At 32.6% G+C, this 142,373-nt stretch overlaps 13 protein-coding genes, 5 long non-coding RNA genes and 3 pseudogenes across 28 annotated transcripts; 11 read left to right on the top strand and 10 right to left on the bottom strand.

Moving 5' to 3' along the window:
• Nucleotides 1-3,381: 3,381 nt before the first annotated feature.
• On the top strand, nt 3,382-5,485 carry LOC112726796 (elicitor-responsive protein 3). Its single transcript, XM_025776312.2, has 5 exons — nt 3,382-3,660; nt 4,063-4,128; nt 4,236-4,362; nt 5,052-5,166; nt 5,255-5,485. The coding sequence occupies exons 1-5, from the start codon at nt 3,594-3,596 to the stop codon at nt 5,333-5,335; spliced, it is 456 nt and encodes a 151-aa protein (XP_025632097.1). The 5' UTR covers nt 3,382-3,593; the 3' UTR covers nt 5,336-5,485.
• A 25,154-nt stretch (nt 5,486-30,639) lies between these two features.
• Nucleotides 30,640-35,353, top strand: LOC112729661 (cysteine-rich receptor-like protein kinase 19). Its single transcript, XM_072208150.1, has 7 exons — nt 30,640-31,441; nt 33,486-33,620; nt 33,727-33,848; nt 33,944-34,154; nt 34,242-34,476; nt 34,571-34,718; nt 35,027-35,353. Exons 1-7 carry the CDS (start codon nt 30,640-30,642, stop codon nt 35,351-35,353), a joined length of 1,980 nt encoding a protein of 659 aa, XP_072064251.1.
• Nucleotides 35,354-36,038: 685 nt separating this feature from the next.
• On the bottom strand, nt 36,039-37,514 carry LOC112726795 (uncharacterized). Of its 2 annotated transcripts, none has more exons than XM_072208736.1 (4): nt 37,189-37,514; nt 36,732-36,833; nt 36,463-36,617; nt 36,039-36,367 (listed from the first exon to the last, which is right to left on the bottom strand). In XM_072208736.1, exons 1-3 carry the CDS (start codon nt 37,369-37,371, stop codon nt 36,492-36,494), a joined length of 411 nt encoding a protein of 136 aa, XP_072064837.1. In that variant the 5' UTR covers nt 37,372-37,514; the 3' UTR covers nt 36,039-36,367; nt 36,463-36,491. The 2 variants fall into 2 exon arrangements, with proteins under 2 accessions (XP_072064837.1, XP_072064838.1); XM_072208737.1 differs by having other exon boundaries at nt 36,487-36,617.
• A 626-nt stretch (nt 37,515-38,140) lies between these two features.
• Nucleotides 38,141-40,581, bottom strand: LOC112726794 (transcription initiation factor TFIID subunit 7). The gene is made up of 6 exons (XM_025776310.3): nt 40,426-40,581; nt 39,748-39,766; nt 39,360-39,619; nt 39,121-39,240; nt 38,962-39,031; nt 38,141-38,575 (listed from the first exon to the last, which is right to left on the bottom strand). Exons 3-6 carry the CDS (start codon nt 39,615-39,617, stop codon nt 38,415-38,417), a joined length of 609 nt encoding a protein of 202 aa, XP_025632095.1. The 5' UTR covers nt 39,618-39,619; nt 39,748-39,766; nt 40,426-40,581; the 3' UTR covers nt 38,141-38,414.
• Nucleotides 40,582-45,250: 4,669 nt separating this feature from the next.
• On the top strand, nt 45,251-49,830 carry LOC112726791 (uncharacterized). Of its 2 annotated transcripts, none has more exons than XM_025776306.2 (6): nt 45,251-45,777; nt 46,424-46,583; nt 46,861-47,048; nt 47,131-47,254; nt 47,574-47,704; nt 48,090-49,830. In XM_025776306.2, exons 1-6 carry the CDS (start codon nt 45,526-45,528, stop codon nt 48,219-48,221), a joined length of 987 nt encoding a protein of 328 aa, XP_025632091.1. In that variant the 5' UTR covers nt 45,251-45,525; the 3' UTR covers nt 48,222-49,830. The 2 variants fall into 2 exon arrangements, with proteins under 2 accessions (XP_025632091.1, XP_072064836.1); XM_072208735.1 differs by having other exon boundaries at nt 45,383-45,772; nt 46,458-46,583.
• LOC112726793 (NAD(P)H-quinone oxidoreductase subunit S, chloroplastic) lies at nt 48,982-49,830 on the top strand. Its single transcript, XM_025776309.3, has one exon. It carries the CDS (start codon nt 48,982-48,984, stop codon nt 49,660-49,662), a length of 681 nt encoding a protein of 226 aa, XP_025632094.1. The 3' UTR covers nt 49,663-49,830.
• Nucleotides 49,831-50,304: 474 nt separating this feature from the next.
• LOC112726792 (protein THYLAKOID ASSEMBLY 8-like, chloroplastic) lies at nt 50,305-51,967 on the top strand. Of its 2 annotated transcripts, none has more exons than XM_025776307.3 (3): nt 50,305-50,679; nt 51,020-51,410; nt 51,625-51,967. In XM_025776307.3, the coding sequence occupies exons 1-2, from the start codon at nt 50,305-50,307 to the stop codon at nt 51,407-51,409; spliced, it is 765 nt and encodes a 254-aa protein (XP_025632092.1). In that variant the 3' UTR covers nt 51,410; nt 51,625-51,967. The 2 variants fall into 2 exon arrangements, with proteins under 2 accessions (XP_025632092.1, XP_025632093.1); XM_025776308.3 differs by having other exon boundaries at nt 51,535-51,967.
• A 3,036-nt stretch (nt 51,968-55,003) lies between these two features.
• Nucleotides 55,004-61,027, bottom strand: LOC112726789 (disease resistance protein Roq1). 3 transcript variants are annotated; one of them, XM_072208721.1, is made up of 7 exons: nt 59,766-60,137; nt 59,564-59,670; nt 58,787-59,295; nt 57,557-58,664; nt 57,203-57,475; nt 55,935-57,115; nt 55,004-55,616 (listed from the first exon to the last, which is right to left on the bottom strand). In XM_072208721.1, the coding sequence occupies exons 3-7, from the start codon at nt 59,278-59,280 to the stop codon at nt 55,532-55,534; spliced, it is 3,141 nt and encodes a 1,046-aa protein (XP_072064822.1). In that variant the 5' UTR covers nt 59,281-59,295; nt 59,564-59,670; nt 59,766-60,137; the 3' UTR covers nt 55,004-55,531. The 3 variants fall into 3 exon arrangements, with proteins under 3 accessions (XP_072064822.1, XP_025632087.1, XP_025632088.1); XM_025776302.3 differs by lacking the exons at nt 59,564-59,670; nt 59,766-60,137 and adding an exon at nt 60,424-61,027; XM_025776303.3 differs by lacking the exon at nt 59,564-59,670 and having other exon boundaries at nt 59,766-60,213.
• LOC112726790 (uncharacterized) lies at nt 60,566-61,157 on the top strand. The gene has a single exon (XM_072208722.1). The coding sequence runs from the start codon at nt 60,566-60,568 to the stop codon at nt 60,977-60,979; it is 414 nt and encodes a 137-aa protein (XP_072064823.1). The 3' UTR covers nt 60,980-61,157.
• A 6,771-nt stretch (nt 61,158-67,928) lies between these two features.
• On the top strand, nt 67,929-74,725 carry LOC112726787 (DEAD-box ATP-dependent RNA helicase 13). The gene is made up of 14 exons (XM_025776300.3): nt 67,929-68,523; nt 69,142-69,329; nt 69,420-69,614; nt 69,735-69,911; nt 70,357-70,745; nt 71,134-71,314; nt 71,601-71,723; nt 71,792-71,908; nt 72,218-72,322; nt 72,669-72,809; nt 72,895-72,960; nt 73,667-73,825; nt 74,080-74,161; nt 74,270-74,725. The coding sequence occupies exons 1-14, from the start codon at nt 67,977-67,979 to the stop codon at nt 74,323-74,325; spliced, it is 2,526 nt and encodes an 841-aa protein (XP_025632085.1). The 5' UTR covers nt 67,929-67,976; the 3' UTR covers nt 74,326-74,725.
• A 4,593-nt stretch (nt 74,726-79,318) lies between these two features.
• On the top strand, nt 79,319-85,874 carry LOC112726786 (NAD-dependent malic enzyme 2, mitochondrial). Its single transcript, XM_025776299.3, has 19 exons — nt 79,319-79,802; nt 80,649-80,745; nt 80,907-81,025; nt 81,103-81,270; nt 81,428-81,556; nt 81,912-81,972; nt 82,163-82,266; nt 82,371-82,454; nt 82,568-82,674; nt 82,798-82,900; nt 83,199-83,306; nt 83,487-83,552; nt 83,705-83,777; nt 83,869-83,955; nt 84,049-84,103; nt 84,206-84,277; nt 84,599-84,661; nt 84,774-84,888; nt 85,410-85,874. The coding sequence occupies exons 1-19, from the start codon at nt 79,671-79,673 to the stop codon at nt 85,479-85,481; spliced, it is 1,815 nt and encodes a 604-aa protein (XP_025632084.1). The 5' UTR covers nt 79,319-79,670; the 3' UTR covers nt 85,482-85,874.
• Nucleotides 85,875-88,212: 2,338 nt separating this feature from the next.
• Nucleotides 88,213-91,591, bottom strand: LOC112726779 (uncharacterized; annotated as a pseudogene).
• Nucleotides 89,506-91,705, bottom strand: LOC140176963 (uncharacterized). The gene is made up of 2 exons (XR_011868280.1): nt 91,589-91,705; nt 89,506-89,577 (listed from the first exon to the last, which is right to left on the bottom strand). It is a non-coding gene; the product is annotated as an uncharacterized lncRNA (long non-coding RNA).
• Nucleotides 91,706-101,043: 9,338 nt separating this feature from the next.
• LOC112726781 (uncharacterized) lies at nt 101,044-109,022 on the top strand. Of its 6 annotated transcripts, none has more exons than XR_011868278.1 (8): nt 101,044-101,213; nt 101,695-101,769; nt 101,902-102,081; nt 102,552-102,822; nt 102,939-103,072; nt 103,484-103,526; nt 103,636-103,749; nt 108,744-109,022. It is a non-coding gene; the product is annotated as an uncharacterized lncRNA (long non-coding RNA). The 6 variants fall into 6 exon arrangements; XR_011868276.1 differs by lacking the exon at nt 108,744-109,022 and adding an exon at nt 106,970-107,642; XR_011868277.1 differs by lacking the exon at nt 108,744-109,022 and adding an exon at nt 107,050-107,186.
• Nucleotides 104,050-107,605, bottom strand: LOC112726780 (zinc finger CCCH domain-containing protein 48). The gene is made up of 7 exons (XM_025776297.2): nt 106,952-107,605; nt 106,075-106,260; nt 105,882-105,983; nt 105,616-105,762; nt 105,346-105,525; nt 105,120-105,217; nt 104,050-105,023 (listed from the first exon to the last, which is right to left on the bottom strand). The coding sequence occupies exons 1-7, from the start codon at nt 107,603-107,605 to the stop codon at nt 104,882-104,884; spliced, it is 1,509 nt and encodes a 502-aa protein (XP_025632082.1). The 3' UTR covers nt 104,050-104,881.
• Nucleotides 109,023-109,308: 286 nt separating the features above from the next.
• LOC112726774 (uncharacterized) lies at nt 109,309-111,370 on the bottom strand. The gene is made up of 3 exons (XR_011868273.1): nt 111,226-111,370; nt 109,715-109,824; nt 109,309-109,643 (listed from the first exon to the last, which is right to left on the bottom strand). It is a non-coding gene; the product is annotated as an uncharacterized lncRNA (long non-coding RNA).
• LOC140173017 (uncharacterized) lies at nt 109,309-111,457 on the bottom strand. The gene is made up of 3 exons (XM_072208733.1): nt 111,410-111,457; nt 111,194-111,265; nt 109,309-110,832 (listed from the first exon to the last, which is right to left on the bottom strand). The coding sequence occupies exon 3, from the start codon at nt 110,658-110,660 to the stop codon at nt 110,313-110,315; it is 348 nt and encodes a 115-aa protein (XP_072064834.1). The 5' UTR covers nt 110,661-110,832; nt 111,194-111,265; nt 111,410-111,457; the 3' UTR covers nt 109,309-110,312.
• A 6,889-nt stretch (nt 111,458-118,346) lies between these two features.
• Nucleotides 118,347-120,070, top strand: LOC112726784 (uncharacterized). Its single transcript, XR_003165413.3, has 3 exons — nt 118,347-118,569; nt 118,650-118,754; nt 119,506-120,070. It is a non-coding gene; the product is annotated as an uncharacterized lncRNA (long non-coding RNA).
• A 445-nt stretch (nt 120,071-120,515) lies between these two features.
• Nucleotides 120,516-123,457, bottom strand: LOC112726785 (uncharacterized). Its single transcript, XR_003165414.3, has 3 exons — nt 123,193-123,457; nt 122,670-122,842; nt 120,516-121,727 (listed from the first exon to the last, which is right to left on the bottom strand). It is a non-coding gene; the product is annotated as an uncharacterized lncRNA (long non-coding RNA).
• Nucleotides 123,458-124,429: 972 nt separating this feature from the next.
• On the top strand, nt 124,430-127,123 carry LOC112729660 ((+)-neomenthol dehydrogenase-like; annotated as a pseudogene).
• Nucleotides 127,124-130,326: 3,203 nt separating this feature from the next.
• LOC112726775 (uncharacterized) lies at nt 130,327-136,134 on the bottom strand (annotated as a pseudogene).
• Nucleotides 136,135-142,373: the final 6,239 nt, after the last annotated feature.

Genomic DNA, 142,373 nt, shown 5'->3' with positions numbered 1-142,373 from the left:
ACATAACGCTTCACCTCTACCGTAACGGGTTCAAGGATGGGTATTGGATGTGGACGGAATATGGAGAAGTGGATGAGCAGAAAATTAACTGGTCTGCCTCTAATTTGAATAGGTCCAGTTGTTAATCAATGAGGGTTCGGGTAGTGAGAGACCTAAACATGGATGAAATGACTTGGGAGGCTAACCAAGAGAGATACAATGAGATGTTGTGTGATGCAACAAGTGTTATTGAATTAGAAGAGACTGAAGAAGATCCTAACCCGGAAGCGAAGAGATTTTATCATCTGTTAGAAGCTGCTGTGAAACCTTTGTTCAAGGGGTCCGTCATTCAAAGTTGTCTGTGTGTATTAGAATGATGAGTATTAAGTCAGAGTCAAATTATACCCAAGAGTCTTTTGATAAGTGGGTCATCTTTTGCAATGAATTGGTACCTATAAGGTCATCTGGCATCCTCTGAAACCACTACAAAGCAAAGAAGATAGTTTCAAAATTAGGTCTAAATGCGATGAAAATTGATTGTTGTTTGAATGATTGTATGCTGTACTACAAGACGGATTAATGAATGAAGATTTTTTAGATCACCGAGGTTCCAAGTTGAGAGAGAACAGATCGGTAAACATCGGTTAAAGAGAATTCCAATAAAACGGATGCACTACTTGCCCTTAATCCCTAGGTTGAAACAATTGTATGCATCGATGAGTTTAGCTGCTCACATGACCTGACATAGTAGCAACAAGAGAGATGATGGAATCATAACGCATCCATCACATGGAGAAGTTTGGAAGCATTTTGATTGGGTCCATCCTACATTTGCGAGCGAGCCCAGGAACGATAGACTAGCTTTGTGTTTTGACAGGTTCGCGTAGAACAAGGGTTACAAGGAACGATGAGAGGGGAGAATCCTCGTCAAGTAGAACAACATACCCAATCTTTTTGTCGAAATGAGCTGCAATGGGTGCAAGCAGTGACTACTGGTTAGAGTAGAATGAGATCAACGTCGTACATCTGCATGTGTTGCTTAACTGTGACCAAATTTCACCCTACCTCATGTGAGTTTTTTAAGTCTTCGTAAATATTGTAATTAGTAACACACTAGCTTCTTTATCTAATTAAAACTTCGTTATCATATTCTATCATATAGGTTATTCCGAGAGGCGAATATGGGGAGCTCATTGAACAATTTTTCACGTTAGCTCCGTGAATATGTCAGCGTGCAGCTAACTGACACAACATATTTGGAACTAGTTGCACTTAATTGGAGCCCAATGAATAAGGCTACTAGCTACCCGATTTACAATGTTAAAGGATATCGGTTGCATACCTTACAATGGTCGATTGGAAAGAAAACAGATAACACCGGAGTTTGGATTTGTGGGGATTCAAACGGGGTTTATTCTAATTGGTTTGGTGTGTTGCATAACATAATTGAATTACAGTATTTCTGTCATACTACGAACAAGATGTGCGTGTTTAAATGTGAATGGTACGATCAAAGTTCGCGACAAGAAATACGAAAGCACAAGAACTACGATATCAGTGAAGTTAATGTAACCAGGAAATATAGGCACTATGATCCTTTTATACTACCTCAAAATGCACGACATGTATACTATTTGCCTTATCCGAGTTCATGCAAGTCTAGTTGGGTGGTTGTGGTTAAGACTAAGTCAAGAGACCGCATCAAGTCTAATGATACAATAGAGGGTCAGGAACCTTACCAGATTGACGACCTAACTCTTTCGAAAAGGGTGCTTGATATCGGTGAGCCAATTTTCCTTAAGTCTACTGTTATGGATGATGACATCATTGATCTTGGACTAGAGGCCAATGCACTTATACCAAAGGACGACGATCTGCAAGAAGAAGACGGTGTCGATGACAACGAAGAAGAGGAAGACGAGTTCGATGATAATCAGGACATCGAAAGAGGAGGATGGGGAACCAGAGGAAGAAGATGATGAATCTGATTAGGGTTAATGTAAACATAGTTCTGTAAATTTGTAATATATATTTTAGTGAATGTAAACATAGTTCTGTGAATATAATATAGTTAGTATTATTTTAGATATTTCAATTACCATCATTTAGTATTTGTTATTTATATTTTTTGTAATTCACATTAGGTTTGAAGCACTATTCAATTGTTGATTATTATGGTACACTAGAGATGGATGGGAAAAGATAATTAAAGAAAAATTGAAAATCCAACCATCGGAATTACCGATGGAATATTCCAACAGTAACATTATTTTAAAAATAAAAAATAAAAAAACATTTCCGTTGATATTATCGTCAGATGAATCCGCCGATAGTATGGCAGAAAAACAAACGATGTGGCGCCAATGGTACCGTCGGAAATTTCCGACGGTAACGTCCAATATGATCTGTTTTTGATACTAACTATATTTTGTCGCAGAATCTGACGGTAATTACTGTCGGACGAAAAAAATCCAACAGAAAATATTTACCGACGAGATTTATACTATCTGATTGTTTTCGACGATAATTAACTTACTGTCATATTTTTTTTCGATAATAAATTTGACAGTACTTAACGATTTTTCTTGTAGTTCATAACAAAAAATCAGACCATTGACATGATTAAATAAGAAATAAAATTGGGACGATGCATTCTTGATCACTTACTATAGACGATAATTATATTGGTCTCATCTATCATTTTTATTGTATTTCAATAAATCCACCTTCCTATATTCACTCCTGGAATCACTGCATGTGGGGCTGTTGAGAAAGCACATGCTGCATGATCTAATAAAGCATGGAACCTTTACAAGAGTTTTGTGGGAAGGTGCCTTGTCCTTTTAGCTAAACTTTTTGTTAGGTTTAGCTTATTTTTTTCAGTAGGTCCAATCTTATTTTACTTAGATATTTAGTCTATATAAGTCTTAAAAGTCAAGACAAAAAAGACTCTTAAAAGTAAAAATTTTACTAGTAAAAATTGTACTTTAACATGTACTAAAAAGACAGTGTACATGAAAAAAAGAAGACTCTTAAGTATGATTAACAAACACCAATTTTCCCATCCACTCCGCTCTTGCTTTTTTTTTTTTTTTTAAGAAAAAAAATTATCTACACAATTTAAAAAGACAGTGTACATGAACCAAAGTATTTCTTTTAATAAAACTATCTTTAAATTAAAATACTAATAATGCATGATGGATTAGTGACAAAAACAATGTTTTGATTGTCTAATAAGAGATTTTGAATTCAAGTGGTTAAGTTGTTTTAGAGTGCATTTATTTATAAATTTTGAAAAAATAAAGAAATTTTACCACCTAATATATATTAGTTATTTTCAATATAAAAATTAGTTATTTTCACATCATTATATAATTGGACAGTGGATACACGTGTAAAACCACTTTTACAATAACAATATATAAAAATTAAATTCTATATTAATTCAGGTTTTGTCTGGTGCAGTGACGTCTTGCATTTACTTCAGCTTTAAAAAGTTTGTACATAAATGGCAGTTTTCTAAGTCAAATGATTTTGTTCTTATAAAAATCCGTGTTCTTTGAAGTTCTGTATGTTCATTCCAGAAAACTCTATTTCCAAAGAGACCAAAAAACATGCCTCGTGGTACACTTGAAGTTGTTTTGATCAGTGCCAAAGGCCTTGATGGCAGTGATTTCCTCGGTAATTGCTATGATGTTAATTATTATTATTATTATGAACATATGATGTTTGATGAAATTCAATTTGTTTCTTTCAAATGATTTCCACCATTTTCATGGAAACATGATAGCATTTGTTAAAAGAGTTATTGATTCTCAGGTTTTGATGTTCATCATATCTTTGTTGATTTTGAATATATCAGATCAAAGTAGAGAAAGTTCATGTTATGATGATTGGATCTAGATATTGTTAATTATCAAGTTAAAAGAATCAATTTAATTGATCCTTTCTTTGATCTGATTCATGGGGTTTTTTATTTTTCATTTTTATTTATTTTCTGGTTTTTAATTATGAAAGTGATGATTATTCAGATTGGTTATGATCATGCTCTGTTAGTGTTTGATTTTATGTCTCAATGAGCAGCAAACATTGATCCTTATGTGATTCTCTCATACCGTTCTCAAGAGCACAAAAGCACTGTGGCAGAAGGTGCATTTTTCTTTTCTTTTTTTTTCTTCTCTAGCAAATTTGATGATGTTTGATACTTTAACATTTTCTCTATGGTGAATTTGGTTACTGTTATCATGAATTTGCAGGTGCTGGATCCAACCCACAATGGAATGAAAGCTTTCTTTTCACTGTTTCTGACAGTGCTTGTGAGCTTAATCTGAAGATCATGGATAAAGACAATTTTAGTCAAGATGATTTCCTTGGCGAGGCAACGTGAGTTTGAATTCTTCTTTGACTTGAACAGATTTTGAGTTTCCATTCAAATGTCAATGGTCAATTGGTTTTCCATTCATATATCTTTAAGTCTGACATCTAAACTCAGATGGACCAATAAAACCTAGCAATTTTCTTTTCCGCAATTTATATCTAGAGCTAGCAGGCTGCAGCTGTTATTGATTCCACAAGGGTAAATCTCTGACCACAAATCACACATTTCGAGGGATCAAAACAGATGCCTCTAACGGTCAATTGTTTGATCCCTTGCAATGTGTACTTTGTGGCCAAAGATTTACCCGCCGAAGGGGTTAATTGCTGCCACTGCCTACTAGTAGGAAAAATTCTTATATGTTTTCGGAGCAAATTATAACTCTTGAGCTGGTTTATTAGTTGAATGACAAGTTATTAGTGGGTATTTATAACAAAGTCACCTTAGCGTATATGACATAAATTGATTAGAGAGAGTAAATCTTTTGTTTGCTCCGAGAGCAAGGTATGGATACCTTGCGCAATCAAATTTTTCATTTTTTTTTTCTTGAAATCAATAGATTTTTTCTTTCTTTTGATTTCAAATATATACCATGATTTAAGAGTTTAGACGTTGATGATACAAAAGGTATAGAAAAGGGGGCATTTGCACTTCTCATATTCTAAGTGTTTGTGTGTATATATATATGCATCTGCAGGATTACTCTTGATGCAGTGTTTGATGAGGGTAGCCATCCAGAGACTTCTTACAATGTTGTGAAGGACAAAGAATACTGTGGAGAGATCAAGGTTGCTCTCACTTTTACTGCTGAGGTAATTTTAGAATCTGCATTTTCTAATACTTTTCGTCATGCTTTGATGCAAGATGCTCTATTCAAATAGAAACCATTAACTTCTGCAGAGAGGTGGTGCTGGCCGGGACGAATACGGTGGACAGGAGGAGAGTTATGGTGGATGGAATGAATCAGCCAGGGACTTTTAGAGTGAAGGAGGGATTTATTTATCTTAATTACTCTTGTAACAGAATATAATGTGTTGGATCAATTTGGTAAACTTTTTATCACTCTGGTGTGGTTATTTGATGACATTGTGCTTTTAACTATGTCTCTTACATGTTTGGTTTCTTTCTTCATTTCTTATGTTCTATGTTTCCATTCATAGTTTTCTTTCTCACGATTTTTGAAATAGGAAAAAGTAAAAGTACAAAATAACATTTTGTTGTTTTTTTTTTCTTTTTTACAAAATCATGAACACAGGGAAAACTTAACAAAAAAAAAGCTGATAAGAAGTTCCAACAGTTGGCTAATTTTTTATACAGATAAAAAATGGTGTGTTATCATATTATGTATTCTTGGAATGATTGATGTTTTTTCTTGATATAGTGTTCATTTTTTTTAAATTGTTATTAAGTAAATTAAATTGTTATAGCTCAAATGGCATAGTCTCCCCATACTCAATTAAGAGGTTGCGGATTCGAGTCTCCTATCTTTGGTAAAAAAAAAAAAAAAGAAGTGGAGTATGAAACCGGAAGATTGATTTTAATACATGATTTTTTTTTAATACAAATTTTTAAATTTTTTAACATTTTAAAAATAAAAATCGAAACTCTGATTTTAATATTATAAAGTTGGTAAAATCCAAATCCAGTCAACTTTACATGAAATTTTGTTAAATAATTTGAATGATTTAACTAAATTTTCATCCAACAACTCTTAATTATTAAGTTCACGTTGACTGCATCTGAGTTTCCCCTAGACTGAACGTAAGTGTGCCCGATCATAAGGCGGTGACGTCCTTCGGATCGTCGAAGTTTGGATCATTGGCATCCAGAGCCACCGGCCCAATCTCCATCTCCATGTGCGAGTACCCTTGGCCGCCGATCCACGTGAACTTTCCGCCGTGGCCTCCCTTCTTGGGCGATCCGCTGATTCCGCTGGCCGATTTCCGGCTTTTCTTCGCCTCCGAGGATGGTTTCCTATTTTCCTTGCGGTTCTTTCCGGCGTCCTTCGCCTTGCGGCTCTTTCCGGCGTCTTTCATTCTCACTGTTTTCGTTTTTCACACTTTGAACACTGATCACTGACGAGAAGAAAGTATTACAATGTATTCATAATGGACCAGAAGTAATAAAGTAAATTATAAAATTTTATCCAAACAATATAAATTAGATACAAAATACCTGATGACCTTTAATTATCGATAAAAACTTTTCTTCCTCTAATAGTACCAGGTGCTATGCACTTTCAGCAGAAATTAATCCTTGCTCACAAAAATTGTAGAGTAAAGGACAATTTCATCCCTGACCTTTTTTACCGCGGACATTTTCGTCCTCGAGGATTAGGAAATACTTAAATATCCCTGATCCCATTAAAAAGTGGACATTTTTACCCCTCCGTTTGAGTGTCTCCGTTTGCCTTGACGGAAAACGCTGACGTGGCCCCCGTGGCGCTGAGTTGGCCTTAATGGGCTGCCACGTCGGATGTGCTTTTAAAAAGAGGATAAATTAGTCCCCCGACTCAAAAACGCTGCCGTTTCTCCCCCATCCCAACGTATGAAATCCTGGAGCCCTAATCCTTCGAATGCATTCTGAGGGTGATGTGGGAGAAGGAAGAAAGGGAGCATTGCGACCATGGCATCCGAAGGTGTGTCCTCAAGCTCGAGAAGAGGCCTAGTTCCGACCGCCAATGATGGAAAAGAGTGCGTGTCACCAACGTGCTTCTGTGGAGAAAACGCAATCCTGTTCATGTCGAGGACGACCAGAAATCCGAAGAGATTGTTTCTGGGATGTCCCTTTTATAAGGTATGCAACGAAAATCTGTGTAACTCCGTTTGTGGTAGGGTTTATCCTCAATTTCTGATTTTCTGAGCTTTGAGGATTGATTTTGTGTAGGTTAGACAACCATGTTGCAAGTATTTTTTGTGGCTGGACGAGCACATAGCTGGTCTTGGTGTTGGTGTTACAAGGTACCTGGAGCATGAGCAAATTTTGCATGGTGAAGAGCATCACTGGAACAAAGACATGGAAAAGAGGATAAGGTTGCTGGAGAAGAGGATAGAAGCGTTAGAGGTTAAGAAAAATCCAATTGGGTGGAGCATATGTGTGATGTTTGTATTCCTGATATTTGCATTATTTAGTTATAAGAAATGATGTAAGACCGGCCAAATGTTGAAAATGAAATGTACTAATCATTTGTGTATCTGACATATGTTTGGGTAATTTTTGTGATTATGTATGTTTGAAAAGAAAGTTGGCAAAGTTACAGGAAATCAAACTTTCAACCATTAACATCAACATAAAGTTGGCAAACTTACAGGAAATCAAACTTTGAACCATTAACATCAAAATAAAAGGAAAGTAGTATGTCTTTCTACCATTAACATCTTGTTACTTCACAAATAAAGTTTGAACCAAAATAAAGACCAAAACCAAAAAAAGGAAACAGTGTCTAGAATCTGTGGTTATCAGTTACATTGGGTCACAGCTAAACAAAAAAAAAAGCATAATATCGTCAGCCGTCAGTCATGTTGATTCCTTAGATGTTTGGTCAGTTGGTGTTGTTGTTTTAGAGAGAGCTGGTGCTACTTGCGGTGTGCTAGATTGTCCTTGAATCAGTGGTGACGGTAGCCTGAAGATCTTCTGCTTTGGTCTGAATTTTGATGGTTTAGGGCGAGAAGTGTAGTTAACCATCGATGGAACCTTGCCTGGAACTTTACTTGGAGGGGTTGTTGTTGGGGCTGGTGGCCTGAATGGAGTGACTCTTGCTCCCGGAGTTGGTATCACAAGTGTGGATCTAGTAAACCTGGATGGAGCTAGTGCAACATTTGCAGGGTTTGGTGCAGCTGCACTCGTAACCTGCACGCAGTAGCAGACCAAAACATGGGGTAAAAATAAAGAACATCAACTGGGTTCAAACAAGTCATATATCTAAATGATCACAAAGACAAGAAACTAAATAGTTACATTAGTTGGTTGTTGCAGGGGTGCTGTATTGCTTGGTTGGCTACTTGAAGAATCCTGGAGAGTTAATGAACATGATCAATCAGCATGATAATAAGACAGATTAGTCCCCTAGGTTTTCTATACTAAGACAGACTGATCCTTGAGGAAATCCATACTAATACTCATTAACCCCTAACATGTGAGCCAGTAAGACAGATCAGTCCCTGACAAAGTTATTTCTAAATCAGCAATTCCACAGGAGTGTGTTATTCAAACCAGAAATAGAGAATGCAAACTTACCCCTACAGTTGGAGCTGACTGTGACAAAGGAAGCACAACTAATTGTTGAGAGCTGCCTCCTTGTTTCTTCTTAGGCTTCTTTGTTTTCGGCTTCCAATTGGGGTTTGATGGTGCTCCCTTACAGGTTTTGTAGTTGTGGCCCTTTTCACTACACTTACTGCAAGTCACGGAGAATGACTTCTTCAATTTTCTCCCTTGCATCAATGGCTCAGCAGAATCTTTCTGTCTGTTGTGAACTTTTGGCCGGCCAATAGGTCTCTTGATGATGGGGGGTTCTAATTGTGAGTATTCAGTTCGGGGTCAGAATTCTGCACTGGGGACTGGTTTGATGCAATGTGAATAAGTACTCCTGATTGATTCCATACACAACCAGGGGTGCACGTAATCTTCTGCCCTGTCACGCCTTTTCATTATAGCAGCAAGTGCATGTGTGCATGGCATCCCTACCCAAAAAATGTATTCAGTTTTAACTCAGAGTATAGAATAGGTAAATTACATGTGAAAAAACAATTAACAATTATAGGTGAACAAACAATTACCAGTAAGTTGCCATCGATTGCAGGAGCATGTGTATTTAATCAAGTCCACATCAACCTTGATTCCTTTGCGACTCATCTTAAACCTTTTTCTTTCATTATCTCCAACCCACTCTGCCATCCACTTTATGCTAAGAGTAAGTAATTTTTCCATCCATTTTTGCTGCACTGGTGCTAGTTTACCAGGGTAATTTTCCAATACTCACTTGTGGTTTACCATCCTCCTCATCAAGTAACACCTGATTTCTTCACACATAGTGAGGATTGGCTTGCAACGATAGTTAACGATTTTGGCATTGAACACCTCACACATGTTGTTAGTGAGGTTATCAACTTTGGGCCCATGCGAGAAGTATGCCTTGACCCATGTCTCTGGCTCAAACTTGGAGAGGTATTCCCAAGCCCCCTGATTCACTGTTTCCAGCCTTTCCATACAGTCCTTGAATTCTGGGACTGTTGTGCATCTGGCACACTCCCAGACAACCTCTCTTATGTATAAATCCTTGAACTTATTAATGAAGTTCTTCCACATGTGCATGACGCAGTTCCTATGCCTGGCCTGTGGCATGACCTCCTTTAAGGCAGGTAGTAAACCCTGCATTGAATGGAAGCAGGAAACATTTACAATACAGCAAATATATGAAGGGTACAATAATCAACCATTAATGCATCATACCTTCTGTTGGTCCGAGATAAAGTTCCAGGCGTGGTTAGTTTCGTCTCCTATGTCTGCCTGAAGGTTAGTCAGAAACCACTTTCACGCATCCTTTGTCTCAGTCCTGACAACCCCATAAGCAACAACATAGAATTGGTTGTTTGCGTCTTGGGCAACTGCTGATAGAAGCCACCCCATGTAGTATGTCTTCAAAAAGCAACCATCCAGATGGAGCAAAGGCCTGCACCCTTCCTTGAAGCCTCGCTTACAAGCATCTAAGCATATGTATATCTTGTCGAAAAGAGGGGGGAATCTGGAATTGTATGAAGTTCCAATCTTGCAGTTGATCCTTGATTACTACTCAAAATCTGCTCACAATAGTCCCTTGTCCTCTTGTATTGATCCTTCTCGTTGCCCATTATTTTATCCCTAGCCTCAACCACTGCTCTGTACACCATCTTGGGATGGGAAGCTAACAAAAATTCTTCCCTTAGGAATTCAATTGCCTCCCTAGTGGTCATATGTGGTTGGGTAGCCATCCGCTTCACTATCTTCCTGCTTATCCAATGCTGGTCAGCTGCGTTGCTCCCTAAATCCCTTGCACAACTATGCTATGGCTGGTACATCTTAACTTGGTAACATTGCAGGGTTTTGTTGTAAGACAGGTGAACCAAGAAATTGCATTCTTCATCCTTGCAGCCCACTCTCACTCTCTCCCTATCATTCTTGATCCACTTAACCTCCCTCCCCTCAGCAATAAAAGAGTCCTTCACCACATCTTTAAACCGCTCAACAGTTGCAAACCTCATCCCTAACTCAAATCTACCCTGACCATGAGCATAGTCATCATCAAACTCTGGAAATTTGTGGCCTTCACCTTCATCCTCTGACCCCATAGGGGTGTGCAATTCCTCCGACTCATACTCAAACATGATCTCCTCAGGCTCTATCAGAACTTCACTTACATACCATCTGCCTCCATTATCAGGATCCACTTCAGGCCTATTGCCACCACCTCCTACATTATCAGGAACCACTTCAGGCCTATCAGCTTCTTGATCCATTCCACCATCACCAGCTGCCCCTGTGTTAGTGATGAGCGGATAATTTATACGCTTTTTGGCATTGTTTTTAGTATGTTTTTAGTACATTTTAGTTAGTGTTTATTATGTTTTTATTAGTTTTTAAATAAAAATCACTTTTATGGGATTTACTATGAGTTTGTGTGTTTTTCTGTGATTTCAGGTATTTTCTGGCTGAAATTGAGGGACCTGAGCAAAAATCTGATTCAGAGGCTGAAAAAGGACTGCAGATGCTGTTGGATTCTGACCTCCCTGCACTTGAAGTGGATTTTCTGGAGCTACAGAAGCCCAATTGGTGCGCTTTTAATTGCGTTGGAAAGTAGACATCCTGGGCTTTCCAGAAATATATAATAGTCCATAATTTGCCCGAGATTTGATGGCCTAAACAGGCGTTCCAAGTCAGCTCAAGAATTCTGGCGTTTAACTCCAGAACTGGCACAAAAGCTGGAGTTAAACGCCCAAACTGGCATAAAAGCTGGCGTTTAACTCCAAGAAATGTCTCTACACATGAAAGCTTCAATGCTCAGCCCAAGCACACACCAAGTAGGCCCCAGAAGAGGAATTTTACAATAAACACCCTAGCTTACTCATTTTCTGTAACCCTAGGTCACTAGTTTACTATAAATACTACTTTCAGTGATTCATATTGTACCTCATGACACTTTACACGTTTCATATTGTATTCTCTACGGCATGAGTCTCTAAATCCCATTGTTGGGGGTGAGGAGCTCTGCTGTTCTTCATGAATTAATGCAATTACTACTGTTTTCCATTCTATCACGCTTGCTTCTATTCTAAGATATTCATTCGCACTTCAACCTGATGAATGTGATGATCCGTGACACTCATCATCATTCTCACCTATGAACGCGTACCTGACAACCACCTCCGTTCTACCTTAGATTGAATGCATATCTCTTAGCCTCATGATTCAGATCAGAGTCTTCGTGGTATAAGCTAGAATTATTGGCGGCCATTCCTGAGATCCGGAACGTCTAAACCTTGTCTGTGGTATTCTGAGTAGGATCTGGGAAGGGATGACTGTGACGAGCTTCAAACTCGCGAGTGTTGGGCGTAGTGACAGACGCAAAAGGATCAATGGATCCTATTCCGACATGATCGAGAACCGACAGATGATTAGCCGTGCGGTGACAGTGCATTTGGAACATTTTCACTGAGAGGACGGGAAGTAGCCATTGACAATGGTGATGCCCAACATAAAGCTTGCCATGAAAGGAGCCTTGCGTGCATGAAGAAGAAGATAGTAGGAAAGCAGAGATTCAGAAGACAAAGCATCTCCAAAGCCTCAACCTGTTCTTCATTGCTGCATAACAAGTATTTATTTCATGTTCTTTTACTTTTTACAATTAAATCTGAGAATTGTTGATATTAGGGGTGTCCATGGATCGGATCGTATCCGCAGATCCGCGGTAAATATCCGCATCCGATCCGAAAATTGCGGATACGATTCGATCCGCAAATTGATCGGATCGGATCGGATCCGATCCGCATCCTTTGCGGATCGGATCGCGGATATCTGCTCTACATCCGCGTATCCGATCCGCGGATCCGCAGATCCGCACTATAATAATTAAAAAATAAATAAATATATATGTTTATTATTATATTTACTTGTTTGTATGTTTTAGTTAGTAATTATTATTCATATATTGTATTATTTTATTTTTGTTATTTAGAGAGAGTTTGATTAAAAATATTTTAGGAATAAATAAGTTTAAAAGTATGAAAGAAATATTTTTATCGAATTCTTTTACATAGAAATATGATTAAAAAGAGAAGGTTTAATTATGCGGATATATCCGATCCGATCCGTAAATGTGCGGATCGGATCGGATCGGATCCGGCACTAAAAAGTGCGGATATCATATCCGATCCGATCCGATGGAAATTGTGCGGATCGGATCGAATTTTCGGCCATATCCAATCCGATCCGATCCGCGGACACCCCTCATATCCTGACTAAGAGTTACAAGATATCCATAGCTTGCTTCCAGCCGACAATCTCCGTGGGATCGACCCTTACTTACGTAAGGTATTACTTGGACGACCCAGTGCACTTGCTGGTTAGTTGTGCGGAGTTGCAAACGTGTGATTGTAATTTCGTGCACCAAGTTTTTGGTGCCGTTGCCGGGGATTGTTCGAGTTTGGACAACTGACGGTTTATCTTGTTGCTTAGATTAGGAATATTTTATTTTTGTTGGTTTAGAGTCTTTTATTTAAGTTTAGTTTCATATTTTAAGTTTGGTGTCAATTGCATGCTTTTATTTTCTTTTAATTTTTCGAAATTGCATGTCTTTAGTTCTTTCTTGATTTTTAAAAATTCTAAGTTTGGTGTCTTCTTTGTGTTTTCCTTTAATTTTTTGAAAATCTGTGCTTTATTTTCTAAAAATTTTAAGTTTGGTATTTTTGTGCTTTTATTTACTTAAAAATTTTTCAAAAATTTGTTCTTGGTGTTCATCTTGATCTTCAAAGTGTTCTTGGTGTTCATCTTGACATTCAAAGTTTTCTTGTTTGTTCTCTTTGTTTTGATCTAAAATTTCTAAGTTTAGTGTCATTTTGTTGTTTTTCTCTTTCCTCATTAAAATTCAAAAATAAAAAAATATCCTTTCCTTATTTTACTCATAAATTTTGAAATTTTGCATTAATTTAGTCAAAGATTTTCAAAATCATATTTTTTTAGTCAAGTCAATATTCTAATTTCAAAAATTGATCTTTTCAAATCTTTTTCAAAAATCAAATCTTTTTAATTTTTTCAATCATATCTTTTTTTTTTTGCAATCATATCTTCTCAATCATATCTTTTTCAAAATAATTCTCAATCATATCTTTTTTTTTAATTTGCAATCATATCTTCTAAATCATATCTTTTTCAAAATAATTTTCAATCATATCTTTTTAATTGCTAATTTCAAAATCTTTTTAATTAATTAATTTAGTTTTCAATTTGCTTTGATTTTATTCTTTTAGTTTTCAAAATTTTATTTTATTTTCCTTTTATTTTATTTTATTATTTTCGGTCACTTTTAATTAAATAAAATAAAAAAATAAAAATATAATTTAATTGTAATTCATATCAATTCTCTTTTCTCCATCATGGACATAAGTGGAAACGAACAGTCTAGAAGGACTCTGGGGTCATATGCTAACCCCATTACAGCTGCATATGGGAGTAGCATCTGTATACCTCCCATCAAAGCAAGCAGCTTTGAGTTAAACCCTCAACTTATTGTCATGGTGCAGCAGAATTGCCAGTATTCCGGTCTTCCACAGGAAGAACCTACTGAGTTTCTGGCACAGTTCTTACAAATTGCTGACATAGTACGTGATAAAGAAGTGGATCAGGATGTTTACAGATTATTACTGTTTTCATTTGCTGTAAAAGATCAAGGTAAGAGGTGGTTAAATAACCAACCCACAGCAAGCATAAAAATATGGAGACAGTTAACAGACAAATTCCTGAATCAATTTTACCCTCCAAAAAAGATGACACAGCTAAGGCTGGACATCCAAGGCTTTAAACAAGAGGATCATGAATCCCTTTATAATGCCTGGGAGAGGTACAGAGGGATGCTAAGGAAATGCTCCTCTGAAATGTTTTCAGAGTGGGTACAGTTAGACATCTTCTACTATGGGCTTACAGAAAAAACTCAAATGTCTCTAGATCACTCAGCTGGTGGATCTATACACATGAGGAAGACAATTGAAGAGGCTCAAGAACTCATAGATACAGTTGCTAGAAATCAACATCTGTACTCAAACAGTGAGTCCTCCATAAAAGAAGAGGCTATGGCAGTAACTACTGATCCTAATCCTCAAGAACAGATTATTGAACTTAATCAGCAATTACTCCTTATGACAAAACAATTAGCAGAATTAAAAGAGATGCTCCAAGACACTAAAAATGCTAACAAGAATATAGAAGCACAATTGAATCAGACAAGACAGCAGCTATCTAAACAGATAACAGAAGAATGCCAAGCTGTCCAATTAAGGAGCGGGAAGACATTGAATAAATCAGCTCAAAGTAGCAGAAAGCTAAGAAAGGAACAACTGACAGAGGATGACCAAACCACTACCCAAAATCCCTCTGAGCACAGCAAGAGCCTAGAGAGGAATAATTCTGGCGTTCAAACGCCAGAAAAGGGTGAAAGACTGATGTTAAACGTTCAGTGGATGCCCAATCCTGGCGTTCAAACGCCAATGAGGGATCAGACACCTGCAAGTGCTGATAGTAACCCCTCTAAGAAGGCTTCTCCAACCACTTCTGTAGGGAATAAACCTGCAGCAACTAAGGTTGAAGAATATAAAGCCAAGATGCCTTATCCTCAGAAGCTCCGCCAAGGAGAACAGGATAAACAATTTGCCCGCTTTGCAGACTATCTCAGGACTCTTGAAATAAAGATCCCATTTGTAGAGGCACTTGAGCAAATACCCTCTTATGCTAAGTTCATGAAAGAGATCTTAAGTCATAAGAAGGATTGGAGAGAAACTGAAAAAGTGTTTCTCACTAAAGAATGCAGTGCAGTCATTCTGAAAAGCTTACCAGAGAAGCTTCAAGATCCAGGGAGCTTTATGATACCATGCACAATAGAGGGTGCTTGTACTAAGACAGCTCTATGTGACCTTGGAGCAAGTATCAATCTAATACCTACATCCACCATCAGAAAGCTTGGCTTGACTGAAGAGGTCAAACCAACCCGGATATGTCTTCAACTTGCTGATGGCTCCATTAAATACCCATCAGGCATAATTGAGGACATGATTGTCAAGGTTGGACCATTTGCCTTTCCCACTGACTTTGTAGTGCTGGAAATGGAGGAGCACAAGAGTGCAACTCTAATTCTAGGAAGACCTTTCCTAGCAACTGGACGAACTCTCATTGATGTCCAAAAAGGGGAAGTGACCCTGAGAGTCAATGAGGATGAGTTCAAGTTAAATGTTGTCAAAGCTATGCAGCATTCAGACACGTCAAATGACTGCATTAGTGTTGATATTATTGACTCCCTGGTGGAAGAGGTCAATATGACTGAAAGTATTGAATCAGAGCTAGAGGACATCTTTAAAGATGTTCAGCCTGATCTGGAGGAATCAGAGGAAATAAAAGAACCTCTGAAAATCCCTCAGGAAGAGGAGAAACCTCCTAAACCCGAGCTCAAACCATTACCACCATCCCTGAAATATACATTTCTGGGAAAGGGTGACACTTTTCCAGTGATCATAAGCTCTGCTTTAAATCCACAGGAAGAGAAAGCACTAATTCAAGTGCTAAGGACACACAAGACAGCTCTTAGGTGGTCCATAAGTGACTTTAAGGGCATTAGCCCAGCAAGATGCATGCACAAGATCCTATTGGAGGATGATGCTAAGCCAGTGGTTCAACCACAAAGGCGGCTAAATCCAGCCATGAAGGAAGTGGTGCAGAAAGAGGTCACTAAGTTACTAGAGGCTGGGATTATTTATCCTATTTCTGATAGCCCCTGGGTGAGCCCTGTCCACGTTGTCCCCAAGAAGGGAGGCATGACAGTGGTTCATAATGAAAAGAATGAACTGGTTCCTACAAGAACAGTTACAGGGTGGCATATGTGTATTGACTACAGAAGGCTCAATACAGCCACCCGAAATGATCACTTTCCTTTACCATTCATAGACCAGATGCTAGAGAGACTAGCAGGTCATGAATATTACTGCTTTTTGGATGGCTATTCAGGTTACAACCAAATTGCAGTGGATCCTCATGACCAAGAGAAAATAGCATTCACATGTCCTTCTAGAGTATTTGCCTACAGAAGGATGCCTTTTGGTCTGTGCAATGCACCTGCGACCTTTCACAGATGCATGCTCTCTATTTTCTCTGATATGGTGGAAAATTTTATGGAAATCTTCATGGATGACTTTTCAGTATTTGGAGACTCATTCAGCTCCTGTCTTGACCATTTAGCACTTGTTCTGAAAAGATGTCAAGAGACCAACCTGGTTTTAAACTGGAAAAAATGTCACTTCATGGTGACTGAAGGAATTGTCCTTGGGCATAAAATTTCAAACAAGGGAATAGAGGTGGATCAAGCTAAAGTGGAAGTAATTGAAAAATTACCACCACCTGCCAATGTAAAGGCAATCAGAAGCTTTCTAGGACATGCAGGATTCTATAAGAGGTTCATAAAGGATTTTTTAAAAATTGCAAAACTTCTAAGAAACCTGCTAGCTGCTGACACGCCATTTGTGTTTGACACAGAGTGTCTGCAGGCGTTTGAAACCCTGAAAGCCAAGCTGGTCACAGTACCAGTCATCTCTACACCTGACTGGACATTACCATTTGAATTAATGTGTGATGCCAGTGACCATGCCATTGGTGGAGTGTTGGGACAAAGGCATAACAAGCTTCTGCACGTCATTTACTATGCTAGCCATGTTTTAAATGATGCACAGAAGAATTACACAACCACAGAAAAAGAGTTACTTGCAGTGGTTTATGTCATTGACAAGTTTAGATCCTATTTAGCCATGCTGCTCTTAAATACCTACTCACAAAGCAGGATTCAAAACCCAGGCTCATAAGATGGGTGTTGCTTCTGCAAGAATTTGATATAGAAATAAGAGACAGAAAAGGGACAGAGAACCAGGTAGCTGATCACCTGTCCCGGATAGAACTAGTAGCAGGGGCGTCCCACCCTCCTATTGAGATCTCTGAAACCTTTCCGGATGAGCAACTCTTCGCCATTCAGGAAGTACCATGGTTTGCAGACAGGAAAGGGAAGAAGCATGAAAGGCTTCTCTCAATACAGAGTCAAATAAAACCCCCACATTCAAACTCTAAGTTTGGTGTTGGGAGGCCACCACCAAACTCTAAGTTTGGTGTTAAGAGGCCATCATCATGCTCTGAGTATCTGTGAGGCTCCATGAGAGCCCACTGTCAAGCTACTGACATTAAAGAAGTGCTTGTTGGGAGGCAACTCAATTTTACTTATCTATGTTAATTTCTATTTTCCATTGTTATTTTATGTTTTCTGTAGGTTGATGATCATGTGAAATCATAAAAACAATTGAAAAAGCAAAAAACAAACTGAAAAACAGAATGAAAAATAGCACACCGTGGAGGAGTAGCCTACTGGCGTTTAAACGCCAGTAAAGGCAGCAGAATGGGTGTTAAACGCCCAGTCTGGTACCATTCTAAGCGTTTAATGCCAGAAATGGGCACCAGACTGGCGTTTAACGCCAGAAAAGGGCAAGAAGCTGGCGTTAAACGCCAGAAATGGGCAGCAAAGGGCGTTTTGCAAGCCTAATTGGTGCAGGGATGGGAAATCTTTGACACCTCAGGATCTGTGGACCCCACAGGATCCCCACCAACCTCAACCCACTCTCTCACTTCTTCACACCTTTTCATAATACTCTTCCCCAAATAACCTCCACCAATCACCCCCATTACTCCTCCAAAACCATCATACAAACCACCTACACCCACCCACTCAAATTCAAACCATCACTCCTTCCTTTTCCACATCATAACCACCTAAAACCCCCTTGGCCGAATAATTCACACACCTCCATCTCATCCATCTCATCCATCTCTTCTTCTTCTCCTCCTTTCTTTATTCTTTTGCTCGAGGACGAGCAAACCTTTTAAGTTTGGTATGGAAAAGCTCAGCTTTTTTTTGTTTTTCTATAACCATTTATGGCACCTAAGGCCGGAGAAACCTCTAGAAAGAGGAATGGAAAGGCAATTGCTTCCACCTTCGAGTCATGAGAGATGGAGAGATTCATCTCAAAGGTCCATCAAGACCACTTCTATGAAGTTGTGGCCAAGACTCCTCATTGAAGAGGACAAGCCCATCACTAAGAAAAGGATGGAGCAAACAAGAGAGCCCACTCATGGACCTCAACAAGATCATGAGGAAAATCATCATCATGAAATCCCTGAGATGCCTCAAGGGATGCATTTTTCATCCACAAAACTATTGGGAGCAAATTAACACCTCCCTAAGAGAATTAAGTTCCAACATGGGACAACTAAGGGTGGAGCACCAAGAGCATTCTATCCTCCTCCATGAAATTAGAGAAAACCAAAGAACCATGAGGGAGGAGCAACAAAGGCAAGGAAGAGACATTGAGGAACTCAAGCACTCCATAAGATCTTCAAGAGGAAGAACAGGCCGCCATCACGAAGGTGGACCCGTTCCTTAATTTCCTTGTTCTTTATTTTCTGTTTTTCAAATTTTTATGCTTTATGTTTATGTCTTATTACATGATCATTAGTGTCTAAGTGTCTATGCCTTAAAGCTATGAAAATGAATCCATCACCTTTCTTAAATGAAAAATATTTTTAATTGAAAAAGAAAAAAAAAGTGCATGAATTTCGAATTTTAAAACAGTTTAGTTATTTTGATGTGGTGGCAATACTATTTTTTTCTGAATGAATGCTTGAACAGTGCATATTTTTGAACTTGATTGTTTATGAATGTTAAAATTGTTGGCTCTTGAAAGAATGAAAGAAAAAGGAGAAATGTTATTTGATAATCTGAAAAATCATAAAATTGATTCTTGAAGCAAGAAAAAGCAGTGAATAGAAGGCTTGCAAAAAAAAAAAAAAAAGAGAGAGAAAGAGAAAAGCAAGCAGAAAAAGCCAATACCCCTTTAAACCAAAAGGCAAGGGTGATAAAAAGGATCTAAGGCTTTGAGCATCAGTGGATAGGAGGGCCCACAGGAATAAAATCCTGGCCTAAGCGGCTAAACCAAGTTGTCCCTAACCATGTGCTTGTGGCGTGAAGGTGTCAAGTGAAAACTTGAGACTGAGCGGTTAAAGTCGAGGTCCATAGCAAAAAGAAGAGTGTGCTTAAGAACCCTGGACACCTCTAATTGGGGACTCTAGCAAAGCTGAGTCACAATCTAAAAAGGTTCACCCAGTTATGTGTCTGTGGCATTTATGTATCCGGTGGTAATACTGGAAAACAAAGTGCTTAAGGCCACAGCCAAGACTCATAAAGTAGCTGTGTTCAAGAATCAACATACTTAACTAGGAAAATCAATAACACTATCTGGATTCTGAGTTTCTATAGAAGCCAATCATTCTGAACTTCAAAGGACAAAGTGAGATGCCAAAACTGTTCAGAGGCAAAAAGCTAAAAGCCCCGCTCATCTAATTAATACTGATCTTCATAGATGTTTTGGAATTCATTGTATATTCTCTTCTTTTTATCCTATTTGATTTTTAGTTTCTTGGGGACAAGTAACAATTTAAGTTTGGTGTTGTGATGAGCGGATAATTTATACGCTTTTTTGCATTGTTTTTAGTATGTTTTTAGTACATTTTAGTTAGTGTTTATTATGTTTTTATTAGTTTTTAAATAAAAATCACTTTTATGGGATTTACTATGAGTTTGTGTGTTTTTCTGTGATTTCAGGTATTTTCTGGCTGAAATTGAGGGACCTGAGCAAAAATCTGATTCAGAGGCTGAAAAAGGACTGCAGATGCTGTTGGATTCTGACCTCCCTGCACTTGAAGTGGATTTTCTGGAGCTACAGAAGTCCAATTGGTGCGCTTTTAATTGCGTTGGAAAGTAGACATCCTGGGCTTTCCAGAAATATATAATAGTCCATAATTTGCCCGAGATTTGATGGCCTAAACAGGCATTCCAAGTCAGCTCAAGAATTCTGGCGTTTAACTCCAGAACTGGCACAAAAGCTGGAGTTAAACGCCCAAACTGGCATAAAAGCTGGCGTTTAACTCCAAGAAATGTCTCTACACATGAAAGCTTCAATGCTCAGCCCAAGCACACACCAAGTAGGCCCCAGAAGAGGAATTTTACAATAAACACCCTAGCTTACTCATTTTCTGTAACCCTAGGTCACTAGTTTACTATAAATACTACTTTCAGTGATTCATATTGTACCTCATGACACTTTACACGTTTCATATTGTATTCTCTACGGCATGAGTCTCTAAATCCCATTGTTGGGGGTGAGGAGCTCTGCTGTTCTTCATGAATTAATGCAATTACTACTGTTTTCCATTCTATCACGCTTGCTTCTATTCTAAGATATTCATTCGCACTTCAACCTGATGAATGTGATGATCCGTGACACTCATCATCATTCTCACCTATGAACGCGTACCTGACAACCACCTCCGTTCTACCTTAGATTGAATGCATATCTCTTAGCCTCATGATTCAGATCAGAGTCTTCGTGGTATAAGCTAGAATTATTGGCGGCCATTCCTGAGATCCGGAACGTCTAAACCTTGTCTGTGGTATTCTGAGTAGGATCTGGGAAGGGATGACTGTGACGAGCTTCAAACTCGCGAGTGTTGGGCGTAGTGACAGACGCAAAAGGATCAATGGATCCTATTCCGACATGATCGAGAACCGACAGATGATTAGCCGTGCGGTGACAGTGCATTTGGAACATTTTCACTGAGAGGACGGGAAGTAGCCATTGACAATGGTGATGCCCAACATAAAGCTTGCCATGAAAGGAGCCTTGCGTGCATGAAGAAGAAGATAGTAGGAAAGCAGAGATTCAGAAGACAAAGCATCTCCAAAGCCTCAACCTGTTCTTCATTGCTGCATAACAAGTATTTATTTCATGTTCTTTTACTTTTTACAATTAAATCTGAGAATTGTTGATATCTTAGATGTGTCCATGGATCGGATCGTATCATACTGCACCTTCTTCTTAACCTTCTTATGATTATCCTTCATCCTATGTCTCTTTGTGACTTTCTTTTTGGGGGTTATCACTTTCTTCCTGGGCTATCTTTTTCTCTTGCCACCAGCAGCCCCGCTATTGCTGTCAGAATCACTTCCATCACTCTCAAACCCAGCTGGTGGAGGTTTATACAATACATCCTCGGTGCTCTCGTACCCATCATCCGATGAAGAGGATGTCTTCAATTCCTCTAGAATTTCATCCACATCCACATCCACTTCATCATCACCATTCCTACCAGCATCATCTACTACCTCCGGAGCATCAACGGGGTGGTCAAAGTAAATGTGAAACTCAAGAGAATGTTGGTCCTTCAGTAAGTTTTCTCGCATTGCATTGATCCATGTGTCCCCGGTTAACTCGTTCAGACCAGACTCAAGATTGCCACTTCTTCGATCATACCAGTATACTGTCTTGTATGATTGGTATCCCAAACCCTTAAATAAGGTTACAAGGTCCCCGAAGTTCACAAAATCTACGTCCATCTCCGGAAACCTCTCCTCCTTACCATTTTGATATACAAGGACACCATCACTACCTCTCACGAAGTTGCCTCTGTGGTGAAAAACTGGCACTACAAAAACATCCACCATCTGAAATTTACCAAGAAACAATTTTGTGTTAGTATTGGGACACATTGAAAATTTATTTCAGAACCCCCCTAAACCCTAACACAATGCTTCCTACTACTACTTCTACAGACCATGCTCTAAAAACCATTTTTAGCCCTCATTACACCACTGTTACACAGTCTCAACATGCATCCATGATGACTTCACCCTTATGACAAACATGAACTACAAAAACTTCAGGGGTAAGGAAGGCGATCTTACCTTGACAGGAAGACGGCAGTGCTGACCTCGCCAGTAACCTTCTTTCCTACTACCAACAGCAACTCCACTGCACGCCGATTGCTCTTCCACATAGTGCAGTTTTTGGAGGGAGAAACAGGGGGGAAACTTTGATCGTTTTGGTGTTATGGGTGTTGCATATGTGAGTTAAGGTAAGTTTCGAAAGGTTGGGGAAAAACGGCAGCGTTTTTGAGTCTATGGACTAATTTGTCCTCTTTTTAAAAGCACATCCGACGTGGCAGCCCGTTAAGGCCAACTCAGCGCCACGGGGGCCACGTCACCGTTTTTCGTCAAGACAAACGGAGACACTCAAACGAAGGGGGTAAAAATGTCCACTTTTTAACGGGGTCAGGGACATTTAAGTATTTCCTAATCCTCGGGGACGAAAATGTCCGCGGTAAAAAAGGTCAGGAACGAAATTGTCCTTTACTCAAAATTATATTTAGAGATAAAGGAACAAATTGTGATTTTTTACTATTGTTATACCTATATATATAGCATGAGTTTTTAAAGTTAAATTTTATCTTATTTTAAATTTAAATCTTATCTTATCAAAAGTTATATTTTTGACAGTAATAGAGTACTTCTAATTTATAAGATAATTTAACATATGACGAAAATTCATATGTAGTTTTTTTTTTTAAAGTTGATAATTAAAAATTATTAAATAATAATTTAGTAAAAAAATTTAAATCATCAAACGATTTTAAATTAATAATTTCACATAAAGATAATTACATATAAATTTTATCTTAATATATTTAACTAAACTAGTTAATACACGAATTTAATTTTAATATATTGTTATCAAATCACGTAATGTTACATATTCAACTAAACCAATTAATATGCAAATTTTTTAATTTTTTTGCGCCACTTGATTTTACCGACGGTGACGTCATTGGTAAAATAAATTTAACTATTTTGTCCACGCATTAATTTACCAACAACTTTGAGCATCCGTAATCTTTTTATTTTACCAATACTTCGGGGTCATCGCTAATATTTGTCGAGAATAACCAACGCCTAACTTAACCGTAAAATTGATTGGCGACGCCTTTGCCGTCGGTAATACCGTTGATAAAGCTAACGCTTTTTGTAATGAATATCACGTTAGATAAATAATTATTCAATCCCGCTACGTTATCAACAATATTTCTGACAACTTCTGCCAACTCTTATTTATAACTGTATTTAATGAAAGTGTCTTTGTGAATGTGTCTAACAAAAATATCTTTTTTAAAACTGTGTTTAATAAAAGTATCTTTATAAATATATTTTTTGGATGTATCTCTTTATATATGTGTTTAAAATATAATAATTAATTATTGTTGGTAATAAGTTGACAGATAATATGTTGGTACCATATACTTTTCCATAATTATTTTTTACATTGATAGTGTAAATGACTATTAAAAAAATCGATATAATTTAATAACTATATAAAATATTTTATTCTATTAACGCATTAAATTTTAACTCTTAATATATATCCACCTCTTCATTTTAAGATAATTACTATGATCTCTAAAAAATGGTATTTAATTTACCAAAAATATCAAAAATTAATATTTAACTAGTATTTTTACCCGTAATAACATTACGGGAATATAATTTTTTTAAAATTATGATCCACTTTGTTCTGACAATATAGATTATGCATGATATAAAAAATTTATAAAATTAAACTATTTTTACAAAACATAAGTCTCTGGCTAAGAAGACCAAAGTATTTATAGATAAAAAATTAAATAATAAAATTTTTAGTTAGTTATTATTTTTATATAAAAAAGTCTAATTTTTTATTAATAATTAAATTTAACATTCGTTATCTAAAATTTAAAACAATGTAACGTGTATACTTTTACATTTAATTAGGTGTTAACTATTAAGTCTGTTGCACAAATAGAAAAAATTAATTTTTATAGTTGCTATCTAAAGATAAGATTTTTTCTCTCTATGTATATAAAAATATAATTATTAACATAAAAAAATTATATTGATAATTATAAAATTAATTCAAAATTATTTTTTTTAAAACAATTGAATCTTGATTCTAACTTTTAATTATAACATTAGTATTCTCTCAAATTTATGTGTAATAAATATTTGAAAGAAGAGAAATAGAAATATAGATTAGAATGATAAGCGGTGAGAATTTAAAACTAAATAAAAAACTAAAAAATTATAATAATAATAATAATAATAATAATAATAATAATAATAATAATAATTTATTTAAATTATATTATTTTGCTAATTTTGTTTTTTGTAGAAGAGAAAGATAGAAAAAATAGAGAATGAGAGAAGAGAGAGAGAAAGATAAAGATGCAGAATGAGAGTTTGTTAATTTTGGAAGAAAAAATTTTATTTTAATTGTAAAAAAATATCCGATGACATATTTTGATTTGTCAAATTACTAATATAAAATATAAATTATATATATAAAGTAAAAATAGTAGAGAGAAATAGAAAAATGGAGAGAAGTAGATGAGAGAATTTAGGAAGGGAGTTTATTAATTTTGAAAAAAAAAATATTTTCTCTCAATTTTAATAAGAGAGTGTTATATGATACATTTTATTATTAAATTAAATAATAATATATGATACATAATATAGGTATATTTTAATTTCAATTTTAATATTTTAATTTTAATTTTAATACAATTAAAGAATGTCATGTACATTTTGATTGTTAAATTAGTAATTAGTCATTGATATTGATAATGATATATAAAATAGATAGAGTAGTTGAAGGAATGAGAGAAATAGAAAAAAGAAGAGGGGGGATAACTCTTTAATTTTAGGGAAAAATATTTGATTCCAATTACAATGAGAAAGTAAAATATGGCACATTTTAGTTGTAAAATTAGTAAGGATGAGAGGAGAATTTCTTAATTTTGGAAGAAAAAATCTGATTCCAATTGCAATGAGAAAGTGACATGTAGCACATTTTGATTGTAAAATTAGAGATATATAATTAATATAATAAATTAAAAAAATAAAAATAAATAATTTTTAAATATTTAAAATTTATCATAAAAATTAAATTAGACAAAATTAGATGCCAAATAATAAAAAAAATAAAATTCACCTAATTTTAATATCTGCATGTCTTATACTAATATAAACATAAATAAGAAAACAAAAATTCAGAAATTATTTTTGTTATGGGAAAGAAGTTGGTGTTTTGGGAGGATATTGGAGGGTGGGGTGATTTACCGGACGGTGGAGCTGTCGGTCAACACGCAGGGGCGTGGTGACGCGGTGAGCATACAGGTTCTGGCACCACGCAGGAGCGTGGTGGAGCTGGCGTCGCGGAGTTCCGATGTTCCTGCACCACGGGGGGCGTGTTGCAGCTGCTGCCATGCAGGGAACAGGTCTCACCCCGATAAACAGCAAGCGTGGCCTCTTCGTTGCTCTATATAAATAGCCTCCTCCTCCAACTGCAATATAAAAAGAAAGTGTGTTAGTGAGAGGGCAGAAAAGCATTAGGGGAAGGGGGGTTGCAAACTCATATCAGAGGGGAAGGGTGTTGCTGCTCCACAAGGAGAAATGGTGGAAAAATAGACAGTAAAAAAAATATTATTTTGTATTTATTTTAAAGAATGGTTCGTAATTATAATGCTCCGGAAGAACATATTATAAATTATTTGGATCATCCAATTTATGTAAGTTGGTAAATTATATTTTTATTATGTATTTTAATTTCTGTTATTTAATATGTTAAAATATAAATTTTTTGTTAATTTTAAATTAATTTTTTGTTATAAAAATACTAAAATAAAATATATATTATACTATACGACATACTAAAAATTTTTTAAAAAATATATTTCTCTACAATAAAAATATAAAAATAATACTATAGTAAATAAAAAATATATATTCTGTAAATAAATATGTATGTTGAACATATTCAAAAGTTTAATATATAAATGTTAAAGTAATAAATAAATATTAGAAAAATATATATACGTTGTTATTAATAATATTAGAGAAATATATGTTGATGCACGAAAAAAATTATTTTAACTATGGTAATGCACTGCATGTTAATGATTCTAACAAATAAAATATTAAAATAAATAAATATGTAAATACTATTATTAATTGAAGTGATCACATACATTTTATAAATAGATAAGCTAATATTTGTTTATTAATAAATGAATATTTATAACTAATATAATAAATATATTTTTGTTGATGCAGCCTAACAGAAATTTGTTGGTGCGTAAACTGGATCCGCCACAGAGTTGGAACCTGAGGGTCGAAAACTACTTACGCGCCACGGCATTCTACCACGTATCTAGGATTGGGATGATAAGAGGATTTCACCCGCTGTTAGCTGCTCTGGTTGAAAGGTAGAGGCCGGAGACTCACACTTTTGTGTTGCCGGTGGTGAGGTTACAGTGACATTGGAAGATGTCGCACATATATTTGGCTTACCAATTGATAGAGAGCCTGTGAGTGGATGGACTGACAGTAGTAGTAATTTTGTTCAGAGTCAGAGCATGGCAATCTAAACTAGGGACGGAGCGAAATCCACCTGATAGGTATACTCCGTCGCGGCCAGGTCAGGGCATGATGGGTAAGGCACTGAGCTGGATGGGTCGTCGGAAGTGAGCATCGGGTTGGGTTTTTTAGATTTCATCCTAGGGTTTAATGTAATTTGTATTTAATGTTCTGTATGTTGGCCGATGTTATTCGTAGTTAAAAATTTGTATATTTGCTTCAGTAAGGCAGTAAATGTTAACATTATCATGGTCTTAAACGTCAATGGATAATCTCAAATTTAAAAATACAAACACGACTAAGACAAAAAAGAAAATCTATTATAAAAATACAAATTCAAAAATACAAACACAATGAAAATAAAAGTCATTCCCCCCCCACCACTCGGTCCAGCACGCTGAGAACATCGACTCCGACTATGTCCCTGAGCACCACAGAGACGGCATATCTGAGGACCACGCATGTCGCGTGAGTCCATTTCGTTCAAGTATCTGGTCAATTTTGGGCGACCTTTCGACATTCGCCTCAAGGCGGGATTAGCGACCAATGTGGATCCCTCATACGCAAGCCATGTCTCGGCATCACCTAACGGTGAGAACTCGAATCTATATACCTTATGGACATCTGTCATCTTGTACATGTCATGCACATACACCTGCCAATCGATTCGCTGGTTAGCACAACAAGCAATAACATGGCGACATGATATTCGTTCCACCTGAAAGTGCCCACAGTCACACGTACGTCGTGCAAGATCAACGACTAACACCTTTCCGCTAGTCATTTCGCGCACCTCAAATACTTCATTCCATCTGTCAAAATGGTGCACAACTATATTCCCAGCCTGTTGCATACTTGCCTCTATCCGCTGTTGTGCGAATACGGAATAAGTAAACCCAGCACGTTTGCGTTTGTGAGTCTCAGCACTCTTTCGCTTAAAAAGTTCATTTAATCGATAATATGTTGCTCGGACTAGTGCCAACAAAGATAGATTACGGACACCCTTCAACATTGAGTTAATGCACTCGACAAGGTTCGTCGTCATATGGCCCCATCGATGTCCCTCGTCGAATGCCAATACCCAATGTCTAAGTCCAATGGCATCGCCACCTGGCATATGCCTCGCCTCGCTCTTCCAACCTCTTATAGTTGATGTTATACTCCTCCACCGTTCTTGAATACCCAATGTTGACCACAAGCTTTTGCAAGTGAGGGACTTTGAATGCTCGTAGGAAGTTGCTGCCGATGTGCCTTATACAAAACATCCACCATGTTCTTGGAGGTTGCCAGTCACCTCCGGAACGATTTATTGCTACCCAAATTGACTCATGCCGGTCCGAGATCATACCCAAACCATCTTTTCTGACAACATGCATTCGCAGATTCTTGAGAAAGAAGTGCCACGCATCAACTGTCTCCCTTTCCACCAAGGCAAAAGCGATAGGCACAATGTTCTGGTTCCCATCATGTGCAACAGCGACCAGAAGTGTACCTTTGTACTTTTCATATAGGTGTGTTCCGTCAACCTGAACTAGGGGCTTGCAATGCCTAAATGTCCTAACGCATGGATTGAAACTCCAAAATACGCGATGAAGTATTTTTACCCCTTGCGCCTCTTCATTTTCCATTGTACAGTGGGCGTGTTTCTATCTGGACAACTGACCCAGGCATCTTCTAAACCATAACCGAGAGCCACCACGGCAAGGCTTGGAAACTCTCCTCCCAATCACCAAAAACTTTCGCTATGGACTTCTGCTTTGCCAACCAAGCCTTTCAGTAACTGATGGTATAGTTAAACCTTGACTGAACTTCGGCTATTATAGATTTCACATTGATGGACGGGTCAGTCTCGACCAATAGCCTTATAGCCTCAGCAACTGTATCCGAGTCTAATTTGGAATGATCCTGTGAAATCACTCCCATTGTGCACGTGTGCCTACCGTTGTATCTGCGTATCTCCCAACAACCTTTTTTCCGTATCAAGTTGGCTCGGATAAGTTAGTCGCACCCACGCCCATACATCTTGCATTTTGCATAGAACGTTTGTGGCTCAGACTCATACACGTCGTAGTCAACTCCTCTAGCGATAGTGTAACTTCTAATTGCTGCCACGACCGACTTTTTAGAACTGTATTCCATTTCAATCCAGAACTCTCCGTCTTCGGGATCAGCAATGCCTACAGAAAGTGCCCATCATCGTTTATTAATCAATCCAAAGTATAGATTAAAGAAAACATATTATTCGGTCATCACGTACCTATGTTTGAATATTCCGAAAAATGCGGTGCATGCATGGCGTCGAGATCCAACTCACGCATAAAAGGTGGCACGTTCATCGGTTGACTGATCGAGGGGTGAACCACTACATTATCCGCTGCTGTCTCAACTCCTACATCACCATCCTCGTCTTCGTCGCCGGCTTCATAAGTGGCTTCAAAGTCCTCTTCGCTGTCACTATTCATTCCCTCGTACACTGCAGTTCTATCATCCTCCACCTCTAAATCATTTTGAATCCCTTCCGCCTCTACGTTTCAAACTCAACATACAGCTTAATCTGTGGCTGTCGCATCTGAGTCTGCCGGTGAATTTGAAACATATTATGCATAGTAACTTCGTCAGTGATTGGCATGGTATCAAACTGTATTAGACCACCAAAAACTACAACCGAATTTCGATACAGAATTCTGCTCACTCTCATTAACGTACCGTTCTCCATGCTTTGACAGAGACTGTTCTGAAGTTCCATAAACGTCATAGTGCATGGAACCACAAACGAAAACGAATTATGGCACACAAACCTCACTCCCTCAAGAGTATTACGTATTATCTCACCGTCGCGATACACTACCAAGTTTGCGGTACCTTCCATTACACTAGAAACACACTCAAAGAACACTCACACACTTCCTCAGAATGAAAATGGACCCGAGCACTGCCTTATATAGAGAGTAGCATTCACCACGCCCCCACGTTTTGATCGCCTCAGGCCAATCACGTCCTGCCACGTGTCAGGACCCCCCTGCGTGCTGGCTCAGCACGCCCCCACGTGCCACGTCATCACGCCCACGTGATGCCCTGATGTACCAATCAAGCTCCGCCACGTCATCATCACGCCCCCACGTGCTACATCAGTACGCCCCCACGTGATGCTTACGTGGCCCATTCAGGCTCCGCCACGTCATCATCACGCCCCCACGTGCTAGGTCAGCACGCCCCCACTTGATGCCACCGTGTCCCACTTAAGCTGAGCCACATCATCTCGCCTCCCACTTGTGGCAGTTAACACGCCCCTGCGTGTTGACCATGCATCCATCATTAGATAAAACACAATATTCCCCCAATATTCCTCTATTTCTGGCCAAAACACCACTTTCTTTCCCATATTAAAATTCTTGAGCCTTTATCAATTAAGTGAAATAAGAGCCGCTTCAAATTATTGATTATTATTATTAGATGAAAACTCAGATACAGTCGACTTCACGTGAAATTGATACCTGAGAGTCGTTAAATAATTTGACTGATTTGACTAAATTTTCATCTAACAGCTCTCAAGTATCAACTTTACGTGAAGTCGACTTCACCTGAATTTTTACCTTATTATTATTATTAAAATCCACCAAATTAAAGTAAACCCTCCGTCCTCTATCTATCTGATTGATCTGGAAGACTTGATCAACACCCAAGAATGGCCTCCTTCTTTAACCTATTGATGATCATCATCTTTAGCTTCAAGAATTTTGCATCCACAAAAGCACAGGGTCCTAACTATCTCTTCATATATTGCGTGCTTCAAAACTTTACCGCCAACAGCACCTACCAAACAAACCTCAGGACTCTCTACTCTTCCTTATCTTCCAAAGCCAAAAACAGCATCGAATTCTACAACACGACCATCCGCCACGCCCACTCCGACGACACAGCTTACGGAATGTTCATGTGCAGGGGCGACACACCCTCCGCGCAATGCGGAGAGTGCGTCCAAAACGCAACCCTAACGCTGTTAAGCAATGGCTGTAAATCCTCCATAGAAGGGCTTGTATGGTACGACCAGTGCATGGTTAGGTATTCAAACACGTATTTCTTCTCCAAGTTATCCATGGAGCCATTCAAGGAGTATGTTAGTCCTACCAAACAGATTTACCAAGGAACCTTCAACAGAACCTTGTTTGAGACACTGAACAAGACGGCGGAGGAGGCGGCCAAGGCGCCGACCGGAAAGAAGAAGTTTGCGACGGAAGAAGCAGATCTGCCGGAGTTTCAGAAGCTTTACTGTTTGGCTCAGTGCACACCGGATCTGTCGCCGGAAGATTGCAGGAGTTGTTTGAACGTTTCTATAAACGGGAACGTTCCGCGGTGTTGTGGAGGAAGGGAGGGAGGGAGGGTTATGTATCCAAACTGCATGATCAGGTTTGAGCTTTACACTTTCTATGGATCTCCATCATCCCCTGCTCCAGCACCAACAGGTGTACTTCTCACTCCCCCCACAGGTAATTAAAATTTACTCACGGTAGCTGTACACTAAAATCGGCTATCCAAATATGGTGGAAACTGAGGTGCAGTAGACTTCACGTGAAGTTGATAGTTAAGAGTTATTAGATGAAAATTTAGTCAAATTATCTAACGACTCTCAACTACCAACTTCACGTGAAATCGACCGTATCTGAATTTTCACCCATCAAATATTTATGAAGACATATTTTTGAATATGACATTCATTGGATACAAGTGTTTTTTGTGTCCAATGTATTTTAATAAAAAATAAAAAATTATTCTTTAAATATGCTTAAATACATCTAAATATATCATCACGTGTGAGTATGTCCAATCTTATTCTTAACATGTATTATTAACATGACTTTAGAAATAGTATATATTATTAGTTATTAACCTCAAATATTTTAAATACTTTATATAATTAAAAATATTAAAAATAATTAAAAAATTAATTTATATTTTAATATTAATAAAATACTAAAATATCATTACAATTTATTTAAAAAATACTATATATTTTATATATATGTCGTGTCTCCGTATTTTATAAAAATTGTGTCTGTGTCCACGTGTCTGTGCTTTATAGCCAAATATAAAATCGATAATGTTAGTGAGACAAAAAAAATCTCAAATTTATCTTATTTAACATTTATTAATTGATAAGACAAATTTAAGTTGTTTTTGGTTAATATTTTTTAGTTACCAAATATCTTTTATATAAAATATATATTAAAATATGAATAATAATATAATGTTTGGAAGACAAAAAAAATTATCCATAATAGCCAAAATTTACTTTATTTAGTATTTATTAATGGTCGCTATAATTAATGAATGCTAAATAAGGTAAGTTTAGATTAATTTTTTATTGTCTTTCTAGTATTACCAAAATACAAAATATAAACATTAAAAATAAGTTAAATAACACATGTACATAATACATAATGACTTATTTTAGCGGCTATTTTTAAAGTATAAATAGTATTTTTAATAAACTAAAATTATTTTATTTAATTTAAGAATTCAATTTTGATAAACTATTAAATATTTTATGTAATTATCCAGTGATTATTTTCTAGATAACCATTTAAAAAATTAATATAAAAAAATAATTATTTTTATTGATATACCATTATTATGTAATTAGATATATACGTAAATTTATTTTATAATGATAATATATCAAAATTAAATTTTTAATTTAATATATATAATAATATTCATAATTTTATATTTATTATGTTTAATATTATTTAATTATTTCAACAAAAATTAAGATAAATAATAATTAAAACATATAAAATAAAATAATTTTATACTATTTTACTCTAAATTTGTTTTATTGAATTGGTCATGGTAAGAGTATGTACGTGCTTTAATTTGATTTGATTGCCGGCCTTGCTAATTAATTTGATTTGTTTTTAGAAACTTCATTATTGATTTACTTTGTTTATTCGGAGTATTAGTGTGGAATTCATCTCACAAACTCGAAGGTTTTATTTTATTTTATTAAGATGATTAGATTTTGATGCATAGTGTTAGTGACTTAGTGTTAAAAGACTTTAATTTAAGTTAACCTGTTGTATTAAACACTTGTTAGTGTGTAAGATACATGATTTGACATAAAACTAAAAAACAAAATAAATTGTATATCGTATATATTATAGTTTTTACTTTATAGTTTACATGTAATTGTTTCAAATAATGGAAGTACATCATTACTTTTAATTATATCTAATCATATTAGGTAGAGTATACTAAAAATTAGTCGCTAAAAAAATTATTTGTATAAAATATATATTAAAATATAAAATATATATTAAAAATATGAGTAATATTATAAGTTACTTTTGTATATATTATTATTATTATTATACATTTTTTGAATTGAGTTTAAAAGTAATTAAAGAAAATGACAAAAAATACAAATTTTATCTTTTATGCCATAAAAAAAAAGTGTATTAAAAAAAAGTAGTCGTTCAATATTATTTCTCATCAAATATTGGCCTTGAACACATGTTTGCCTTAATTATGCAGAAGATAAGAGAAGTCGATCACGAACAATTATCTTAATTGTTGTTCCTATTGTTGTGGTGATACTCTTCACTTGTTTTTGCTATTTGCTAAGAAGAAGAGCAAGAAAGAGCCTTAAAACTATTCTCAGAGAAAATTGTAAGTATCTATAAAATTGAAATTAAAGAAGAAAAAAATGATCTGTAAATGTTCAATAAATTTGAAATTTTCTTTGTTTTTAAATGATTTAAACATATTGGTCTAGTTGGTCATGAAAGTACCACTTTAGAAGGATTGCAATTTGATTTGAACGTACTTAAAGTGGCTACAAACAACTTTTCACTTGAGAACCTTATTGGCAAGGGAGGATTTGGAGAAGTTTATAAGGTAAGATCGAAAAATGTGATAAATATTATTTCTTTTTTTACATTCATATTATATATGTATCATATTAATTAATATAATAGCACATGTGTTATTAGGGCATTCTTCTTGATGGACGATTTATAGCTGTGAAAAGACTGAATACAAGTTCTAGACAAGGTTCAGATGAATTCAAGAACGAGATTTTATTGATAGCCAAACTTCAACACAGAAATCTTGTAACTTTGATAGGCTTTTGTCTCGATGAGCAAGAAAAAATTCTTATTTACGAATATATGCCAAATAGAAGTCTCGACTACCATTTATTTGGTTTGGCTCTTTTGACTCTTAAATTTTTAACTTTAGTTCAAGTGATTATACTTCTCCTAATTATTATCACATCTTTTTAATTTGTAGGTGATCAACAACATAAATTAAGTTGGGTTGAACGTTTTAAAATTATTAAAGGGACTGCTTCAGGACTTCTTTATTTGCATGAATATTCTAGATTCAAAGTTATTCATCGAGATCTAAAATCTAGTAACATTTTATTAGATGAAGATATGAATCCAAAAATTTCAGATTTTGGTATGGCACGAATAGTTGATATAAATCAAGAAAAAGGAGAAACGAACAGGATTGTTGGTACATAGTAAGTTTTGAGTTTATGTTTATTTTCTTTCACTATTGTTATTTATATATATATGACATGGTTTTAGCTAATTTATTATTAATTTTTTTTGTAGCGGGTATATGTCTCCCGAATATATAATGTTTGGACAATTTTCTGAAAAATCAGATATTTTTAGTTTTAGAGTCATAATTCTAGAACTTATTTACGGAGAAAAGAATGCACGCTTTCATGAATCACATGAAGAAAGCCTTTTAAGTTATGTAAGTAAAAAAAAAAAAAATTATTCTCTTTTTTCTTTGGATGATTGCCGCATTTAAACTTCAACGATGCTAAATGTGCACAAAAAATTAACTACTAAATTAGTCACCTTTATAAAATATATTGTAAATAATTTAAACAATATACATATTTATACACAAATACATAATAATTGATTTGGTATTTAATTTTGTGTGTGCACATAACATTTTTATTATTATTATTTTTACTAAATTTCATTACATTGAGGTAAGTGGAAGTAGATCTAAGTAAATAAGAGATGTGTAACTATTTGAGTATTTAACTATAGGTTTGGAGACAATGGCAAGATGGAACACCTTTCAACACATTGGATCCAAATCTGAAAGAAAGTTATCATGTGGTGGAAGTCATGAAATGCATTCAAATTGGTTTATTATGTGTTCAAGAGAATATAAATGATAGACCCTCAATGGTGACAGTTGTTTCATATCTTAATAATCTTTCACTTGAATTACCATCTCCACATGAACCAGCATTCTTCACTCTTGGTAGATTCATGGATCCTAAAATCACAAATGAATCAAGTTCTAGCCAATCTGCCAAGAGTTTATTTTCAGTGAATGAAATGTCAATAAGTAAATTTCATCCTCGGTAGCTAGTAAGCTAATTTCTCTTCTATGTAATTATTTATTTATTAATGTATTTTCAGTGTCTGAATACATATTTATTTTGCTTAATTTCTAGGAACTTTGACTTTAATGCAAGTTTTTGGGTACATATATATGCAACTATCTATGAAAATATGATATAATCTTATACAAAAATGCTATTTATACACCAAAATCAGCCACTAAAATCGGCCACCAATGTATTTGTGTATAAATACATGTGTGGTCTAATTTATTTTCAATGTGTATTTGTATTTCAACATATATTTTATACTGGTGGCTGACTTTGGTAGCTGATTTTAGTGTACACGTAGCATTATTCAATCTTATATGTTATTAATATAATTCAGTGTGGTTCCTTGGTACTTCAAATAAATCAGAAAAAAACTAATTGAATTTATTTTGATATAATTTAGTTTTAATTTTGGTTATTTGAAGGAAATTTTCCTTTTTCCTTATTGGTTCAAATCCCATTCAAAGTGAGAAATTAAAAAATATAAAAAATTATAAATGGATTTATATTTCATTATTTTACAAATAACTATTAATTAATAAATTTATTTTTTATTGATTCAAAACAAAAATTAAATTCTTAAATTAATTATTATAATTCTAAAATATAAAGACATCAATTATTTTAGGAAAAAAATCAGCAACATTTAATCCTTATGAAAATAAAATCATGTGGTTTATTATTTCCCATTTTTTCATAATAGAATAAGATCCTATTTACATAGAATGTTATCATCCAACAAAACAAAATTCATGCTAGTTTTAAAGTCTAGTCACAAAACATGGGGAACATCAATTTCCATCAATAAGATCCTATTAAGGCTTGTTTCTTATTATTTTGAAAAACATAGTTGAAAGGAATATTGTATTTCTGAGCCAACAAAACAAGATTGTGGGTAATCAAATTCATCTATTAGATTCTAATTCGCTGCAACATCAATTTCCAACTCAAGCAAGGTGATTAGCTATCTCTCACTCAGAATCCAATCCTGAGATAAACATGTTGAATCAAATCATTAGTTGCATGGCATTGTGAATCTTAAATGTACTTTGTTTCTAAAAGCCACTTCATATGGTTGATGACCTTATAAGTTGCTAAGAAATTTACTCTGATCAATAGTCTAACGAATTCAGATTCGATGAAGGTTTCCTTGGTAGTGACAGAGCAGCTTTCTGCTTGAATCCGGCAACGTTTCTTTCTCTGACTTGACTCTCAATCCTTCTAACTGATTTATCAGCCTGCAAAGAGTATAAGACATAAGAAATATCATATCATCATGATTATGGACATAAATTTATGAACTACAGCAAAAAATGTTACTAGAAAGAAATGTTCACAATGGCCAAACTTACTAGATTGTAGATGCCAACGCCATGAGTTTGAGCGAAATTCACATAGCGCATTAGTTCGAAATAGGTAGCGAAGTGCTGCCCTGTAGCAGAACAGTAATAGAACTGCAAAAATCAATGAATAAATAAAGTCAAAAGAGTTGCTGAATACATAGATCAATGAAAGAATAGTTGCTGAGATCATTCAAAAAAGTGAGAAAACTGCAATTCCTTTCTTTCAATCATGATCACTAATATTACTCATTTGGTGAATTCCCATCTGATCAAATGAAAACAAAATTTTCAATTGAAAAAGAATGCAATAAAAGATTTAGCATATAAAGAAAACCAATCACAGAGTTTGCATAAACATAATGAAGTCAATTGAATCAACTCTGCCATATTATCTTAATTGTGCTTGCTACAATTTAATCATTTCACTGAAGAAACCTGAGAGTATGGTGATATTTTTTCGACGTACCAATATCTTGGAACCATCTTTCTTCATGTGGGTTTCTAAAGTCCATCCGACCGGAATTAGATCTGCTTCACTCTGAGATGCCATATGTGTAGCAGACCTTATCCCGGAGACAAGCTTGAAAGACTCCCTTCTTCCTTTTACTTTGCTCAAAAAAGTTTCTGGTGTCAAAGATATATTAGTCATGGGAAATAGTTTTAAAAAGTTAAGATTGTAACAACAAAAGATGACTCAGTTGCATTTGGTCCCATTCTCTGCACTTGCAATTGTCAAACAGATGCATGACCGTTACATGTTTTTTCCCCAAATTTCAGCCTGTAAATCATATGTTTTTTCCCAGGTATGAACTAATGCCAACTCAGGATGATAAAAGATTACCAAATTATGTCAAATTACCATTTCTATACACAATTCATCACAAATTACCCATCTAACAAGCATAAGTGAAGCCTAGATACTCGTGTATAGCCGGTAACAAGGAAAAATCAGAAGGTAGAAAAAGCCAGTGAGCTCAATTTTTTTAATAGTAAGCAAAGATAAAAATATAGTAGCAAAATGTTAAGGATATAGGTAGAATCATTCATGTTCCTTTACCCAGCCACATAAGCTTTTGAAGGAAAATTTGTTTTATGATATGGTATTAAAGTCTAGAGTTCAATTGCTTCGTTTGATTCATGTAACCGACCCCACCTAATAAAACAAGGTTTTGTTGTTGTTGTTATATATGGTATTAGAGTCGTTTTGTACTTGTAGTATTATTCAGTTATCTATGGGTGTTTAATGTTGCAAATTTCATACATTGCTTAGGGATATCATAAAGATGGCCTTCATAGGAACTTAGATCACCTTCCTCCTATGAACTGGCATTTGAAAGAGTTAAGTGCACTTCATTCTAAAATAATTTCAAAATCAACTAAATTATAATTAGTTGGATTTGGAAGAAGGGAAAAAAAAATTGCTGCAACAGCATAGCCTGATTGCCATTATTATCAAGTATCATATATGTAGAGAAAATTAACACCCGGAAGGTTGCTAACTGACTATACAATTTGATAGGATACAGCATAAAATGCAACAACCCATTTAGAAAATGAAATACACAATGTAGGATGGCAAATCCATTTATATCTGATTATAAGAAAGATGGTGGACGAAGTTCAAATATAGCATGAAAAATAAAATATACAAGGTTGACACAGATGCAAATTTGCTTTGGCAGATAGTTTGGATCAAACTGAATCATCAGATTCATCAGAGTCACTCCTGTCAGGCTCTCCAGCATTTGTGTGTGTTTCCGGAACATCATTTTTAGGTGCAGGTGTTTGTGCAGGTTTTTTCCTGACACCTCGAGCATTCTCATCCCCTTCATCTTGCTCAGCTGCTTCCACATGTGAATCTCAGTCAAGGAAATTATTAGAGCTTCTTTATATACAGAAATCAGCAAACATGAGGGCAATTGAATTGGTAATCAGTGTATTTTTACAGTGATAAATAAACATGGTGCATATAATGACTGTGTAAACAAACCTGATCCGAATATGTAACAATTTATTCCAAAGTGATAAACAAGATTTCATTGTGTGATGTAATTAACAATCATATATACCCCCGTTAATAACAAAGAAATTGTGATAAGAATAGGCCAAAAGGCTTGAGCAATGACATGGATCACAGCAAGTAACCAACCATCCATCATCCATTTTAAAGTGGAATAATAAATTTGCAAGTGTTCTCTAAAGTCCTATGTGAGCAAAACAAGACAAGATGTAAGGATATCAAGATTGTCAGCTGTTCCTCTTGCCATAATTTTGAGAAGATCTTTCTCAACACGGGAGACAAGCTCAGGCTGAAAAAGAAATATGATAAACATCACACATACATGTTTACGGGAGAGAGATATTTTGAGAATAGATGGGCGAAAAGTGGAGAGAATACATTGAGATCAGGTTCTCGGCGAAATCTACGCTTGCGGGCATCTCTCATGGGAGGGGTGAGGCCATGTCTGTACTCAATTACATCAGGAGCTGCGTCACCAGATTCCCTCACCATAATCATCTGTTTATTGGATTCATTAAGCTAAAGCAGTTAGTCAAATGAATATAATAAAGAAATAGTAAAACTATTAAGAATTATTACAACATTGAAGAATAATAAGGATGGAAAGAATAAATGACCTGCCCAATATCTGCAGTCTTAATCAAAGAGTTATCATCATAAGTTTTGTAGGATTCAACAACACAAGGAAGGTCCAACAGAGATGCAGGAAAATGTTCATTCCCAATTACAAAGGTGCCACTTCTACCATCCTCGGAAAATGACAGATCTAATGACTTGTCTTCAGAAGATGAAGAAGCATCATTGCCTTCATTTAAAAGACGCTCTATCCGCTCCGCAATACTAGGAGGAACTCTAAGTATGAATTGCTCCTCCATAACTTAACAACAGGATTAGATTAGGTCAAACTACAATTCAATTTCAATTGAGTAAATGCAAATAATTGTCTTCAATTTGATTTTAGAAGAAACTCTAAAAACGGAAGAGTTACGGCAGAACCAAACATACCTGGATCTGATGATGAGACCTGAAAGAGAAAGAAGAACAAGATGTGAATTGTGAATTTTAAGAAAGAAAGAATTTCAAACAAAACAATAGTACTGGAAATAGGCATGTGAGTGGCCTATGGGATATGCACCAATGGCCGAAGGCCGAGTCCCGGTAAAATGAGTACAATTACATATGAATCCCCTCCAAACCCTACTATTCTCCAATTTATTTCTTTTTCCTTCTTAACTGAGTTCCTCTCTAGTACTTAACTATGTTTGGTAGGTGGATTAATTTTCCTGAGAATCATGAAAAAATATGTCTAGGAATGAAGATTTCAACGATTGGTAGACATCAACATTTCCAGGAATAACAAACAATCTTGAAAAATATCCCTAACAATTTTAACTAACAACGTAAAATTAAACAAACAATTTAAACTTACAACACCACCAACAATAGCAGAGCAACAAGCAACAATATCAAAGCTCAATTTCAGAACCAATTTCAATAATTTTGACGCCAATCACAAAAAAAAAAAAAAAAGAACCACTAACTATCATAAGTTTGTCAAGTTTCACATTAGTACATATCAAGCAACTGAAAATTTTTAAAACCGAAACCATTACTGTCCGAAGCAAAACAAAAAAAGATAAATTAGAAAGCAACAGAAAAAGAAAGGGAGATCAGAAGACCGACCTGGAGCGAACAAGGAGCGCGACCACGGAAGGAGGGCAACCAGCTGATGGACGAGATTGGATGAACAGAGATGGTCGATGGCGATAGAGGCACGATGAACGGAGCGACGGTCTCCGGTGGAGATGAACAGCGAAGAGAGAGAGAGAGAGAGAGAGGTGCGATCAGCGAATGTAAATAAATAACCCTCGGCGTTTATTGGGTGGGTTATTGGGTTTGGTAATACTGTATTTTTACTTTTTACTTATACAATATTATTTTTCAACCAATTTCTACTCCATGTACATTCTTTATAATAAATTTTTTATTTTTGATATCAGTATTTTTTTAAAATTAAATATTCATTTTTTGTTATATTAACTAAAAAATAATTTAAGTATACAATTAATTAATAATAATTATATTTGTGGATACAAAAGTATTTAATGTATGAATAATTTTTTAGAATAATACTATATGATCAGTAAATATTATTATTTTTTGTCAGCAGTTAACTATTAATAATTTACACCCATATTTATAGGCACACAAGATTGCATTAATATTTTTCAGAATTTATATACATAAATTAATAAAATTTATTTGTGAAAGACAATTTAGTGTTTGTGTAGGTCAAATGATGGACAAAAATACTAAAAATTGCTGGCCCTAAGAATTTTTCATTTTTTTTATAAGAAAAATTTTAAGAGTCATAAGAATTTATTGTTTTTTATTATCATTTAATTCTCAATTTTTTTAGGCTAATTCTTTTAGTATAGTAATTCATAATATATTTTGTTCTATACTTTTAAATATTAATAACTAACTCATAATAAAAAAATAATAAATTTTAATGTCTCTAACATTTCTCTTTTTTAATATTGTGAAAAACAAAATTGACTTAGTTAAATTGACAAAATTAAAAGTTTAAAAAGTCTCCAATCTCAATTGCGATTTAAGTTATATTGAATATAATAAAATAATATATTTATATAAAAAATATATTTTAAAAAAATTGTGTTTCATTAATTTAAAATAATCACTACAAAATCGAATTTGATCGATTTACAAAATTTTTAAAATTTTTCTTATTTTTAATTGGTTTATTAACAATTATTTTTTATTCTAAATCGGACTGATGTAATGATGAGTTATCTATTAACCGAATCATTCACCTTATATTTTAGAATTATGATAAACTTTGGGCTACATAGTATAAATAAATAAAAAAATACAAATATAAATATAAATATATAAAAATTTAATTTTAATGAACTATTAATATAAGTAAATTTTATACTTGCATTTAATTAAATAATGTTACGTTAGCAAAAATAATTTATTTTTTATATTAATTATGTGAATAATTATTTTAAAAAATAAATATAATTAAACGATTATAAAATTATACACTATTTATACATTAAAATTAAACTCTAAATATATAAACAAAAAATTTATATTGACTATCGTCATAGTAAATATAGTTGCTATGAAATTTTGAAAGTATTTAACACAAATCTTTGAAAACAAATGCAAAAAACCATAACCAAATACTTACTTTAATTCGAAAACCTACTTAACTTTAAAAATTATCTTTAAAATTAAAATAAATACTTTTTTCAGTCACTAACCATTTGCCTGATAGACTTTACACCTCCTAATAAATATAAAAATCCAAATCGATTCCTATCTATTCTGATATATGTACGTTGCAGTCCCTGCAACCGGTTTTGAGCAGGTCACTTGCTGATGTATTAGTAACTTGTCCACGTGAGTTTCTCTCCTTCATAATTGAGACAAATCGTCCCATGGACCTTTGTTGAAATGTTGCGTTTCATAAAAAGACGTTATCATTTGGGTGTTCATAGTTGTTTAGGGTTTTTTTCTTTATTCTTCATTGTCTTTGTTGTGTGTAGAGTGAAGATAAGGGTTTTTCTCTTGAAAAAGAATATGGCTACGGAAGTTAGAGACTCTTCTTCACAAATCGTGGAGGAAAGCAGTGAAGATGGAAAGATTTTGTGTTGGAGTCCGACTCTGGGTTCCACTGGGAGTATAGGAAAAAAGGCAAACCAAGACAAGAAAAGATTTGTAGCACCTAGATATCATTGTGGCACATATGCATTTATGCAATATTGTTTGAATCTAACACTGCAGAAAATTCGAACAAGTTTTTTTTTTTTTGTTGCTCTTATTTTAAGGTAAACATTTTTTAATTTTAGTTTTGTTTCAAAATTCGTTGCCATTACCATGGAGTGTTATTTGTTGCAGACCGTAGCTACATTGCAAATACTTTGCTTGGCTTGATGAATATGTTGGGTTATATACACATAAAGCTGATATCAATCAGAATGGAGTGGTTGAAAGTTTGAAGAAGATGGAAGAAAAATTGGAGGTATTGGAAGTAATGATGGCGAAGCAGGGAATTGAAAAAACATTTGGAGGCAACACTAAATACAGAATCTTAACCACTTTTTTAATTGGAATTGCAGTTACACTTATAATTTCATCAATTTTCAATGGATTAATTGAGAAAAATGTGAATTTGATTTAGTGTGTAAAATTATGTAAATAGAAGACAACTACTTAAGGTATTATGGTTGAAATTAATGGCTTGTATGAAGACAACTCATGTTATAGTTATTTACTCTAATTTAGTGATACTTAATTTATTTCATTTCATGTAGTTATTAGAATTTAAAATAGTGTATTGAGATATTATCATATTGTATTATTATGTAATTGTGAAACACATGTCTATCAAGATAACAGTGTAAATATTTAAATATGTGACACATTTGGAATTGCACTCCAAATCATAAGAGTTTCATAAAAGTTGAAACCAATATATAAACCGATTCAGTGATTCCCAAAGCAAAGCATGAGTGTTTCACAAAAAGTTGACTCTAAAATATGAACAGCTCCAGAGTTTCAGTCACAAGACCATGTGTATTTTTGCAACTTGATACTAAAACAAATACAAAAAAATTACAATATCTCTAAATCAACCCTGAGTATTATGTAGACTTTAAATCAGAACCTAATCATAACATCAAAATTAACCAAAATAACTAAGATAGAGCCAAAGTTCTACATTTCCTAAATAGGAAAATATCCATATAGCAGGTTCTTTCACTGTTTTTTTGGTGGAGGCTTGGTTCTTGGAGTTAGAATGAACTTGAAGAGCCTTAATAAGGTTCCAGTGCTAGCAGCTGTCAGAGTTTCATTGGAGATTGCATGAGGTGAGGTTCTTTGTAAGCCTTGTCCTTCTGGTTGGGCTTGGACATTGTGAGCAAGTTCGTTGGGCTGCACTGGAGAATTTGGGAGCTTTCTGACACTCTGTTTCGGCCTAAACCTTAGAGCTGCAGAAGAAGGCTGAGCCTTTGGAGTTTGAGTTGTGGCCTGATTCATTGGAGCAGTTTGATCAGTTTCTAGAACCTGGTAAAACAATAGTGAATCACATATGGGCTTCAAAACTGCATCTTTTGTGTTAAAAAAAAAAAAAGTTAAGAACCATGGTGTATCTATTTACCTCTGCAGTTGGGGTATTTTGTGAAATGTTTATCTCATTTGGCTTTACATGAGGCCTCTTTGGCATTTTTTTTCTTATTTTTCCTAGTCTTATTCTATATCACAGAAACATGTTTTGCAGCCACATATGTTTACAAAAATTAATTCATTGTGAATACTCAAAGACAACCCAAAATCTACACAACTTACAAAATACTGGTCTAAAAAAAAAAAAAAAAAAAAACTTATAAGAGGGTCCATGTTAATAGGTTCAACTCCAGACAAATACATCCTTCAAGTCCTTCTTAAATCTCGCCATACTCGAAAATTGCATTCCAAGCTCAAACTGAACCTTTCCATATTCATTTTCTTCATTGAAATCAAGTACGTGCATGTTCTTGCCTTGGTTTGCCTTTTTTTCTATACTCCCAGTGGAACTCAGAATCGGACTCCAGCACAAATTCTTCTCAGCTACACTGCCTTCCTCCACGGTTCATGAAGAAGAGTCTTTGACTTCTGTAGCTATATTCTTCTTCAGGAGAAAAGTTCTTATCTTCACTCTACACACAACGAAGACAATGAAGAATAAAGAAAAAATCCTAAACAACTATGAACACCTAGATGATAACGCCTCTTTATGAAACGCAACGTTTCAACAAAGGTCCAGGAGGCGATTTGTCTCAATTATGAAGGAGAGAAACCCACGTGGACAAGTTACTGACACATCAGCAAGTGACCTGCTCGGAATCAGTTGCAGGGACTGGAACGTACATATATCAAAGTAGATAGGGACCGATTTGGATTTTTATATTTGTTAGGGAGTGCGAAGTCCATCGGACAAGTGGTTAGGGATCGGAAAGGGCATTTATTCTTAAAATTATAAAGGGCATTTATTCTTAAAATTATTATATGTGTAAAAAAATTTTCTTTAAGGATAGGAAGGAACTCTATTAAATATTAAATGTAATATTTTTTTTTTAAGATTTGTACGTCTTGATATGATTAAGCAAATAGCTTTTTTTTCTGGTATTTTTCAATTTAGCAATCTAAGAACTAATTTGTCGCAGATTAGAGCTCAATTTAAGGATTTGTCGTTAGTCAATACATTACTTCATGTATAAGGTAGGATTCAAACCTCTTGACACTTGTTTAAGTAAACTAATGAGCTAATTACTAGTCTAATCTAATTTAGTTATTTAAGCAAATCTAATTAATATCCACGGTAACAAATTAATAACCCTTTTTTAAGAGTTTTTTTGGACGTGTTTTCGAAGAGTTTGAAGGTCTCCTTACTCCTTAGATTGCTTAGAAATTCTATAAAATGCAATGAATTTCTTTTATATTTTTGTACATCAAAAAAAGGAAGTTCCATGAGTTTTCTTTTGTTGGGCCACCAAATCTAACCCAATGCAGATGAAATTCCTTTTCTTAGGGTCAATTTTCATTAGCTTCACCAAATTGGATTGTGAAAAACATTAGTAGTGATTGCAAGCGACAACACAAGCATGTGTAACAGAACAACGTTAACCGTTCCAATGCTACAACCATAAAAACGAAGCAGCGAAACACTCCAAAAAGTTTGCATTTGGAAGGAAACTCCCCAAAGAGAGAAAGATGGGTAAGAAGAAGGTTCTTGTTGTGGGAGGAACTGGTTACCTTGGTCAGCATCTCTTACAAGCCTATTATGCTTCTTCTTCTTCTTCTGATACCAATGGAAATGGAGTCTCTTCTTTCGATCTGGCATTCACTCATCACTCTACTCCTCCGCCAAAGCTTCTTCTTCATGCCATTCCCGGCTCCATTCCTTTCCAAGTTGATTTGAAAACTGGCGTTGGATTTGAATCCATTTCCAATGCATTTGGTCAGGTTTTGATTCACGCTGCTCTGTTCTCATTACTACTTCCTTTGCTGAATTTTGTTGTGTTAAGGGTTTATTTCAAAGTTGGGTGTAAAATTAGATTTTATTTTGATTTTGTTCTCCAGCTGGGTGGCATAAAAACATGATTTTGATTTATGAATATTGTTTGTAGGATTGAAGTAGTTGCCAGCTTCAGAAGAAAGAGTGTGTTTGATTCTGCTTTTATGGAAGAAATGATTTTGATATTAAGTTGATCTACGTTTCCTAGTGAAAAAAAATTATGATAATTTCTCCCAAAATCAATTCTTGAGGAGGGGGAAAAATTGTTCTTGTTGATTAAAACAAAACATGATCTCAATTGATCAAATTGGTTTTGGGAGTAGACACTAGAAAACCAAATACATGTGAACACTTTTTGGTATTTTCAGGCATCTTACATGAATCAAAAACACTGTTTTGATATGAAGCACGGTTCTCTAGACTTGTTTATAGCTGATTTTAGCAATGATTTGAGGATATTCGCCCCTAAATAGAAAACAATCAGACGAAAACATAAGGAAGAAGGATCTTTAGCTACCATTTCAAAGTATTTATATAGTGTATTGTGACTCATTTCATTTGGGACTGAAAATTCTGCCACTTTTCGAATTGCAGCCTGATGTTGTTGTTAATTGTGCTGCCATGTCAGTGCCTCGTGCTTGTGAAACTGATCCTGATACTGCACATGCTATTAACGTGCCATCAGCTCTTGTAAATTGGTTGCAAAGCTTTAAAGAGAAAAGCAGTCTTCTCATTCATCTCTCAACAGATCAAGGTAAGCCGAAACCACATTATAAAGATGAAGATGAAAGAGATGAGGTATAGAACTCTTTTGTAACAATTTGTCATTCTTAACTAAAAACTACTATCATGATTTTTCAATGTCGGAAATTTTGGCCGTGAACAGCATACAAATGCATGCTTTTTTTTTCTTCTATTCTTTTTGCATAAAATGAAGTGAATGAATCATTTCTAGCATGCAATTTCTTTCTTCATGAACTATTGTGTTTTCAAGTATTAGCTAGGTTATAATTTATATTTCTTCTCATCAGTTTATGAAGGGGAAAAGTCCTTTTACAAGGAAGAAGACATTGCTATTCCGGTAAATGTTTATGGTAAAACTAAAGTTGCAGCTGAGCAGTTCATTTCCGAAAATTACTCGAATTATGCAATTTTGAGAAGCAGTATCATCTATGGACCACAGACAGTCTCACCTGTTCCAAAATCTCTTCCAATTCAGGTGGATATGCAGTATGTGAACTTTGTATGTTATTAATTGATAATTACTTGATGTTATTAATTAAAGCTATCTGTTGATGCAGTGGATGGATGGTGTCCTTGCTAAAGGAGAAGAAGTGCAGTTCTTTCACGATGAATTCCGTTGTCCGATTTTTGTTAAGGATCTTGTAAATATGATTCTGGCTTTAACAAGGTTATGGATGTCAGGTAATAGGAGTTTTAGAACCAAAGCTTATATATTGATCAAAATGTTTTTTAAGTAAAAGAAGATCTGAATGAGAGATTTAGTATGCCATTCTGAACATTATATTGGAGAAGGGTTACTTCCTATCTATGAAAATTATTCATATATTATAACTGATTTACATATAAATACAGAATTTCATGTAAATATGATTTCCCTTGGCACTTTCATTTTCTTTTAGCCCTTTTCAAATTCTCTCCTTATTCTTTTTAAACTAATTTTGCAGCCATGATTTCTACTTTTCTGTTTTTTTTTTTTTTTTTTTTTTTTTTTTTTTTCCAGAGGATAAGCAAATACAATTGCTACTCAATACTGGTGGACCTGATCGGGTGTCGCGAGTTCAAATGGCCGAGGCTGTTGCACAGTTTAGAGGCTATGACACCTCAAAAATCAAATCAGTGTCTGCCTCGTCGGTATGTAATCCACTTCATTTTATCACAATTTTCTGATGTAATTAGTAATTGTTTATTGACATTATCCCTGTGTAGATGAGAAAATATTGACCTCCTTAATGCTAACCGTTAATAAAATTTCAGACCTATGTATTCTGATTCTGTTTCATGGACTGTGCTTACTTGTTTTCTGTTTTCACTTTTTCCATCAAGATATCCGTATTTGAAAAAAGAAAAAATGAAAATGAAAATAGGAAACAAGACCAAAAATCAAACTACCAAAGATTGTCCTTGAACTTTTGATGCCATTTGAGAACTTCTTAGCCTGCCATGATATTTTTAACTTCTTTCTCTTTACCATTAAGTCCTCTTCTTGAGATGGCAATGAAATATTCTTATTTTTCAGGTTGATAGAGGTGTGAAGTCCCCATCTGACATATCAATGGATATTACTAGATTGGTTCAAACACTAAAAATTCATCCTGTTTCATTCAAGGATGGTGTCAGATTAACGCTTGAAGCTGAAGCGAAAAATTGAAGCAACAAAGATGTCCAATGATCCCTTGTTAGCATTTTGAATATTGTTGCCATAAAAGTGAAAACTATACTCTCTCAGCTCTCTGCCTCTCTTATTGGATTCTGAATGTTGTAAACTAAACATAGGTAAATTCTTGATAAATTTAAGCCAAGCAATTTGTTGTTGGGCATTGAGGGAATTAGTAAATGAGAAGTATTAATTTGTTTGTCAATGTATCATTTTTCAATTTTTGAAAAAAAAAGTTGTACTGAAATTTGTTCATGTGTTCTTGCATGTATAAAAAAATGTATATTGAACCTGAGTTGCTAAATACATGTCAAGTGAAGACAAATGTTTTTATGGTTCAATTATGCAAGACTTCTCAATGCTCATTATGCACTGAAAAAATATATAAATGAATAAAAGGGGTTGAAGGGGAGGAATTTCAATTTATGATGATGTTTAGATTTTAGTTTCTATACAAATTGAATCTTATTAATTTCATATGTCTAACAAAAGTTATAGTAAGTTATATGTTAACAACTTAACATCACTTTTAGCCTTAAAACTATGACTTATATACTATAATCCGGACATAATAAACTTTGAGGTCAGAAATAAGTTTGTGGAAGAAGTTTTTCTGATATTATTATTCTTTACAAGAAACAAAAAACAAGGATAAGGGCTATCCAATAAGAACCCTTGTGGTTGGAATTAAACCAAGAATCTTTTTCTTTCCCTGACATCATTAAGTTCCCTCTTCCTCATCAAATTGTTAAGAATGTCTTCCACCTTTGTTGCTCTTCATAGTTCTCTTCTTCAATCTCAGTTTCTAGGCCAAGATGGCCTCACTCATCTCTACCATTCCAAAACCTTCATTCACACAAAACCAAAAGCATACAAAGTATGTGCCAAATTTGACATGCTGCAAATCATGGGAGGTAGAGGACTATGCAATGGAGAAGAAGGCCTTATACAAGAGCTGAAAAGACAAGTTGAGAATCCACCATCACCATCATCATCAGAACAAGAACAAGAGAATTTAGCACTGGCCAATGTTGCAGCAGAAGATGGTTTTGAGAAAGAGTTGATGGGGCTAACAGGTGGCTTCCCCGGTGGCGAAAAAGGCTTGAAGAAGTTCATCATGGAGAACCCTCCTAAAAAAGGTGATGGAATCCAAAGCTTGAAACTTTCGATGGCGAAGAAGCCAAAGCCACCGGAGCTTCCTCTTCTGCTTCCGGGAATGATCGCTATTGTGAGCAATCCGAATAATCCGTATTACATGTACTGTGGCATTGTTCAAAGGATCACTGATGGAAAAGCAGGGGTTCTGTTTGAAGGAGGGAACTGGGACAGGTTAATCACATTCAGGCTTGAGGAATTGGAGAGAAGAGAAAAGGGTCCTCCAATGAAGAATCCAAAGTCTTGTGTTCTTGAACCGTTTCTTGAGAAGAAATCATGATAGTATCTTCCATCACCTCCTCCTTGTTGTAAAAGCATGTTCTTACTTTTGTATAATATATGTATATAGATATGCTTTTATTGACAATTTATCTAGAGGATGTTTGGTACGTAATTAGATTTCTCTGTGTCACCAAGAATTTGAATTGGAAGGTTGAGTTCTGAATCATCAAGGTTATCTTACATTCATTCTATAAAAAGTTGAACTTCTATGCATAACAAAAATGAACATGTACATATTGTATTGCACTAATGGTGCTTTCATCTAAAAATCGACCTCCTCCTCAATAAATAAATCACCTTCAATATTAAATACTAAATAGAAGATTCTTTTCTGAACATGTCATTATATTTCTGACCTGTTCTAAATATAACACTAAATAGCAAGGTAGAAACTCAGGTGCAGAGTGCAATCTACTTCACGTGAAGTTCGACTTCACGAACTTCACGTGAAGTTGATACCTGAGAATCTAATACCTGAGAGTTTTCAGATGATTTCAATTTCACCTAGTTTTTCACCAAATAGCAAATGTATTAGATTAAAAACACACCCACTCCTCTCTATCAATTTCTCACGTGCATGCTTTTACGTGTGTCTTCTTCACCTTCGTTGATGATGATGAAGTGAAGCGTGATACTGATAATGGCATCTCGTCGTTGCTTCACAATGTTGACACGGGTGCGTTGGACTTGGGTATTCCTTCAACACTGTACCACAACTCCCAACACCATCACCCACCACTCTTCTTCATTGTTGTTGAGAGTCTTTGACATTGCCAAAACGGCGTCGTGTTTCCGACACTACCACGACGGAAGGCCCAGAGGCCCACTTTGGAGAGGAAAGAAGCTCATTGGCAAAGAGGCGCTCTTTGTCATTCAAGGTTTGAAGCGCTTCAAGGATGACCACGACAAACTTCACAAGTTCATCAAAAACCATGTCTTGAGGCTCTTGAAGCTTGACTTGATCGCTATTCTCACTGAGCTTGAGCGCCAGGAAGAAGTTTCTCTCGCCCTCATGGTTTCTTTCTCATTCTCTATCTTCTCTTCTATTCGCCCTTTCATTGTTTTGTTGGTTGCCTGTAACCTGTTTGTTAGAATGTCTATTAGAGATATTGCTACTAGGTACTAACATGCTTTGTTCTAAGGTTTGGTTGAAGCTATTTAGTTTAATCAACTCTCTCTAATAGTGCCTCTAATGACATTTTAAGCTGAATAGTAAATCAAAGTTAATATCAAGAGAGTATTGATAAAGTTATTGGATTGGGAGCATGCCCTTTTTGCTGAAATTTATTTCTATATTGATACTTGTAGGTGGTGTTTGCTCTGTTAGTCTTACAAGTATGTTAGCAAATTTTCAGGTTTTTAAGGTGATGCAAAAGCAAGATTGGTACATTCCAGATAAATACTTGTATAAGGACTTGATTATTGCACTGGCAAGGGCTAAAAAGATGGACGAAGCAATGGAAATGTGGGAAAGCATGAAAAAGGAGAATCACTACCCTGATTCTCAGACCTATACTGAGGTTATAAGAGGCCTCTTGAAGTATGGATCTCCTGCAGATGCGATGAATGTGTATGAGGACATGAAGAATTCTCCAGATCCACCAGAAGAGTTACCATTCAGGATTCTGTTGAAAGGACTCTTACCTCATCCACTTCTGAGAAACAAAGTGAAACAAGATTTTGAGGAGATTTTTCCTGATTCAAGTATATATGATCCACCACAAGAGATATTTGGTGTACGCTGAGGTAGTTGCTTCCTTTTCACTCTGTTGTTTTATGTTCATAAGCTTATATTCACATACATTTTTTTCCTCTTGATACCCGTGACCACGTTTATGTTCAAAGTCTAACGTTAATGAACTTGATTTAGAGGTTTCTCAATAGCTATTGCGGATTGGTTTTGCATGCCAAATGCCTTTGGTGATTTAAGTATGCTATCAACCCCTTTCCTTTTTGATAGGAGCTCCTGGCCTTATGAAGCATTCTGGAAGGAGTTGAGTTGTGGAATAACCTGGGTAGTAGTTGAGGGCCAAGGCTGTTATGGATGGTGCTTCTTGTTTGAGCTTCATTTTGTAGATTGAGGGTTTACATTTACTGATTAGTCTTTGTATATAGTGTTGAGACGGATTGAACATAGATCGGTTTGGAAGATGTTGATGCTCTTTTTCAGTTTTATCGTTCATAATTCCATATCAGCAATGTACAAATTGTTATCAAAGGGAAAATTTTTTTTAGTATTTGCCGAACAGCATGATGGATAATAAACTTTTAAGCAATGGGTATGAATATTTTTCCTGTTTCAATATGTCCAACAATTTCATCTCCCTCTTCTTTTATTTCTTTTATTTATTTTTTTTTCACTGTCTTTATATTATCAATTGATAATTTAGAGAACATCTTGAAGGCAGGAATAATGGAATTTGATGAAAAATCTTGTTGACTGGCACTGCCATGTCTCTAATCTATATTCCAAACTGGTCTCAACTTAAAACATGTTACCCGAATACTGTTTCAAATAATAAAACTGATGAGTAAATATCGTTTTCACCCGAAATAGTATGAAATTTGTTTTTTCAATTATTGTTTAAATAATAAAATTTGATTGTGTAGAAAATTATCAAATCAAATTTGTACTCGGTAAAATACAAATGTTAGTTCTTAGTTAGAAGTTAGAAATAAGGACCAATTTTATTAGCTTGTTTGAAATTTCTTTCAAATTAAAGAATACTATCTAATTTATATAGATGCACTAATCTCCTACAGTCCTACTTACAATTTACATAAAAAAAGAAATTTGTTCTTTGAATTTAGCCGGAAAATTATATTTGTCTATCTTTAGTTTTCGATCAATTTTTCCTGTTTATTACAACTAGCGGCTCAGCAGGCACGACATGTGGAGCCGCTTTTTTATTGAGTTTAAAAAATTAATTTTATATTTTTATTTTAAAATTATAAATTTAATAATAATTAAAAATAAATTATAAAAAAATATTTTAAATTATTTAACATGTAAAATATTAAAATAATCAAATTTAAATTAAAAAATATTAATTTATTATTATGTATAACAAAATCAATATAAAAATTTATTGATATTATTTAAAGATTAGTTATTTATAAATATTATTAAATTTATTTATTTTTTCAATCTTATTTAAATAAAAGTAAATTAAAAAATTTATATTTAAAATATTTTTTATCTTTATTCATAATTCTAATAAATAAAAAAATATATTTCTTCAATCGTATCTTGAACTTCTTTAATTTTATTATTTTTTAAGATTTTTAATTTTTATTTTGATTATATTAGCTCATCATATTATATACCATCATTTCTCTTATCATTATTATTATGTTGCCGTGTTTTATTCTCTCTTTTTTTCTTCTTCTATTTATCCCAATCGCAATTAATTATCACCATACCATTATATCCCAACTTTCATTTTTGTTTATCACTTTAATCCATAACTACCATTGTGTTAACTTTTGAGTTATTAAAAATTTGCTAAAAGAATTTTTTTTTTCTTCTTTGATTTAGATATCTAGATGTATACCTTTTATATAAATCCTTATCATTTTCCAGACTTACTTGTTAAGTTATATTTTATTATTTTCAGACAAAATTTAAGATATCAAGTATTCAGATTTTTTGTTAATCAAATTATAAAATTTGTTAACAATTATAAAAAAATAATATCAAATATATTAATATCTTTTTAAAAGAGTAATATTATTTGGACACTACTATTTTAGCTACTATTAACATGTACAATTCAATATAAAAATATTACATTGTTGAATATTTCCCCTACTCTTAACACATATTTGTAATAATTGTTAATATTTCTCTATATCTAATATGTTAACTTCTATGTCTCTAACTAATACAATTTTTAAGATTTTCTTAAAGTTTCATTTAATTTCAAAACAAAATTATAATTCTTATATTGTTTTTTTTTCTAATATTTTTAGGAAATTAATTTTTATGTTTTTTAAATTATGAATTTAAATAAAAAAATCTTAATAAATAATAAATTATTAATAAATAAAAATAAAAATAGAAATTTTATAAGTTATTTAATTTTTTAATGTATAGAATAATAAAATTTAAATTAATTTAAGTATAATACTAAAATTATTACGTTGTTATTATATGTAACAATCAAGATAAAAATTTATAAATATTTATAAATTTATTTATTTTTTTAATATTATTTAATTTGAAGTAGATATAAAAATTTAAATCTAAAGAACTCTTCTTCTCGCATAATTTTAATTGTTAAAAGTTTTTTTTTTTAATTTTATATTCAATATCTTAAATATTCAATATCTTAAATAATCTTTTGTTCCATTATTTTTTAAAAATTTTTAATTTTTATTTTCATTATTTTTTTCTATTCTACATACACATATTTATCATTATTTTTTTAATTAAGTAAAATAAAGATAGGGAGAGAATACTACATGTACTCTAGGGGTGAGTACGGGTAGCGGGTACCCGATTACCCGTCCGAATCGAACCGAACCAATTGAATTGGTTCTGAAATCAACAGGTAATCGGGTCTAAACCGAACCAAACCAATGACTTTTGTTAGTGATTGGTTCGAGTATCGATTTTGGGAGTGCGGAACCCAAACCAATTCGCGAACCCGATCATATATTAATTAAATAAAAAAATAAAAAAAATATATATGGCTTTTCCATTAGACAATGATTATTCATTATTAATATGTTTAGATTTTAATGAGTTTAGTTTTTAATGTATTTGATGTTTAACATGTTTGGATTATTTCTACATGTTTATTGTACTTGTTGAATTTTTAAGATAAAAATTTGGTTTTTTTTTTTATGAATTTCAAAGTCATCGGGTACCCAATTACTCAAACCGAACCGATCCGTTCTTAATCGGTTTGGTTTAGTTCGGGTACATGTACAAAAAAATACAAATTCATACCAAACCGAATCGATTACATTTTGATCAGTTCGGTTCTAATTCTAATTTTACCATAAATCTAAACCAAACCGACCCGTGCTCACTCTTGTACTCCATAAAACAAGGAAGAAGACAACATGGATAGAAGTTATGTGTAGAATAAAAAGATAACACCATTTTTTAAGTTATGTGTACAAAGAATAAAGCAAAATTAACTAATAATTACATTTTTTACCAAATTTTAAGACGACAATTATATTAAACACCATTTATTTATAGGATTAAGATGAAAAAGCGGAAATTGGATACCAAATTCTCCTATTCCCTCTATATATATATATATATTGTTATAGATATTTAATTTAAAGTTCATTAAGATATTATAATAATATTTATAACAATATTATTTAGGACAAATATGGAAGGTTTATTGAATCAAAACCTAAGAAAAAATAGATTATTATTAATTAAATAAATATACAGGATTCTTACGTATATTTGGACCATTCGATCTATTACTTGAACCAACTCTACTATTATTATGAGTATTTGAATATTTAAAAATTTTTTATTATTAGCATGAAAATAAAAATAATTCATATTAAATGATATACTAACAATATAAATTTATGGAAAAGTCTAGGGGCCAGCAATTTTGTTAAATTCTGGCAAGTATGTAACCAGCAAAGAAAAGTGACTCATGTGATGAAATTTCACACCAATCTCACACCATTAAAACTATCATTGATGGCTATTTGATGGCTACAAATCACAAAAGTTGCTGGCCCCCTAACATTCCTCTAAATTTATTAACTGAAAATATAACTTGTGATATCTTCTAATGGTGTTGTCATATTAGTTGAACGTCTGATACTCTGTCGGTGTCGGTAACTGCCACGTCTCTTGGCGAGATGTTGCTGCCTCTATTCTTCGCTCATATTTTGTCTTTGTCGCCTAGCATAGTCTTGCCAAGTGGGCTTGACCACTTCCACGTGAATCTTCTATTGATATGTTGTCCACTGTAATTAATCAAAACAAACATATAAACATAGTTTTACACTTTTATTTAATGACGAAAAACAAATTATATTACATTTTACATTATATTTAGATGAAGTGAGAAGAATGCACGAGAAGATGGATGAGAAAATTTTTTCTATTATGATGTGAAGTGAGAGAGAATAAAGGAAGAAAGAGATAATTATAGAAGTTATACTGGATAGGTTATTAGAAAGGATAAAATTGAAAAAAAAGTTTTGGACACCAAAACAGGTTTTACCATTATATATTGTTATAGATAGATATATCGTTATAGATTATAGATATTCGGAAACAACCTTATATGTTGTGCCTGCTTTTCTTTTCTTCTCATGTATTTTTGAAGTGCTTTGCTTTGGTAGTAGCAGCGGAAACTATTCTTGCAGTAGGGAGATAGATATAATAGGATATCATGCATGTCCCCATGAACGGTGCTTTGCTTTATTGTTCCTTCTATGCTTCTGTTTTGGCCTTCACTTACATGCTTAGGATCATATGGCATGTGATATTTTAGTTCGCATGAAACCTCAACGTGATTCTGTTCATCCTTGGAAACGGAAAACACTCTTTTGACAGCACCCTCCTCAATCAGGCGTTGAAGGTCTCCCAGAAAAATAGTCAGACACAATTTCCGCGTCTCACAAATGATGTAATCACATGAAGAATTTAATTGGTTGATTCCATTGATGACCACCGAGTATCTGAACTCACACACTGAAGTATGCATGATTTCAATGTATAAAGAAGGTTCTGCAATAAGCAAGATTGTGACCTTTGGAAATCTTTCACGAAACCAAAACGAAACAGATGATCCACTCCCAAAATGGACGTGTTTTTCAGGCAAAACAATGCCGGATAGTGGATATTCTTGGATGACATTGTAGTCAATCATCGTTATACAATATGCTTTGGCAAAGGGAAGCATATATCCCTTATCCACTTCTAAAGAGGGAGATACGAACACTTTTGACATCAGGGCTTCTTCAGCTTTGTGTGGTTCATACAATCGATATCCTCTGCCCTTGTAATCAATCAACACCTCAAGTTTGGGTAATAAACTAATGCTGACTGGAAGTTGGTTGAGATTTTTGCATCTCCTCAGGAACAACCGTTCAAGCCCAATCAGACGGTGGATTGAAAATGGAAATTCTTTTATGGCAGTGTGGTCCAAATAAACCTCTTTGAGGTTTTCCATTTGTCCTAGTACTTCTGGAAAACTCTCAAGACTTGTGCACCACTTTAGGTCTAGAGTCTCAAGAGATGGCAAATTAATGGCACTTACAAAACTTTGGAGCTTGGAGCATCCTTGAGCACTCAACAAAATGAGTTTCTTAAGAAATCCAACAGAATAATGAACTTTAACTAAATTGGTGCAATTATCAAGACACAATGCCCTTAAGTTTGGGAGTCCAAAAAGGCTGGGTACTTGTCTTAACAAATTACAATCTTCAAAATTCATAAAACTCAAAGAACAAAACACCTGCAGAACAAAAACAAGAATTGTTGAACTCATGTAAACAAATCAAGAGCCATGAAATACATCACAATAGTATGAAACAATTACTACCTTGAGTGGTTTGTCGAATTTAAGGCAGCTACTAATCATGCTGAGTATGGAGAGCTCGGTAGGATTAAAACCAGATGGTAAAGATGTTGATGGATATCCGACCCAATCCAAAACCCGTAAACTATTTGGGAGATGTTTGGGACCTGTAGAAAAGTATGCATCCCCAACAATAAGAACTCTAAGATTCCTCATCTTCTGGAATGCATTCCCATTCCAACACACTTCTTTCTGTCTGCTTGAGTTCAAAATTATGACTTCGACTTTATCGGTACCCTTCTCAAGCATCAAACATAACCAGATCAGAACATTGTCAGAAAAGAAAAGGAAAACAAAATCAAGAAGAATCCAACATACCGTCTCATTTTGCAAAACTTGAAAAATATCCTCATCAAACCACAATCTACTACGTTTGCCAGGCTGAGAAGGAGATTCCTGTCTAACAATTTCTCTACCCATATCCTGAATCAAGTCATGCATTCTCAGACAATCATTTCTATCAATACTCACAAGAGATTTGTCAACCAAAACTCGAATGCCATGTTCTGGATGGAAACCATGTGCATGTAGCATTCCTCTGACATAGGACATTTTGTATTTGTTGAAGAAACAAGCAATGTCAAGGAAAATATTCTTCTCATCTTCCTCCAGACCATCATAACTTAGCTTAAGTATTTCATTAACCTCTTTATTAGGAATTCTTTCATATTTATCTAGCGCAGACTTCCATTCATCAATGCCTCTATTATACAAGTTGGAACCAATTACTTGCAGAGCTAAAGGAAGACCACCGGCATACGACAGGACACGGCTTGAAATTTTTGCATAACCTGGATCAACTTTGTTGCTTTTGAAGGCATTCCAACTGAACAATTCAAGTGCATCTCTTTTACTTAACTCTTTAACCTCATAAAACTCACTCACCCCATGAGCACTTAACAGATGCTTGTCTCTAGATGTGATAATGATTCGACTACCAAAGCCAAACCAATCATTTCCTCCAGCAATTGCCTTTAACTGTTTAAGATTGTCCACATCATCAAGTACCAATAGGACCTTCTTTCTTTGGAGCCTCCTTTTTATTAGTGGAATCCCTTTATTGACACATCCAATCTTAATATCTTTCTCTCCAAGTATTTCAGAAAGTAGTGTTTCCTGCAGCTGTACAAGGCCATGCTTATCAATCGCCTTTTCTCTGATGTCCGCAAGAAAACACAAACCATCAAATTGGTCAGCGAGCAGGTTATACACAGCTCGTGCAATTGTTGTTTTACCTATTCCACCAGTCCCACAAATTCCGATCATCTTAACTCTCTCACTAGAGCTAATTCCCATAATAGATTTCACTTGAAGCACCAGTGATCCTAGCCCAACTGGGTTGTCAGCAACATGTAAAGGAGTGTGATTGAGCTTTTCGGAGACAGTTCTAATGATATTTGTAATAAACTTATATTCTGTTTGAGACCTGCACATTGTAAAACTTCATGCTAAAGCTTATGAAATGAAAAACACTAAGAAAACACTAAGATTTTTTATATAATAATACATAAATATAAAAGGATAGTGTGACTGTGACTGGTATGGTACCCCTGTATGAAATGCCAACCAGACAAGTTAGCTGCTTCAAGCAAAGCTTTCCTCCATTTTTGCACTTTGCCCTTGTCATCTTGGTACCTTTCTTCATGTTTTGCTAAAGCTTCTGCATAACTACCCCTCTGATGTCGAACAACGGATGGATCCACATCATAAAAGATAGGCCAAACAAGTCGACCTTCTGCTTTCAAATGCTCAAGAATTGCGACAAGTTCATCCAAACAATAAGTTGAGGACGCATAGTTTTCTGAGAAAACAACTATGGCGGTCCTAGATTCTTGAATTGCTTTGAGAAGGGATGGCTTAATTTCTTCTCCCTTTCTAAGGCTTTCATCATCGATGAAGGTGTGTATTCCCTTTTGATCCAAAGAATGGTAGAGATTACCAGTAAAATTGTGGCGGGTATCTTGCCCTCTAAAACTGAGGAAAACATCATAAGTCCACTCACCGGTGAAGGAAGATGATGATATTTCTGCAGGCTGTGCCATGGGTAACTACAGTAACTGCAAGAGCAAGAACATGATTAATTCCATTGAATGAGAGAAAATTAATTAACAAGCAAGTTTACTTTGAACTTTATGTAACATCTACAATTATAAATTTATTACATCTAATATTACTCAATTATTTCAAAGATAATTAAAGAATGCAGAATAAGGTAACTTTAGGTACTCTGAGCTGATTTTTTATTATCTCCCAAACATTTTTGAAACTTTAATAGGCTGCTGTATGGAAGATGAGTAACAGAGTCACATAATAATTAAAGCTTACAATTACAAGCTACTCTTTCTTCTGTTTTCCCTCAAATTAGCTTCTAATCCTTTTAACCAATATTAATTTGAACGATGCAACGTCAGCAAGCTTAACCTATCCTTCAACTGCCATATATCATATCCCATTTAATTCCAGAAAAGACGATTTGCAGATTAAAATAAAGGGGAAAAAGAAGAGAATAACGATGATGATGATATACCAGGGTGAATGCCATGCAGGTGATTTTAACTGATAAAGGTCGAATTTTACTTGCGCCTCAGTGCTGAGAAGTGAGAAGCAGCTTGCTTGCTTCTCGGAACCAAGATCAACAACTCATTATTTGAGAAGTTTGCATCGTTGACTAATGACTAGGAAGACTTAATTGGCTAATTAGTTTGCTTTTTCTCCCTTAAGTATCTTCCATGTTTTTTTTTTGTTGAGTATTTCCTCCGAACTTGATCGGTTAAAGACTAATCGTATCGAATCTCTATTTAAAAAGTGTAGCTAGTCATAGTAGTCAATGAGTTACTGCCTAAAAAGTAGAATTTAAACTTTCAAAACTTGATTACGTGACGAGTGAACTAACCACTCCAACTTGGTTTCAGGATCTTCCATGTTAATTAAACTACCGGATATCAATAATTTGGGGGCTTACTTTTCGGTGGGGCACCTAAATGCAGGAGCTCCAAGCACCATCCTAATATATTCCTTTTGTATGGCTGTTATTGTAGCCGTACAGTTACTTTTCTATTTGCTAAACTATCCCACAAGAAATGAAATTAAATATGAGATTTGCTTTCTGACTATCATAATTATTAGTTAAACAACGAAGTCTCTATCTATAAAGATGGTTGGATCAAATACTGAGCAACACTAACCTCATTTTGCATTCGACCTTAAGTGCTCGTTTTCGTAATTTCATAGATACTGGAAGATGTTCATTTATGGTTCTTTCTTTGATTCTGCTGTTAATCTTGGGCGCTGCAATCCTCTGTTGCGTTTCCATCGAGAGCTACCACCATGAAGGTTCATCCCGTCGTTCCCCGAAAGTGCAACATCACCATTCAATTCAGTGTTGACGCCGCAGCTGCTTCCGGAAAGAAGCTCCGTCACCTGCCGCACATCTTCAGCCGCGGCCTGGAACTGCCGGTTTGGTCCGACGCCGATGTTGCCATCCAGGAAGCCCCCGATTGCTTTCACTTCGTTGTCAAGATCGTCGTCGGAGACAGTGGTCCAGTGGAGTTCTCCCTCAACGATCTCGAACTCGACATGTGGAGGTTCCGGCTGCCGAATCAACGCGACCGGAGCTTTCCAGCACCGTGTTCGTCGACGGCGAGCTCATCGTCACGGTGCCGAATGGCGAAGACGAAGAAGAGGAGCCGAGGGAGAATGTTGAGGGGGTTAGGCATGGGTACTGGGTGGGCACTGACGTAGAGTTCTTTTTAGTTTTTGCTAATTACAACAATAATTTTTCCTATTTTCATAGAGAGCCATGTAGCTTGGAGCACTACATATTCTTTTCCCACCAAAGAAACCTCCTAATTTGGGTAGCAAACTGTATGTAAAGTGAAATTCTCTATCAATTATTTTTATTGTTGTGATGAGAACAAAATGGATTGTCCATTGAACGGTTCAATCTTTTTTACCATAAAATGATCATGTTATTAAGAAAATTTATTAAATAAAGGTTGAAAAATAAGTATTTTCCATCATGCATGAGCTTACAAGTGGGTATCCATCTGAAGTAACAGATTTGGTTCACAAGATTCAGGAGCTTTTATCTCGTCTTTGGCTTGTTCACGTTGAATGGGTGTCCCGAGAAGCAAATAGAGCTGCGGATTGGATGGCTAAATATGGTGCCAAGAGTAACTCTAATCATGTTATTTGGTCTGAGCCTAGTGTTGATCTCCAACGAATCATCCGCTCGGATTTAGAATAGTTTTTGCTTTGTTTCTTTCCTTGTTTAGTCACCAAAAAATACATGTATAAATAGGACATTATCTGAGGTCATATACACACCAACAATCAATAAAAATTTTCTCTCTTTATTTATATATATATATATATATATATATATATATATATATATATATATATATATAAATAATTTCTATTATAGTGAGATAAGAGTATTCATGAACATTAATACTAGAGTCTTTTATTTGTACTTCTTTATTTTATATTTCTTATTTATTTTACAACATGTTATCAGTACGAGACTCTGATTAAATTTTAGGAAGACTCTAGGTAACAAATTTTTATTATGTCGAAACTCTCTCATCTTGAATTTAATGCTCTTGATATATCTGGAAACAACTATTTATCATAAATACTGGATGCTAAAATCCATCTTGATTCAATAGATTTTAGAGATACCATTAAAGTTGAAAATAATACATCCAAAAAGAATAAAGTCAAAGTTATGATTTTCTTTCGTCGTCATTTTGACGAAGGATTGAAAAATGAATATCTCACAATAAAAGATCCTGCAGATATGTGGGAAGACCTTGAAGAAAGGTATAATCATCAAAAGACGGTGATACTTCCTCAAACCCGATATGAATGGACGCACTTGCATCTACAGGATTTTAAATCCATAAATGAATATAATTCAGCAATGTTTCGAATCACCTCACGAATGAAATTATGTGGAGAAAGGATATTTGATAATGATATGTTAGAGAAAATTTTCTCGACCTTCTATGCCTCGAATGTGCTCCTGCAGCAGCAGTATTGAGAAAAAGGATTTAAAAAGTATTTTGAGTTAATTTCTTGCCCGCAACAATGAATTACTTTTAAGGAATCATGAAGTGTGCCCAGTTGGCGCCGCCCCATTTTCTGAAGCAAATGCGACAAATCATTACCCTCGAAGAAGTAAATAGTAAGGTTTTTGTAATAAGAAAAATTATGTAAGGAAAAAGAATTATATTCACAAGAAGGGATCTCACTAGAAGTGGGATAAAGAAAGAAATAATAGGCAAAATAAATTAATTGAGGATCCTGAAGAAAATATTGGCTATTTGATTAATGATGGAATAGTTTAATATGTGAGTTTGTTAAGTATTCATGTAAACAAAAATAAATTTTTTGTTAAGTTTTATTTTTATGTATCGAAATTTCAAATATGATATTTATGAATTTCAAAATTATAATGTGTATTTTTATTTATTTTATTATTATTATTTGTCTTTGAAAAAAATGGCAAGGATATATAACGAGGATGTATGCCTTGCGGATAGTGCAAGTTTGCATACTATTCTTCAAAGTAATATATATTTTACCCATCTTGTACCAAAAGAAGAATATGTTAATACTATTATCGGCTCAGGCAATGTGATAGAACGATTCGGAAGAGGTATAATTTTGTTTCCGGAGGAACAAATTCATAATAAATAATGCACTATTGTCTACTAAGTCTCTAAAAAACTTATTGAGTTTCAAAGATTTTCGCAGAAATGTATATCATATTGAGACAATGAATGAGAAAAATTATGAGTACTTGTATATCACAACCCATGATTCAAATAAAAATCTTATATTAGAAAAGTTACACTCACTTTCATCTGGGTTGTATTATACTAGAATTAGTGCAATTGAATCACATGCCAATGTAAACCAGAAGTTTACTAACCCAAATGAATTTATAATTTGGCATGACCGATTGGGTCATCTGGGAACAATTATGATGCGGAGAATTTGAAAACTCCCATGGACATTCACTAAAGAACCAGAAGATTCTTAAATCTAGTGAATTTTGTTGTGTTGCATGTTCTTGAGGGAAGCTAATTTTAAGGCCATCACCAGTAAAAATTGGATTTGAGTCCCTTGAATTCCTAGAAATGATTCAAGACGATATATGTTGACCTATTCATCCATCATGTGGATCTTTTAGATATTTTATGGTCCTAATAGACGCATCTTCGAAATGGTCACATGTGTGCTCATTATCTTCTCGCAACCTGGCGTTTGCGAGATTACTTGCTCAAATTATTCGATTAAGAGCATAGTTTTCAGAAAATCCAATCAAAGTAATTTGTCTTGATAATGCTGGTGAATTTACTTCCCAAGCCTTTAATGCTTATTGTATGGCTAATGGAATAAGTGTTGAACATCCAATAGCTCATGTTCACACACAAAATGGGTTAGTAGAATCATTTATTAAATGCCTCCAATTAATTGCTAGATCCTTACTTATGAGAACAAATCTTCCAACCTCGGTTTGGGCATGCTATTTTACATGCCGCAGCACTTATTCGTTTTAGGCCAACGAGTTACCATCAGTTCTCTCCTATGCAATTAGCTTTTGACCAGCAACAAAATGTTTTCCATTTAAGAATATTCGAGTGTGCGATATATGTTCCCATTGCACCATCTTCTCGCACCAAAATGGGACCCAAAAAAAATTGGAGATATATGTTGGATATGATTCTTCCTCTATAGTAAGGTATCTTGAGATACAAACTGGGGATGTATTTAAAGCCCGATTTGCGGATTGTCATGAATCAAAATTTTCAATATTAGGGGGAGAGAATAAGCATCCTAAAAAGAAGCTTAATTGGAATGTATCATCTTTGATGCATTTGGATCCTCGATCAGTGCAATATGAACTAGAAGTTCAAAAGATTATACATTTGCAAAGAATAACAAATGAATTGCCTGATGCATTTTCTTATACAAAGGGGATAACTAAATCCTATATACCAATTGAAAATGCTCCGATTCGAGTTGATGTCCCAGTTGGACAAATTGCCACAGAAGCAAACTCACGCTAGAAGCGTGGCAGGCCTGTCGGTTCCAAAGACAAAAATTCTCGAAAAATAAGAGGTAAATCCTATTCCTGTTGAAAAAGACATAGTAAAGACACCTGCAGTTGTCCAAAATTCTGATATAGTTTTAACGCCAGAAGACATTCAGGTACTTGAAAATTGTGAAAATGATGATATCTTGATAAAATATGTCTTTATAGGAGAGAAATGAGACTGAAATAAGACAATTGTCAATGAAATATTTGCATATAATGTGGCATTAAATATCATACATGAAAGTAAGGATCTTGAGCTAAGATCAATCGAAAAATATCGACAAAGGAATGATTGGCCAAAATGGGAAGAAGCCATGAAAGCTGAGTTAGACTCACTTGCAAAACGTGAAGTCTTTGGACCTGTAGTTCGTACACCAGAAGATGTAAAACCTATTGGATATCGATTGGTATTTATGAGAAAACAAAATGAGAAAAATGAAGTTGTGCGCTACAAATCTCGACTTGTGGCACAAGGTTTTTTGCAAAGGCCCGGTATAGGTTATGAAAAAATATATTATCCTGTAGTGGATGCGATAATATTGCGTTATTTGGTCAGTTTATCCGCATATCATAAACTACATATGCATCTAATGAATGTGGTAATAGCCTACTTATACAGCTCATTAGATCGTGATATCTATATGAAAGTCCCTGAAGGATTAAAGATATCTAAACCATCCAATGAATATTCACAAGGGTTATACTCAGTTAAATTGTAAAGATCTTTATATGGTCTGAAGTAATCTGGACGAATGTGGTGTAGTCGTCTTATTGAGTATCTGGCCAAAAGCGGATTCAAGAATGATGATATCTGCCCGTGTGTTTTCATAAAGAAATCTGCATTTAGATTCATTATAATTGTTGTGTACGTTGATGATTTAAATATCATTGGAACTCTTGAAGAGATTCTAACATTATAAAAACTCTAAAAGAAGAGTTTGAGATGAAAGATCTTGGAAAGACTAAATTTTGTCTCGACCTGCTAATCGAGCATACAAAAAATGGGATCTTAATTCATCAAACAACATACACAGAAAAGATCTTGAAGAGATTTTATATAGATAAGTCACATCTATTAAGTATCCCAATGATTGTAAGATCTTTAAATGTGGAAAATGATCAATTCCATCCTAAAGAAGAGAATGAAGATATCCTTGGTCCTGAAGTACCATATCTTAATGCCATTGGAGCACTAATGTATCTTGCTAATAATACACGACCCGATATATCATTTGTTGTGAATTTACTAGCAAGGTATAGTTCCTCTTCAACCAGAAGACATTGGAATGGAATCAAACAAATCTTTCGATATCTTCATAGAACGGTTAATGTGGGATTGTTTTACCCAGATGAATCCAAGTCACAATTAGTTGGTTATGCTGATACTGGATACTTGTTTGATCCACATAAAAGAATATCTCACACAAGATATCTGTTCACATATGGTGGTACAGCTATATCATGGAGGTCCACAAAACAGACGATAGTAGCAACCTCCTCTAATCATGCTGAAATACTAGCGATACATGAAACTAGTCGCGAGTGTTTTTGGCTCAGGAGTTTTGATCCAATATATTCTGTCATCATGTGGACTGATTGATCAGAATTCAGAAGATAGCTCTAACTGTCTTGTTTGAAGATAATACAGCATGCATTGCTCAACTAAAAGGCGGATATATCAAAGGTGATAGAACAAAGCATATTTCTCCCAAATTCTTCTACACTCATGATCTTCAAAATCAAGAGACAATTGATATCCAACAGAGCTGCTTAAGTGATAATCTGGCAGATTTATTTACAAAGTCACTCCCAAAATCTTCTTTTAAAAGATTGGTACATCAGATTGGGATGCGCCAATTTCGAGATATAACATAATGTCAGCAAGAGGGGGAGATTGTACTCTTTTTTCCTTGGTCAGATTTTTTCCATTGGGTTTTTCTTGACAAAGTTTTTAATGAGGCCGTTCCAAAAGATATTGTACTCTTTTTCCTTCACTAAAGTTTTTTCCCACTGGATTTTTTTAGTAAGGTTTTAACGAGGCAATAATCCTAAATGGACATCCAAGAGAGAGTGTTGTGATAAGAACAAAAGTGGATGTCCATTGCACGGTTCAACCTTTTCCATGATAAAATGATCATGTTACCAAGAGAATCTCATTAAATGAAGCTTGAAAAATAAGCACTTCATACATGTATAAATAGGGCATGATCTGAAGCCATATACACACCAATAATCAATAAAAATTCTCTCTCTCTTATAGTGCTAATACACTCTTTTCTCTCTTTTATATACGCTACTATATATTGGTAATATATATATATATATATATATATATATATATATATATATATATATATATATATATATAATTTCTATTGTAGTGAGATAAGAGTATTGGTGAACATTGGTACTAGAGTTTTTTATTTGTGCTTTTTTATTTTATATTCCTTATTTATTTTACAATTATTATTATTATTATTATTATTATTATTATTATTATTATTATTATTATTATTATTATTATTATTATTCTACATTTTAAGAATATTAATGAAATATATTTTATTTAAAATTATTAAATAGATAAATTTGTACATTTTAATATATTAAATATACTGGATATTTAAAAATATTTATTATTATACCCTTCAAATATATTTTTAAAACATAAAATAACTAAATTTTTATCATTATTTTGATATGAAATGTCTTTGATTTTAATGTTTTCATATTTATTTCTCTTGCGGTGAATTTTTTACCTAAAGAGTAAAATTGAATGAAAAGTAGAATTATTTTTAATTGATAGAAGATATGTATATCACATATGACAAAAAAAATTGTTATTTTTTAAAAAATTAATTTGTAAATTAATTTTTTAATCAATATTAATTAATTTTTAAAATTATTTTTTAATTTTAAATTTTAAATCTTATATCTTAATTCTAATATCTAAATCTTCTTAAAAACATAAAAATTAAATATACTTTTACAGTAAAATATTAAATAATATTAGTTAATTAAAAAATAATATCTTATACTTTTTTTTTCTATTATAAGGAAACAATTTCACTATTCAGATATAGAGAAAAGGACAAATCGATCCCTAATTTTTTGGTTCGCGGATATTTAAGTCTCTGAAAATTTAAAAATATATTTAAGTCCTTCACCTTTTTAAAATTTGGACATATCGATCCCTGAGTTTAATTTGTCCAATTTTAAAAACTCTTCTACGTGTGCATTCATATCAACCAGGTCAGTACAATGGGAGTCACACTTGATTTTTCTGTTGAATCTGATAGATCCAAGTGAACATGAGGGATCAATATGTCCAGATTTTAAAAAAGGTCAAAAACTTAAATATATTTTTAAATCTTCAAAGACTTAAATTATATGTAGATCAAACGGTCAAGAATCTATTTATCCTTTACTCTCGGATATAGTACACCGTAACATTGCTTTCCTTTTTTTTTTAATTGGACTTGGACTAAGCTTGTTGAATTGTTGTGGTCTCGGGCTAGTAATGTGTCAAATTTGAAATATTATTTACTGAGCTGGGCCTTGGCCCAAATTAAGGCGTAAAAAGGCAAACTTCGAAAGCGGTATCACGGTTCGGGTTTTTCCGTGTTCGCCATGGAAGCAGCTACAGCAAGTACTACTTCCTCTCAGTCTCGCCAGAGAAAGCTGAAGAGAAAGCGCGCCGCCGCGTTGGCGAGTGACCCCCAACTCGACCGACTTAACTCGCTGCCTTGGAACCCTTCGTTTCCACGAAACAATGACGAAGATGATAACAATAACGAAAACGATCCCTTTGCTATGCTCGCTACTGGCTCCAACGAGCTCGAAGGAGGTTTCCTCTCGCTCGAGGAGATCGACGAGGCTGATTACGGTTTTTCCATTCCTGAACCTCAAATTAACGAGAAGAAGAACCAGAAGAAGAAGCATAAACTCGACGAGAATGTGATAGAAGAGAAGAAGAAGAAGGAAGAAGAGGAAGGAGATGATGGAGTTGGCGGTGGCGGCGGCGGTGGTAGCGGTGAGGTTGAAGTGAAGAAGGAAAAGAAAAATGACAAGAAGAAGAAGAAGAAGAAAAAGAAGACAAAGAAGGATAAGAAGAAGGAGGAGGAAAAGGAGGAGGAAGCGGTTACCGAAAACCAGAATGTTGAGAAGCCAGATACTGGTAGTTACTTACTTGTTTGATTCTAAATTGCCAATGATACAAATTCATTTATGTTTACGTGCTTTAGGTCCCTGAAATGTGAAACATCTTTATGTTTATGTAAAATGTTAATAGTTGAAGATGATAAATCCTCACTATGTCGATGCAAGGTGATAATTAATGATGAGAAATCCATGTGCTGGTAAATACTTGTTCATACTTTTGTAGTAATTATATAGTTCATGAAACGGCAAGTGTGTATGTAGACTCCTGAAATTCGAGACGTTTATGTCTATGCGTTGTGAATAGTTGAAGATGAGAAATCCTGATACTTATAGTTATTTGTTTATTATATATATATTCTAAGTTTTAAATTTTCTGTATATATGTTTGTGTGTGTATGTGCATAAGTGTTTGGAGGTTCCTGAAATATGATGTCTTTATGTTAATGCCCTGTGAATGAATAATTTAAGATGAGAAAGCCAGATACTAGTAGTTGCTATTTTATTTATACGTATCAGCATATGTACTTTAGTATGTATGTGGATACGGATTCCTGAAATGTGGGATGTTTATGCAATGTTGTGATGAATGAAGGTTTTGGAGGCATATTCATCTTACTGCTATATTTTCTTTTAGGTCTAGATACTGATGTGAAGGATGATGATGATGATGTTGGGGAAGAAGACTTTGATGAAACTGAATTTTATGCATGGAATGAGTTGAGGCTTCATCCTTTGCTGATGAAAGCAATTTACAAGCTTGGTTTCAAGGAACCGACACCAATTCAGAAAGCTTGTATTCCTGCTGCTGCTCATCAAGGGAAGGTTGTTTGAAGTTTTCCTTCTTCAGTGGTTTTGCTGGTTTGATTAGCTAGATTAGCTTTTTGACCCTTGTTCTTGTGTGTTTTTTGGCAGGATGTTGTTGGGGCTGCTGAGACAGGATCTGGTAAAACACTTGCATTTGGTTTGCCCATTTTGCAACGTATTTTGGAGGAACGGGAGAAGGCTACAAAGATGGAGGAAGAAAGGGGTGAAGAGCCAGAAAAATATGCTCCTACAGGAATTTTGAGGGCTCTAATTGTTGCCCCAACCAGAGAGCTTGCTATTCAGGTATTTGTAAAGGCTTTTTATCCATTTGCATGTTTGTTAGTTACTCAATTTAGATTATGAGTATATACTTGTTTTAGAAATTAGGAGTCATGCTACAAGCTGACTGGAATCCATTTTCAGGTAACTGATCATCTGAAAGCAGTAGCTAAGTATATTAATGTTAGGGTGACCCCTATTGTTGGGGGAATTTTAGCCGAAAAGCAGGAGAGACTTTTAAAATCAAGACCTGAGATTGTTGTTGGAACTCCAGGGAGGTTGTGGGAACTTATGTCAAGTGGAGAAAAGCATCTAGTTGAGGTAACTTCTAGCAATATGCATTATGAAGATTGAGTATCAATTTATGTTTTACAAAGATTAAGTTATTGTTTTCATGAATGCTAATCCAGTAGATAAGTGTGAGGGGGAATCTGAAATATAGTGGAAAACTACAAGTGTTTAATAAGACAGAGTATGTAAATTGTAGCCTCCTGTAATTCTTAATCCTTATTGTTCAACATGTATGGGCCACAATTAAGCACGACTTATTGGAAGAGTCATACAATGGCACCCTTGCTAAATATTTGATATAGACAACATTTGTAATTGTACACTATATAAGACATCTATCATTTTGGTTAGATTTCATCTTAACTTTTAGCAGCAATAATTCACACATTAAAAATTAATGTTCTAGTTTTTGTGTAGATTTGACGTATTGCTTTCATTGAAAGTCATTTTTGACATGGCCATGTTGTTTTTGCAGTTACATTCATTGTCTTTCTTTGTGCTTGATGAGGCTGATCGAATGGTACAAAACGGTCATTTTAAGGAGTTGCAATCAATAATTGACATGCTTCCCATGCCAAATATCTCCGCCGAAGATAATTCTCAACATGCACAAAATTGTGTTACAGTTTCAAGCTACCAAAGAAAGAAAAGACAAACTCTTGTGTTTTCAGCTACTGTTGCACTTTCTGCTGATTTTCGCAAGAAGCTTAAGCGCGGTTTAGTAAAACAAAAACAATCATTCACAGAGGAACTGAATTCTATTGAAACTCTTTCTGAACGAGCTGGAATGAGATCCAATGCTGCAATTATTGATCTTACCAACCCATCGATATTGGCAGCCAAGCTTGAGGAATCATTTATTGAGTACGTAAACTCATGCTGGATAGGACACTGATTTTATTAAATATTGATGTATATTCTTTTTACTCTTAGATTCATGATTTCATGTTGATTTGAATTGTCTTGAATTTAATGTTACATTATTTTTTCCCGTTTGAGTATTTTGTTGGGTCACATATCCTCCCCTGAGACAATCGTTATCTTAATTATCATTCCTTGTGCAAATAGAGATTTTGCATCTTTGTCAGCTGTTTTTCTCAATTTTAAAACATACTCCGTCATAGGCATAGCCACTTTTTGCCTTATTTCACCATCTAAGATAAAGGGACTGAATAGTTTCTTAGAATTAAATGCACACATATGTTACCTTCATCATCTTCCTGATTTTGTTATTGAATGTCATTGGTTGCAGATGCAGGGAAGAAGATAAAGATGCCTACTTGTATTATATTTTGACTGTCCATGGACAAGGTCGCACCATAGTTTTCTGTACATCAATTGCAGCTTTGCGCCATATTTCTTCCATACTGCGGATTCTTGGCATTGATGTTTGGACTCTGCATGCACAAATGCAGCAGCGAGCACGTTTAAAGGTAGCTTCCTTTGTTTGTCTCAACCTTTTCTTGCTTTCTTCCAGTTGTGTTTCTCGTCTTTCTGCTGAAAGATCTGCATAACAAAATAGCTCACCATCAAAAGGTCATAGTGTAGATCTACTTTTCCCTCCTTTTTTTTTCCTTCTTATAGGGGATTGGACTTGGATAGTTGGCATTGTGGTTAACCTGAATACATCTTAATACTGAGTTGTCTTTTAGTTTAAATGGATATTGTATTTTGTTTCCATCATCATATTTTTCGTGTTTCGTTCATTCTTCAATGCAGGCCATGGATCGTTTTCGTGAAAGTGAAAATGGCATACTAGTTGCTACGGATGTTGCTGCAAGGGGTCTTGATATTCCCGGTGTTAGAACTGTTGTCCACTATCAACTTCCGCATTCAGCAGAGGTAAATTAATATTTTGCTTCTTTTATCCATATTATACATTACATCTAACATTTATTTCATCTTTTTAGGTTTATGTGCATAGAAGTGGAAGAACAGCTAGAGCTTCTGCTGAAGGTTGTAGCATTGCTTTAGTCTCACCAAAAGAAACGGCAAAGTTTGCTTCGCTGCTCAAATCATTTTCTAAGGTTGTTTCCTGAACAGCATTTTTCCTTTTAAATTTAAGCATATAGGTTAGATATATTAAAGTTGGGTGCTTACTTCATTGAAGTTGGGAAAAAATTCTTCGCATGAAGATAAGAGGTGTAGTCAATAAGAACACGGCATGTTGAGTTGTGTATCATACAGCCATTTATATGTTGTTCCCTCTAAACATGTTTTAAAGAGAGTTGAATGAACTAAATAATACATGTTTGATATAAGTTACCATCACTTACCTCGTGATCGAGAACAATATAGTGATCTACATTTTTGTCATTATCTTGTTTTATCTACAGGACAATTTTCAGCGGTTTCCTTTACAGAACTCATACATGCCAGAGGTTTTAAAACGATTGTCTCTTGCACGCCAAATTGACAAAATAACACGAAAGGATTCTCAGGTATTAGGATTCACCTGTACAGTATATTGAATTATATAACATTTTGGCATTTTTTTCATGCAACCAGTGTTAGTGTCAAGTGTGCTTGGAATTTATCATTTTTCTGTTTACGATTTGAAATGGTTTTGAATGTAATTTGCTTGAGGTAACCTCCATATTCAAGAGGTTTTCCTTATTGCATCTTTACAAACGTACACAGAATAATTTCTAGTTACAGACTTCCAGTCTCATGTATTTTCTTGCTTTTCAGGTTTGACTTAAAATTCTGTTTTGCTTTATTGCTCCTTTGTGCTGACTGGATATAGATATTTGTGTTTTCAAATTCTATTTCTCTTTGCTATTTTAGGTGAAAGCTGAGAAAAACTGGTTTGATCGAAATGCTAACTCAGTTGAATTAGTTACTGAAAATGACGACAGTGAGGAGGAACAAGTGAACAAACACAAGCAAATGAAAGCCAGTTCTAAACAGTTGAAGACATTGCAACAGGTCTGATGCCTTCATATATACCTGAAACGATATATAGATATTATTTCCAGTTTATTTAATTCTTCTCAAATGTTTCATATTGCAGGAGCTCAAAATGTTGATTTCACGTCCTTTACAATCAAAGACATTTTCACATCGATATTTAGCAGGGGTATTAATCTTATGATTTTCTTTCATTTTCACGCTTAATATTTATTTACCACATTTGGAATGCCTCTTGACCCATTGCTAGTCATTGTTATTATTGCAATTCTAATTTTTAATGTTTTTCTTCAGAAGTTTCAGAGGAATTGCAAGGCATGATGTACATATACTAGCACATAGGTGTTTTAATTATTCACAATAATATGTGTTTGGGAATGCTAAAAATTTATACTTATTTCAATAATTCTTGTTTGTATAATCACTTTTCGAAATAATCAATTATGTGACGATCAATTTATGTTTGGATACTTTAGCTGAAAAATGGTTTCAGAATAATTTATTGTGTTTGAAATGTATGAAATCTTAACTGGTGTTATTACGAAATAACGAAAATGGGTATAGAATGATTGCCTATATTATTTAATATTTGGTACTTTAGGTCAAATTAGGAAAATCATTACAATTAAAAAATATAAGCTTTTGCTTATATTCCATAAGTTTCAAAATATTGCTTTTGCTTATAAGCTGGTTTTTAGCTTTAAAATGATTAGTTTCAATTATAATCTATTTTCAAGTTTTTACCCAAACGTGATTATTTTTCTTAATTTGACTTTTCTGAGAGGTTCTCAAACATGCTCCTAGTATCTTTTTACTATGCAAACATATGTACTATGTTAGGACATAACTCTGAAACATAATACTCTCTTTTGTAGGCTGGTGTCACACCTGTCATGCAGGAACAATTGCTACAATTAGCAAAGCAAAAACTAAATGATCGCCCGGGCTCAGGAGTAGGCAAGAAGGGAAAATTGGTTGTGATTGGTCAAGATTGTGTTGAAGCACTTCAGGCACTCCGGAATGCTGGTGAAGAGGTAGAATGTTCCACCCTTTTCATATTCCAGTGGGCATAATTTTGTATTGATCCTGTCAAATATGAAATCGTCTATTTTACAATGTAATTTGCCGCATTAACAAACTTTTAGATTTTGAAAAGTAGAATAAGGTTTATTTTGCAGGAAAGTTAGGAATTTCTCGTTATCTAAATATTCAGCTTGAGTAGTAGATTGGAGCTTATGTTTTTTGTTTGTTTTGTTGTTCTTGCTTTTGCTCCTTTTTCTCCCCACAGGTGCGCATGGATGTCAAGGATTTTGCTGGAAAACGGAGAAATATAGAAAATCGGAAAAGAAAAAGAAAAGAGGAGAAGAAACGTAATCTTCAGTCTGAAAATATATGATATCCTTTCTTCTTTTCTAGTTATTTATTAATTAGATCTTGGCTCTAGCATGTTCTAAATTTTCGGAATGTTCTTGCTTCAGGTTTGCGTGATCAGCGAAGAAAGCAGAAGAAAAAGCTAAAACAGGACAAGGACTAGAATTGCAATACATATGATATATAAAAGGCAAATTTTGCACCAACCGAAGTTTTGTCATTTGTTGCTGGGTAATTTTAGGGCTGGGACTATGTCCCATAGTTTTATCGTGATTATCCATAGAGCTTTGATTTCTTGTATGAATAGAATATATCATGAAAATTTCAATCGAGAAGTAGCGAATATGATTATGTCAGAGGAAGCTTATGTCAACTTTGGCAGTTGTCAGCGGTAATCAAGCTTGAAATTCAGTGGTTCTGGATTCACACATAGACCAGCCGTGACTGATCAAAAATAGTTCTTTTTTCTTTTTGATGTTATACGGAATTTGTTGTAGTCATGTTTCATTCAAAAGCAAGCTTATTCTAATGAAAACCGACAAGTTTAGGCTCTGTTCTCACTATCATTGTTGCAGAATCATTAGCAGTTTTTATGGTGTTGGTTTGGTGTTTTTTATTTTGGAGAGTATAAATTATAACATTGAAAAGTATCTCAATGTTTTCTACAGGAAAAATTTCTTCTTTTTTGCTTTTCACGAACTGGAAGCACTCACTCAAAGAGCTACCTCAAATTCCGCAGCAATTATGAAAAAAAATCAGGGATTGTAAAATGCAAATTGTCCAAAATTTTTATTATGACAATTATAACAATTTTGTGATCAAGTATGAATAAAATTATTTCATTTCATGTCACATAGATTAAGTATACCATGTCTTTTGTCACTTGTCATTTGGCTCACCAATATCAGTTGATTTTCCCATTTGAGTTAGAGAAACAAATTAGAGGAATGGTTATTTGTTTGAATTAATAATATTATTTAGAAGATTTCAATCAGCAGTTGAAGGTTTTGAACAATTTTAAACTATAGAATCATCGTGTTTAGGCAATTTAGTTCATTTCCCCATTAGGTGGAGTTCTTTTTATTTTCAAAACAAAGTTAGGTCCTCTTAGGTGGAGTTTGTTAAAGAGGTGCAATGTCAAGATTCAAGAATATGCAAATCGTCACCCTTCCCTTAGATGGATAGTACTATTTTTGTGAAATTAGAGAAATTTTCTTAGTTTAATATTATTTATTATTTTCATATTTCAATAAAAGGTTACACAGTAGATTCTTTATCTTCACACATAATCTAAAATGATTAGATATTTATACTATTTTAGATATTCAATAAAGAAATTTATAATTAATTATTGATTTCGGACTCCTTATTTAACGTGCAAAAAACTTAATGAATCAACAGATATTGCAATTCGAACGTAATATAATTAGAATTGTTGTACAATGCCCGAAAAGGCATGCAGTTTTTATGGCAACAAGGAAAAGGTGGTAATATTTCTACTAAATATTGAATAGTATTACCAACAATTTGGAAAATGGCACTCTTATTAGGCAATGTGTCTAACTCTACTTGATATATAAAGCATAGGCTAGAATTAATGTGCTTTAAAGATAGAAGAAACTAGAAAGAATTGCCAAAATTGCACACTAAATTGTAGTTGGATTGAACCGTCTACTAAGTATTTCAATTGCATTTATGCTATGAAATTGAATTCTTTTGTTTCAAAGCCTAATTAAGTACTCCCTCCCTCTAGTTTCAATTACTTTCTTCATCAACGATGTGAAGGAGTCAGGTTTCCCTCAAGGCCAACCCAGCATCTCAAATATTAATCTGTGGCGAATCAGAATTCAATTTAAGAATTTGTCGTTAGTCAATAGATTATTACGTGCACAAAACGACGAGTGGGCTCTCAAGCAACCTAAATCAATTTGATTGATAATCATCATTGCGGTTTCAAATTCGAGTTTTGGTTTTAAGGGGAAAAAAAAAACTGTTAGAAACAGCAACAACAATTTTTCGAAACAAATTAAGCATTACCGTGAGTTTAAAGGTAAAGTTATTTATACTTTCTGTCTTGTAAGTCATCTCATACTTTTAAGCATTAATCTATAAACAAAAAGTCATAAAATATTAATTTGTTATTAAATGTGGAAAAGATCAATGAAATGCAAGGTATTAAACTGGTGGTGAGATGCCCACTGCTTAATGGAGCTGAAAATCCTAAAGAAACAAACTAACAAATTTTAAGTTTATTTTTGTTTTCAAACATGTTTTTGTTCTTAATTACTTTATTTTCTTTATCGTGAAGACAATAACCAAACGTTACTTTAAATGTTTAAAAACCATATTATTTGTCTAGTCACAAAAAAAAAAAAAAACAAATTATTTGTCAATGGTGTTTTTGGTGGAGATCTAGTTATTCTTCCTAACATTCATTGCATAACTTAGCAGAAAGTCACAACATGAAGACATTTTGTTCCACCTCAGAAAAGTAAAATCTTATAATCTCAATTTCTTTAATGTTACATTATATAATTGAAAGAAGCAGCTAATCTGAATATTTGAAAAAAGAAATGCATTATGAGGCAATAACATAATATAACACAAGCTATTTCCATAATTAAATTAATGACCTGCATTATGAATAATCCTGGTTTTTATGTATTTCTAAATCATCCTAAGTACTTTCATAAATATAAAAAAATATTATGTGTGCACTAAAAATTAATCACTATATTAGACATTATATATTTATTTATAAATACATGTAGTGTTTAATTTATTTTTAATATATAATTTATATGAATGGCTGATTTTTATCTACATATTGATAAATATATTTAGTGAAGCTAACAAAACAACATTTCTATTTTAATATTTGTGAAGGTACAATTAGTTGAAGCTAATAAAACTATGCATGTGTGTGCCAATTTCATTCCAAACCAAAATTCACGCCACATTGGAAGTTTCCTCCGGAGCTTCCTCCATCACCCGTTGCCACCAATACTATTTTATTAATCAATTTGAGTTGGTCAAGTGATGAGTTTATTCGTCTACTTAAACAAGTATTAGAGGGTTCGAGTCTCGTCTTATATATGTAGAACTTATTAGTCAATGACATACATTTAAATAGAACTTAGATTTGCGAAAAATTAGTTATTGAGTTGAAAAATACCGTAGACAATCTAAAAAGAATATAATATTATTTTGTTATTATTTCATTTAATTAATGAGTTCAAATAATATTTCATGTAAGATCCAAGAAGCACATTGAAGGTATAACATTAAATAAGGCTAAAAATTCTGGTGAGGGAAAGGAGAGGTGTGAAATGCTTTAAAATGGTCTATTCAGGTAAATTATTGATTTATAGGCTCAAATCTTTTGTAAGTTACAAAAAAAATTTTATATTTTTTGTTTTAATTTTTATTTTTCACAAGTTGCGGATTTTTCTATTTAATTAAATGTTTTACTTTTTGAAGATTTTAAAAATAACTTATTTATTTAAAAAAAAACTTTTATTTTACTTTTTACAAGTTACGATAAATATATTATGCAATAACAAAAAATCAAACATGCGACACCTTCTTTTTTTTTTAGCTTATGAAAATTATATATCAATTTTTATCAGGTTGCGAAAAGCAAAAGCAACTTATAGCTTATATATTTACATTACATTTTATTCACCCTTTTTCAATAATCACATCACTTATGTCCCATTTAAAAATTAAATTTTGTAAAACACATAGCACTACAAATTCTTTTATTTTTTTTTCTAATAATATAAATCTTTCTAGCTTCATATTATACATACTTTTAACGAATACATAATTCATTTAAGATAATATGTTATATTATATTTAGTGAAAAATAGAAAAAAGTTTAAAAGCCAACAAAATTTATTATTTTTTGTTAATATTTTTAGCTATTAATTTAATATCTTTAGTCTAATAGTCTAATAACATATTTTTAATCCATACTACTGACCGAAAATAATAAATTATATCGATTGATATTTTTTTTTATGGATTATATGTGTAATGTGTGATGTAAAATTTCAGCATTGCCTTTGATATTTTCTTTTTGTTAGACAAACTTGTCTTATAATTTTTTTTTGTTATACAGTTAAGAGAAATAATATATGTAATTTATTTTTTGTTATATTGCATAATAAAATTTAAGTGTATATATTTGTAAATTTGTATAAGTATACAAATTTCTTTTATCATTAGACCACTTCTAACAATCATATACATAAGAATCTTGTGTAAAGTGAATACCATTTTTCTTTTTATTTAAAAAAAAGCATGATAAAAGAAAAAAAAGATACAATATAGTTTTTGATTGTGTATTGAAGTTATTTTGAACATTAACCTTCAAAAGAATTGTCTACACTCTTAGGAATTTACAAAAATAATATAGATGTAATTTTAAAATATTTTGTTTTAAAATTTTTTAAAAATTATAACATAAAGAGAATAGCTAATATGTGTTTATGTTAAACTTATTTATTAGAAAAGACTTAAAGTTTAAGTTATATATAAAAAATTTGTTGTGTATTTATTAAAATAAAAAATTCAAAACTTTCTATAGTAATAAGTTTATTATATGTTTAATGTTCGACACATGTTAATTAAACTTTAAAATAAAAAATAGGTAAATTATTAAAAATGTATTCAAATAATTTTGTTCGTTGACAAAAATACATTCGAATTTTGCTATCGACAAAAATAATCTCAAATAATTTTAAGCGCGATAAAAAATCTAATATTAAATATGTATTTTTTAAAAAATGCTTTAAAGATTGAATTTTGATGCTATTTTTTATAAGTATGATTAGAAAAATGAGATATTATTCTTCTTAAAATTCAGTGTTTTTTGTTAAATAAAAAATCACAAAAAATATATATTTAATGAAAAATTACTAAATTTTAAAGATAAAAATATCTTATTTTTTTAATTATACTTATAAAAAATCACATTAAAATTTAATATCTAAAATATTTTTTAAAAATAATATTTAATGTTAAATATTTTTATTATAATTTTAAATTATTTAAAAATATTTTTGTCAGTAATAAAATTTAAATACAGCGACAAAATTATTAGAATATATTTTTAATGGTTTATAAAAAAAACATTAGAAACACTAACCAAAGATGTCTGTTGTAATGTCAAAGACTTTGACTAAAAAAAAAGCTCATTGCTGTAATGTAATATAAAATCAGCCAATGATTACTCATTCTTGAAGTTGAATCTGTTTATACTTTATACTCTTTGATGTTTCCACTCCAACACTTCCCATCCTTTTCCATTAATTAATTAATTATAATTAATTTCCCATTTTCTCGGGAAAATTGTTTTTTCACCAGTAAAACCAAAACACACGCACAGTAGCAGCAGCTCAATTTTCCCGAGAAAATTTAGAAGCTTGCTACCATTTTTAACTTTATACAGAGCTTAAAGTTCAGCTCAGTAGTATAGTAGCTGAGTTGAATTTCCCGACAACGATGTGGAACCTGGCACGATTCGCCGCCACCGCCGTTGCCAGATCGAGCCGGCGGTTATCGACGGCGATTCCCGGCCCTTTCATTGTTCACAAGCGCGGTGCTGATATCCTCCACGATCCTTGGTTCAACAAGGTTGGTTTTTTTGTTCAAACTTCAAGTTTTCTTTCTTCAACTTTCTCCCTTTTTTTTTTTTTGGTTTGGGAATCTGGAAAATTTTAGCTTAAGATTTACAGAAAGGAAATAAGATTCGTTTACTTCCCCGCAATTTTTATCCTTAGTTTTTCTATTTCTAGTTTATAAAGCTTCTGTTGAATGTTGTGAATTGCTGTTCGCTTGAAAGTCAATATTTTCGAAAAAAAAAAAGAAATTGGGTTGATTTATATTGAAAATGTTCCACAAAATTTTGATGAAGTTTTCATGGTTGTTTTTCTTTCTGAAGACTTGAATGGCTGAGAATTATTAGTTTTTTTTTTATTAATAAATGCTATGTAGGTTACTACAGACATGTAGTTTTATGGAATTACACTACTCTTGTAATGGATTTGAATATGGTGGTTATATGAAAGTGGAGGCTTGTGTTTGGATTGGCTTAAAATAGGCACACACTAGAAAATTTTGAAAGTAAAATGTTTATTTCCCCAAATTTAACCAAATCCAAACAAAAACAAAAAAGAAAACAATTCAAAATAGCCTGCACACTAGAGAGGAAAAAGTGATTGCTTGATCATTAATGTCATCTACTTTTTACTTGTTAGTGGTGTTTGTGTGTTTTAAAGTTTGGTTAAATGCTGAACATGAATTCATGTATTACACATACAATTTGACATTAGAATAAAAATGTAAGCTTCTCATAGAATGTTTTACATAACTTTGGGGTCATGTCAATTGTTCATGAAACCTTTTCACATCATGTCATCATGGTTTTGGATCTAAAACTCAAGTTTTTCTCCAACTCTGTTTCCAAATTCTTGAATGCAGGATACTGGGTTTCCTTTGACTGAACGGGACCGATTGGGGCTTAGGGGCCTCCTTCCTCCTCGTGTCATTTCATTTGAGCAGCAATATGATCGGTTCAGTAAGTTTAAGCCTACCTGTATCATATTTTATGTCTTTAGAATTTTGGATGCTTTACTCTCAGTCCTTTTTCCTTTATTCTGAAAATTACATTATAGCTTTTACTTATTTGTAAATTTCCTTTTTGTTCAGTAATAATTTGATAGCAATATATTGTTTTAGTGAACTCATACCGATCTTTGGAGAAGAACACTCAGGGACAACCAGATAAAGTTGTTGCCCTAGCCAAATGGAGAATCTTGAACAGACTGCATGACAGGAACGAGACATTGTACTACAGAGTGAGTTGATATGAAGTTTTCTTCTTAACATGAGAGTATATATTATTATCATGTTGATTTCTTCCATTTCGCTACAGGTGCTTATTGATAATATTAAAGAGTTTGCCCCTATAATATATACTCCTACAGTTGGATTAGTTTGCCAAAATTATTCTGGGTTATTTAGACGTCCACGTGGAATGTATTTTAGTGCCAAAGATAAAGGAGAGATGATGTCGATGATCTATAACTGGCCAGCTCCTGAGGTATTGCATTAATTTTGTTTATGGCAGTATCCTTTTCTTTCGTTTACTAAAGGGAAAACTCTTTTTCTTGATGTTTCTTGGTATATTGAGTAGCAAAAGTTGTTTGCATTTATTCATTTAATGTGTTCGGTTCTTGTCATCTTACACCTTTTTGCAGGTAGATATGATTGTCTTGACAGACGGTAGTCGAATCCTTGGCTTAGGTGACCTTGGAGTTCAGGGCATTGGAATACCAATAGGAAAACTTGACATTTATGTTGCTGCTGCTGGTATCAGCCCGCAAAGAGTATGCTTTCTTTTCTCCGTATATCTTTTGCTTTCTACCTCTTTTCTCTAGCTCACATCTGCTGATGGTGGGAGTTAACTTCAGTTTTGTTCACGGTGGCCCATGCTTGGAACTAAAATTATTATCAACGTATACTAGTGGATAGGATTACTACCCATGCTAAGATACCTTAGGACATATAATTTATTAATATGCTTTCTTTAATTATTTCAGTTTTATTACCTTCTGTGATGGGTGTCATTTACAAAGGGGTTTGACTATCTTAATTTCGTTTTGACTTCATTAAGATCATCTACTAAGTAAAAACTAGTAACTTTTTCCAAGTTATTATATGTTGAATTTCTTAATGTGGCAGATACTTCCAGTTATGCTAGATGTTGGAACCAACAATCAAAAGCTACTTGAAGATCGTCTTTGTGAGTAAAATGTTTCCTGCCAGATCTTTGTTTTCTTGTTTAAAACTTTCGTTTGTTGATTAGTTTATCCTTACTTTGCAATTATATTTAGAAACTACTAAGACCATACCAAAAGCTAGCATGTGAATTAATCTTAGTTGATCTTGTGAAAGGTATTGGTGACTGTTCTGATGTCATTTTCATGTGATAGATTTAGGACTTCGACAACCAAGGTTGGAAGGTGAAGAGTATCTATCAATTGTGGATGAATTCATGGAAGCTGTTCATGCTCGATGGCCTAAGGCCATTGTGCAGGTTTCTTTCTTTCTTTCTTTCTTTCTTTCTTTCTTTCTTTTTATTCTTTTGGGCACATAGCTATTATCAATTGTATAATTAGATGGTTGTGATAATTTCTTCAGTTTGAGGATTTCCAAATGAAGTGGGCTTTTGAAACTTTGGAACGATATCATAAAAGGTTTTGCATGTTTAATGATGATATACAGGTGAGAAAATGATTTAAGACTTTATTAATCAAGAAAATCTTGAAGGTTGTTATCTACTGGACTGTTTTATTGAAGTAGCTACCGAAACTTAATTTTTCCTTCATGTCCTTCAGGGCACTGCTGGTGTTGCTCTTGCTGGAATATTGGGATCTGTAAGAGCCCAAGGTCGGCCATTGTCTGATTTTGTAAACCAAAAGATAGTTGTGGTTGGAGCTGGGAGGTAATTGCAGAACTTATTATGATCAACCTTAATATTGGGTGTCTGATTTCATTTTGTTGTTTCATCACATTCATTATAGATTAGCTACTTTTGTGTCAAGAACATTTCTTCCCTGGCTTGCAGTGCAGGGCTTGGTGTTCTGAAAATGGCCATCCAGGCAGTTTCAAAGATGGCAGGGTGCAGTGAAACAGCTGCCAAAAGTCAATTCTTTTTGATTGATAAAGATGTATGCTTTCACATATTTACTAACTTTGTCAGTTCTTTAAGTTGTAATGCTTGAAACTATAACTGTTTATGATCGTAACTATACTAAGATACCCAATTCTGATTTTGATTGATCTTCTTGTAATGCTAGTATTATTTTTACTCTCTTTTTCCATCATATTGTTTGTCTTGATATGACTTAATATAAAATGCTGGAATTATAAAATAAATAAATGTGTGCAATCAAGTGTTGGATGCTGCTGTTTTGTATTTGTATTTAGTTGCATTAATCCTGATGACAATGCCATTTCTGTATGCAGGGTCTTGTCACAACTGATAGGAATAATCTAGATCCAGCTGCAGCTCCATTTGCTAAAAACCCAAGAGACCTAGAAGGGCTCACTGAGGGTGCTAGTATAATTGAAGTGGTAAATTTAAATGATTCATTGAGTGAAACTCTTTTGTGTCAAGGGTTATGTTATGATATTGAAAACAATTATTTTGGTATAAGATTACTTAACCATCTACCTATGGTGATGCTGATCTTGAGGGTCACGCATAGTCATATTCATACATCAAAATTGATTGTTGAACATATTGATGTTTAGGTGAAGAAGGTTAGACCACATGTTCTCCTTGGTTTGTCTGGGGTTGGTGGCATTTTCAATGAGGAGGTAATTATCTTGTACAATTCCACTTATATCATGTCCTATCCATGAGTGAACTATATTAATAATATTTTTTTATTGATATGTTAGAATGCTTGGTGTTCTGTATGTGTTATTCAGCAATTTCTTATTTTAATAATTGTGATCATTAAACTCAGGTGCTTAAGGCAATGAAAGAATCTGTTTCAACAAAACCTGCCATCTTTGCCATGTCTAACCCTACCATGAATGGTTTGTCTGCACAAGGCTTAATAAACTCTCACAATTTCTTAATGTAATGACTGTTTTTAATTTTGACATTGTCGTTGGTGTACCTGGACAGCTGAGTGCACTGCTATTGATGCTTTTAAGCATGCCGGTGGAGATATCGTATTTGGAAGTGGTAGCCCTTTCGAAAATGTAGATCTTGGTAATTACTCTCAATGGTTTTGAGTTGAGGCTTCTTGTCTACTTTACATTTTTCCTTAGCTGTGAAGAAACGTCCGATTAAAATTTTATGCAGGTAATGGAAAAGTGGGTCATGTAAATCAAGCCAACAACATGTATCTGTTCCCAGGGTAGGACATGCTTTCAGCTTTCTTGTGTCTTATAAATTTTTATGATCATTCTTATGGTTGGAAATATTGATTTAGTCTTTTATTTTAAACTTTCCATTTTAGAATCGGTCTAGGATCACTTTTGTCAGGTGCTCGGCTAATAACAGATGGAATGTTGCAGGCTGCTGCTGAATGGTATGCACATGTTAATGTGGACTACTTTTATTAGCATTCATGGAAGTTTGGCAAAATCTCTCTATTTGATATTTATAGTGTTGCATTCTAGAATTCACTAAGCTGCTAAAACCTAAAGTAATTAAGTATATTGTCCTTGTTTTACATGCTCAAACATTTATCTGTTCGCATTTCTTTGATGGATCAAACAACACCATATTTCTATGCTGTAGACCATATCCGTGTTTAACCCATGATAATTTGTGGCATCTTCTTGCAGTCATGATGACATGACATTCAATCTTTTAAAATAAAATACTAACAATACTCTCTTTCTCACAGCCTTGCTTCATACATGTTAGAGGAAGATATCTCAAAAGGAATCTTGTATCCATCCATTGATAGGTAATATTTTCGTCACTTGGTATATTTGATTTTCCATTTTTGCTTTGTTGATTGATTGTTCTTATAGCTGATATTATTGGCATTCTCTGATCAATACTTGTGGTTGTTGTAGCATTCGAAATGTAACAGCAGAGGTTGGTGCTGCTGTTCTTCGAGCAGCAGTTGAAGACAACTTGGCAGAAGGGCATGGTGATGTAGGGCCCAAGGAACTTGCAAAGATGTCAAAAGTATGTGAAATTTTCATTTACACGCTTTATATGATACTAGTTGATATGTTATAGTCTGCAAATTAAATTATTAAATACTATTATTTTATTATGAAAATTAGTTATATGATTAGTAGTAGAATGTTTAAGTAGTGGGTACTTTTAAGTTATTATGTGTATAGAGAAGTTATTAGAGGTTAGGGACACTAGTCATTTTTAGCATCAGAAATTGGACACCAAATCTTAATCCCCTTTATATATGTAATACATAATACATGATAGTTTTGCATATACTATCTATGTTGAATGAGTTGCCTAAGATTAACAGTTAAAGTTTACATCCAAATATGGCAAATTAAGTTGTTTGTGATAAAAGTGATAACATACCTCATGTCACTCAGTATCTTATTTTGTATACAATGTTTTTCCAAACTTGGCAAGGTGTTGAAGTTCTAACAAAACTTGATATTTTGTACTATTAGTCTTTTAATACCCTATTTTATATATCAAGCCTTATCAGATGTGGTTTATGCTGGTTGCAGGAGGAGACGGTGGAGTATGTCGCAAGAAATATGTGGTACCCTGTGTATTCTCCTCTTGTTCATGAAAAATAGAGTCCTGTCTCTCATGTACATTTTTTTGAAGACCCTGTGCAAGTGCTCTCTATTTTTTGCTGAGAAATGATTTTGGTATTCATTTTGCTTTGTATGGAGTCAACACACTTACACACAACTTTCTATTTTTGGGTTGGATATGAGACTTATGTCTAGGGGTGAGTACGGGTAGCGGGTACCCGATTACTCGTCCGAACTCGAACCGAACCAATTAAATTGGTTCTGAAACCAACGGGTAATCGGGTCCAATCCGAACCAAACCGATAGCTTTTGTTAGTGATTGATTTGGGTATCGGTTTTTGGGGTGTGGAACCCGAACCAACCCGCGAACCCGATCATATATTAATTAAATAAAAAAAATAAAAAAATATATATGACTTTTCCATTAGACAATGATTATTCATTATTAATATGTTTTAATTTTAATGAGTTTAGTTTTTAATGTATTTGGTATTTAACATGTTTGGATTATTTCTATTGATGTTACATGTTTATTGTACTTGTTGAATTTTTAAGATAAAAATTTGTTTTTTTTTATGAATTTTAAAGTCATCGGGTATCCAATTATCCGAACCGAACCAATCCGTTCTTAATCGGTTTGATTTGGTTCGGGTACATGTACAAAAAAATGCAAATCGAACCAAATCGAACCAATTATATTTTGATCGGTTCGATTCTAATTGTATCATAAACCTGAACCAAACCGATCCGTACTCACCCCTAGTTATGTCATGTGTTATGTGTATCACATATTTCATCCAATAATAGAATATATATCAGTTTTGTGTGACACAGATGAGCAAGAGTAACACATACACATCTTTCCATTTTCCAAGTTTAATGTGTATACCATATTTTGTAGTGTTGTATACTATATACTAAAGAAGCATATGCATACTAATTATATAAAAAAAAGGCTGAAATACAATCCTTTTTCTGGAGAGATATATCAGTAATTTCAAATCTTTTATTGATATTATTGCGATGTAAAAGAAAATGTTCATTATCATCGACCGTTTCAAGTAATGGTAACAATATCAATTAGGGGTGGCAATGGGTAGGGTAGGGTAGGGTTTGGATCCAATCCTAACCCAATCCGCAGGTTGAGAATATCCCAACCCTAACCCTACTCGCTCTTAACCCGCGGGTACCCGACCTTACCTGCAGGTTACAAAAAATATACAACATTATTATATAATTTGATGATAATTTAAAATAAAACTGATTTTTATGTAAAAAAAAATATTAAATTATCAATTAATGATTTTTTTTTAGTGGTTAAGAATCTTTTGCATTTAGTGAGAGATCTTTGATTCAACATCCACTTAAAACATATTTTTATATAAGTATATAATATAAACATATATAGAGTGCGGGTTGGTCGGGTAGGGTTGAGGCTCAACCCGCACCCTACCCGACCCGCACAAGAACCTTACCTGCACCCTACTCTACCCGCTGCGGATCGGGTTGACAACCCTACCCGATCGGGTGGGGTCGGGTTGGATACCCGCAGGTAGGGTACATATTGCCACCCCTAATATCAACACTATATGTTGGTAAATATTCTTGAAGGAAAAAGTTAAAAGAATGATTTTAGGATGCGAAAATTTTAGAGTCTTTCTATCCATTTCATGTTCTGTGTCGGTTTCAGATTAATATCAGTATCAGTAAATATTCTGTCAGCAATGAACTTAAAACTTGAGTGCATTTCTAATTCAGAATCAAATTTTCTTGGAAATATCCTATGATAGAAAGGGCTTATAAGTATAAACAACTTTTTGAATCTTATGATTATAAAAAGTAAGGCTGTACACGGGTAAGATTGAGATTAGTACAAAGAGAGAGAAGTTTTCCTCTACAAAAACTTGTTTTTCCATTCTGCTTTGAGGTTCTACGAAGGAACCTACTAAATACTGCAGAAAAGTTCTAACAGTCCAAAATTATGTTGTCTAATTACTGAATGAGGCTATTAACTCTATTTCTGGATAGTTTTGGCATCTCTCTTTCCTTTGAAGTTCAATAATATTGGTATCCCTTAGAATTAAAATCCGGATGATATCATTGACTCTCTTCTTTTAAATTTTTCATGATTCTTGAACACAACTTTTATTTCTTTTGGTGCTTTGCACCTTTGAGCCTAGCCGTGACTATAAGTGTTTTGTTTTCAAGTATTACCGCCTGATACATAAACACCACAAGCACTTAACTGGGGGAACCCTTTGAATTCGAATTTAGCTTTGCTTAAATTCCCAGACAGTGGTGCTCAGAGCTATTTAATACCTTTGAGAACTCTCCCTGATTCAATGTAATCGAACTTGCATCATCAAACTCTCCCTGATTCAATGCACTCAAACTTGCATCATATATTGTTTATATTGTCGAGAAGATGAGAAGAAAATCGCTTGGTTGTAGAGCTTTTTTGTTATTATGTGTTTATATCGGATCTTTTATTTAATTATTAAATTTTGTCTAAATTTACAATTAAATTAAATTAGATTTAATATCCGGTCAATTCCAAACAATTTATAATATTTTCGTTATATCAAAAAATAAAAATAAAAACTCATCTTCTGTATTAGATAGTTACAAAACAAAATTAAAATTGAATTTATAGTTCAAATAACGTATTGAAGGCTGAACTATCGTAATTACACTATATAAATTAACTAAAATAATTTCATGATCTTAATAATTAATTAAATCAAAATATCAAGTCTTTAGCATTAGTTAGTTATAAAACATAATTAAAATTAAATTCATAGCTCAAATAATGTATTTTTGGGAGGGAACGTAGGCCAACATAAAAATAAAAAAGATTAATCTATCCCAGTTTCTAGGGAGTTTAGGTTTGAACATAACCAATTTGTCTAGCTTAAATATAATATACAAACTCCATATGAATATGACAATATGGGAATTACAGGTTGTTTGCAACAGAAAGTTACTTTGTTTCAATGACTTCAATACACAACTTGCAGTGTTTGTTGCCATGCCATCCATCTCAATTCTAATTTCTGAACTTCATCCTAAGACATCAAAGCCCCTGAACGGCTGAACCCAACATTTAGCAACTGTAACCACCACCATGTGCGAATGCAGAAAATTTTAGCCGATAATGATATGGTGTTTGAAGAGAAAATTAGTTCAGGGAAAACGAAAAGTTATAACTAGGGGTAAAAAGATTCCCATACCTAATGTCCACGAACTTATGAAATACCAACTAACATAAATAGTTAGCCTAAATAGTTAATTTACAAACAAACCCGTGATTGATTTCAACCGCGGCCAATATTGCTGGTGAAATAAAATAAACCTTAAGCACTGCTCCAAATTATTGGCTACTTCTCTCTAAGTATCAAATATTGTTCCAAGTATTTATTTAGCCAAGCGGGGTGCAACTTTTGGAATGGCTCATGTCTCAGTGTGAACACTGAAGTGAACAAAGAGGTCACTTGCTGAAGCTGAAAGTCTTCATTTGTTTGCAGCATGGCACTCTTTCATCCTATACAAGGTCCAACAGAGGGGCATCTGAAAACTATATGCAGACCAGTGAAACCAGCTGCACTTCAGATCAGCTGCAACAACCCTGCACCGGAAAATAAACCAAGCAAAGTACTTATATGACTAAAATAAAGCCATTGTGAATGAATACTTGTAAGACGAGAAGAGATGTTGGCCCTGTAAGTAAGTTGAATACACAAAATGCTTTTGTCTGTAATTCTGAACTTCTGAGGATCATTTCTTGCAATACAAAGTTTCCTCAATCCTCCTAATTACTATACTCAGACTGGCACCACTTTCCAACATTTTAATGGCAGCTCGGTGCGCAGCTCTGTGCCACTTGGGCAAATTATAAGTTTGTAAAACCGACCATCTTTCTTGATTAGACATCTTCTCGAGGCAAGAAAGTTAAGGCTGAAATTTCAGTATCACGTATGAACATATACCATCAGAACAGGGGTGTCGATTGTGCACTGTGGAGATACCTCAGTTAAAGATAATCGGGGCTCCAAAAGAAGACAGATGTTTCTGAATAGATTTTCATCATTTTCTCCCCCCTCTGCCTCACCATAAACAAGAGCTTCAGCTGCAATGCCTGCAAAAAGCACCATGCAGTACCTAAAGCACAAGTTACATACTACATTAGTAACACATGAATGCTTAGTGGAAAAGAGAAACTCTAGAAAATAGAAAATGTGCATAACGGGAAAGGATTAGCTCAAAAGGTTCCAGACAATCAAACTTTTCTGCTTAGTATCTTGTCAAAGAAGAGCCAGTTTTGGTGAAGGGAAATACTTCGACACACAGAAATTGACCAGAACAGGAATCATAAGAGTGAACATTTTAGCAACTGTGTGTATGCAGTACGCCTATAACATATATAACAGGTTGATAACTAAATCCAGAGTTACCAACAAAATCAACTTAACTACTTGTCGAGCAATGAACTTGTAATTAAAAGATTTTATTACATGTTTACTGGTTTTGTATATTGATTAGCTTGATATTCTTGTTAATAATAAAATATTATGTATTTATTACCTTAATTGTTTTCACCCATAAATAAGTTATGCTATGTATCATATACTTATCACCACACAGTAATACACAAACCTTTTTTTATTTTCCAATCTTCCCTTCTGGTTCCCGATAGTTTGTTTGCTTAATTGTTTCTCCTTGGTTACCACCAGTTGTTCTTTTTCTCTTCTTTCTGCAATTGCCACCCTCCTAATATGAGTTTGATTTTGGAATAAGATAATCGGGGACAAAAATTAAGAAAATAATTACAAATTACAAGTGAAAATTGAGGGAGAAAAACAATAGAATGAGAAGAAAATTAAAAGAATAAGAAAATTTTACCTCATTTTCAATTATGATTTTCGTGTCTGTTCATTTTGACATTTTCATTAGAATCTAACTCCCACCAAGAACCTCCATCATCCTTATAGTCATCATCAACAACATAACAAACACCTTCAATATTATCATCTTCTGATTCTTCAATAACCACATCAGCCGGATCATATTTCCTTTTATCCACCTCTGGGTTGTATTTCCACTCTAACCTTTTCAAAATATCACATCCTTCCAGTTCTCAACAACCGATATAGCCTCCTTTCTAGCTTTCCCCATTAGGATTTCCTCCCAAGAAAAGGAGGTATCAGCAATCCTCTTCAATACACCATCACTAGTATCCCCGATGACAACTGTCTTTAGACATCGTAGCTTCGCTTCCCTTATTACATTAGCGAAATCATAATCATCCGACACAACTACTATGCATTCAACCCACCTATGATCCATCATATCCACCATGTGACTTTCCAATGCATGATCCGCAGTTGTGGCTTATCCAACACAGACTGAACCCAAAATCCTGCGCGTTTCAGCTCATCTGGCCAAACCATACCCCACCCTTGGAGTAAGAATATCCCTTGCAGTCTTCTTATACTTCTCCATCTTCATCGAATACTTTGCCACCAACTTCACCCTCCGGTTCCCCCTTGCCGATGCTATCTGGTTCACCCTTTTCATTTGCTCGCTCTCATGTAGCTGCTTGAAATGGTTAACAAGCTTCTCATTAGTGTAAAACTTTCTCCCACAAACCCTGCAAACATGAGACTCATTCCGCTTGATGACGCCTTTGCTCTCCAATCGGTTATACAGCTCCTTCTCTTTCCTCCACTGCCGAACAGCGTGTGGGACACCGGTGAAAGTGTGACTATTTGCATAAGCTACCATATGCCTAACAACCCCAAATGAAGATGCAACAATTCTAAGCTTATTGGCAACTTCAAAAGGTGGAATTGAGTTTGGTGGCTTGTTATCTAAGTCCCAAAAAATCCCTACCCTATTGTTATTCCTATTTGGTTCCAATTTGGGGGTTTTATCTGAAGCACCGGAACCCCAATTAGGTTTAGAATGAAAGCATTTAAAGGAACCATATATGTTACGAAATTTGAGAATTGAACCCATAAGAAAACGGTTCTGTTCTTCTATAAATATTAAATACTACAACTTCCAAAAGAAACCATTTGAATAATCACAGCATACAATGAAGCTTCAGAACTTAACTGCGATCTGTCAGTGAACGAAGGTGTCGATACCTGCGAAGACGCTTTCAGCGGCCGTTCCAATCTTTCGCCACTATAATACTTTTAACAATCAAATTTGTGTTCCCAAATTCATTAAGCAAGCAAGAAATTGCAAAATCAGCAACAGTAAGAAGTTGATATAAGCAAACGTGATTATATGAAACAAGAGGCGGTGGTAATTAATCGAATTTCTCACCTTGCGGAAGCACCAGATGCTGAAAAAAGAACCAACAAAAGAAGTGTTCTTTTTCTTAAAGAAGTCTTTTTGATAACATTTATTTATTTATTTATTAGCAATAAATAATTAATAAATAATTTTTTAATATATATTTAGTTTAAACAATCCTTGTTCACCAAAAAAATATTAAGTTCACCAAAAAAAAAGTTTAAACAATCCTTAAACATTACAACTATGCCCATATACATCTATATACTAAATAGTAACGGTCTGTTTAAAAATTGTTAATGATGTAGAATTGAATTAAATCTTAATATTTAAAATAAATTAATAAAATTATAAAAATAAATTAAATTCTAATATTTAAAATATTTATCAAATAAATTAAAATTTTATAATAGATATTTTTGTTTTTTTATTAATATAATATTATATTTAAATAATAAATATATTAATTTATTAAATTATATAAAATAATTAAAAATTTTAGTTTTTAATTAAATTTTTTTCAATTAAAATTTGTTTATCTCTTTTAAAAAAATAAAAAATATTATTTTTTATCCATATAAAATACGTAAAAGATCGAAATCAGAGTCTACAATTAATCAATTAGTAGAATCATCGACATAAAAATAAACTAAGTTATTTGTTAACAACTCACAAATATTTTAAATCAAAATTAAAAGAAAAAAGTAAATTCGTGCAATATAAGTATTTGTTTATTAAAATAAAAAACACAAAAACATCACTCAAAATCTACTTTAAAAATTATATAAACTTTATGAAATTATTAGACATAAAATCAATTTAACTTGTTACACAACCATTGTAAGCGGAAGTTATTCAAAGAAGACATCAATAAAAGTAAAATGCTCAACAAACCATTTAACGATTTCAAAAAGTTTATCATCTTATACACTCAAGTTACGAATTGCTTCAAATAGTTTAGAAGTCTGCTAAATATGAGGTCTTGTAATGATAATAGCTGTCGAACCTTCTTTAAATTTTGATGAATTTTTATCATTTGCTTTTTGTTTTTTACTTTTGGAAAACGAAATATCAGTAAATGGAGTGGCACATGAAACTTGTGTAGTTGGAGTTGCTGGAATACTCTCATTCTCATATTCAAAAGTATTGAAGTTCTCTAAATGAATTATATTATTCACTTGCATCTCATTAATATTATTAATATTGATGTCCTTTTTGACCATCTTCGTAATCTTTTTTTAATAGTCCCATTTCGATGTCCAATTGCTATATCTTTTTTATATATCTCTCTAAGAATGTTCAAGTGATAAAGAAATTTCTTTTTAATTTGTCTCAGTTTAGGATTAGACTGAAAACAAAAAAAAAATAATTATAACCTAGTATACATTTAAAACATGTATATACAAATGCTAATGAAAAATTAATATTAAATAGAAGTGTCATGTATATTTTTATTAAAGTTTTTCATATTTCTAAAGTAGCTTCAAATGTCTTAATAGTTTCATTTCATCCTATTTCACTTTTAGATTCTAGTTCTTTTGCTAATACCATTTGTTTTTTGAGAGTCTTTAAACAATTTTGTACTTTAATCTTATTGATACTTAAAGAAAATTTTTCATTAATTTTTTTTATTGCTTTTCTATAAGCTTCTACTGAAAATGTTCTACCTTTCTTTTGTTCTTTATTCTTTTGTTCTCTGAGAACTTTCAAGTAACAAATCATCCATATCTATGATCCATCTAAAATATGCATTTGGTTCATTTTTTTTAACATCAATAATTTTCTAAGTATTCATACTGCTATCTATTTTTATATCCATAACAAATTTATATCATAAAATACACCAATAATTAAAAATATGACATGTTAAAAGTAAACATCAAACAATACATAAAGTAATGGTCATTGTATAAACAAATAATAATTCAAATGATACATAAAATTCAAGTTCAATACAAAAATACCTAATAATATAGTCTCTCAGAAAGACTTAAAATTTATTCAATAATGTAATCGTTCTACATTTATGCGGCTATAGAGTCCCTCAAAATTTCTCTCATTCGTTCATCTTCACCTCTAACAATTTCAATATTTATAGAATTTTGTTCAGACACACTATTAATATCCCTTTTAATTTGTGTAATAAATTCTTCGTCTGGATCAAAATTTATTAAGAAGTTATCCAGAATGGAACAAGCTATAAAAATTCCGCTCATAGTGTCTACATCATAACTAGCTATCTCTATTATGATAGAAAATCTATTTTTCATAATCCCAAAAGCTCTTTCAATTACATTGCACAGTGATTAATGTCTTAAATTGAATAATTCTTTTGGATTTTTAAGAGGGTGTCATGAATATTCTTTTAAATGATATCGAAAAATTCGATATAGATTGATAAAGCCAAACCTCAACATATATCCAACATCTGTTAAGTAGAATTTACCTAAAAATAGAATTTAAACTATTTACTTAATTAATACTAGAAGAATATTTATTAAAAATAAAAAAATTATTAGAAAATTAATACCTTGAGGAACAACTAGATTATCTTTCCTACTTAGTGGATTATCTAAAATTTGTGAATCCGAAGCCAAACCTTCTCTCCCAGACATCATATAGAAAAATTTAAGTCAAATGTACAAACTGCTAATACATTTATTGTCGGGTAATTTGTCCTTCAATTCCTCTATATTTTGACACATTTTCTTTTAAAATTTTAATATGAATATATGTTCTATCTTTAGCACTGATACAATTCTAAAAAATTTTAATAAAAATTAGTGATATGACCATTTGAAAATATAATAAATATATATAAAAATAATAAATAAATTTTATTTTTAAACAAATTACCTTAAAATATAGATAGAATCTTTTTTGACAATGAATTTCTGATGGAACAATTGTACTATTTGGTTGAACTAAAAATTAATATGTGTTATTATAGCTTTAAGAACTTAATGAAAAATTAACGAAAGAAATGAAGCATATCTACAAGGAAAGGAAGAAGAGTAGAGATACTGTTGGGAGATGAAAAATTTTGATAAAAATGAATGAGTAAAAAGAAAAGTAATTAGATTACATGAATATTTTGAACATTTTATATTTTAAGTGAAATCCTAATAAAATAAAATTGATGAGTTTGAAAAACTCTAAACTAATATTTGTGATGACTAAACATTATTAATGTTATTAATTGCAAGAATATTAAATCATATGTGTTGAATGAATTAATTTTAATGCAGGTTTTATTTGGGCCAAAACATAAAATAAATATTGCAAGCCCAAATCAAAACCAACATTCAGCCTAGGTGTATGTTTCTTATAATATGTGGCTGAAGCAATTTGTGATTAATTGGGCCAGAACTCAAACATTGCCATAAGTCCAATCAGTTTGGATGAATCAAAATTTTATTGGGCCAGATTAAATGTTGTTGCTACTAAGCCCAATTTTAATTTTGATGAATGTTCCTCATGCTTAGGGCTGGCAATTCATACCCTACCCGCGGGTACCCAACCCGTTCGGGTAGGGTAGGGTACGGTCCGGGTATGCCTGCGGGTAGGGTAGGGTACGGGTTTAGGGTGTATCTTACCCTACTCTACCCGTACCTCAAATATAACATATATTTTAAAAAAATTAGGTATATAGTGAAGGAAGTGAGAGTTAAACCCATAACCTCTCTTATGTAATGACTTACAATAAGTGAACAACCACTAAACTAGTTAGTTAATTTAGTAATTTAGAGCATTAGTTTGTTATTTTTTATGTTATTAATATGTATAAAATTTGAAATGATTGAATTTTATATTTACTTTGAAAAAATTTAATATTTCTGCGGGTAGGGTTTAGAACTTTAGGGTGCGGGTAGGGTTAGGGTTGAGAAATTCTCAACCCGCGGGTAGGGTAGGGTAGAGTTTTAATAGAATTTTCAATCCGCGGGTAGGGTTAGAGTAGGGTCCAAACCCTACCCTACCCTACCCATTTAGAGTAGGGTAGCCCTACTCATGCTTGATCCGAAATCAAGTGAAGATGAAAGCAAAAATTGCTTCCAACGGATCCAAGCATTTTACCATGTGATGGATTCCAAATTTCATTAAATTATCATTTATTGCATGGAAATATGAGAGAGAAATTTGCAGTTGAATTGATTGATTGTCATAGTGCTGCACGCTACCAATAGCAAAGAAAGGGAAATAAATTAATTCACTTTAGTTTATTTGTTCAAAAACACTTGAATGCTTCTCTTTCTACATTTTCTATTCTCTCATCTATTTCCTCTTTTCGGACAATACCCAGGAAACCATGGAAGCAAAACTTAGTTACCGAATTGAAGGAAGAGCACCCTACAAGACCATCTCAATGATGGCAAGAAAACATAAAAAATGTAGTGGCTGAGATTCTTATCACTTGTAGTAAGATTTTGTGATGAGATCTTAGCTTCTCCATACCAAAAATGGAGAAGGAGATTCGGCCAGCAGGAAAGAAGATCTTGGAGGAGATGGCTTGTCACTACTTTTGAGTTCACTCATCACAGAAGGTAGCTAGGGTGGCTGCGTGAGGAAGGAAGCAAAAGTGGAGCAGAATAAGTCATCATCATCATGAAGCATCAAGGGCCAGAAATCCATCTTGGAGAGCAAGCCAAGAATGGAAAGCTCGGATTGATGAAGAGTGATGACCAAGAAAGGACTAGAGGTAATTTCATGTTGGTTATTGCATGGATTATCTCTTCTCTCTCTCTGGCCGAACCGGTTCTGTTTCTTGGAGAATAAGAAGTTGACTTGGTTTTTGGCTTCAAAGGTGGAGGCTTCCATCTTCTATAAAAAGAGAGAACAGCCACGGTTTGAAGCAAGGAGAAAGTTTGAGAGTGCAAGGCACAGAATTCTCAGAGCTACCTAAGCTAACAGTTTTCTCTTCTCCTTCAATGTATTCTGTTTTGTAATTTTCTGTTTAATTTTGTCATGTCTTGAGTCTCATGGAAAAAGGCAAACAGTGAGATTTGTATGAAAAAGCCATAGAGCGAAAAAAGGCAGAGAGTACAAAATTAAAAGAAAAAGCCATAGATGTCCTTAGAGTTCCTTTGTTCATCTATGTTGTGTTTCATGATTCTGTGGGAATCCCCTTGTAAGTTGGGTTAGCACTTTACAGATTGTAATCAGGAAGATTATAATGAAATTCCATCATGTTTGTGATGGAGACTGGATGTAGGCTGCACTGCACTTAGCAGCTGAACCAGGATATATCTGGGTGTAATTTTCTCTCTTCTCTACTCTATTTCTGTTTCTACTGCATAGGAGCTAAAACCGAAAATATCTCGTGTCAAGTGACGAGACAAAAAGAAAAGTCTCGTGGTTAAGGACGAGACAAAAGAAAAAATCTCGTGGCTAGTCACGAGATAAAAAGGTAAAAAGTTTCCAAAGTTGGTTTCAAAGGTTAGCAAGTATTATCAAGCAAAAAGGGGGCTAAGATTCAACCCCCTTCTTTTAGCCACTGATAACCATAAAAAATTTTAATTCAAACTCGATTGGATATGAATTGATTTTAGGAGAAAATAGTGAAATTGAATTGAATTTCATTTAAAATAATTTATTTTTTTTGTTTCAAACGCGGGAATTCAATTCAATTCTTGTAAAAATTTTGTTAAATTCCAAGAATTTTCAAACATCCTGCAAATACCTACTCTTTATAAAAGTTACACACCAGTATCTATTGTAATATGCTACTTTTAAAAAAATATATCTTATAAATGAATAGAAAAAAGACTTAGTTTTTGAGTTTCAAACTCAGTCCAATGCTCATGCACATATCGTTATCTATAGTAATTGGTTAACGGCATAGCAACTCATGCTCTAGAATGCTCTCTCTCCCTCCCTCCTTCTCTTTCTCTCTGAACAACCTTCACAACACAATGTGAAGGAGTGGAACACTGGATGATTGAAGATGATAGAGTGATTAAACCAATCAATAAACTGATAGAGTAATTTATTTAATAGTTTAACCAGAATTTAACGGTATAATTAAATATAAACTAAAATTATTAAAAATTTAATATATAATTTTAAATATTTAAATTTAATAATTTTAAGCAAATAAAATTTAAAATTTCACAATTTTGCATAATAAATAATCTATAATATATCATTAAAAGTTCACAAACAATTTTAATTATCAAAATTTATAACTAAATTATCCATCTTTGATTATTTTGTGGTTGTTTTATCTTCAATAAAATTATCTAACAACCATTATTTTAGAAAATTAACTCAGACAAATTATCCATTAATAAAATTAACTCAAACAAATGAACTCAGTAAAAAAAATTCAACAGAATCATTCAAATTAACCAACAACCATTATTTTAGAAAATCAACAACATTATTTTAGAAAAGGATAAATTACTAAAAACGCACTCGAATAATTTTGTCACTGGCAAAAATGTATCCAAATTTTGTTATCGACAAAAATACTCTCAAATAATTTTAAAACGCAACAAAAATATCCAACATTAAATATGTATTTCTAAAAAAATGTCTTAGAAATTGAATTTTGATGCGGATTTTTGTAAGCATGATTAGAAAAATGAGATGTTTTTATTCTTAAAATTTGATAATTTTTTGCTAAGTATATATTTTTTGTGATTTTTTAAAAGTATTATTGGTTCTTAAAAAAAACCACAATATATATATATATAGCGCGAAAAATCACCAAATTTTAAGGATAAAATATCTCATTTTTCTAATCATACTTGCAAAAAACCGCATCGAAATAATTCAATTTCTAAGGTATTTTTTGAAAATACATATTTAATGTTAGATTTTTTGTCGCATTTTAAAATTATTTGAGAGCATTTTTGTCGATAATAAAATTCAAGTGCACTTGATCTATTCATTGCCAAAATCCTATTCTAAACACAATAATTGACAATTTGACAATGAAGCAACTACAATTTTTTCTTCCTTTTTCAATCTAATAAGTTTTTTTGTTTTGTTTTATATATTCTCTTTTATTATAGTGCTATTTAATTATTTACATTTCATCCAAGTTAGCAATTATTCGATATTCTTTTGATACAAATATAAAAGACAAAGTATTGTATACTTTTTATTTTAGCGCAAAAGTTTTCAATAATAACATAACATATTATTCTGCTAACGAACTATAACTTAAATGACATAATCTTTTCATATTCACTTAGAGGCTAGAGGTCGTAATTTCTTACTCGTAACTTTAACAAAAATATATTAATAATTTATTCATATGTCTGCACAGGTAAAATAAATAGAGATCATTATGAGATGAATATAAATTAAAATTATTAATTAGTGTAAAAAATAAAAGAACACCATTAGTGTTTAAAAAAATAATGTAATGTAATTTAATATACAGTAAAATATTATTTTAATTTTTTATATTTAGATTAAATAACAAAAATTTAATACATTATTTATATTTTCACAACATTACTTATGAATAATAACATAATATAATATTCTATAACGGTTTTTTAATAGCATTTTTTTTTCGTTTGTTTAGAATTTTTTATATATTTTAAAATAATATCAATGTATCTTTATTTTTTACATCAAATAATATTTTAAATATGCTTTATATTTACGTTATTATAATCTTCATTTATCTTGCTTTATAGATAAGACGGGTATTTTGTTAGTTGACAACAAGAGTTATGAAGAGAAGGATTTTCTCAAAAAAAAAAAAAAAAAAAAAAGAGTGAGTAAAAGAAGTGGTGACGGAAAATAAATTAAAGTGCATATGTAGTTAGATCTTTATAGAACAAATTCTCACTTCATGACGAAATGAATTCTCTCTTAATTGAAGAAGTAAAATGTGATCTCTTATTATTAATTTTATAAATAAAACAAAAAAGAGCAATTAAAAATCACACTTTATTTCCTCAATTTATTTTTTTTACAATTGAGAGGATCTATTTTCTTTGACTAATAACACACAATTTTCTTGTCACTATTATTTAATATATAGTAGCAGATATTCATGGCAAGTGTGTCAAAGGACATATGCTTACCAATATCTATTTGGTATGATTTTTTAATTGTGGACCGAGACTTTTCATCAATTACTATTTTTAATTCGGATAGAAATAGTACTTCTAAAAAATTTTATGAATCACATGAGTCTAGATTCAAGAGATATAAAAATTATAATTAAAAAACATATTTTATGATTGATTGTTTATAGATATGAAACATTAAAACAAAAATAATAAAATATAAAAATATAAAATTATATTTGATAGATAAAATATAAATAGATATATTATATTTAAAAATATATAAACATTAATAATAAGAGATATAATTTATTTTTTATTTTTATTAATATTTTATAATTATATATTTTATAATTATATTTTTAAATTTTTTAAACTAAAAAATAAAAATAAATTAAATTTTTATAATATATTTTAATTTATTATTAAATAAAATATAAAAATAATAATTTTTATATTTTATTTTGTATCATTTATATGTACCATTATCAGACCAAGTTAACATGTCAAGTAGCATTAACTGTTGACAATAATTTCTAGTAAATATTCTATTATTAATAATTCATTCTAAAAAATAATTTATAATAAAATTTTAAATACCGTCAATTTTACATAAAATTAATAATAAAAAATTATTAAATAATTTAATTAATTTGATTAAATTTTAAATTTTTACCATAATTTATGTAAAAGGCTAACTTCTTGATTACGGTTATAAAACTAAAACAAATTAATCAACTTAAAAACTCAAACCAAACTGTGAGATAATACTTAATTTGGTCCTTGAATTTGTACGTGAATTTTAATTTAGTCTCTAAAATTTTAATTTGTTCTATTTAGTCTCCAAATTTTATAAACGTGCCTCACATTAGTTTCTGAGATGATTTTTAGTTCAAAAATGATAATGGAGCGTTGAAATGAATAATCAAATACCATACTGAAACCTGTAAAATGATGTAATTTTAGTTTTGGTATTCAAATAACTAAAAAATGATGTCGCATCACTTATTTTGTTAGGTAAAGTTTTAATAAACACCACTTATGATATTGTTTTTGGGTTATTTGAGTGTCAAAACCAAAATGACATTATTTTAGGGAGTCTAGCTTGGCGTTCGCCTATCCATAACAGCATTCTATTAACGTCTATACATTGAAAATTATTTCAAGGACTAACATGAGTCATGTTCACAAAATTTAGAGACTAAATAAAGGCAATTAAAATTTTAGGGACTAAATTAAAACTTATATGCAAATTCATGACCAAATTGAGTATTATGTCACCAAACTATACTCAAATTGATTGTTATCTCAGCAAACTTGTAAGACGGAAATCATGGCAAGTGGCATACATGCATGGAAACAGTGCTCATGAACTGAAGCCTTAACTTATCTTCGTTAGAAACCAACAAAGCCTCAAATTAAAGATGGAACAAGCGCCACAGAGGTAAAGTACACCACTATTTTTGCTTGAGACACTAGCATTTTCAATGCTCTTTTCTTTTATATACATACTTCATCCCACTTCAAACCCTATCTGAAGCAAACAAAGGAATTGGATCTGTTTTGTTTTAGTTTCTATTTTCAGTATTTTTTTTCTAAGAAAAATGAAGTTACATTATTTTAGTCAACTATATATATATTTGGGATTTTCTCATTTATTTTCATGTTTGTTAGTTGCATGTTAAGGATTTTTTTTCCCTTACAATTCCACTAAAAAAATGTAATTGACTAATTTGTTCTGAATTAATAAATTAAACTTCTCGTATGAAGCTCTGCATGCTAAGAGGTTTAATTACTATCAAGTCATGTTTAGGGTTTATGTTATTAATTTTGGATACTAACCAGGAATGAGTTCATTGCCTTAATTAATAACCTTGACTTGGTAGATTAATATTATTCTTGAAGAAAAGAATTGCATTTTGTAGATCAACAATGCAGGGATTGGTGGACTTGTGATTAAGGACAATGATTTGGTCCCTCAAGTGTTATTGAAAAGCAGGGTAAGAATTTTACACCCAGTTTGGTTCATATTTTTTCATTTTTCAACATTTTCTATTTTAGAATTTAAAAAATATAAACCAAACACAAGCTAAGATGTTTTCTTAGTATATTGAATTGGGTGAAATTTTTAGGAATTATTAGATGATGTAATAGAGAAAGCCGGAATCGTTGAAACATTCGAACTAGCTGAAGAATGCTTGCAAATAAATTATTATGGTGCTAAAAGAATATCTGAAGCCCTTCTCCCTCTTCTCCAATGATCTGAATCACCAAGAATTGTGAATGTATCATCCTCCCTATGAAAGTTAAAGGTAGGATACTCTCTTTATTTGTTTGTGTTTTTTTAAGGTTTAATTATTCTAATAATCTCTATAATTTTACTAATTATGTGATTAGATTCTTATAGTTTAAAAATTTGTGATTAGATCTTTATATTAGGTAAAAATTTGTAATTAAATCTTTGCTAATGATTATTTTTTAGAAAAAAACAGCTAATGCTAAAAAAAGACCGAATGGAAAGTTTTTATCTAATATAGAGACTCAATAGTCAATACAAACTTTTAAACTATAAGGATCTAATTAAAATTTTGATGAAATTATGGAAACCAACAGAATAATTGAACTTTTTTTTAAAAAAAATTAGTAGATCTTAGATTGTTTCGCTAAATTTGGTTGTTGCTCTACTAATAAGCGTATTTTATTACTTTTTATTCTCCATTACTATTTTATGATTCTGTTTTGTAACTCTCATTATTATTGCTTTTCATTTCTAATAATTCAGCGTGTATAAAATGAATGGGCTAAATGAATCTTGGGTGATGCTGAAAACCTTACAGAAGAGAGAGTTGATGAAGTGTTGAATGAATTTCTGAAAGATATCAAAGAAGGGTGTTTAGAAAGAAAAGGATGGCCTAAGGTTCTTGGTGCCTATATTATCTCAAAAGCTGCTATGAATGCATATACAAAATTGTTGCTAAAAAGTACCCTACTATATGCAATCTGTTCTATAGCAGCTAGTTGAATCGTTGAGACGAAATCATCTGGAAATGAATGTAAGTCATCATGGAAACTCAACAATTTGAGGAATAAGATGTTTTGGAGGTCCACTTGAAGTAGTCCAAAGTGAAGAATATGTAGAATTTTGAAGATCCTGTGTTTGAATATGTAGAATTTTCAAGATCATCTGCAAACATCTTCAGCTCGGGACAATGATAAACATCCATCTCTTTTAACTCAGGCCAATCTAGAATTTGCATCCCTGACCAAATGCACCTTAGAGCTGGCGATTCCCAAAGAGTCAAGGTGGTTAAGCAAGGGAACATCAAAAGCTCTTTATTATTTTCTTTCCCTGCAGTTATGACTTCATATTTTCCAAAAATTTCCTCTAACTTGACACAGTTTCTCACATCTAATTTTCGTATCTTGTTTTTGAAAACTTGTCATGCATTTACATTCATTAACAATGACTTCTTTTAGAAATGGAAGCCTGAAACCACCTCTAGAAACTGACTTAGAAACTGTCATTATTCCATGCCTGAAACTAATCAATATTCCATCCTGTTGCTTAAAGTTGAAATCACTGAAAATAAATTGTTCATCACTTCAGTTGATACAACCAAGTGTAGAAATTATTTCTCTTGGACATAATAAAATTTTATTTGGAGAAGGATCTTTATTTATTTATTACCTGACTTATAAACTGTCATACTGCAGCAGCATTAAGATCATGGTGGAAGACCGAATCATCACTCCAGTTGTAAGAAACTTGAATCCTTCTAGAAACTTGATTCGCAATACTCAACTTGCAATGCCTCTGCCTCTGCCTCTGCCTCTGCCTCACATGATTTTATGTGCAATTCTTTCAGATTGGAGGAAGGCTATAGTACTAGTGTTATCAATTTTGGACATTTGACACAGCTGCTTTGACAAGTATACTATTCTAACCCATTGATGGATTGCAACACACATAATTTGAAGAGGTACAATTCTTTTTTAAGTTTCCAATAATCTCCTTATTACTAGCTTCATCTATTTTTGAGGGTTTCATCATAGTAATAGCTTACTTCCATTGTTTCCAAGTTGGGTGTCTTCTCAAATAATTCAATTGGCACTTTAGACTTTTTTTTGCTCATCATCATTAAAACGGTAAAGTTTATGTTGCCTATTATTATGTAGTTTTTCAATTGGTCACTTTTTACTTTCTTTCTCCTTAAAAAAAAAATCAAAACCGATATTATAAGTTTAGAAGTTAAATGAAGAATTTAAGACAACACGCATACTTTTCAAAACTGATGGTCTTATCAAAACTGATGGTCTTATTGAGAATTGTATAATACATAGAATGTTACATTATACATTGGAAGTTAGAGTTTTCAGATAAAGCTAGGTCTAATTACTAAATGGGGCTACTAACTCTCTATTTCTGAATAGCTTTGGCATCTCTCTTTCCTTTGAAGTTCAGCAATATTGGTATCCTTTAGAATTAGAATCCGGATCATATTATTGACTCTCTTCTTTTAAGTTTTTCTTGATTCTTGAACACAACTTTTATTTCTTTTGGTGCTTTGCACCTTTGAGCCTAGCCGTGACTCTAAGTGTTTTGTTTTCAAGTATTACCACCTGATACATAAACACCACAAGCACTTAACTGGGGAAACCCTTTGGATTCGAATTTAGCTTTGCTTAAATTCCCAGACAGTGGTGCTCAGAGCCTTAAGCGTACTCTTTAATAGCTTTGGGTCACGACTTTAAATGTTCAGTCTCAAGGATTACTTGACACTTTCACACCACAAGCATATAGTTAGGGAGAACAACTCTTTTGAGCTTTTTAGGCCAATTTTCGACCCTCCTAACCATTGATGCTCAAAGCCTTGGACATTTTTCTTTTTTGCTTTTCTTATTTTTTTTGTTGTTTCTTTTGCTTCAAGAATCAATCTTTTTGATATTTCAGAGAATCAATAATACTTCTCTAAATTCTTGTACCTCAAGAACCAATATGCCCAACCCCAACATCAAGTATGCTCAGTTAATTCATACATTCAGAGAATAAAGATAAGGTCACCACATCAAAGTAATTAGAATAACTCATCATGTAACTCAAGATGTATTTTCCTATGTTGGCACCTTGGCCTCTTCTAACCATTTCCACACATTCAGCAAACCAGTCCCATCTCCAGTGAAGAAGAGTCCGCCAGGGCCTATCTGAAAGGATCGAACTTCTTGTCTTGTAAATAGTCGACCTCTCTCTAGAAACCTGTAGAAGCAGACACAGTAAGTTGCTACAATAGTAAAAAAAAAAAGCCCAGTAAAAGTAGCAAAACAAGTAGATGAAAGATTTATTATCACTCACGTCGGCAATTCATACATACGAACTGAATTATCTTTGCACGAGCAAAACAATATTGGCTTGGCCTCTACATCAGTCATCCCATACAGTCCAAGAACAGCCTATAATAACAAATAAAAAAAATAAAAAAATGAATTAGACAAACCAATCACCTCCTTCTTAAACAAAATTAAAATAGCAGCTTAAACGAGATACTTTGTGAACCAACGTTAGTGGATGAACAACTTACAATTTGGTGAGTGTGAGTGTATGTCACTTCTAGAGTTCCCTCCTCGGTGCACACCCAAACATTGACTGTGCAATCAGATGAACCCGATAACAAGTAATTGTCCCAGCAAATAAGTGATGTGACAACGTCGGTATGCCCGTTAAGTGTCATTGTGCCCTGGAATGTATCAAGGTCCCAAACCTGTAGATAGCAGGGTAAGAAATTGCTTAGCTAAAGGGGAATAGTGTGCAAATTACATGAAGCATATCTCACGTTGAAATAAAAAAATACCTTAATGCTATGGTCCATGGATCCAGAATAAAGCATCTTGTGAGATCCAATAGCAAGACAAACCACTGGTTTACTATGACCACCTAGTGTTGCAACCATTTTGAAAGGAGACTCAAAGCTGCATCTCCAAGCATAAATAACACCATCCTGCAATTTAAATAGATTATTTAAAAATTAATGGAGAAGCTGAAATGTCATAGTTCTAATCAGTAGCAAATGGCTAACTATAAACAAATCTTAAATCACTGCAAGCCAAGGTAATTTACCTCTGCTCCAGCAAGGAGGATATCATTGCCTACATTCAATGAAAGGACTTGCCCTTTAGGTCCATCAAGAGTAACATCTGCACCCGTATGAATATTCCATGCCTTAACAAAACAACCACAATCAAATTATAAGTTTACAGTTAAAGCTCCTATACATAAGATACCATTATTGCAATAAAACAAAAGAGCTTACTTTCACAGCATTTTTCACACCGGCAAAGATCCATGGGCCCTCAGATATAAGTGAGGTAACTGGAGAATTAAGATGGATCATGTTAACACAACGGCCAGTGTTGCAGTCCCATGCTCGAACTGTGCCGTCAGTGCTACCAGAAATAAGTTTGTTTGAACCAGCCGGCAGTGCAATGCCAGTGATTGCCTGTAAACAAAATTTGAATATTAGCATAAACGAATCCAACTCAATGGCACTTTTAAATATTAGTAGAATGTTGCTCTTATGTAAAAGCTTGTCCTAGATTAGATTTGATACTCTTCGGCAAGGTGGGTAAGATTTCTAATATACATTTTCTACGTGAATTTGATATAATATGCGTGTTGATGGCAATAAAATAAATGCTGTCTTGCTTAATACTTGAATGACAATAAAAAAAATGCAGTGTATGTAAAATGTAATAGATTCCATTTCCATATCAGTTTTAAACTAAGGATCTTCTATTCTGATTTATTCTAAGCTAGGCAAACACGGTTATTTTTATGTGAAGCAGGTGCTAAGCACTGGCCTAAAAAATTACAGCTCTATTTTTCAAAGTTAGTTCTTAATGTCTCTTATCATGGTTGCTTCTATAGAATGGATTCTTTAGATTTTAGAAACAAATATTGGGATTATAAGTTTATAACTAATACAATATAGACACCTATGCTTCGTGTTGAATTTTTTTTAATTTATTGCAACTTAGTTATGGCATCTCTGTAGTTTTTTCACTTTTTGCTTATCCCTCAAACTTATTTCAATTGCAATATTCACTTAACTTTCAAATTAAACGAAGACAAAATACACTAAACTGGATGTACTTTCAAATAATAAAAGGTGGAATCAGACATGTATATACCTTGTTGTGTTCATGAAGCTTTGCAAGCGTAGAAAACCCATCACCATAAAACCATGAATGCAAATTCTGACACAAGTCACCGTCCACACAATTGTCAGTCATCCAAGATTTGCAAATACTGCGTGATTTATCCACAGAAGCCTTAGCAACAGTGGCCACATCTTCCACGTCTGCAGTCTTTTCAATCAATACAGCCTTTTCTTCACACTTGGTTGGCTTCTCAACAGATATAGCTTCTGCTTCTGGTCTGCACTCAACAGCCTTTTGTGCACAATTTTCTGGCTTCTTCAAGGCCTTGGGTGCGCAATTTATTGCCTTCTTAACAGAGGAACTGGCCAAGCCAACAGATATAGATTCTGGTCTGCACTCAACAGCCTTTAGTGCACAATTTTCTGGCTTCTTGAAGTTCTTGGGTGTGCAATTTATTGCCTTCTTAGCAGAGGAACTGGCGATCTTCTCAACGGACGAATCGGGCTTCTTCGAATGCTTATATGTCGTATTGGCATTATAGTATACATTGGATGGCGAGGTTGGTAAGCTATGTGAAAATTGACAAGGATTTCTGTTGCATCTCCCAGCTAGCCAATACTTGCATGTTGGTGGTGTTGTACGACGGAACCGTTCAGTCCTCTTTGTTGTTGTTATAATAGCCATGATACTACCAAATAAAACACAGTATTCCCATCAATAAGACCCTTCATTGCTCATTAATCTCTTCCAAAACTTAAACAACAACCCAATTAGAAGAAGCTGCAGAATCCATTCCCTCATCAAAACCCAAATTCTGTTACTCCAGTTCTCCATCAACCCAACTTAACACCACCACTTAAGTAAAATACAATATGAACACTAAGGAAGAAAAAAAAGAAATTCCAAAGAAGGTAACGTGCTAAGAAGCAAACCTGAATTAAGAGTAGAATTGAATTCGGAGAGTGCAATAAAACTGATCAGAATTAGAATCACTGAATCAGCAAAGAAGAGAGTGTAAGTGAGTGTTTGTATAATAGTGTTTGTATAAGGATTAGAATCACTGAATCAGAGACGGAGAGATTCAGCGAAGAAGAGAGTATTTGTATAATAGTGTAACGGAAAATTGGAAACCATATGAGGTCCTTTATTTATAGGTTTCGTTGACGGTGGGCAGAAAAATATTTCGAGAAAAATCAATCATCAATAAATATTAAATAGTATCATTATGAAATTCATTTATAGCTCAAAACTAATTCTGTTACATATTTTGTTTTCTAACTGATTTTTCAATACACAGTTACTGTAAAATTTAATTATGTAAATATAATAAAAATATCTTGGTTCAATCATTCACTGTATAATTTTCTTATAATACTTTAATTTTAGCATTTTTTTTCTTTATTTGTGTCATTTTTACACGATAAAAATGAGTTTATATTAAAAAAATTTTAAATCTAAACTAAACATTCTCTTTTTTAAATCTAAATTATCCAATCCTAACCATATATATGAGATATATGAGGTATAAATAATATAGTTTGAATTTGGTAGATTTCATATCCAAAACTAAATCAGAACACAAACTCAAATTGCAGTTAGTCACCAAAAAAAACTCAAATTGCAGTTGATAGTAGTCTAATACTATATCATTATTATGAATTTATGATAATTCTTATGATGTTTTCAGTACGGTTTAAAAGACATTTTTCCAATCAAAATTATATGTTTTATTATATCAATTCTGCTATACATCCAAGACTTTTTAGCAGTCAAATTCAATGAAGTTGGTCCAAATCTAACAAAAATCAGTTTCATTACCCAGCGCATGTGAACACGCTCTCACTCTCCAACACACGATACAACTCTCTATGCAGAGAAGAAGAACAAAAAACCTGAGAATGCAGGGAAGAAGAGAAGAAAATATGAGAACGTAGAGAAGAAGAACAAAAACGACGTAATAAAATCATGAAGAAAACATTAAAAAAGAAGTTAAAAGAAGTTAGTTAAGATTACTGGCACGTAAATGTTAATTAAGTTAAAATAATTTGGTTGGATTGAATAAATCGCTTGGTTATAGAATTTTTTTGTTATTATATGTGTTTATATCAGTGTTTTTATTTAATTATTAAATTTTGTCTAAATTTAGGATTAGATTGAATTAGATTTAATATCTGATCAATTCCAAACCATTTATAATATCTTCGTTATATCAAAAAATAAAACTCATCTTCTGTATTAGATAGTTATAAAACAAAATTAAAATTGAATTTATAGTTCAAATAACGTATTGAAGGCTGAACTATCGTAATTACACTATATAAATTAACTAAAATAATTTCATGATCTTAATAATTAATTAAATCAAAATATCAAGTCTTTAGCATTAGTTAGTTATAAAACATAATTAAAATTAAATTCATAGCTCAAATAATGTATTTTTGGGAGGGAACGTAGGCCAACATAAAAATAAAAAAGATTAATCTATCCCAGTTTCTAGGGAGTTTAGGTTTGAACATAACCAATTTGTCTAGCTTAAATATAATATACAAACTCCATATCAATATGACAATATGGGAATTACAGGTTGTTTGCAACAGAAAGTTACTTTGTTTCAATGACTTCAATATACAACTTGCAGTGTTTGTTGCCATGCCATCCATCTCAATTCTTGATTAGACCATCTTTCTTGATTAGACATCTTCTCGAGGCAAGAAAGTTAAGGCTGAAATTTCAGTATCACATATGAATATATACCATCAGAACAGGGGCGTCGATTGTGCACTGTAGAGATACCTCAGTTAAAGATAATCGGGGCTCCAAAAGAAGACAGATGTTTCTGAATAGATTTTCATCATTTTCTGCCCCCTCTGCCTCACCATAAACAAGAGCTTCAGCTGCAATGCCTGAAAAAAGCACCATGCGGTACCTAAAGCACGACTTACATACTACAATAGTAACACATGAATGCTCAGTGAAAAAGAGAAACTCTAGAAAATAGAAAATGTGCATAATGGGAAAGGATTAGCTCAAAAGGTTCCAGACAATCAAACTTTTCTGCTTAGTATCTTGTCAAAGAAGAGCCAGTTTTGGTGAAGGGAAATACTTCGACACACAGAAATTGACCAGAACTGGAATCATAAGAGTGAACATTTTAGCAACTGTGTGTACGCCTATAACATATATAACAGGTTGATAACTAAATCCAGAGTTACCAACAAAATCAACTTAACTACTTGTCGAGCAATGAACTTGTAATTAAAAGATTTTATTACATGTTTACTGGTTTTGTATATTGATTAGCATGATATTCTTGTTAATAATAAAATATTATGTATTTATTACCTTAATTGTTTTCACCTATAAATAAGTTATGCTATGTATCATATACTTATCACCACAGTAATACACCATCGATAGTATCCCCGATGACAACTGTCTTTAGACATCGTAGCTTCGCTTCCCTTATTACATTAGCGAAATCATAATCATCCGACACAACTACTATGCATTCAACCCACCATGTGACTTTCCAATGCATGATCCGCAGTTGTGGCTTATCCAACACGGACTGAACCCAAAATCCTGCGCGTTTCAGCTCATCTGCCAAACCATACCCCACCCTTGGAGTAAGAATATCCCTTGCAGCCTTCTTATACTTTTTCATCTTCATCGAATACTTTGCCACCAACTTCACCCTCCGGTTCCCCCTTGCAGATGCTATCTGGTTCACCCTTTTCATTTGCTCGCTCTCATGTAGCTGCTTGAAATGGTTAACAAGCTTCTCATTAGTGTAAAACTTTCTCCCACAAACCCTGCAAACATGAGACTCATTCCGCTTGATGACGCCTTTGCTCTCCAATCGGTTATACAGCTCCTTCTCTTTCCTCCACTGCCGAACAGCGTGTGGGACACTGGTGAAAGTGTGACTATTTGCATAAGCTACCATATGCCTAACAACCCCAAATGAAGATGCAACAATTCTAAGCTTATTGGCAACTTCAAAAGGTGGAATTGAGTTTGGTGGCTTGTTATCTAAGTCCCAAAAAATCCCTACCCTATTGTTATTCCTATTTGGTTCCAATTTGGGGGTTTTATCTGAAGCACCGGAACCCCAATTAGGTTTAGAATGAAAGCATTTAAAGGAACCATATATGTTACGAAATTTGAGAATTGAACCCATAAGAAAACGGTTCTGTTCTTCTATAAATACTACAACTTCCAAAAGAAACCATTTGAATAATCACAGCATACAATGAAGCTTCAGAACTTAACTGCGATCTGTCAGTGAACGAAGGTGTCGATACCTGCGAAGACGCTTTCAGCGGCCGTTCCAATCTTTCGCCACTATAATACTTTTAACAATCAAATTTGTGTTCCCAAATTCATTAAGCAAGCAAGAAATTGCAAAATCAGCAACAATAAGAAGTTGATATAAGCAAACGTGATTATATGAAACAAGAGGCGGTGGTAATTAATCGAATTTCTCACCTTGCGGAAGCACCAGATGCTGAAAAAATAACCAAAAGAAGTGTTCTTTTTCTTAAAGAAGTCTTTTTGATAATATTTATTTATTAGCAATAAATAATTAATAAATATTTTTTTTATATATATTTAGTTTAAACAATCCTTAAACATTACAACTATGCCCATATACATCTATATACTAAATAGTAACGGTCTGTTTAAAAATTTTTAATGATGTAGAATTGAATTAAATTTTAATACTTAAAATAAATTAATAAAATTATAAAAATAAATTAAATTATAATATTTAAATTATTTATCAAATAAATTAAAATTTTATAATAGATATTTTTGTTTTTTTATTAATATAATATTATATTTAAATAATAAATATATTAATTTATTAAATTATATAAAATAATTAAAAATTTTAGTACTTAATTAAATTTTTTTCAATTAAAATTTGTTTATCTCTTTTAAAAAAATAAAAAAATATTATTTTTTATCCATATAAAATACGTTAAAGATCGAAATCAGAGTCTACAATTAATCAATTAGTAAAATCATCGACATAAAAATAAACTAAGTCATTTGTTAACAACTCACAAATATTTTAAATCAAAATAAAAAAAAGTAAATTCATGCCATATAAGTATTTATTTATTAAAATAAAAAACACAAAAACATCACTCAAAATTTACTTTAAAAATTATATAAACTTTATGAAATTATTAGACATAAAATTAATTTAACTTGTTACACAACCATTCTAAGCGGAAGTCGATATTCAAAGAAGACATCAATAAAAGTAAAATGCTCAACAAGCCATTCAACGGTTTCAAAAAATTTATCATCTTATACACTCAAGTTACGAATTGCTTCAAATAGTTTAGAAGTCTGCCAAATGTGAGGTCTTGTAGTGATAATAGCTTGTGTAATTTTTTTTATTGCTGTCGAAACTTCTTTAAATTTTGATGAATTTTTATCACTTGCTTTTTGTTTTTTACTTTTGGAAAACGAAATATCAGTAAATGAAGTGGCACATGAAGCTTGTGTAGTTGGAATTGCTGAAATACTCTCATTTTCATATTCAAAACTCAAAAGTATTAAAGTTCTCTAAATGAATCATATTATTCACTTGCATCTCATTAATATTATTAATATTGATGTCCTTCTCATTTGACCATCTTCTAAACTTTTTTTAATAGTCCCATTTCGATGTTCAATTGCTATATCTTTTTTATATATCTCTCTAAGAATGTTCAAGTGATAAACATTTTTTTTTAATTTATCTCAGTTTAGGATTAGACTGAAAACAAAAAAAGAAAATAATTATAACCTAGTATACATTTAAAACATGTATATACAAATGCTAACGAAAAATTAATATTAAATAGAAGTGTCATGTATATTTTTATTAAAGTTTTTCATATTTCTAAAGCAGCCTCAAATGTCTTAATAGTTTCATTTCATCCTATTTCACTTTTAGATTCTAGTTCTTTTGTTAATACCATTTGTTCTTTGAGAGTCTTTAAACAATTTTGTACTTTAAAAAAAAATTTTCATTAATTTTTTCTACTGCTTTTCTATAAGCTTCTACTGAAAATGCTCTACCTTCCTTTTGTTCTTTATTCTTTTGTTCTCTGAGAACTTCAAGTAACAAACCATCCATATCTATGATCCATTTAAAATATGCATTTGGTTCATTTTTTTTAACATCAATAATTTTCTAAGTATTCATACTGCTATCTATTTTTATATCCATAACAAATTTATATCATAAAATGCACCAATAATTAAAAATATGACATGTTAAAAATAAACATCAAACAATACATAAAGTAATGGTCATTGTATAAACAAATAATAATTCAAATGATACATAAAATTCAAGTTCAATACAAAAATACCTAATAATATAGTCTCTCAAAAAGACTTAAAATTTATTCAATAATGTAATCGTTTTACATTTATGCGGGTATAGAGTCCCTCAAAATTTTTCTCATTCGTTCATCTTCACCTCTAACAATTTCAATATTTGTAGAATTTTGTTCAAACACACTATTAAGATCCCTTTTAATTTGTGTAATAAATTCTTCGTCTGGATCAAAATTTATTAAGACGTTATCCAGAATGGAACAAGCTATAAAAATTTGGCTCATAGTGTCTACATCATAACTAGCCATCTCTGTTATGATAGAAAATCTATTCTTCATAATCCCAAAAGCTCTTTCAATTACATTGCACAATGATTAATGTCTTAAATTGAATAATTCTTTTGAATTTTTAAGAGGGTGTCATGAATATTCTTTTAAATGATATTAAAAAATTCGATATAGATTGATAAAGTCAAACCTCAACATATATTCAGCATTTGTTAAGTAGAATTTACCTAAAAATAGAATTTAAACTATTTACTTAATTAATACTAGAAGAATATTTATTAAAAATAAAAAAATTATTAAGAAATTAATACCTTGAGAAACAATTAGATTATCTTTCTTACTTAGTGTATTATCTAAAATTTGTGAATCCGAAGCCGAGCCTTCTCACCCAGACATCATATAGAAAAAATTTAAGTCAAATATACAAGCTGCTAATACATTTATTATCGGGTAATTTGTCCTTCAATTCTTTTATATTTTGACACATTTTTTTTTGAAATTTTAATATGAATATATGTTCTATCTATAGCATTGATACAATTCTAAAAATTTTAACAAAAATTAGTGATATGACCATTTGAAAATACAATAAATATATATAAAAATAATAAATAAATTTTATTTTTAAACAAATTACCTTAAAATATAGATAGAATCTTTCTTGACAATAAATTTTTGATGGAACAATTGTACTATTTGGTTGAACTAAAAATTAATATGTGTTATTATAGCTTTAAGAACTTAATGAAAAATTAACGAAAGAAATGAAGCATGTCTACAAGGAAAGGAAGAAGAGTAGAGATATTATTGGGAGATGAAAAATTTTGATAAAAATAAATGAATAAAAAGAAAAGTAATTAGATTACATGAATATTTTGAACATTTTATATTTTAAGTGAAATCCTAATAAAATAAAATTTTAAATCAAACTCAATTGGAAATGAATTGATTTTAGGAAAAAATAGTGAAATTGAATTAAATTTCATTTAAAATAATTTATTTTTTTGTTTCAAACGCGGGAATTCAATTCAATTTTTGTAAAAATTTTGTTAAATTCCAAGAATTTCCAAATATCCTGTAAATACCTACTCTTTATAAAAGTTACACACCAGTATCTATTGTAATATGCTACTTTTAAAAAAATATATCTTATAAATAAATAGAAAAAAGACTTAGTTTTTGAGTTTCAAACTCAGTCCAATGCTCAAGTACATATCGTCATCTATAGTAATTGGTTAACAGCATAGCAACTCATGCTCTAGAATGCGCTCTCTCTCCCTCCCTCCTTCTCTTTCTCTCTGAACAACCTTCACAACACAATGTGAAGGAGTGGAACACTGGATGATTGAAGATGATAGAGTGATTAAACCAATCAATAAACTGATAGAGTAACTTGTTTAATAGTTCAAGGATAATTTAACGGTATAATTAAATATAAAATAAAATTATTAAAAATTTAATATAATTTTAAATATTTAGATTTAATATTTTTAAGCAAATAAAATTTAAAATTTTACAATTTTGCATAATAAATGATCTATAATATATCATTAAAAGTTTACAAACAACTTTAATTATCAAAATTTATAACTAAATTATCCATCTTTGATTATTTTGTGGTTGTTTCATCTTCAATAAAATTATCTAACAACCATTATTTCAGAAAATTAACTCAGACAAATTATTCATTAATAAAATTAACTCAAACAAATTAACTCAGTAAAAAAAATTCAACAGAATCATTCAAATTAACCAACAACCATTATTTTAAAAAATCAACAACATTATTTTAGAAAAGGATAAATTACTAAAAACGCACTCGAATAATTTTGTCGCTGGCAAAAATGTACCCAAATTTTGTTATCGACAAAAATACTCTCAAATAATTTTAAAACGCAACAAAAATATCCAACATTAAATATGTATTTCTAAAAAAATGTCTTAGAAATTGAATTTTGATGCGGATTTTTGCAAGCATGATTAGAAAAATGAGATATTTTTATTCTTAAAATTTGATAATTTTTTGCTAAGTATATATTTTTTGTGATTTTTTAAAAGTATTATTGGTTGTTGAAAAAAACCACAATATATATATAGCGAAAAATCACCAAATTTTAAGGATAAAAATATCTCATTTTTCTAATCATACTTGCAAAAAAACGCATCGAAATAATTCAATTTCTAAGGTATTTTTTGAAAATACATATTTAATGTTAGATTTTTTGTCGCATTTTTAAATTATTTGAGAGCATTTTTGTCGATAATAAAATTCAAGTGCACTTGATCTACTCAGGGCCAAAATCCTATTCTAAACACAATAATTGACAATTTGACATGAAGCAACTACAATTTTTTCTTCCTTTTTCAATCTAATAAGTTTTTTTTTTGTTTTATATATTCTCTTTTATTATAATCCTATTTAATTATTTACATTTCATCCAACTTAGCAATTATTCGATATTCTTTTGATACAAATATAAAAGACAAAGTATTGTATACTTTTTATTTTAGCGCAAAAGTTTTCAATAATAACATAACATATTATTCTACTAACGAACTATAACTTAAACGACATAATCTTTTCATATTCACTTAGAGGCTAGAGGTTGTAATTTCAAGTCTTACTCTTAACTTTAACAAAAATATATTAATAATTTATTCATATATCTACGCAGGTAAAATAAATAGAGATCATTATGAGATGAATATAAATTAAAATTATTAATTAGTGTAAAAAATAAAGGAACACCATTAGTGTTTAAAAAAATAATGTAATATAATTTAATATACAGTAAAATATTATTTTAATTTTTTATATTTAGATTAAATAACAAGAATTTAATATATTATTTATATTTTTACAACATTATTTATGAATAATAACATAATATAATATTCTATAACGGTTTTTTAATAGCATTTTTTTTTCGTTTGTTTAGAATTTTTTATATATTTTAAAATAATATCAATGTATCTTTATTTTTTACATCAAATAATATTTTAAATATGCTTTATATTTATGTTATTATAATCTTCATTTATCTTGCTTCATAGATAGGAGGGTATTTTGCTAGTTGACAACAAGAGTTATGAAGAGAAGGATTTTCTCAAAAAAAAAAAAGAGTGAGTAAAAAAAATGGTGACGGAAAATAAATTAAAGTGTGTATGTAGTTAGATCTTTATAGAACAAATTCTCACTTTATGACGGAATGAATTTTCTCTTAATCGAAGAAGTAAAGTGTGATCTCTCATTATTAATTTTATAAATAAAATAAAAAAGAGCAATAAAAAATTAAAAATCACACTTTACTTTCTCAATTTTTTTTTTTTACAATTGAGAGGATCCATTTTCTTTGACTAATAACACACAATTTTCGTCGAAGTTTCAATTTAGTGGTAAATTTGATTAATAGATAATTAACTTTGTCACTATTATTTAATATATAGTAAGATATTCATGACAAGTGTGTCAAAGGACATATGCTTAGCAGTATCTATTTGGTATGATTTTTTAATTGTGGACCAAAACTTTTCATCAATTACTATTTTTAAGTCGGATGAAAATAGTATTTCTAAAAAATTTTAAGAATCACATGAGTCTAGATTCAAAAGATATAAAAATTATAATTAGATAACATATTTTATGATTGTGTGTTTATAGATATGAAACATTAAAACAAAAATAATAAATTATAAAAATATAAAATTATATTTGATGGATAAAATATAAATAGATATATTATATTTAAAAATATATAAACATTAATAATAAAAGATATAATTTATTTTTTATTTTTATTAATATTTTATAATTATATTTTTTATAATTATATTTTTTAATTTTTTAAACTAAAAAATAAAAATAAATTAAATTTTTATAATATATTCTAATTTATTATTAAATAAAATATAAAAATAATAATTTTTATATTTTTATTTTTTTGTATCATTTATATGTACCATTATCAGACCAAGTTAACATGTCAAGTAGCAATAACTGTTGACAATAATTTCTAGTAAATATCCTATTATTAATAATTCATTCTAAAAAATAATTTATAATAAAATTTTAAATACAGTCAATTTTATATAAAATTAATAATAAAAAATTATTAAATAATTTAATTAATTTGACTAAATTTTAAATTTTTACCATAATTTATGTGAAAGGCTAACTTCTTGATTACGGTTATAAAACTGAAGGAGACCACTTACATAAAGACACAAAAAATGTCTTTATTTAAAGACATTCATAAGTGTCATAGTATGATTGGACATCTCTATTAAACCGGTTAATAAGTTATTTTTTAATAGTTCAGAATAAAATCGGTTTATTAAAAAAAAATAATAAACATAATTATCCGTATTATAATTATTAGATTCGGTTTGTTCCGATCAATTTACACGATATAAACCGAGTTATATTTGAATTTTTTATAAAAAGACAAATATATCCTTAATTTTTAATTTTACAGACATTTAAATCCCTAATAATTTAAAAATACAATTAAATCCCTATAAAAAAATAATTCTCACCCTAATCCATTATCCTGTCTAAGCCCAAATTCAAGCCTATCGGTGAAATGGTGAAATAATTTGCAGCCTTCTGAGATTCCCTCAAACTCACTCGATCATGCTCAAACCTGGAAAGAAGGGATGTTCTTGGTAATACAATTCATCAATTCCCAAATTCAAAGTCGCAATCTTTCGAGAATTTACAGGAACTTAACTTACAGCACGTAAAGTGGCTGCTAATCTTGAAAGCCCCAGGTCTGTGATGATTCACTGCAGTGCTAATAGAGTTATGTTGAGAAGGCATTCCTCAAGCCAAGTTCTTCCTTCTGGAAGTAAGAGACTCTGGTGGAAGATGTTACTCTGGAGCCATAGGAACATACATAGACATATTTCAAGCAAATCAACACAGGTGAATCCTGGTGTGGCTGTAACGCACAATCCATACGGGTACTCTTCCGACACCCTTGAACCGAAGCACAAGCAGTCACCAAGAAACGTGGAATGGTAAGTATTGTATTCCATTCATTACGATTAATCACATGAAACCTTACCAGTTACCGATTATGAACGCGAGTGTGATTCAGAAGAGAGACGAGAGGATGTTTCGGTTGAGTAAGAACAAGGCTTATTCGAAATCTGCAGCTGATACAAGATTTGAGTTCTGATTCTCTCATTTTAAGGCTCTTCAGGTAATTTAATTTAATTTTTATTTTTCTTTATTCTTCCATTTACGTTGATAAATGCTAATGCAATAGTGTGTGAAGTAGAGTTCTGTTTTTTTTTTTTTTTCACGTTAGCTTAATACGCTTCGTATGTTCGCAATTGTTGATCCGCGGTGATGAACTGATTATGCGTTTGGTGCGCAATTTGCAATGCAAGCCTCAGAATCTTAGATCCTACTATTGTAATTTAGAAACAGCGAAAACTAGTTCTTTATTTGTTGAATTTTATCAAAGATGATGAAATTTATTATGTGAAGAAGTTTAGTATTTTGGAAATGGATGATAATTAATTAAGGTGAACTAAAGTGAAGTTGTTCTGTTGAGCTATAATATAGAATCCTTGAGACTTGAATGTTTTATCAAATGCAAGTAGCAGATCGGGTTGTTGGTTTGATATGAATAACAAGTGTTCATACATATTTTTGTTCACATTATTAATAAAATAATACTAAGCAGTGGGACAAATCATAATATTGAATGACTACAGTGACATGTTAAAAGTAAGCAAAGATGACTTATCTTTAAGTTCTAAAGTAGTTGTAATCAAGGGGGGAAATGTTTAAATCACCAAAATTATACTCTTTATATCCAAATTTTGCTGCTAAAAAAGTTGTATGTTGATTTTAGAATTGTTTTAAATAGTAATTCAGTGTGCGGGGAAATAAAGGAAATAGATGGTTCTGTTAATAATAACAAATGCTGATTCTCTTGTTTGTAGGTACCCAAGGGATGGGAAGCTCTTTGTTTCTGTTGTTTCGGTAGAAAGTGGTAAAGCTATTGCAAAGTCAAGCAAGGTGCTGGTGCAATATGGGAGTTGTCAGTGGTCAGATTCTTTTTCAGAATTTGTATTGTTTCCAGAAGATAATTCTTCCAAGGAGATTGATGAATGTCTCCTCAAGCTTATTGTTGCCATGGTGCTGATACTATTGCTGTTTGCTTTTTCTATTGTGTATACTCTACTTTGTAGTTAAGATGTTTCTTTATCAGTTAGAAGTTTGTTTGAATTATGATGTGGCTTAACAGGGACCATCAAGGTCTAGTATCCTTGGAGAGGTCACTGTTAATATGGCAAGTTATGTGAGTTCAAATGCTGAATCTCCACTTTCACTCAAGCTGGGTAAGTGGCAACCATGGGACAGTTTTACATGTCAGATATACAAATAAAGTTGTCTTACTTTTATTGAGTGCAGAAACCTGGATGGTTGTGTTACTGTGGTTGGTTACGCTGGGATTTAATTGTAGTCAACTTTGGGGGAAAAGTAACATTGGAAATCTGGAATATATTGCTGAGTATTGAATGTATCTTATTAATTCCAATTACTCTTGTTAATCGACAAGTTGTTTTCTTTGGGTAATCTCTGTTCATTCAAGCGGTATTCACTGTGATTTTACTCTCTGATATACAATGTTGCATAGAATCATATGGAATTATATTTCTGCCCAAAGTTTTATGACTTGTATTCAATTGAAGTCTTAGCCACCAAATTGCTAACAGTTATTGCTGGTTCATACAGTTACATAATACCAGTCATTTCAATAGTTCAAGCTAAAAGATATGATTTATATACAGATCCTTATGAGGTTAATGTCATTTTTCTTTCTTTAGATGCTACCCATTGTGCTGATTTTGGCTTAAATGGTTGAGTTCTATTTTTTTTCTGTTAAAAAAAACTAAAATATTTTCTATAACTCAGAGATTCACTCAGACAAAGAGGGACTCAAAGTGCCTTGATCGTAAGTGCATCTTTCCAGATGGTACTTGGATTTTTCCAAATCTGACTCGCATTAAGTGTTATTATTATAGGGACAACAATACTAACTGGATTACATTTAAACAAGCTAAGCAGGACAAGTGCATATTATTTTTATTTCCACTATTACAAAACAAGAAATGAAAAGAAAACATTACAAACTCATCACATGTACACAAAGGAAAAACCAAGCACCAGAAAAACATCATAAAGTCACATACATGATTGAAGTTTGTACCACACATCATCGTCAAGGAAACGGTAATAGGCATACACCTCCATGATTTGAATATGAACAGTGGACCCACAAATCTCCAAAATCCCACTATAAATCCAAAAGCCACACTCACAAACAGCCACTTCACTCCATGATTCTTTCTCTCTTTTTCATTGTCACTAGCATCATCATCAGGAACTTTCCCGTCCATGGTACAGTTGAGCAGCAATGGTGGACCACATAGCTTGTTGCCGACGAAATCGGATGCTTCAAAGCTTTGCAACTGAGTGCCCGTTGGGATTTTGCCCTCCAAGTGATTGTAGGACAAGTCTAGCTTGTTCAGGAAGTTCAAGTTTGTGATGCTTTGAGGGATCTCCCCTGTGAGTTGGTTGCCAGAGAAATCAATGGATTCCAATGACTCCATATTGCCAATACTTTGTGACCACTTAACTCATTCTTGGACAAGTTCAAATAAATCAGAGCAAATAGGTTTGTGATTTTCATTGGTATTTCCCCCAACAATTTATTAGATGAAAGATCAATGTTTTTTACCAAGCCGAGAAGGTTGTTGTACTCAGCATCTTTTCCTTTCACCCATAGGATCATGCTTATAATATCACTTCCATACATCATGTCTTTCTGGATGGATGAACTTGCACTAGTTTTATCTATCATGGCACTCAAATGGTTCAAACAATTTGGTATAATAGACACATACAATAGGAATAATAGACACATCACTAACATCGAAACTTAGTTGGGTAATACTCTTTCTTCCATTTTTGTACTTCAACACTTTATTTTTTACCCAATCTCAAATTTCCATATTGCACCTAAACGGATCCTATATGCATCATCAACACACAAAATGTTATTTATACAATTCAATTAAACAGAGGATTTGACTCAAGAGTTACCTTCATCTTTTTCCAAAAGTTATAGCCGCCTGTAGATCTACCAAGCTTAGTCGAGCTTCATTAATAAAACAAAATTTTATCAAGTGTTACTAGCAATATATATTGGATAATTTTATACGCGATAAATAAAAAAGGGATATAACTATGGCCTCATTAGTAAAATAAGACCAATACATGAGTAATTCCTAATAATTCAACTCACCAAGTCAAAAATAAACATATGAATGAAATAAACAACATAGTTTAACAAAACAAAAAAAGTTAAATAAACCTATCTCTTACTTTTATAAAATTCAATAATTTTGATGTAATTAAATATTTTTGAAACAAAATCATTCTAAACCAAATTTATTAAGAACTTATTTAATTATATACTTTATCTATTAGAACATGTTATTCATTGGAACCTATATAAATTGTGAAATACCATCCTTCTTTTCCAGAACAAAAAATAAAGCATACTCAAAGTTGTTAGCTATTTTCATTTTTTTTAGTAGATAACATTCTCTCGGTGAAGGTTCTTTACTTGTAGAAAACAACAAATTAAATGCACACAAATTGAGGATTCACCCAAAATTCAAGGAATATGAACATAGAAATCCTATAGGTGTTGACAAAACAAAACAAAATCAATGTGCTAATGAATTGTAAGTTGAACAAGCATCAAAATATAGCCAAAAGTGCCTCATCCAAGAACAGTGTGCCTAACATTTTCGCAATTTAATCTTTATAGTAGATACAACACATAAATAAAATGCAAAACATTACATAGGCATTCAATCAAGCATGTGGTGTGCAATGCAGAAATTCAGCATAATAAAGCAATTTCCAGCGGAATTCAATCCATAATGGCCATAATCCAACACTTGCAACTTAACAAAGACCTACTAAACTAATCATAACCTATCTTAACCGCTTAAATCCACTAACAACATGCAAATTCTAACTAACTAACTAATTAAAGAAAATAGACTAGAAAGCAGAGCAAAGAGAGAACCTGAGGTGATGACTAGAGTTCTTGAAGCAGAGAAACGGGAAAAGAACCAAAGGAAGAGGCGAAACACCAAGAACCAAAGGACAAGGTGGCAGCGATGGCGATGGTGAAGAGGCAAAGGATGTTGGAATGCGAAAAGGAAAACATGGAGAAGAAGCCCTTCATGGACATACAAACTAAGACCAAGAGATTCAGGCAAACAACACTTGATTTGATTTTCATTTATAGCATTCAGCAACAATCGTTACAAATCAGTAACAAGTAATCCCTAATCACACTAAACCTGAAATCAATAAAGCTAAACAAATTTTTCAGTGATGATTTGATTTCTATTTTTAGCAGCAGCAAGAAAATTTCAACAAAAGCTTCAGGAATTAAAAAAAGAGCAACAGCACAAAATCAATTATTTGATTTTCCATTAACCCAGTCACAGTTTCACATTCAAAAATCAACAAGGTCACATTCAAAAATCAACAACAGGGCATAAAAGGAAGAGAAGAACCGAAGTGAAGGCAGTGCCGCTAACCTTCGACGACGACATGGACGGCGCCCGGCGAGACGACAGCGAGTGGCAACACAGCGGCGAGCTGCTCCAAGTTCGAGAGAATCCAGTGAGGACGGGGACAGGGGGAAGGAGGACGCCGAACTACGAGAGAGGAAGCAGAGGCGCCGACAGCACGGACGGCGGCGGCACCGCGGCAGAACAGTTGCAGGGAGAACTTAGGGTTTCGGTAGGGTGAGTTTGGAAGGTGCTATGGGTTCAGACTTCAGGTAATAGTGATATGATTCACGTATTGGGGAAGGAAATGGGCGGGTGTTACTTGTTAGGGGAAAGGGGTTGGTTTGGAAAGTGGACCAGATTATTTTTCACATCGATTTTTTATTGAACCGGTTAGACTGGTTAGTCTGGTCGAATTTTAGAATATTAAAATTGGTTTTAATTTGGTTAATTAAAAAATTTTTAAAAAATCGGTTCATTAAAAACGTCCAATAATATGATGCCACAGAGGCGTCTTTATAAAAAGTCATTTTCAGTAACTTTATGGGAGCATCCCCCAAAACTGAAACAAATTAATCAACTTAAAAACTCAAACCAAACTATGAGATAATACTTAATTTGATCTCTAAACTTACACGTGAGTTTTAATTTAGTCTCTGAAATTTTAATTTTCTCTATTTAGTCTTCAAATTTTATAAACGTGCCTCATATTAGTTTCTGAGATGATTTTTAGTTCAAAAACGATAATAGAGCGTTGAAATGAATAATCAAATGCCATACTGAAACCTGTAAAATGATGTAATTTTGGTTTTGGTATTTAAATAACTCAAAAAATGATGTCACATCACTTGTTTTGTTAGGTAAAGTTTCAATAAACACCACTTATGATATTGTTTTTAGGTTATTTGAGTGTCAAAACCAAAACGACATTATTTTACAGAGTCTAACTTGGCGTTCGTCTATCCATGACAGCATTCTATTAATGTCTATACATTGAAAATTATTTTAAGACTAACATGAGTCATGTTCACAAAATTTGGAGACTGAATAAAGGCAATTAAAATTTTAGGGCTAAATTAAAACTCATATACAAATTCAGGTCAAATTGAGTATTATCTCACCAAACTATACTCAAATTGAATGTTATCTCAGCAAACTTGTAAGACGGAAATCATGGCAAGTGGCATACATGCATGGAAACAGTGCTCATGAACTGAAGCCTTAACTTATCTTCGTTAGAAACCAACAAAGCCTCAAATTAAAGATGGAACAAGCGCCACAGAGGTAAAGTACACCACTATTTTTGCTTGAGACACTAGCATTTTCAATGCTCTTTTCTTTTATATACTTCATCCCACTTCAAACCCTATTTGATGTTAAACAGGATCTATTTCGTTTTCATTTTTGTTTTCAGTATTTTTTTTCTAAGAAAAATGAAGTTACATTATTTTCCAAATTTATGCAGTAGTGACTGGAGCAAACAAAGGAATTGGAATAGAAATAGTAAGGCAATTAGCTTCAAATGGAGTGAAGGTTGTGTTGACTTCAAGAGATGAGAAGAGAGGCCTTCATGCTTTGGAAACTCTCAAAGATCTCTCTCATCTTGTCCTCTTTCACCACCTTCATGTTGCTGATCCTGCTAGTGTGGATTCTCTTGCAAATTTCATCAAATCCGAATTTCGAAAACTCCACATTTTGGTAACTTGACAAATTAAATTCCATATATATATATCACTTTCTTTTTCTTTTTTTTTTTGTTTGCATGAAAGGGGATACAAAATGAATTATGTGAAAATAAAATTTTCATGTTTGCATCTGTCTATTCAGAAATAAGTTTTATTGACTTAGTCAACTATATATATATTTGGGATTTTCTCATTTATTTTCATGTTTGTTAGTTGCATGTTAAGGATTTTTTTTCCCTTACAATTCCACTAAAAAAATGTAATTGACTAATTTGTTCTGAATTAATAAATTAAACTTCTCGTATGAAGCTCTGCATGCTAAGAGGTTTAATTACTATCAAGTCATGTTTAGGGTTTATGTTATTAATTTTGGATACTAACCAGGAATGAGTTCATTGCCTTAATTAATAACCTTGACTTGGTAGATTAATATTATTCTTGAAGAAAAGAATTGCATTTTGTAGATCAACAATGCAGGGATTGGTGGACTTGTGATTAAGGACAATGATTTGGTCCCTCAAGTGTTATTGAAAAGCAGGGTAAGAATTTTACAGCCAGTTTGGCTCACTTTTTTTTATTTTTCAACATTTTCTATTTTAGAATTAAAAAAATATATACCAAACACAATCTTAGCTTTTAATCTAAGAATATTGAATTGGGTGAAATTTTTAGGAATTATCAGATGATGTAATAGAGAAAGCCGGAATCGTTCAAACATTCGAGCTAGCCGAAGAATGCTTGCAAATAAATTATTATGGTGTTAAAAGAACATCTGAAGCCCTTCTTCCTTTTCTCCAATTATCTGAATCACCAAGAATTGTGAATGTATCATCCTCCCTATGAAAGTTAAAGGTAGGATACTCTCTTTATTTGTTTGTGTTTTTTTAAGGTTTAATTATTCTAATAATCTCTATAATTTTACTAATTATGTGATTAGATTCTTTTAGTTTAAAAATTTGTGATTAGATCTTTATAGTAGATAAAAATTTATAATTAGATCTTTACGAATTATTATTTTTCAGGAAAAAAATGCACTAATGCTAAAATATTTGCTTTTAGAATATTCCATATTTATTCTACATCAAACACAAAATCAAATATTTAAAGTAAAATTATTTTTTTAAACAAAAATATAGTTAAAAAAGACTAAATGGAAAGTTTTTATCTAATATAGAGACTCAATAGTCAATACAAACTTTTAAACTATAAGGATCTAATTAAAATTTTGATGAAATTATGAAAACCAACAGAATAATTAAACTTTTATTTAAAAAAAATTAGTAGATCTTAGATTGCTTCACTAAATTTGGTTGTTGCTCTACTAATAGGCTTATTTTATTACTTTTTATTCTCCATTACTATTTTATGATTCTGTTTTGTAACTCTTATTATTATTGCTTTCCATGTCTAATAATAATTCAGTGTGTATCAAATGAATGGGCTAAAGGAATCTTGGGTGATGCTGAAAACCTTACAGAAGAGAGAGTTGATGAAGTGTTGAATGAATTTCTGAAAGATATCAAAGAAGGGTGTTTAGAAAGAAAAGGATCGCCTAAGGTTCTTGGTGCCTATATTATCTCAAAAGCTGCTATGAATGCATATACAAAATTGTTGCTAAAAAGTACCCTACTATATGCAATCTGTTCTATAGCAGCTAGTTGAATCGTTGAGACGAAATCATCTGGAAATGAATGTAAGTCATCATGGAAACTCAACAATTTGAGGAATAAGATGTTTTGGAGGTCCACTTGAAGTAGTCCAAAGTGAAGAATATGTAGAATTTTGAAGATCCTGTGTTTGAATATGTAGAATTTTCAAGATCATCTGCAAACATCTTCAGCTCGGGACAATGATAAACATCCATCTCTTTTAACTCAGGCCAATCTAGAATTTGCATCCCTGACCAAATGCACCTTAGAGCTGGCGATTCCCAAAGAGTCAAGGTGGTTAAGCAAGGGAACATCAAAAGCTCTTTATTATTGTCTTTCCCTGCAGTTAAGACTTCATATTTTCCAAAAATTTCCTCTAACTTGACACAGTTTCTCACATCTAATTTTTGTATCTTGTTTTTGAAAACTGATGCGGGAAACAAACTTGTCATGCATTTACATTCATTAACAATGACTTCTTTTAGAAATGGAAGCCTGAAACCACCTCTAGAAACTGACTTAGAAACTGTCATTATTCCATGCCTGAAACTAATCAATATTCCATCCTGTTGCTTAAAGTTGAAATCACTGAAAATAAATTGTTCATCACTTCAGTTGATATAACCAAGTGTAGAAATTATCCATCTTGTTATATAAAATAAATTATATATTTTAATTTATTACCAAATAAAATATAACAATACTAATTTTTATATCTCAGTATCTTATCTTATTCTTTTTTCAAAACTAAACGAAGTCTAAGGAGGCGTTTGATTTGTGTTTTTATTTTTATTTTTATTTTTAATATTTTTTATTTTTTAGATTTTGTAAAAAAAATAAAAATAATAAAATTTTATTTTCTATTTTTACCTTCTATTTTTATTTTTTAATAAATTTAAAAATAAAAAATAAAAAATTAAAATAAAAAATAAAAACACAAATCGAATACATTTTAAATATGTGGTTAGCCTTTTATTTGATGTTTAATGAAAATAAATGATGAGGACCAAGAGCGCTTTTTATTTAACACGAAAAATCGTTTTAAATCCTCATTTTAACATTGAACCTAAAACGACTCTTTGTACTAGGTTGAATCATCAACAACAACAATAGTGAACGAAAAATCTCACGAAACTTTTTGTCCTAGGTTTAATCATCAACGATAACATTGACTAAAAAAATCTCTCTACAAAGTTCTCTGTGCTAGTTTTCAAGCAGAACGAAAGACTAAAATGATGAAGCTCTCAGCGAAGCTCTCCGTGTATTTCTCAAAGGCAAAAACACGAAATATTATTGAAGGTAATTTGATTCTAAATCATACATTTCTGCTTTTATATAGTTGTAGCGTTGCTTATATAATTTAAGCCATGTTGATGAGGATTTTTGTATTGTCATTTGCAAATTCGGTATTATTTTTATTTATATTTAGTGTGTTTCGTGTCATAGGCTTAGATTTGGAGTCTTTATATAGTTATATTTTTTCTTATATGATTTAAGTTATGTTGATGAGTTTTTTGGTGTGATCATTTGCAAATTTCAAGTTTTATTATGAGTTAGATTGAGTGTTATTTATGTCATAGACTTGGATTTGGAGTCTTTATGTAGGTGTATTGTTTCTTATATAATTTAAGTCATGTTGATGAATTTTCTGATGCGATCATTTGTAAATTTCAGATTTTATTATGAGTTAGATTCAGTGTCATTCATATCACAGATTTGAATTTGGAGTGTTTCTTATATGATTTAGATTCAGTGTGATTCAACATATTTTACTGAGTTATTTAATCTTTGCTTATTAGCTACGACTGCAGCTTATATGTTATGAAATTATGGTTGGCGCTCATTGATCCTGCAAAAATAAAAGATGGAAATATATTTGAAAAAATTGGAAAAAAGTATGTATATTTAAACATAGTTGATTTTCTAATTCTAAATTAAAACGGATTAATAATTTTCTTTCAATTGCAGATTCAAGCTGACCATTTTAGAAAAAAATATGCTTCACGGGTTCTCTTTGACGAAACAAATAAATTGAAGGATAAAGCCATTGAAAAATCTGAAGCAATAAGACTATCAAAGCCATCTGCTATCCTTACAAGCCCTTTCTGTAAATTTTTATCAGGAAATATAAAATATGATGAACATTGTACTTCTGTTTTTGAATTTATGGATACTATTTTTTTATAAATGCATTAAAAATACTTCTCTTTTTGAATTTTATGATTACTATTTTTTTTATAAATATGTTGAAAAATAGCCATTTATAGATATTAGGAATTTCTACATTACTGTTTTGATAAAAAATGATGGATAATAAATTGTTTAATATGATGTAATACCAAAATTATACAACCGCAACACCAAAGTTCATTCTAATAAAAATAAAAAATTATTGATATTAAAACTCAAAATTATTTACCATAAAATAATAGTAGAAAACTAAAATTCACTATTCAACAAATATAATAACAGCTAAAATTCAGTAGTCATTCACACAATACAACATAGAAAGTAAATATCAATTTCATTATACTAAACAAATAACACTGAATGTCATTCAAATTAAAACAAAAAGTTCTATCTTATTATATTGAATCTCCGAATTGATAATTCATAATTTAACAAATTGTTCATCAACATCAAACTGAAATAATACAAAAAACTATTCAATAAATCACTATTATTAACTCAAGACAACAGCGACACTATTATTCATATTTGAAAACACCAAAATCTAATATACAAAATACCAAATCAGTAACACTGATCTTCACAAACCAATCCAAAACAAAAACAAACTTATCAAAATTCATCAATTTTAATCAAATTCAAATCCTTAATCATTAACACTGATTTTTATCAACACTAACTTCCTTAATCAAATTCATAACTACATTATTCTCTCAATCAAACCTCGTCGACTATATTCGATTGAAAAAATCTTCCAACTTACTGTGGTTCAACGTAGTCGAACTTGCATCATCGAACTCGTCCTGGTTCAATGCACTCGAACTTGCATCATACATTGTTTGTTCTCAATGTTTGATTTCAAAAACGAAACAATGACCGAAAACGATAATACAGAGAAGAACAAAAAAATTGAGAACGTAGGAAAAAAGAGCAAAAAAGACGCAACGAAATCATGAAGAAAACGTTAAAAAAGAAGTTAGTTAGGATTATTGGCGCATGGATGTTAATTAGGTTAAAATAACTTGGTTGTAGAGCTTTTTTATTATTATGTGTTTATATCAGATCTTTGTTTAATTATTAAATTTTGTCTAAATTTAAGATTAGATTGAATTAAATTTAATATCCGATAACAATTTATAATATCTTCACTATATCAAAAAATAAAAATAAAAACTCATTTTCTGTATTAGATAGTTATAAAACAACTAAAATTGAATTCATAGCTCAAATAACGTATTGAAGGCTGAACCATCGTAATTACACTATAAATTAACTAAAATAATTTCATGATATTAATAATTAATTAAATTAAAATATCAAGTCTTTAGTACTAGTTAGTTATAAAACATAATTAAAATTAAATTCATAGCTCAAATAATGTATTTTTGGAAGGGAATGTAGGCCAACATAAAAATAAAAAAGGTTAAATAATATACAAACTCCATAGCAATATGACAATATGGGAATTACAGGTTGTTTGCAACAGAAAGTTACTTTGTTTCAATGACTTCAATACACAACTTGCAGTGTTTGTTGCCATGCCATGCCATCCATCTCAATTCTAATTTTTGAACTTCATCCTAAGACATCAAAGCCCCTGAACCCAACATTTAGCAACTGTAACCACTACCATGTGCCAATGCAGAAAATTTTAGCCGATAATAATATGTGTTTGAAGAAAAAATTAATTCAGGGAAAACGAAAAGTTCTAACTAGGGGTAAAAAGATTCCCATACCTAATGTCCACGAACTTATGAAATACCAACTGACATAAATAGTTATCCTAAATAGTTATTTACAAACAAACCCGTGATTGATATCACCCACGGCCAATATTGCTGGTGAAATAAAATAAGCCTTAAGAACTGCTCCAAATTATTGGCTACTTCTCTGTAAGTATCAAATATTGTTCCAAGTATTATTTAGCCAAGCGGGGTGCAACTTTTGGAATGGCTCATGTCTCAGTGTGAACACTGAAGTGAACAAAGAGGTCACTTGCTGAAGTTGAAATTCTTCATTTGTTTGCAGCATGGCACTCTTTCATCCTATACAAGGTCCAACAGAGGGACATCTGAAAACTATACTCAGACCATTAAAACCAGCTGCACTTCAGATCAGCTGTAACAACCCTGCACGAGAAAATAAACAAAGCAAAGTACTTGTAAGATTAAAATAAAGCCATTGTGAATGAATACTTGTAAGACAAGAAGAGATGTTGGCCCTGTAAGTAAGTTGAATACACAAAATGCTTTTGTCTGTAATTTTGAACTTCTGAGGATCGTTTCTGGCAATACAAAGTTTCCTCAATCCTCCTAATTACTATACTCAGACTGGCACCACTTTTCAACACTTTAATGGCAGCTCGGTGCGCAGCTCTGTGCCACTTGAGCAAATTATAAGATTGTAAAACCGACCATCTTGCTTGATTAGACATCTTCTCGAGGCAAGAACGTTAAGGCTAAAATTTCAGTATCACGTATGAACATATACCATCAGAACAGGGGCATCGATTGTGCACTGTGGAGATACCTCAGCTAAAGATAATGGGGGCTCTAAAAGAAGACATGTTTCTGAATAGGTTTTTGTCATTTTCTCTCCCCTCTGCCTCACCATAAACAAGAGCTTCAGCTGCAATGCCTGCAAAAAGCACCATGCAGTACCTAAAGCACGAGTTACATACTACATTAGTAACACATGAATGCTCAGTGAAAAAGAGAAACTCTAAAAAATAGAAAATGTGCATAACGGGAAAGGATTAGCTTAAAAGGTTCCAGACAATCAAATTTTTCTGCTTAGTATCTTGTCAAAGCGAAGCCAGTTCTGGAGAAGGGCAATTTGTACTTCGACACACCAAATTGACCAGAACTGGAATCATAAGAGTGAACATTTTAGCAACTGTGTGTATGCCTGTAACATACATAACAGGTTGATAACTAAATCCAGATTTACCAACAAAATCAACTTAACTTTCTTATTAATGTTTGAGGACCAAAAATGCTCTTTGACTCCAAAAATCAGTCACTATATATTTGTGTATATTTACATGCGTTCTCCGGTTTTGTCGATGGATATTACATGTTCACTGGTTTTGTATTTGCAATAGGATTCAATGCCACGTGTCACACAATGAACCTACACACTTGTCAAGCAATGAACCTGTAATTAAAAGATTTTATTACATGTTTACTGGTTTGTATATTGATTAGCATGATATTCTTGTTAATAATAAAATATTATGTATTTATTACCTTAATTGTTTTCACCTATAAATAAGTTATGCTATGTATCATATACTTATCACCACAGTACACAGAAACCTTTTTTTTTATTTTCCAATCTTTCCTCCTGGTTCCAAATAGTTTGTTTGCTTAATTATTTCTTCTTAGTTACCACCCGTTGTTCTTTTTCTCTTCTTTCTGCAATTGCCACCCTCCTAATATGAGTTTGATTTTGGAATAAGATAATTGAGGATAAAATTAAGAAAATAATTACAAATTATAAGTGAAAATTGTAAACCCTATTTAAATTAGTAAATAATTAGTCAATAAATTAGTTTTTAATAAGGAGGATTAGAAATGTAAATATTATATTAAATTAGGATAGAGCTCGTCGAAACGAGAATTTTGACACCAATTTCGAAAAAAATCGGTCCAAAATTAGACCGAACGGGTCGAACCGGTTGAACCGGGCCCAAACCGGGCCCGTGAGCCCAACCGGCCCAGCATTTAATGAATCCAAGCCTCTTTTCTTCCCCATTCAGCAGAGGCAGCGTGAAACACATTTAGGGGAAGAGAGAAACGAAGAACGTTTCCAACCCTTACGGTAAATTCAATTTGCCGTAACTCCTCCGTCCGAGCTCCGATCGCCGCACCGTTTGTGGCCACGCGTCCACCGTGTTGAGCTCTACATTTCTACTGGAACAATTTCATAGGTAAATCATTCTTTTATTCTCAGCCTCTTCTTCCCCAATTTTTGGGAAATTAAGTGGAGGTATTAAATTTCTTTACTCTTTGATGTTTTAGGATCCAATTAGCTTGAGAAAAACGTTCACTCTTGCTTATGTGAAGTTTGGGTAAGGTGAGAAAATCATAATTCCATTTTAATTTCATTTAATTTGAGCTTTGAGTATTAAATTGGGTATATATGTGTTATAAATGTGTATTAGGTTGTAAATAAATAATTGGAGCTTGAAATTGTGAATACTGGAGCTTGGAGGAAGTGGATTAGTTGAGGTTTTGAGGGCTGTGTTCTTTTAGGAAAATTGTCTTGGAATAATTCTTGGGAATTGGCTAAGGTATGGTTTAGGTTTCTTACATTTAATATATAATGTTCTGTGAAAACTTAGACTAGATGACTATTGGATAAGTTGGAATGCAGGTGTATGTTTAATGTTTAGTAATTTGTCGATGAATATATTTGGTTGAAGTTTATTTAGTTTTTAATTTTGGATGGTGAATGTTGTTATGTTAATTTGGAGAGAATTATGGTTGAATGTTATTGTTGATGAACATGGTTAGTTTGGTGCTTGTTGATTAATTAACGATTCGATGAATTATTGATTTGAGGTATTTTGTGTTAAAAGCCTAGGATTTGTGAACTATGACTCTTAGTTGAATTTTGGTTGTTGGATTTGAATATTGTATGAGTTTAATTGTTGATCTGAGGTAGATTTTTTGTGGAGATTGTTATGATAATGAGGAAGGAAATGTTGAATTGAAAAGAATACAGGTTTGGACCCGAACAGGGTGGCAAAGTCCGAGTTTTAGAGGAGATGCTGCCGAAATTTTATAAAAATTAGAGATTAGAGATTTTGTTTATATGATTATTTAAAAAGATTTAGATTCAAAGGTTACATGGTTTGATTTAGAGTTATTAAGAAAATGAGCATGTTTTAAGTTTGATTCATTTAGAAAAGAATGAATTATGTTTTGAATTGGAACTATTGATGGACGGAATGAGAGGTGTGATAATGAAGGATAAGGATTGAATATGATTGATGTATGATGATGAATGAAATGCGATTGAGAATGATGTTGATGTTGATGAATTATAATTGAATTATTTATATGGCTTATGAATTTGAATAATCTGAGATACGAGATTCCCTGGATTAAGTGCCGTGGCTTGCCACCACGTGTACCAGGTTGAAAACTCGATACTCTGTTGACCTTACGACGTAAGTGTGACCGGGCACTATATAAATTCCCGGGAATGTTACCCCCATTGAGCAATATTGATTATTTGAGAAAAATCTATGCATAGACTCTTGGGGATGCACGTCGGGGGACAGTCTAAGGACAATTCAGACTTGTCGGGTTGGCTGGATAACTGACAGATGAGCCTCATCAGCCATAGGACAGGCATGCATCATATGCATATTACTTGAATTACTTGCTTGTGCTCTAATTGGGTGTGCCTATTTGTATTTGCCATGCTAAATGTGTATTTGTTACCTGCAGTAGTTGTAACATTCTTGTGTTTGCCTTTGTCTGTTTATTTGTCTGTGAAAATGCATGATGGAATTGGAGGTATGGAGGAATGGCAGTATAGGACTTAGATTTAAGGTTAAGTTAAGTTAGGATTAAATATTTTTAGGAAACCACCTTTTATGGCTTCTGTTTAATACTTTAAGCTCTACAATCTGAGTGTCGGCGTTCTAGGATTGCCTCTGGCATTCTCAGGACCTTATATATTATGTGTGTGGCACCTTTACCATACTGAGAACCTCCGGTTCTCATTCCATACTATGTTGTTGATTTTCAGATGCAGGTCGGGAGCCATCTCGTTAGTCGTCTGGACTCATAAAGCGGAGGGGTTACTGGATAGTGTTGTTGTATAGTTTTGCTGTACAGTGATGTATATATATGTACTTAGCTTTCTCTCCGCATAACTTGTCCTTTTTGATCCTCTTAGAGGTTTATGGAGAGGCAGGATTGTGTGTATGTACTTTTGGGTTTTGGATATGTATGTATATATGTGTAAATATTCTCCGGCCAGTCTTGACTTCGCAGGCTGAGTTAGGAGCTTGTTATTTTGTATCTTTGGCACTCTATTCCTACTTCTGTTATCTTATGTTTGACAGTTACGGTTTTCTTAGCATGCAAGTTAACTCGTTCCTTGAGCGTTGCGCTTTTATCTCGCGATTTTTATTTCCCCTATTCTTCAAGGCTCCTAGCATATTATAACTCTTCTGCTATTATATGTACTCATTTTATTTTAGAGGTCGTAATACCACATCACCTCTGTTTTACGACTTAAGCGTAAAGTTTTGTGTGGTAGGGTGTTACAAAAATTGAGTGGGAAAAAACAATAGAATGAGAAGAAAATTAAAAGAGTAAGAAAATTTTACCTCATTTTCAATTATGATTTTCGTGTCTGTTCATTTGTGACATTTTCATTGGAATCTAACTCCCACCAATAACCTCCATCATCCTTATAGTCACCATCAAACATCATCACAAACACCTTCAATATTATCATCTTCTGATTCTTCAATAACCACATCAGCCGGATCATATTTCCTTTTATCCACCTCTGGGTTGTATTTCCACTCTAACCTTTTCAAAATATCACATCCTTCCAGTTCTCAACAACCGATATAGCCTCCTTTCTAGCTTTCCCCATTAGGATTTCCTCCCAAGAAAAGGAGGTATCAGCAATCCTCTTCAATACACCATCGCTAGTATCCCCGATGACAATTGTCTTTAGACATCGTAGCTTCGCTTCCCTTATTACATTAGCGAAATCATAATCATCCGACACAAGTACTATGCATTCAACCCACCTATGATCCATCATATCCACCATGTGACTTTCCAATGCATGATCTGCAGCTTGTGGCTTATCCAACACGGACTGAACCCAAAATCCTGCGCGTTTCAACTCATCCGCCAAACCATACCCCACCCTTGGAGTAAGAATATCCCTTGCAGCCTTCTTATACTTCTCCATCTTCATCGAATACTTTGCCACCAACTTCACCCTTCGGTTCCCCCTTGCCGATGCTATATGGTTCACCCTTTTCATTTGCTCGCTCTCGTATAGCTGCTTGAAATGGTTAACAAGCTTCTCATTAGTGTAAAACTTTCTCCCACAAACCCTGCAAACGTGAGGGTCATTCCGCTTGATGATGCCCTTGCTCCCCAATCGATTATACAACTCCTTCTCTTTCCTCCTCTGCCGGACAGCGTGTGGGACACTGGTGAAAGTGTGGCTATTTGCATAAGCTACCATATGCCTAACGAAGATGCAACAATTCTAACAATCAAATTTGCGTTCCCAAATTCAATTAGCAAGCAAGAAATTGCAAAATCAGCAACAGTACGAAGTTGATATAAGCAAACATGATTATATGAAACAAGAGGCGGTGGTAATTAATCCAGTTTCTCACCTTGCGGAAGCACCAGATGCAGAAAAGAGAACCAAAAGAACTCGTCTTTTTCTTAAAGAAGTCTTTTTGATAATATTTATTTATTTATTTATTAGCAATAAATAATTAATAAATAATTTTTTAATATATATTTTAATATTTATTATAAAGAATCCTAAAACATTAGTACTATGTCCAAACACTTCTATATACTAACTAATAACCGTTTGTTTGAATATTTTCAATGATATAAAATTAAATTAAATTTTATTAAAAATTGAATTTCAATTTAGAATTGAATTTTATTGTTTATTCTGGTGCGTTGTAAAGGTCGTCCTCAACTTAAAGGGAATCGACCTTTTCGGGTCGATTTGTTGCTGCTTGTGCTACTCATCCTGGGTATAGGGATATTGTGAATCAGTCATGGTGGTCTGGTAATAGAGGGATTCATGGCAAGCTTTTGAAAGTACAGAAGAATTCACTAGAGTTTAACTCGAAAGTATTTGGTAACATTTTTGTTAAGAAATGTGAATTAGAGCAGCAGATTAATTATTTACAAAAGCGTTTGGAAGTGGTGGATAGTATTTATTTGCGTCAGAAAGAACAACAGTTACTTGATGATTATAATAATACTCTAGTGCAAGAAGAGCTCCTATGGTTCCAAAAGTCCAGAGAGCAGTGAGTAAAGTTCGGGGATAGGAATACAAGATTATTTCATATTCAAACTCTTGCGCGAAGGAAAAATAATAAGATTCATGGCCTTTTTCTCAAGGATGGAGTGTGGGAAACTGATCCAGAGGTTCTGAGTCAAGAAGCAGAGTCTTAATATAAAAGCTTATTCTGTCATTTGGATGATGTTGATTTGGGTTGCCTTGGTGATGTGCCTCTTCCTTCTCTGAATGAGGAAGCTTGCAATAATCTTACGGCACCAGTTACTATGGAGGAAGTCAGAACAGCTATTTTTCACATGAACTCTTTTAAAGCTCCGGGTCCTGATGGGTTTCAAGCTTTCTTCTTCAAAGAATATTGGGAGATCATTGGTCTTGATGTTTGGAAGATGGTTAAGCAGGCATTCTCCGGTGTTACTCCTGATCCGAGAATGTTGGAGACTTTACTGGTTCTTATTCCAAAAGTTGAATCACCGGTATCTATGAAAGATTTCAGGCCGATTAGTCTCTGCAATGTAGTTTACAAGATCATCACAAAGGTCCTTGTTAATAGCCTTCGTCCTCATCTTGCGGAGATTGTTGGCCCGCTTCAAGGAGAATTTATTTCGAGACGAGGAACTCCTGACAACATCATTATTGCTCAAGAAGTTCTCCACTTTATGAAGAAGACTAAATCAAAGAAAGGCACACTGGCCTTTAAGATTGATCTGGAGAAAACTTATGATAGAGTTGACTGGAGGTTTTTAGCTCATACCCTTAAGAGTTTTGATTTTCCTATTCCTACAATTAATTTGATTATAAATTGTGTCACTGCTTCTTCCTTATCTATTCTTTGGAATAGAAATCGTCTGAATGACTTTACTCCTAGTCGAGGTCTTAGACAAGGAGACCATATGTCACCCTATCTTTTTGTGTTGTGTATGGAGCGATTGGCATGCTTTATTAGTCATCAGGTTGATTTGGGCTTGTGGGAGCCGGTTGCTATTTCTAGAGGGGGACCAAGAATATCCCACTTAATGTTTGCGGATGACTTGCTTCTATTCTGTAAAGCTACAAAGAGACAAGTGCAAAATGTGATGTTGGTTTTAGAGACTTTTTGCAAAGCATCTGGGATGAAGATTAATGTGGAGAAGTCTAAAGCGCTTTGCTCTAAGAATGTCTCTGTAACAAGGAAAGAGGTTTTTACTGGGGTATCCTCTATCAGATTTGTCCAGGACTTGGGCAGGTATCTTGGAGTTACCTTTAGCCATTCTAGGGTGACTCGTTCAGCTTTCAATGGTGTCCTGGATAAGATTCGGAGTAGGCTAGCAAGCTGGAAAGAAAATTTACTCAATCGGGCTGGTAGACTCTGCTTGGTTAATTCTGTTGTAGCCGCTATTCTCACGTACCAGATGCATGTCTCTATTTTTTCCAAAGAAATCATTACTAAATTGGAGTCTATGATGAGGAATTTTCTTTGGAAAGGACAAGTTTATGGAAGATGATTGAATCTTGTTAGTTGGAAGGTACTGGTTACTCCAAAAAAATATGGAGGTTTGGGAATTAGAGATCCTTATTGTGTAAATATTGCTCTTCTTGGGAAGCTAGTTTGGACTTTTTTCCAGCAGCCAAACAAGCTATGGGTCCAGTTGTTGGATGCCAAATACCGATCATCTATATATGACTGTTTTAGTTATTCTAAGAACAAGGACTCTCCCATTTGGAGGTGTCTTTGCAAGACTTGGAAAGTGTTAAAGGATGGGTTTGCTTGGTGTATTGGAGATTTGAACCAGAATTTTTGGTTTTCTAGCTGGAGGAGAGAAGGACGGTTATCTAATGAGATGGATTATGTTCACATTTCTGATTCGAATCTCCGGATACAGGATATTTGGTCGCTTGGTAGGTGGCATTTGGATACTCTTTATTCTCCTTTATCTCAAAATCTGAAAGGTAATATTCTTTCTTACAATCCAGATGAACAAGCAGGTCCGGAAGTGGGTTGGTATTGGTGTGGGTCTGCTGCCAAAGTCTATGACTCACGCAATGGTTACTTGTGGTTGTGTAAGCAGCTATTTGGTTGGGAGGAGCAGGAGAATTGGCTTTGGCTTTGGCGTCAGCTTGTTCCAAAAAAACATAAGTTTTTGGCTTGGTTGTGTCTTAAGGAGGCTCTTCCTACTGCAAGTTTTCGCTTTAGAAGAGGGATGTCGTCATCGGATAGGTGTCCAAGATGTATTTCTAGCCAGGAATCGGTTTTACATTGTATTCGAGATTGTCCAAAAGCTCAGCTTGTTTGGCATAGGTTGGATATTTCTTGTCATCCTTTGGATTTGAAGAACTGGTTCTTGTATCATAGCAGAGAGCATCCGTTCAAGTTCTTTTCGGGACTTTGGTGGATATGGAGAGCAAGGAATAATGACATCTTTAATCCTCACGAAACTTGGCATTCGGAAAAAGTGATTTGTCTGGCATTAACTTCAGAAAAGGAGCTTAGGAATATTTTTGAATTACAACGTATGTCCCTTCCCTCTACTCTAAATGGTTTTTGGAATCCCCTATCCATTGGTACTTTTAAGATTAATTGTGATGCTAGTTATTTTGGTTCGGGTGATAGTGTTGGTTTTGCTTGTGTTATTAGAGATTGTAATGGGAGTTGGCAAAGGGGGTGTTTGGGAATGATTGAGAGTAATAGTATTCTTCAAGGAGAATTGTTTGCCATTTGGAGAGGATATCTCTTAGCTTGGGATGTGGGTCAACGAGATGTTATTTGTAAGACGGATTGTGTGGAAGCATTTAATCTTGTTACTCAAGATGGTTTTGGGTTTATTGATCCACTGGTACTCAAAATAAGAGATATCATGCATTGGAATTGGCGTGTTGACTTTCGTTTGATTATGAGAGATGCAAACACGGTGGCAGATACTATGGCAAAGATGGCGATCAAGTTACAACTTTCACATGTGGAGCTTCTTTCACCTTGGGAGGAGTTTAAGAGTAATTTTAAACGGGACTGTCCCTCTATTTAAACAGGTCCTTGTTTTGTTTGTTTTGTTTTTCTTTGTTTAGTTTATTTCAGTCACAAAAAAAAAATATAAAATTAAAATTAAATTTCAATATTTAAAATATTTATCAAATAGATTAAAATTTTATAATAAACATCTTCGTCCTTTATTAATATAATATTATATTTACATAATAAATATATTCATTTATTTATTAAATTATATAAAATAATTAAAAAATTATTTTTTAATTAAATTTTGTTTATCTCTTTTAAAAAAAAATAAAAGATATTATTTTTCATCTTTATAAGATACGTAGAATACTGAAATCAGAGTCCATAATTAGTAAAGGCATTTACACAAAAATAAACTAAATTATTTATTAACAACTCACAAATATTTTAAATCAAAATTAAAAAAATAAACTCGTGCAATATCAGTATTTATTTATCAAAATAAAAAACACAAAAATATCACTCAAAGTCTACTTTAAAAATTACAAAAACTTTGTGAAACTATTAGACATGAAACTACCTAACTTGGTACGCAATCATCCTAAGCGCAAGTCTTTTGGACATCCAAAAAAAAATTAATAAAAATAGAATTTTCAACAAATTCCGTAACAGCTTCAAAAAAATTATTATTTTTATACATCCAAGTTACGAATTGTTTCAAATAGTTTAAAAGTTTGCCAAATATAAAACTTTGTAGTGATAATAGTTTGTGCAATTTTTTTATTGCTGCAGAAACTTCTTTAAGTTCTAATGAAATTTTATCACTTGCTTTTCGTTTTTTATTTTTGGAAGACGAAGTATCAGTAACAATTTTTATCACTTATTTTTTGTTTTTTATTTTTGAAAGACGAAATATCAATAACAGATGGAGTGACACATAAAACCTGTGTAGTTGGAGTTGCTTGAACACTTTCATTTTCATATTCAAAAGTATTAAAACTCTCCAAATGATTTACATTATTTACTTGCATCTCATCAATATCATTAATATTGATGTTCTTCTATGACCATTTTCGTAATCTTTCTTTAGCAATTTCACTTCAATATCTAGTTACTATATCTCTCTCATATATCTCTCTAAGAATATTCAAGTGTAAAGAGGTTTTTTTTTAATCTGTTTCGGTTTAGGAGTAGATTGAAAACAAAAAAAAAAATTATAACTTAGTATATATTTAGAACATATACGTATAAATGCTAACAAAAAATTAATATTAAATAGAAGTGTCATATATATTTTTATTAAAGATTTTCATATTTCTAAAGTAACCTCAATTGTCTTAACAGTTTCATTCCATCCTATTCTATTTTTGGATACTAACTAGAATGAGACTCGCGCGATGCGCGGACAATAAATTAATGATAGTATATAATAAATATTAAAAATGGCTATGTTTTGTAGAATTAAATTAAATGTGTAAATTAAAGTTAAATATAAAAGGTGTTTTGTTTAAAATAATTTGTAGTACAAAAGATTTGAATGTTAGAATTGTACAAAATGACATTTTTATTTGGTGGTTTGATTTTTGCATTTGTTTTGGTCGATAAATTTAGTCTCCTTATGTGGCGCTAGTCGTCCTTTTTCTTTCGTAGATTCTTGTGAAGGCATGTTCTTTATGAATTGTTGAGTTGTATGCACTTTCTATCGTGTTATTTGTTCCATCTTTGCATGTATGTTCTTCTTATATAGATGTGTATTGAATTTGTATGGTTTTGTTTTTTCTTAATCTCTTGATGTGCATGCAGTTTTCTAATAGCATCTACAATAAAAAGAACAAAAATGTGTAGAATTTTTTTTATTAAATAAGTTATTTTTAATAAGGATAATTGAAATAGTATAAAGTGAAATTACCTGTTAATATTTTTCTTTGACCCACTCTATTAGACAATGTCTCAAGTATTGCAAATTCAAAATAGTATTGGTAAATGTTCAATTTAAAAATACAAAAAATATGTTTGTTTTGTACCTTTTCTTCTAATATAATCATTTCTAAGCAAAGAAACTCTTCTTTATTTGTGCGAAAATAAATTTCTTGTGCTAAATTTGATGTTATTTGAAGAAATAGTGATAAGAGACTTATATAAGTAGTTCAAATAATATGAAATTTGAATATTTGTAACATTAAATTTATTATGATCAATAGATTATTATGACATTTGTAATATTGTTTATTACATTTAATGAGTTATTTATAAAAATTAATAAATTAATTATTGGGGTTATAAATTTATTGTAATGTTTATAACGGTAAAATACAATAAATATAGGGATATTAATTCGTGTAGGTTACAAATTTGGTTAGATACTATTAATTTTCAATTATTGTCATTGGTAATTGCATATATTTCTATTACTTGTATATTTTTTGTATATTTTATTTTTTGCTGATTTAGAAATAATAGTTGATTTGGCAACAACTTAAGTAGTTGATTCTAAAATTTTGCCAAGTAAGCGATAGTGCTAATATATTTTCTTGTCTTCCTTTTTTTGAAAGGATTGCTCTCCTCCTCTTTAATAAAGCAATTTTGGATATTAACTCTTCCCATGTTATTAACACTACAAATCCTTCTACAACAAAGAGAATAAGACATGATCAAAGAATGATAATCTATTCTAAGTACATTGTGGAAGCAATACTGCACAAGTGGAATAACAAT

The sequence above is a fragment of the Arachis hypogaea genome, chromosome 12 (genome assembly GCF_003086295.3).
Source record: "Arachis hypogaea cultivar Tifrunner chromosome 12, arahy.Tifrunner.gnm2.J5K5, whole genome shotgun sequence".
NCBI classification, from domain to species: domain Eukaryota; kingdom Viridiplantae; phylum Streptophyta; class Magnoliopsida; order Fabales; family Fabaceae; genus Arachis; species Arachis hypogaea.
Note: the sequence above shows the minus strand (reverse complement) of the source record. Positions and strands in the feature narration are given on the sequence as shown.

What these genes read in the sequence shown, in the direction of transcription:
- LOC112726796 (XM_025776312.2), top strand. Translation starts at nt 3,594, where the DNA reads ATGCCTCGTGGTACACTTGAAGTTGTTTTGATCAGTGCCAAAGGCCTT. An exon ending in GATTTCCTTGGCGAGGCAAC is followed by an intron (nt 4,363 to 5,051) that starts GTGAGTTTGAAT and finishes ATGCATCTGCAG; the next exon opens with GATTACTCTTGATGCAGTGT. An exon ending in CTCTCACTTTTACTGCTGAG is followed by an intron (nt 5,167 to 5,254) that starts GTAATTTTAGAA and finishes TAACTTCTGCAG; the next exon opens with AGAGGTGGTGCTGGCCGGGA.
- LOC112729661 (XM_072208150.1), top strand. Translation starts at nt 30,640, where the DNA reads ATGGCCTCCTTCTTTAACCTATTGATGATCATCATCTTTAGCTTCAAG. An exon ending in AACAGGATTGTTGGTACATA is followed by an intron (nt 34,477 to 34,570) that starts GTAAGTTTTGAG and finishes TTTTTTTTGTAG; the next exon opens with CGGGTATATGTCTCCCGAAT. An exon ending in AAGAAAGCCTTTTAAGTTAT is followed by an intron (nt 34,719 to 35,026) that starts GTAAGTAAAAAA and finishes ATTTAACTATAG; the next exon opens with GTTTGGAGACAATGGCAAGA.
- LOC112726795 (XM_072208736.1), bottom strand. Translation starts at nt 37,371, where the DNA reads ATGACTAATATATCTTTGACACCAGAAACTTTTTTGAGCAAAGTAAAA. An exon ending in AAGATGGTTCCAAGATATTG is followed by an intron (nt 36,834 to 37,188) that starts GTACGTCGAAAA and finishes TGATTTTTGCAG; the next exon opens with TTCTATTACTGTTCTGCTAC. An exon ending in GCGTTGGCATCTACAATCTA is followed by an intron (nt 36,618 to 36,731) that starts GTAAGTTTGGCC and finishes TACTCTTTGCAG; the next exon opens with GCTGATAAATCAGTTAGAAG.
- LOC112726794 (XM_025776310.3), bottom strand. Translation starts at nt 39,617, where the DNA reads ATGGAGGAGCAATTCATACTTAGAGTTCCTCCTAGTATTGCGGAGCGG. An exon ending in GCCGAGAACCTGATCTCAAT is followed by an intron (nt 39,032 to 39,120) that starts GTATTCTCTCCA and finishes TTTCTTTTTCAG; the next exon opens with CCTGAGCTTGTCTCCCGTGT. An exon ending in AGGAACAGCTGACAATCTTG is followed by an intron (nt 38,576 to 38,961) that starts ATATCCTTACAT and finishes ACTGAGATTCAC; the next exon opens with ATGTGGAAGCAGCTGAGCAA.
- LOC112726791 (XM_025776306.2), top strand. Translation starts at nt 45,526, where the DNA reads ATGGGTAAGAAGAAGGTTCTTGTTGTGGGAGGAACTGGTTACCTTGGT. An exon ending in TCATCTCTCAACAGATCAAG is followed by an intron (nt 46,584 to 46,860) that starts GTAAGCCGAAAC and finishes TCTTCTCATCAG; the next exon opens with TTTATGAAGGGGAAAAGTCC. An exon ending in CAAAATCTCTTCCAATTCAG is followed by an intron (nt 47,049 to 47,130) that starts GTGGATATGCAG and finishes CTGTTGATGCAG; the next exon opens with TGGATGGATGGTGTCCTTGC.
- LOC112726793 (XM_025776309.3), top strand. Translation starts at nt 48,982, where the DNA reads ATGTCTTCCACCTTTGTTGCTCTTCATAGTTCTCTTCTTCAATCTCAG.
- LOC112726792 (XM_025776307.3), top strand. Translation starts at nt 50,305, where the DNA reads ATGGCATCTCGTCGTTGCTTCACAATGTTGACACGGGTGCGTTGGACT. An exon ending in AAGTTTCTCTCGCCCTCATG is followed by an intron (nt 50,680 to 51,019) that starts GTTTCTTTCTCA and finishes GCAAATTTTCAG; the next exon opens with GTTTTTAAGGTGATGCAAAA.
- LOC112726789 (XM_025776302.3), bottom strand. Translation starts at nt 59,280, where the DNA reads ATGGCACAGCCTGCAGAAATATCATCATCTTCCTTCACCGGTGAGTGG. An exon ending in GGTTGGCATTTCATACAGGG is followed by an intron (nt 58,665 to 58,786) that starts GTACCATACCAG and finishes TACAATGTGCAG; the next exon opens with GTCTCAAACAGAATATAAGT. An exon ending in AAGCAGGCACAACATATAAG is followed by an intron (nt 55,617 to 55,934) that starts GTTGTTTCCGAA and finishes GATTAATTACAG; the next exon opens with TGGACAACATATCAATAGAA.
- LOC112726790 (XM_072208722.1), top strand. Translation starts at nt 60,566, where the DNA reads ATGAAGGTTCATCCCGTCGTTCCCCGAAAGTGCAACATCACCATTCAA.
- LOC112726787 (XM_025776300.3), top strand. Translation starts at nt 67,977, where the DNA reads ATGGAAGCAGCTACAGCAAGTACTACTTCCTCTCAGTCTCGCCAGAGA. An exon ending in TAACACGAAAGGATTCTCAG is followed by an intron (nt 72,323 to 72,668) that starts GTATTAGGATTC and finishes TTGCTATTTTAG; the next exon opens with GTGAAAGCTGAGAAAAACTG. An exon ending in AGTTGAAGACATTGCAACAG is followed by an intron (nt 72,810 to 72,894) that starts GTCTGATGCCTT and finishes TTCATATTGCAG; the next exon opens with GAGCTCAAAATGTTGATTTC.
- LOC112726786 (XM_025776299.3), top strand. Translation starts at nt 79,671, where the DNA reads ATGTGGAACCTGGCACGATTCGCCGCCACCGCCGTTGCCAGATCGAGC. An exon ending in TGTTTAATGATGATATACAG is followed by an intron (nt 82,455 to 82,567) that starts GTGAGAAAATGA and finishes CATGTCCTTCAG; the next exon opens with GGCACTGCTGGTGTTGCTCT. An exon ending in GTCTAACCCTACCATGAATG is followed by an intron (nt 83,778 to 83,868) that starts GTTTGTCTGCAC and finishes GTACCTGGACAG; the next exon opens with CTGAGTGCACTGCTATTGAT.
- LOC112726780 (XM_025776297.2), bottom strand. Translation starts at nt 107,605, where the DNA reads ATGGCTATTATAACAACAACAAAGAGGACTGAACGGTTCCGTCGTACA. An exon ending in AGCTTCATGAACACAACAAG is followed by an intron (nt 106,261 to 106,951) that starts GTATATACATGT and finishes TTTTGTTTACAG; the next exon opens with GCAATCACTGGCATTGCACT. An exon ending in CGTATGTATGAATTGCCGAC is followed by an intron (nt 105,024 to 105,119) that starts GTGAGTGATAAT and finishes CTGCTTCTACAG; the next exon opens with GTTTCTAGAGAGAGGTCGAC.
- LOC140173017 (XM_072208733.1), bottom strand. Translation starts at nt 110,660, where the DNA reads ATGAAAAGGGTGAACCAGATAGCATCTGCAAGGGGGAACCGGAGGGTG.